The sequence below is a fragment of the Rhipicephalus microplus genome, chromosome X, assembly GCF_043290135.1.
Source record: "Rhipicephalus microplus isolate Deutch F79 chromosome X, USDA_Rmic, whole genome shotgun sequence".
NCBI classification, from domain to species: domain Eukaryota; kingdom Metazoa; phylum Arthropoda; class Arachnida; order Ixodida; family Ixodidae; genus Rhipicephalus; species Rhipicephalus microplus.
The window spans coordinates 171,907,242-172,051,420 of record NC_134710.1 but is presented as its reverse complement, the minus strand read 5'-3'; the positions used below and the strand labels follow the sequence as shown (position 1 = coordinate 172,051,420).

Sequence of the window (144,179 nt, the reverse complement as noted above, 5' to 3'; positions counted from 1 at the left end):
ATGCATTATTGCATAAATTTATGAAGTAAAAACAAAGCTTTCTTCAAGCATGGCACACAACTTAGCAGTGTGAACACTGCAACTGTGTTTTATGAAATACAGGATTATTTGAAAGATATGTTTAGGCTAAAATGCAAATAGCTGGAATCCTTTAATGATTTCTGCACTTTTTATTAACCAATACAGCATAATGACTAAACATCCCAGGGTAGACAACTGCAATAATGCCTAAACTAATGTTGTGACTAAACAAGTGAAGTGCACCAATGGTGTGTCGCAATAAACTCAAACCAGCTTAAAACATATTGGCGAGCTAGTTTGTAAGACATTACAACGTATGGCAGTGCACACCATGTTATACAAAGATCATGTACACAGAAGGACGGCAAAAAGGACTGGTTGAGGTGTCCTCCCACGAGAGACAGTTATATTGCACTACACTTTTAATTTTCTTACTTTTCCGTCTTTTCCTTAAAAAAAAAAAAAAAAAACACTCGGCTGCGCGCACTTTGTGTGGCACATGTGATCCCGTCCTTATAAGAGTTTCCTGGCCAGAAGAGCCTAGTCATTATAGCGCTTGCTACAGCTATCGCATTTGCTATTGATGGTATATTGAAAAGTTTGATGGCTTTATGACACGAGATTTTGTACCAGCTGCCAGTGCGCGAACTTACATTAAGTTAGCGGGCTTTTGTCGTCGATCTCCCGGCCGCAAACGCCAACTTTGCATGGCGCGCGCTGCTTTTGGTTCAGTTCTTAAGTGCAAACTTTGACGCTCAATCTTCATGTTGTCTTGATCAAACTTCCAGCGACAGCATGCCGAAAGGCAGGCTAGGCCTAATCAGCGTTCGCTGATTTTTGGTAGCGGTCACGCGATATAAGGGTTGCTTTTTGGTGCTGAATCAATGGAACTCTTTGCGGTGGCTGCACTTTAAGAGAAGGGATACATATCTTTCAATAAAATAAAGCCGCAGAGGCACGGCTAGCACTTGAATGGCAGTTCGCCATTTGATTGCAATGTCTTGAATTCAGGAGCACACAATGGTTTTTTTTTTTTCAGGTCCGAACAGCGCCTCCAGTGGAGATCGTCTAAATCAAAACTGGCGGTCAGTCGCCTCTGAAGTAGTCAGTAGAAAATCTTGGGGGCCAGTTAGTTTTTGTGATAATTTTGAAATGACACCACCCCCGTGACCCCCAAAAATCATGGGTGTGTAACGTCACCGCCTCTGCACTCGCACAGGCTAGTCTTCTGAGAGAGGCCCATTGAACAATCAGTACCATTTGGTGCACAAAATTTCGGTCGTAATTCGATATAGCTTCTGTGTAATGTGTATAATTGAGGCGGGCTGAAAGGCAATCGGCGTATTGTGGCAATGGTGCTTTCTTTAGTTAGTACTGCCCCCCCCCCCCAAATCTTCGTCTTCTATTTCGTTGGCAACGCGGGTCTTTGGTCGCTAATTTTTTAACATTTGAATATTTGAATGGTTTTAAGCACCAGGCATTGCATGCCTTGATTCTCGGAAATCCGAGGCTACATGCTCAACTTGTTTTGTGCAACTGTGGCCTTTGAAATAAGTTGTGTTATTCATAGCACAATGTTGGTTTATAGTGCAGTAGTACAAACATTTGCAACTTACGTTATAAGCGGTCTATGCTGTAGTAAAAATTGTGTGAATAACTGTGTAATTTTGAAAATTCAGACATTTAATTTTGCATCACATTTTAAAACATCGTGTTAAAAAATTTCTGACCCATTACATCATCTGAAATTACTTTTTGTGTTTCAAATTTGTGGCGCCAATGGTGAATAAAAAGTGAGTGTAGGGTCAGTATAGAGAGAAATATTTGCTTTTTGTGCGACAAATATAAAACTTGTAAAAAGTAATTACAAATGATCTAGCAGGCTAGGTATTTTTTGGCACAACATTTTCGAATGTGATGCAAGCATATATTGTGACATTTTTTTAATTAACATTTTTTTACGAATTTTACAGTAGTTAAGCCAACTCAGCACCGAGCCTACGATTCTGAAAAACAAACAAACAATGCTTTCAGGCCTTTTATTTTTCACTTGCGTATTTCACACAACTAGGCATCTTTCCTTTAACAAAATTCTGCAGTAATGCCACGTGAAGTTCCAGTGCGAATTGACACGATGGCGACATTGCCTGCATGCCTGGCGTGCTTAGTTTCGATATCTTGGACCGAGACCTTCAATTTTGGTAATATCTCAAATTATGCATGTTTGTGATTAAAAAAAAATGGGTGCGTGATTAAATTGTAACGCCCCATAGCCTTTCCATATAAACAACGAGCCTAGCATTATAGGTAAAAAGTTAGTTAACTGGCTTTTGTTAACTTGCTTTGGCATAGCAGTACAATACACAGCTAGAGTAGAGAGTCAGCCATGCGCCTTTTATCATTTGTTGATTTCAGCCCTTTCATAAGCAGTTATCACACATTTATTGCCTGAAAGGGTGAAGCCGAAACTTTGCACAAGGGTGCACGTCCCACATTTACTCATGGAGCAAAGTTTATTGTGGGACAAGTGCACATGTTTGTTTGTTTACCAGATACAAGGGAGGAACAGCTGCACTGAACCTTCGGGCCAAAGTCATTAATCAGTGCCACAGAACCAGACTTAGCCGGAAGGTGCAACAGCCATCAAGCCCCGTGCCTGAAAACGTGGCTGACACATTGCGTTTTCGGTTTGATCGAGACGTTATATTTTTAGTTTCATCATGGCTGTAATTGCTAGAGCGATTACAGCCATGATGATTACAGCTCTGAGCTTCGGACTTCAAAGGGCGGGGTCGCTGGCGCGCGCACTATCTCGGCTGGTATCAGATTTCATGACGACTGTGATCGTTCTAGCAGCAGCTGTGAGCTTTGGACTCCCAAGGACGCGGTCGCGATTGCTGGCGCGCACACTATCTCGGCAGGTGTCAGGTCAGCGCGAATGGCTAGTACACTCCCCCACGAATGCTGCGCTCTCAACATGAAGAGACTGCCAAAAGAACACTTCTCGCTGGCTATGCCGTATTACATCAGCATTTTGTAGAGTCTCGTGATATCAAATCCAAAAGAGTTAGCTGCCAGTCTTACTTTGTATAATGCTGCTATAGAATTAATTGCTTCACACTAGCATTGAAACTATGATTTTTTTTATAACTTGGTGGTAGAGTTCAGAAAAGAAAAGCATGACGGCTATGGTGCTCCTAAAAGGGGGGTGTCCGATTCCCGGAACAGCCTAGCAAGGACAGGAGTACAGGACTGTTAAAAAAAGGGGGGGTGGGGGTCAGCTGAACATAGCGAAAAAGTCATAGTTTCACTGCAAGGTGCAGCAATGAATGCAATAGCAACAAATTGTAATGTTACATGAAGTGACGCTGGCAGCTATCTCTTTTGAATTCGGTATCGCGTAACAGTCTACAAAGCGCTGGGGTAAAAGAATACCGCCGCTTTAGTGAAAGAAACACTTTTTGCACAGTCTCCCTGCGATGAGAACGTAGCACATAGACGTGTACGCATACAGGCCACCTGCTGATGGCTGCCAAGCTAGCACGCGTCCTTAGGAGCTAAGTTCATGATTGCTGCTCGAGCGACACCTCCCTTTTATGCTCTTTCAAGACGGCAGGGTGTTTTCTCTCCGCTTTGATGGCAGGCCTCCCGAATGGGGTGATATTATTTCATGCCCCCTCTGATCAACGGTGATGAGCTGGCTCGTTTGATTTCTGCTTCAGCCGCCGCGTTCGTTCACCACTCGGGTGCTCTTTCATCAGCGGGTAGAACATATGATGCGCTGGTGGATTTTATCAATTTGGGATTTATACAGGACATGACGGCAACGAAAAAATCCGCCGAGAATATCCATACTGTTGATATGGCGATAACAAGGCTATTGTAAAATTTAGCTTAGGGTTTGAAAATTGCAGCATTGGACAAATGTTGCTTCACAAGTGCAGTGAAAAAGGGCCAGATCTGCATGAACATTCTCTCTACTCCAAACCTGCTCAAGAAGGCCTGTCTGACTGCTCAAGGTCTACTCCAAAATGTCTTTTTGAATGCCCTAAGCCTCCAACGAAAGGCATTTTAGCCTGCTCACAAACCCATGCACCCTGTTCCCACCCTGTAGATAACACAGCAGTGTAAAGAACTGCTTCATTTTTTAGAAAAAGGTGAAGTAAATCATGATTAGATCTTTCATGCCTCACGAAAGATCAAGATCAACACAGAACATTATTTTTTATTCATGCTGAGTGCTTCTGTTAGAGGCGTTCATGGCTTGAAAAACCTTTTTTTTTCTATGTGATGGAGTGTACACTATGAAATAAAATCTGTGAATATGTATTTGCAACATTTTATTCACCACATTTCCCATTTTCCTAAATCGCATTCCTAAATCGCATTCCCTTTAGAATCATAGAAGAACACAACTTTATACATCATGTAAAATTCACAAGTAAATCGCACTGCCTTGCTTCTGCGACTCTCCATGTTCATGAGCTCAGATATTAATATCACACATCCTGGTACAGCAGTCCAGTCACACCAAAATGAAATGCATTGCCTACAGGCTGCTACATTACCAACATTCGAGAGCCTAAAATTCAAATAAACCACAATTGTGTCATTGACATTTTATTTAGAATGATAGGAAAAAATATGGGAAACCACCTGGGCATTTCCATGGAATGAAAATTCGAACGAATGCCTGCAGCAGCATGACAAAAATAATCAGCTTACATGCAATATCAGTTTTGAAAACTGTACCTTTATGTAGTTTAACAAAAAGCATGGTTACAAATGTACAAATATAAACATGTGTGTGTGACAATACATTTTCTTCTTAATTACATCAAAATTAGTCATGCTTTCCAACAACAATTAAAGAAAAAAGAGCATGAACATTGGCACTGGGTCAGGAAAAACAGCACCGAGGAGCCAAGATTATAAGCTAATGTTGCAAAGCAAAATTAGTTTCAAACCCATAGATAGATGAGGCTCTAACATATTTAAAACTATAGTACCAGTTGGCTTTGCTGGAGAAGCTAAAGCAGCTAAAGCATGACTTCAGTCATGCTTTAGCTTCTTCATTGCTTTAGAAGTTGTAGTCTACCAAAGAACCAAAGCACCAATAATATGCACTATGGTTCACTAGCTTTACTGTGTTACTGCATTCACCGGTAAGTATCCCTAGGCAACTATAGGACTGTCTTGCGGTTGCGTGGGTGACAACATAATTTAGCTCAGAGCAACACTTATAGCAGATGAACATTAAACATTAACAGAATCTCTGGAACATAATAATAATAATAATAACTTCTTTATTTCCATCAACGATAGAGGAGACTGCGGGTAAAAGCTACCTGAAACACAAGCAACTTGACAGGGGCCCGTAGTCGCATCTACAATGCAGGCAATGACCGCACACATGATGAGACACAAACAAGAAAAAATTACTGTTAATTCATACATGAATAGTTACATCAGCATTACTCTTATTTACTATGTGAGCATAAATTGATGAAATGGTCATGCAGTGCTCGTACAGAAGTAAATGGTATTTCAATTTAGAGGTGTGGCAGCTTGGGCTAGTTGGTATGACATGATAGTTCTAGCGCGGGAACAGAACGACGACAAAGAGACAAGAGACGAGAAGCGCTTGTGTCCTTCGGGCCTTTGTTGTCTCTTTGTTGTTGTTCTATTCTCACACTATAACTATTGGTATTTTAATGTTTGATTTATGACATGAGTTCAACAGAATTGGTAAGGTGTAAGATATTCGCAGCATGGAATAATTTGTCTGCGCGGTGACCACCTTCCACTGTTCTGTGTGAAGAGCGCCATATAAATGTTTTTTTTTTTTGCTAGATTAAATAGCTCATGAAAAAACTAAGTTTTTTTATTCTGTGTTTGAATGCGACTTAACCTGTAATTATAAAGGTTAAACACGCAAATTATATTTGCTTTCAAAAGTAAATCAGAAGTGTGGGAGTTATATGGCACATTGAAAACTGATCGTTAAACCTTTTTCCGCATTATGTGAAGTCTTTCAAGATTAGTTGAAAAACAATAGTATAAGAAAGAAAAAAATAGTATAAGGAAGAAAAAAAAAGTGTGTTGTAGACAAGAAGCTTTATTTTAAACGGTAACATACATCTGTGACACGCCATCATACCGACAACCCGAGATAACTTGAATAAAATTGATTCGCCAAGTAGACCCCAAGGCACATTTTGTGTAAAGGTGACTCCCAACATTTTTACAATATTTACTATATCGATTTTCTTCATGTGCATGGAGATGGGTGATGTCATTGCAGCTTATGTGCTTAGATTTTGGCTTGAAAATTACGGCGTTAGTTGTTTTTGTATTAATTTGAAGAACATTTGCTGCTGACCATTCTTGGAGAGCTTTTAAAGCGGCGTTGTCGTTGTTCTGAAAGCTACCAAGTTCAGGTGAAGAAAAAAATGAGCTAGCGTCATCAGCGCACATGACGTATTTTGCATCACCGTATATATTTACCAGGTCATTTATGTAAGCGATAAAAAGAAATGGGCTGAGAATACTGCCTTGAGGAACACCTCTACTGATATGTTTCAAGATCTGAACGGCAACCTTCAATTTGTAACAAAGTGCTTGATTGGGCTGGTTGGTGCTGCATGGTAGATGAAGAAAGTGTTTAACAGCGCAAATTCTATCCCCTCCTGTCATTTGCGCTGTTAAGCACTTTCTTCGTCTACCATTCACTTTGTACGTATTGATAACGGTGATCAAGGTAAGAAGACTTCACAAGGTTTGGAATGTGCCCACAAATACCATAAGTTTCAAGCTTTTTAAGTAATATCGAATGATGGATGCGATCAAATCCTTTAGTGAAATCAATCTAAAGGCTGAGCACAAGATTTTTGCTTTCGAATTGTGATAAAATCAATTCCTTTTGCAGAAGTAGGGCTAATTCAATCGACAAGCTTTTCTTATATCCAAATTGAGATGCAGAGATAAGATTATGCTTAAAAACTTGAGACATTTGCTCATGTATAAATAAGCTTTTCGAGCCCTTTGGATAATAATGGTAATATTAAAATTGGTCTCAAATTTTTTATATCATTTACGTCCCCTTTTTGTAAAGCACGGAAACTCTTGCAATCTGCATCCTCCTGGGGAAGATAGAGCTCCCCAAAGACAGATTAAAAATATGGGTGACATATGTACAAAGAATGTCAAGCATATACTCGATTGGACGAACCTGCATGCCATCAACATCACAACTAAAGCTATTTTTAAGCGAATGAAAAACAGACAGTACTTCAGACTCTGTAAATGGGTGAAGGAAAAAGCAGGATGAATTCCTGGCTGGCATAAATTTTGAATAATCAGCAGATGAAAAAGCATTATTGTTGCTCACAGAACAATTGTTAAATTTATTTGCCAAATCATTACCAAATATTTCACAGCCATCAATAAGTAGCTTTTCTACATGTGGAGATGAATTACGGCGATTTAAGATGGTATTAAGCTTTTGCCACAGCACGTCGGGTTTATTCAAGGAGCTGTCCTACTCAGATTGAAAATAACATTTCTTGTGCGATTTTAGTGCACCATTTAGTTTTTTTCTAAGCGTTTTGTATTCTTTCAATACACTTGGATCTTTAGTATTGATGAATGTGTGATAAAGCGTGTTTTTGCAATTAATTTGTTTAGTGAATTGGGGGTTATCCATGGCTTTCTTAATTTTTACCTTACCTAAACTTCTTTTGTGGGAAGTGACGTTTATATATAGGCGAGAGATCTCATCAATAAGTTCATTGTAGGTAACCTCAATTTCAGCTCTAAAATTATCCAAGCCTGTTTGTGTAATCTTTTGAAAAGGAATGAGCTGATGCTTTTTCTTTGCAATGAAACTTCCTTCCGGCAGCATGAACACACCGTTTTTGCCACATTTCCAACTGATTTTATGTAGTTGACTTGTACAAGATTGAAAAGCTTGATTTTTGTATATTTTAAATATGTCTTTTAAAATCAACTTAACCGTTACTGTTTTGGAATGGCCAGTTAAAATAAGCACTAATTACATGGTTTGGACTGACTGTGCCTCAGTTGTGACCATTTTCTGAAAAACTGTTATAGTTACAGCACTGCTTCTTTCACGGCACATTCAGGACTATTTCATATTTATCTATTTCTTCAATGTAGCAAATTAATGTAAGCTTTCTACTTTATTGCTGGTCTTTCTTGGAAAACAGCCAAATTTAGTAACTTCAGCTGTAGACTATCCGTTAACTACTCAGTTGAGGAGGTTTATTTTTGGGACGTGTATAGAAAATAACATTTCCCAATGGAGCGTTTAATTTTATCCATTTATGCAATTACGTTTTTAGTTAGAGTGATCTAAATTGGGCAATATTCTCGATACATAGACCAACCTCTGCCCATTTTTGTAGAAAGCTACCGAAGTTCTGTGGCTGAATGTGGCGGAGACGCTGGGCAAAGCGTCTCTGCTTTCATCATCTCCTCCGCAGCCATCAAAATCGTGCGCCTCCACGCATGACCCGCTCGTCAAGGAACTTACTCAAACAATCAATGTGTTGAAACCCCAAATGGCAATGCAACAAGCTCAGATCAAAGTGCTGCTTGCGCAGAATCGCTCTCTAGAAAGTAGACTGGCAAAGGCCAGCCAGTGCGTGCATAATTCAACTCCACAGCCCCAACCAGCTGCAGAAGTTAAACGTAAAGCAACGACTTCCATAGAAACGCTGCAATCCGAAAAGGACACAATGGCAAGAATTATTCAAATGGTCAACGCATCCGTTGCCGAAGCCCTCCGCATGACAGTCCATACCACAGTCGCTGACGCCGTTCGTGCCGCCCTAACAGAAGCCTTCACAACCGTAGACTTACGCCTAATGAACATAGAGGCACGATTCTCAAACATGAAATCCACCTGGATTAGAAGCACTCAGAACTGCCACAGACACCAGTTTTGCAGTAATTGAACAAAGCATGGCCAGAGCACCAGCTATCATACGCAACAGAGTGTCCTCTCATTCTTCCACCCAGCACAGCGAACTCACGACACCCTCAAGTAACACTCCAGCAGATGCATCATGGTCAGCACCCACTTGACTCTATGGCAGTGGAACTGCAGAGGCTTCCGTAAAAAGAAAGCCCACCTGCAGCTGCTGGTACAAGAAACTCAACTGCCAAGTTGCCAAACACCTCCAGACTCGCACTACAGGAAACAACAGCTGCTATGTCACTCCCAGGTTACATCGCTTTTGAACAATTCACCGACCTGCACAACCAAGAAGCCCCAGTACAGGCACGCTCATCCACAAGAGCCTCACGGCAAAACAACACTACTTAGAATTCCCGGACATTCCACACACAGTTGTGGAAATTCTTCTACGAAAATGCTCGCATCAGTCAGTCTTTGTCCTCAATGTACATTGCGCACCCTGGGCACACGGTGACGACTTCAACCTGCTCTTCCAGAAAACCACATTGCTATTTTAAGGTACACAACTGCTTATAATGGGAGATTTCAACGCCAGGCATTCTGACTGGGGCTACCTGCAGATAAACAAACGAGGCAAGAAGCTATGGCAACTCAGTCAGGACCTCCGTCTCACTCTACTAAATGACCTGCACCAGTCACCGACCCACATAGGAAACAGCGTGTGTAGGCGGACACGTCACCTGATCTTGCATACTGCAAGAATATTGCGCAGGCCAGATGGGAGAACACCTGTCAACTCGCTGGTTATGACCACTACATCATTGCCATCCAGGTGCAGACGTCCGCTGCCAAGAGAGTGCACAAAGTACTCGCTCGAATCACAGAGTGGCCCAAATTTAGAGACGTCCACGAAAATGAAGTCCGAGAACACATTACAAACTGCAAGGAATGAAGAGCCTCACTAAACGACCATGTGCGACTCACAACATGCGAAAGTAAAGTAGCATAGAAAATGCCTGCCACAGACTCTCGTATCCTCCACATGTGGGACGCACATGCAAGCCTGCTGCGCAGATGGCAGAAGCAACACTACAACAAGAAATTACGTCACCGCATACAGACCCTCTCCAAAGAAATCGAACGACACAGTACCTACCTCGCCCGCCAACAATGGGGCCAGCTGTGCAGCGGACTCAATGGACAGCTAGGCAACAAGAAGACGTTGCACCTGTTACGCCACTTACTGGATCCCGACGACTCGAAAACAGCCGCACGGCACAGACTTAAGCGACTTGTCCACCAACACCCCGAATCACAGGAAGATCTACTAATCGACCTGGTGGACAAATACATCGACCGAGCCCACCAACCGACCAAGCCCACCAACTGACACCCCTATCACCCTATGAAGGTAAACCAAACCCAACTCTCGATGCCGACACCAAAGAAGCCAAAGTGTATGCAGCCATTCTAAAGCTTAGCACAACTTCAGCACCAGGTCCAGATGGCGTCTCCAACAAAACACTTTGCAACCTAGATGCAAGGTCAGTAACTGCCCACACCGAATATTTCCATGACTGCTGGCATGCCGGTAGTATACCGGAAGAATGGAAGCACGTGAAAATAATGTTTATACCAAAGCGCGGCAGAAAAGGCAGATTTGTCAAATTGTTGCCCCATTTCAACTTCATGCTTTGGCAAATTATTTGAGCACGTGGTCTTGGCTCGGCTAGAAACACTTGTAGAAGAGCAAAACCTTTTCCCTCCAACCATGCTCGGTTTTCGTGCTCACTTACTTACTCAAGACGCCCTGGTACAAATCTATCACGATTTATTTGAAGACCCTGTATGTGTGGGCACGCGAGCAATGCTAGGCATAGACCTACGCAAGACATTCGATAACGTGACACATTAAGGGACAGCCCAGCACTTTGCTTCAACAAACCCTGGGGAATGTATTTACAACTATGTGTACTCCTTCTTACAAGGCCGCACTGTGGAACTTTTTGTGTTACAGCAACGCCACGAAGTGACTTGCCCTATCAAACAAAGGCACGCCACAGGGAGCCGTTCTTCCACCTTTCCTCTGCAACCTTGTAATTAGCCAAGTCCCACAGTTACTGGACCGCATACCCAGCATCCGACACACCCTATACGCAGACAACGTGACGGTATGAACCACTACCAGCTCTGACGGACAGATCGAGGAGGCACTGCAATGTGCTGTGAACACAGTGGCCGAATACATAGTGCATGCGGGTCTCGAGTGCTCAGTGGAGAAATCTGAACTCCTCCTTCTTCTTCTCCTCCTACTCTCAAAATCTTCTTATCCTCCTACTCTCAGGATCGCCGGTACCGAAATACCAATAGTGCAGCACATGCGCGTTCTCGGCCTTCACGTACAAGCCGGCAGGAGCAATGCTGTCGTACTAGACAGGCTTGCGGTCACCGTCACTCAGACTGCCCGTCTGTTAGGAAGAATCTCTGTGCGGAAACACGGCATGAAAGAAAAGAAACTTCTTGAGCTGTTAAACACCTTTGTAACCACAAGAATCACTTACGCCTCACAGTACCTACAACTCCTCAAGGCTGAAAAAGAAAAAGTATACAGACTTATTCGCACAGTCCACAAGATCGCCTTGTGCCTCTCCCGCACCACATCCACCATGCACCTCCTCAGCCTTGGAATTCCCAATACAATAGACGAACTTATCGAAGCTCACCAAACTGCACAAATTGAATGATTGCGTGGTAGTAAGAATGGAAGATGGATACTTCAATGTATTGGCATTCCCTCGTCATCAAGCAGACAAGACTTGATCTTGCTACCACCCCTCATCAGACTGCGCTCCATTGTGCAGCCGTTTCCGGAGAACATGCTGGCCGGCATTCATGACGGAACGGTAGACAATCGGCCCGCTTCAGAAACCTTCACAATACCTACGGTATGAACACTAAGACAGCTCACGTCAATGTGGAAACCCAGCCTCCAAACAGGCCTATGCAATCAATGTCTCGTCGAAACATACCCCAGTCAATCGATTGAGAGCCTACCACGATGTGTTCCGGCTCCATACGCAAGAAGGACCCCACCGAGGTTGAAGAAGCTGCCATAGCACTCGCCGCAATGGCCGGATTTGAAACAGTTATTAGTGACTCCAAATCTGCCATCATCCGATTTGCCCGTGGCACTGTTTCCCCCAACCACAGCGCGCATCTTCCGTCCTCTGCCCCAAGCGGCACGCAACACCTCAGGCGACACTGCTGCCAGCAGCACCGACGATGACGATCCCCATTTAATCCAACTCATCTGGGTCCCAGTGCACGCAGGAAACCCAGGTAACGAAGCCGCCCACATAGAAGCTTGGGGGCTCATACGCCGAGCGGTGGGCCAGACTTCGGATCACGATATCGAAGCAACTGAACCACTCATCACCTTTCACGACATCACGCAGTACTACAAGCTATCAAGGCAAACCAGACCACCCTCGCACCCCGCAACTAAACAAAGCTCAACAAACTACCTGGCGGTGGCTTCAAGCCAACTCATCTCCTTCCCCCTACATATACAGACACATATACCCAGCCTTATTTACATCTACGTGCACCCTTTGCAAGACACAGACAGCAACCTTGGACCACATCATCTGGGGATGCAGCAAGGACCCTCCCCCACCAAACCTCCTAAGACAGTCACCTTCAAGTGAGGCGTGGGAGAGAATCCTCACGACCAGAAGCCTGGACACCCAGCTCCAGGCCATCAGATAAATGCGCTGATGAAGTGGCGACCAGGCATGGCTTGACAGCTAGTCCTCGCCACTTAGGAAACTGTCAGCTGCCTTAATAAAGTTGTTCACTACTACTAGGAAAGCAGAAATGTTATACACTGCTTAAAATAAGTGCCACTAGCTTATTTAGACAGCAGTGATTATACTGACACTGACAATTGTGCAGCATACAAATGCATGAGTAAGTGAGCAAAATGTGCAGTGTCCCACTAGAGCTAACAACTCCTTCTAAATCTCAATACACTTTTCTGCAGGACACCGGTATACTGCGGCGAAGGTGGCTCAAGCAGATTAGAACCGAAGCCAAAAGTTTTTCTAACCGCTACACCTCCCCCCCCCCCCCCTTTTTTTTTTCTTTCACTGTGGGGTAAAGTGCCACTTCAGCTCCCTTGCAAGGCGTGCTCGACCCAGGTAAAGCAACAATAGCGCGTGCTCGTTGGTTCGGCGATGGTACCGGATATCTATCGCCAGGACTGTGACCGGGACAATACAACTTCAAGACAGGAAAAAAAAAAAAATGTTTTGCCTCTACTGAGGCAATCAACGTGGCCGCTGGCAACGCCAGCGTTCCCAGCACGTCTAGCTTGTTTGTGTGAGGAAAATGTGGCATAAGCTTCCCGCTTTAGTTCCTAACAAGCCATAGCCACATTTTAAGGATAGGAAATTTACATTTCCTACCAAGCATTGGTGGCTACAGGAACGCATTTTTGTGTTGAAGTTGCGTCATCCCGCCGATAGGCATCCGCTGCAGTCAGTGGGCCAATGAGCGTGCAGCGTTGTGACCTTATCTGGTCGATCGCATCTCACAAGCATAGGGCGGGTGCCTAGAATATTTGAACTATTTTCTAGGCACTTTAGTTGAGGTCTGCGCACTTTGAAAAATGGCGCAAACTGTAGGTGGCTGATGTGGCCTTGATTTCTGGCTGAAATTAGTGCACCTGAAAAAATTTGGAGGCTGGCTGGGCATTTTGGCACTGTGTGGCACAACTTCGGCAAATTTCACGGTTTTGCCGCATCTCAGCGCAACAATTCGGAATAGTATCAAATTGGCACAATTGGCACAGCTGTTGCACCTTTGGTTGTCACTGCAAGTAAGAAAAAAAAAACCGTTTTACCGACTGGCAACATTTTTCGCATCTCCTCCTCAATCCATTTGGCGCGTCATCACAAGATCGGGTGGCACAAAGGGGGTACGGCAGTCCCCGCTGCCCCCTTTGGTCTTTCCTTCACTCTGTTCCCTTTTCATCCCCTTTCCCCGCGTGTGTACCGGCTGAGGTGTCCTTTTCGAGAGACAGTCCGTTGGTATAGCGTGGTAGAGAGAGGTAGGAATGAGTGGCTGCTAACATGAAACAACTATTTATTTATTTATTTAAAAATACCTTACAGGCCTCCATTGAGGCATTATGTAAGGGGGACAGTACAAAAAGGTGGACTTCCGTAGTAGTTACAAAAACACAAAGTTCATGAACAGCGGTCATATAGCAGATCGCATAATAAGAAAAGCAGTAGAAAATAAAAAAGAAATCAACAACACTAGCAAAGATAAAACAGATAATAAGGAAATATATAAGCGACACTACGGTGCAATACAATAAGAGACTGCAAAAAGGTTACAATGGATAGAGCACACTGTGGTAATGGCAAACATTTTTACACCTCGTTGGCCAGATAACTGGTCAATGCATCACGAAAAGCATGAATGTTTGTCAGACATGCGATGCTATCCAGCAGGGAATTCCAACACCGGACTGCACATGGAAGCGCAGAGCTATTGAATGCACGTGTTGATCCGTAAATGCGGGTATAGCTAAGGCGATTATAAAGCCTGTGTGAAGTGAAGTAGGGTCTTTTCAAGCATGCTAGTGTTGTTCGAGATGAATGAATGAATTTGTGAAATAGTGTCAGCAAGGCAATGTCACGTCGAGTACTCAATGATTGCTTTTTTACACCTCGTTGGCCAGATAACTGGTCAATGCATCACGAAAAGCATGAATGTTTGTCAGACATGCGATGCTATCCAGCAGGGAATTCCAACACCGGACTGCACATGGAAGCGCAGAGCTATTGAATGCACGTGTTGATTCGTAAATGCGGGTATAGCTAAGGCGATTATAAAGCCTGTGTGAAGTGAAGTAGGGTCTTTTCAAGCATGCTAGTGTTGTTCGAGATGAATGAATGAATTTGTGAAATAGTGTCAGCAAGGCAATGTCACGTCGAGTACTCAATGATTGCAATGAAAGGTTAAGTTTGATTTGTGTGACGCTAGATCGATAGCTAAAATCATTAGAAATGAAGCGGCTTGCCCTGTTCTGAATTCGTTCCAACATGTCAGTAAGGTATTTTTGGTGAAGGGACCAAATAGGGGAAGCGTACTCGAGTTGAGGGCGAACGAGGGTAAGGTATGCTAATTTGCGAACATGCGAAGGAGCATTTCTTAAGTTTCGTCGCAAGTAACCCAAAGATTGGGAGGCTTTGGCTGAAACGGAGGTGATGTGTTCTGACCAAGAAAGATTTGTAGTGAATATAACGCCTAGATACTTATATTGTGTAGCTATTGCAACAATATCTTTATTGATATTGTACGAATGTAGGGAAGTTATAGGCTTCCGAGCAAATGACATTAACTTACATTTTGACGTATTCAATGACATTAGTCATTTACTGCACCAGTTACTAATTTGTTCGAGATCATGCTGAAGAACCAGATGGTCGTCTGTATTAACTATTGTGCGATAGACAATGCAGTCGTCAGCAAATATTTTTATAGTGGAGGACACATTTTGTGGAAGATCGTTAATAAAGATGAGAAAGAGCAAAGGACCGAGGACGCTTTCCTGTGGTACACCAGAAGATACTATAGTTAAGGAGGACGAGAAAGTATTTGCAATGGTGAACTGGTAACGATCAGAAAGAAAGTTCCGGAGCCATGATAAAGTGAAACAGTCCAATTGAAGAGCTGAAAGTTTTGAAATAAGGCGACAGTGTGCGACGCGATCGAACGCCTTCGAAAAGTCCAGAAAAAAGTAGTCAGTTTGTTGGTTGTTGTTCAAGTTAGTGTGTAGGTCTGTAACAAATTCAAGCAACTGTGTCTCGCATGATAGGCCTTTTCTAAAACCATGCTGATTATGAAAAAAGAACTTGTGAGTTTCAAGGTGTCTGTAGATCTCTGAGGCGATAATGTGTTCCAGTAACTTGCAAGAAATACATGTCAAGGAGATTGGTCAGTAATTTTCGCATGATGATTTATTGCCACTTTTAAATACCGGTATGATTTTTGCCATTTTCTAGTCTGTACGAAGGAGGCCAGTCGCAAGTGACTGCTTAAATATGTGAAGAAGAATTTAGCTTGACACTGTTACTGTATTTCGTAACATTTTTGAGTTTATGCCATCTATGCCACAAGAAGAAGACATCTTAAGGTTATTTATGAGTGATGATAGTCCCTCTAATGTGATATCTATAGGTTCCATGTATTGGTAGCTGAAATCAGAAACGTAAGGTACGCTTGAAGTGTCCTCATTTGTGAATACGGAACTGAAGAATGAATTAAGAGCCGATGAACACTCGCTATTTGGAAAAGGAACATTGCTGCTGCTGTGTAAGCAGATATCATATAGATTCGTGGTTGGGGCTTATTATTTTCCAAAACTTAGCTGGATTGTTTTTAAGTAGTTCAGGAAGGTTATTAGAGAAGTATTTGTCCTTTGCTTCGCCTAAAGCTGAGCAATATGTTTTAAGATTGCATTTGTAATTCTGCCATGAGGATGATGTTCGAAGGCTCTTGGCGATATTATACAATCGTTTCTTTCTGCTCCTCATGCGCTTGAACTTTTTTGTAAACCAGGGATTTAATCTATCGTTTGTTATAGAAACGAGTGGGACATGTTTGTCTACCAATGCACACAAAGCATTTTTAAACAACTATACACCAATGGATAACAAAAAAAGGTGATTTCGTTATGACGACCGCTGTCTGGCTGAAGAATATTTATTTATTTATTTAGTCAATACTGCTGACCGCCTATGCGAAGTCATAGGTGGGACAATATCACAACTGAACGGTAGCCATCATTGAATGAGGCAGGAGTAAGCGACACTGGGGAATTATTTACACATGTACACTGGAGGATGTCTCATGGTTCGATTGTAATGTGACTTCCGGGAGAGAGCTTGAGAGTTTTCCAGCCAGCCGCGAATTCCGGCACCGATGTCATGAAGAGCAGCTGGCCTGTGAGGCAGAACTGGTCGACAGCCTGCTAATCATAAGTAAACTTCAGCAGTTTGCAGTGCCATTGTTCCTCATGTGAAAAGCACTGCGCTGCTGGGGACGTGGACAAGTGAGCATGGATTTTAGAGGGGAGACATGGAGGTGTTGTTGAAGGGGAGAAACAAAAAAAGCCTAATTTCTCCAAACCATGACAGCGCGCTTCCCCTTCTCCTAATACAGTGTAGCATGCCAGCACAAGTTCAGGAGTTTGACCTCCGTAGCGTTGACCTTCATTAACGGACTTAGTGGTGACACTTGGTGTCATTTTCAGCACTACTGACAAGATGGGGGCAGTGCAACTGTCACATTAATGTAAAATGAATAGGTATGCAGTCATCAGTAATGTATATACAGTGAAATCTCGATGCAACGAATCTCAAGGGACAACTAAAAATGATTCGTTATTTTGAAAAGTCGTTGTAGTGAAAGTATTAAAAATTTGCACAAAAATCGTGAACTCAAACAAGTGAGTCGCCTACCTGTGCTTTGCATACATTCGTGACCCTGTTATGCTCAAATAAGCGTGAAAAAACAAACACAAATTATTACAAATCAGTGCACGTTTATTCGAGAAAAAGCGTGATATGTGCTGATGCAACTCGACTGCTGAAAGATGAAGCCTTAGGGTGCGCATCCATCTTACTTGCTGCGAAGCGCCAGCGTCAAATACCAATTCTTCACGTTGGTTCGCGCACACTGTTTCAATGTCGCTTTCACTCTCGTAACCATTTCCTAATCCCGACCAATTGTTGAGTATTTTAAAAACTCTTATTACTGCTCCATTTCGTTGCCACATTATTACGTCCTGTTCTACATCCTTCATCCTTCATGGCTGCTCACGGTGAGAAGGAAAGGCAACAGAGCAAGTCATAAGTCTAACACCTCCAGTAATTACTACGTTATCAATTATAAATAATAATCAGAAATAAATATGGAAACTTCATGCAGATTTCTGCCATGCATTTCGCAGCATTCGACATACACATCACAGTCGCACTTTTTAGCTGGCTATGCTCACATGTATGTAAGCGTGGCTAACCTTAACTGTTTAATTGAAAATTGCAATCTTTTTGCACTTCATATTTTACTCTGCCAAATAGCTTGATGAGTTATTTGGACGAGTTTTCTTGAAAAAAATGTTAAAAATTGAGCTCTCTCTGTTGCTTTTTTTACAGTGACTAGGCACAACGAGAAAGTGTTATCGGGCTTACTCAAAATGAATACTTCATTTTTAACGGTAGTCGCGCGAAGCTAGCGGGAGTCAGTTGAATGTATTGAAATTACAGGATCACTTGCCACTCGAGGGAGTGTCGTTTAGCCCCCTCAGCAGGGTTACCAGCCAGAGTATTCTGACTCTTTAAACGGTGGTGTCATGACGTTTCAGATAAGGGTTCCTGCTTTTTTCATAATTGGTGTGAATGCAGGTGCCTTTATAGATTGTCAATAATGCGATGGTGTCCAAGAGATCTCTTATGAGATTAGTTACCGCCAATTCGAGCGTCAGTTACAATTTTCCAGAGACTCTGCAGTCGCCGAGACTAGAAATATGCCTTTATAAACTATTTTTGTTTGTCCTCAATAGTTCAGTGCCCATAAAAGTGTCCGTAGATGAAAGGCATGAAAATGTACACGGGCATTCGCTTTGCGTTTGGCCTCTTTGACCGTGTAGGAACCACTCTTTCAAAATAGGTTTCAGGTATGCTTTCCCCAGCAAATGCATGCAACTGTCTCGTGAAGATGACAACCATACTTGATAAGCATCTTCTTTATGAATGAGCAATTGAAACCAACTAAAATTTCAACGTATATTTTTTTAGAAAATCGCTATTTTATTCTCGCATCCCCATTTAATGCTTCATCTCGGAATGTACATTTTAACGAACAAGAAGGCAGGATTCCCATCTTGTAATAGGCAGACGCTGTGCGCCAATGAAAAGAGAACTGCGAAATCACTTCACGACTTAAGCACCGTACGAGTCGAGCTGTAAACGCTGTACTATATCTGCACCTCAACTTAGTTTTCAATAAACAAAAGCCATTAGATTCACTTAGTACACAAAAGCCCTTTTGTGGTGTTTGGGTGCTTTTACTGGAGTTAGGAGCGGCGAAAGCACAACGAGCGACACAGGACAAACGGTACCGTAGTCCCGTATCATATTTGCGTTCTGTATCTCCATAACCTGCTAAAACTTTCTCATATGCAGTACAACCAAACAAGCAGCGCACTTCACAAGACAGAGAGGAGGTGCCGTTACCACAGACACTGCTGCGCCGAGACAGGCGCTGACGCAATGGTGCGCGATGGCGCCAGAGCACACAGCGTATGCGAACAGCGCAACATCAGAATGCCAGCCGCATGATGTTTGGAGTAGCTGGCCTCGTTTTCTACACGCTAGTCGATCGCAATGTGTTGCACGATTGACAATTACCTTTTGAAGAAAAGTCAAATCTCGTTTGCTGACTGTTAGTTCTGTTTCCTGTTTTCTTCCAACTTGAAACTTCTTTCACTGAGCTCACACAATATCGCAATAAAACTTTTTTTTTGCATGTGTGTGGCATCATACCACTTGTCTAGTCATCTGCTGCTTGATAACAATGTCAGCACCATTAGGGCAGTTCCTCAGTATGACCACTCACTGCGTGTGTCGCCTCATTTCTCTGTGCAACATACCGACTCATGCTCATGGGTACACACTCACGTTCACACTCACGACTACTCACACTGATAAGTATTCACTCACATTCACACTCAAGACTACTCACACATGTGTACTCATTCACATTCATGCTCATGTCTACTCGATGACCCTCATATGTGTGCTAACTCACGTTTACACTCACGACTGCTCATACTCTGAATGCTCACTCTCGTCCGCTAACACTCACGAGTACTCGCTCACATTCATACTCACTTCTACTCACACTCGGAGTATTCACTCACTTTCATACTCAGTCATACTCACACTCATGAGTATTCACTCACGTTCATACTCATTCCTACTCACTCATACTCACACTCACCACGTTCAAATGAGTGTAAGCGAGTGTACTCATGAGCCAGTATGCCGAGCTATTTGCCGCACAGACGCATTTTCTCCTGTAGCGCTATCCCGCAGGTTTATCTGCCTCACATGTTAATGCACTTAAATCCATCGCAGCTCACAGGTGCACCAAGAAAACAAAAACAGATAGCTCCACAGCATCACCGCAGCTATCGCAAGGGCATCAAACCATCGAGACTGCCAAGACGGCGGCATCCTGGAACGACGCTAGCGCACCTTGCGGATGACGCCAAGTGAATACTCTCTGGAATGTTTTTCATGCACCAATGTCTCTTGTTGTAGCTCTTTGCTTCACAAAGTGGCACCGGCTATTGCTTGCGCATTCAAGTGCGCCCGAGGTGCGGCTGAGGCCTTTGTCATTTTTCTTGCTTGGCATGTGCTGCCACATGCTTGCGTCTACAAAGCTGATGACCTTCTGGTTTCTAATTTCTTAAAGAGGTGACCATAGTGACTATGTCATTTACTGTTGCGTGGTGCAAGATTGCATCTGCTTCTGTGCGACGCTAAATTACACAAACGACGCTAGCGTGGTTGTATTTCCTGTTTTGGGGACTAAAAAAAACAAAAACAAAAACAACTTTGTCTCTGGCATAAAGACGAAGAAATATTATAGCTTTTTCACTGGTGTTGTTTTTCGGACGGGTACACAACTGCACAGTTTTCTTCTCTGCACTCAATCATGCAGTTACCTTACGCTGCGGTAGTGTGTGCCGGTTTCTCTGGTGCCAGAGAATTGTGCGGTGGTTCTTCCGATGCGGACTATTCGCCAAGTGCCGAATCAAAATTGGATTCATTAGATTTCAGTTGATCAATCCAGGCATTACTTACAAGTTAAGACTCGGATGATGATGGAGGAGTGACATCTCGAAAGCGTGCGCGGCGAGACGATCCGGATTGAATTAAACATCACCCCTGTTCAATGTTAGAGCAAAAACATTTTTGCTTGATGTTAGAACATTTTTGCTGATTGTTAGAGCGAAACCCATGAGTACGCAGGCTGGTAGCTTTCGCGATTAGCCGAACAGTTCTGGCAACACGACGGCGCGTTGAATGCAATGCAATGAATGTCATAGCAAAAAAATTCGATGTTGTAGGAAGCAAGACTGGCAGCCCACTTTTTGGATTCGATATCGCAGAACTCCTACAAAACGCGAGTGTGAGCCAACACAGCCGCTCTAGGGAGAAGTGCTTTTTTCGCACAGTTTTTTCGCCTTGAAACCGCACTGATACTCGCCGAGATAGCAAGTGCGCCTGTGATTGCTACCACCCTTAAAATCCAAGTTCATTATTGCTACTTGAGCGATCCCCCCCCCCCCCCTTCCTGCATTGTTTTATGATCATTCAAGACGGGTGGGGTTCGCTTTCTATTTGAGCATTCGACGGAAGTTTTAAAGGGCCACTCACCAGGCCCCATACCAAATTTTAGTTAGACCGTGGAAGTTGTTGGGTGTCCGATGAGGAACGTTTTACTGCAAAAAACTTTTGAAGCTGGGAAAACTCTTTTTGAAGTGGCGCGAAACGAGGATGAGAGGAGGCGAGCTCAAAACCCTTGCCGCTCCTCCCCGTAGCCTTCGCAAGCCAAATCTCTTCCTTACCCTCTCCGGCATCCAACCAAGAGGTCGTGTGCGCATGACGTGTGCCCGAATAAACTCAGCCCCCGTGCATGTGAGCGGTCTTTTTTTTCTGTTGTTGTTGACCAGCGTTGCTTGAGGTCTACTGCCTTGGCGGGTTTTGCCGGCGACGGCAAAAACTCGCCAAGAGTGTCTATATAATTGTTAGTGCAATAATAACACAGTTCTTTTACTGTAAAATAAGTGTTTTGGGTTAGCTCTGCCTTCAGCCCCCCTTTTGTTTAATTTGCAAGTTTATTTTCCGAATTTTCGTACTGAACTTGCATATAACAAAATTGTCCGGAAATTTATCAATTTCGTTATATTCAGGTTTAACTGTATCACCAGCCAGTAGTAAAAGGGCAACCGTAATCATCTTTACCAGTGCCTTTAACCCGTTGTCAGATTAAGTGACGCACGCAACTGTCACAGCACATCAAGGAGAAGCTTTGTGCCAGTGTTCACTATCTTGCATACGTTATCATGTAAACTGCAATTAAACATTGCAGTGGGACATCTCAGAGTACTGACATGCTATAACAATGCTTCCCAGTAGAACTGTGCATAAATTTGACTGTCTCCCACTTTAAGAAACTGCCTCCAATTTTAAGAAAATCGCAACGTTTAACTTTGAATGCCCGGTATTCTGGTACTTCAACGTGTAAGTAGAAAGCAAGGGGTAAAATTACACCTCAGAAAATGAGAAGACAGACCTTTGTCAATGGAAAAAAGTGAACAAGTGCTGATTTTTTGATAGCTCAGTAACATTATGGAGATGCACCATATAAGGCACTTCAAAGGGAGCCTGTGAACAAAAATTCATTAAAAAGAAATGGCTGTTATTTAATAAGGTATGCAAGTACACACAAAGAACAACGTGTTTGTTTATCTCATATGTAGTCACGAATTTGTATTTCAAAAGAAAATATGTAGTATCAAATACAGTAGCATTCACAATGTCAACCTTAATACCACACTAAGCAAAGGCCTTGAATAACACAAGCGAGAAGAAAAGGAGAAAAACAGGAGTAAATTCCAACAAAGTTTATTTGTGAAAACAGCCACTAACAGACAGAGTTTATTTCGTCGGGTGCATCTACATAATGTGTATAAGATGCATCACCGCGATCATATGATAAGCAGTATGCTGGTTGCGATGACATAGCCAGAAATATTTTCGGAATTTTATATGCTGCTGATGAAAAAATAATAAAACAAAACAACCTGCAACCCAACAATATCTTGGTATTTTTCTTTTTCTACTTTAATAAAACTGAACAGGTACTTTTTTTCATTCATTGCAATATCTGCATAAAAATACAAGTACACAGTTTTCCGAGAACATAATTTATAATGAACACATGTTTTCTTCAAAAAAAAAAAAAAAAGACACTCATACCAAAGAAATGCAAATGAGTCAGCACGTTCCTCAATTGATGAAACACAAAAATAAGGGCCACTGCTTGCGATTAACAAAGAACATTCAGGCAAGAAAAAAGAGCGTTACGAAAATGTGGTTGTGTCTATGCATGAAACTTCTGAGAGTTCCCCTGCAAGCCAAACATTACCTAAAAGTATCCAATACCCTTTGCATCATAATGCACAAAATGCAAGAAAAGATTCCATGTGCGTGTCCAGGTTGCTAAATGATGAAAAAGCACACCCGGACCTGGATGTCTGGCTGTATAAAAGGAACTAAACGGACTGAAACGAGCCAGTGTCTGTTGCTCGTGATTCATGCCCCTTCGTTTTCTTTATACTGTGACACAGGCGACACATTCAGCTATAGCTGCTGGCACTTGTTTTAAACCTCCGATAGAACAGTTTCTGGAATGACAATAACTTTCATTTTCAAATTTCAATGTATCAATCCAGTGTCTAATTAGCATGGGAAAAAAAAGGACAGAATGAGGAGGACAGGAGAGTATACAGTGTTAAGAAATTATCAGGGGGGGGGAGTCTGACACTGAAACATCTGCTTCGGCTATGTCCGCTCTAAGTCAAGCAGTTCGCTGCGTAAATGGCCGTCTCCATGAGCATGGAATTATTTCGGAAAATGCATATTGTCGTTGGCTCATGCATCACTGCCTAAGCTACCGTTGGAAGCCTTCTTTTTATACTAGTACAGCTGCTAACACTTGCAAACAGCTGACTCTTAATATGGTTTTTAGTATATATATATATATATAAATTTGTGCGATTCACTCGTGTGTCTGACTGGCGAAGAGATGATTCAGTTTCCCTAAAATACAATGCCAGTTACAGGTCATGTGCTGTAACTAAGAGATATATTAGTCACCGTTTCCACAAAGCAAGTTTATTTGTGCTACAGTTGGAAGTTCTTTTTTTCTTGTTTACTTCACGCTTCTTTGTGCCGTTACTTATAATGGCATAGTACCAATGCCATAGTTCTACCAACAAGCTCAAACCGGCACGACTGGTGCTTCATGCAACCTTAATTGAGGAATTGAAGGGCCTTCAAGGAACGTGGTTGACAGCCTTCGACAATGGCATTCCATAAGGCATTGCAAAAAAAAACAAAACATAGCACATAGATTGCTTACTAATTACGATGTTTACAAAGCACAAAATTGCCCTGTGATGCGATGCAAAAAGGAAAAAGAAGACCGTGCACCCTTTCTTTTGAGAGAGCCACGCTTTGAGAGAGATAAATGGTTCATCAGAAGACGTGACACGTGGGAGAATGAAAGGAAGATATGCTGCATGTAGATACTAGCCCAGATAAAGCAAGAGCCTCCGTCAGCAGTGGGTCTCCCCATCTATTAGTATAGTGCGAGTGCAGTAAATTTCTTCCAACTCTTGTGATAGTAGTAAGTTGGTTCGAAAAATTATTTTGGTAAAACACTGCCAGAAATTCTCTCTTAAAACTTCCAGAGTGTGACCAAACTTTGCAAAGGTATGATGGTACACATCCCTTTGAAGGCATATTGACCTGAAAAATAAGGAAAGTATCAGACTTTCACTGAGAAGATGCAGTTATGCAGCATTCATTTCACATGCTCTTAAGAGCTGGCTGTATATTTGGATGTTTATAATGCATGCTGGCAGCATGCCAGCCCATTGCGGAGCCGCACACCAACAGGCAGGACATAACGTCTACCCGCAGCAGGTGGTACAGATGTGGGATAAGCATGAGGTGCTGCTATTTGAAATAGACATGGCCAAGTTCCACACAAAAGCAGGGTGGTACTCGGCACAAGAAGACTCTGAGTGAAGTCTTGTGTCTAAAGAAAGTCATGCTTTGAAAGCGCCTATTTTGGTCACAACAGTTGCACAGCACAAATCCATATCCTTTGAAGTTTTGGCTTTCTTGGAAAGGAATGACAGCTCGTGTCTAACCAGACTATGCCCGCAATGCTACATGCTGCTGTGTCTAATCATTCTTCTTTGTCATGCTAGCTGCCTCACAAATTACACTCTAAAGCCATATTGTAAGCCATTAGCATGTGCACACCCATGTGCATATGCAAGACTTGCTAACTAAAACAAGACTGCAACGCAATGTACAGTATATTCTCATTATTCAGAGCCTGAAGGGACCAATAAAATATGTTTGATTTATCAGAAGTTTTCTTCACTGAGAGATGAACAGAGGTGCAGAATACAGTACTAAACCAATCATATCAGAGACAGTTGTTCTATTTAAGCAGCAATTTCATTGAACAGATTTCCATTTACTGAGTGTCTACTGAAACTACAAACTTGCACACAGTTGCTGTCCGTACCAGTAAACACCCATTGACAAGCAACGCAAATGGGTATGACACAAACACAATAGTATCCAGTCATGGCTGTTTGGGCTTATTGTCATAGCATACTTTAAAACATTACATTTAGTGCGAATGCATCAATAGAAGATAAAAAAAACAAGAGCAACACTGGCAAGTCATTGCTTTTGAAGGCGTTCATGTGCTTGCACTAAAACTATTTTAAATAACTGTTATGTAGTAAGATTAGCTGTGCTATCTCGTGTTTCACTGCATAACCTCTGGGTGCAGTGGTTAACACAAAAATTGATGCTTAATTAGTTTCCAATTATTTCAAATAACTGACGTATTTGCCACTTATAGTGGCCCAGCTTTTATTTGGGTTGAATAGCTCAGTGGCAAGACCACTGACAACCAAATTATTGTTGATGTTTGATAATTACAAAATTGAATCACAGCTACTTCAACTTCATATATATGAACGTGGACGTTAGGCAGGGTTGGAGAGAGACGATGAGGAAGGTGTTTGAAATAAAGAAGACGGCTGACACCCCAGCCTAGTGCAACTGTGTATCATTACAAATTGGCGCAGCCGCGTATACTTTCTGTGCGGACATTCAAGATGTGGGTGGACTTCACTATTGGAGCAAATCAACACGGTGGCATCCAGATCTTGACTGCAACGCCTCAAGATGAAGAGGAACTAGCTCTTCCAGAAGCAGTGAGCACTGATGCATTTGTTTCCTATATAAGTACCAAAATGAAGCTCACTCCAGACCATTTACTTGCTAAAAGAACGGTGAGGATCAACATGAAACTTCAAGACTATGAGATTTTCGTGCTGACTCCAGTAAGAAACTGCGCGAAGCCTGCTGCCACTGCTTCGCCTGACAGTTCCGTCGAGCCGATCAACAAGTTTCTTGAACTGCACCAAGAACAGAATAGGCAGCAAAATGATTTAATGCGCTTGCTTGTAAACGCGACGGAAAGATTAAGCAGACCGAGTTACGAACACGTGAAGCCGGTCATGTTTGACGGAGAGTCTAGTAGTCCCGAGTCCTGGCTCACGTTTTACGAGTATGCATGCATTGAAAACTACTGGCACAGCGACGAAGATAAAGTGAAAAACATGCGATTATGCTTATCGGGCATAGCCAAGAGTTGGTACGAATGACGTGTCAATGCTCACAGCAGCAAATCATAGATAGAGTGGAAAGCAAGCTTTCCGAGCTCCTTCAGCGAGAACAAGGTGTTACTATGGGACAAGGCAATCACGTTCAAATACAGGTCTGGATCTGCACTCGGCTATTTTTATGAGAAAAGGCACTTGCGACAGCTGGCGGACTCATCTTTGCCCGAGACGTCTGTGGTTCCGCTTATCATCCATGATTTAAGTCCGGAGCTCTAGAAGCAAATACAAATGCGAAGACCCAAGACGGTCGAAGAACTTCTGCAGGTAATGCGAAACCTCTACCACCAGGACCTAGAAGCCCAACGTCAACCCATGACACCTGCTGCAAAGAATACAGGGGCCACACGAGCCGAGGAACGACGCCCGCTTGCAAACTGGAGACCTACTGCAACACCCGTGTCCTTTTTGACCGACCAGGGAGGCTCAGACCACGGCTAAGAGCTAGATGATGTAACAAAAAACTAAATAGAAAGGGTCTCGGCTTCCACCCGACGATATGAGAAGCTGTTTGTCTCATACAAGTCTATTGTCCATATCTCTTTTTGTTGATGGAAAGGAACAGAGTGCGTTAATTGACAGCGGAGCAAGCGTCATTGTTATAAACGCAAATATTGTTAAGAGGGCAAAAGTAAAACAGGGAAGACCAGTAGAAGTACACAGATACGATGGAAGGCGAGATGTTCACGATAAATGGACTTGTATAACCATATCGTGTCTCGTAAACACTGTCACTGCGCAAGCACTGGTACTCAACGGAGCGCCGTATGAATTACTGCTGTCACGTCCAGTCATCGGTGCACTTCGCCTTAAGGTGGTAGGCCACTCAAAAACAAAAATTTTTTTAAGGACAGGCAGCGTTGAAATAACTTTTTCCTCAAAACCAGCATGTCTTATTTAAATTTACCCAGCTATTTACAGTGCAAAATATTGAATGTTTATTTATTGGGAGGTAATATTTGTCAAAAATTGCATTAAAGGTGCTAGCCACGCCAGCTGTGGTAAGTGACTAATGGGTGGCTTTATTCAGTAAAGCTTTAACATTTGTGTAACTAATGGCTGAAGCTATGCAGTGAACTAGAATAAATATTATGCAGTGAATATCAAGGAAGTAATGCTAAAAAAAAAAACCGGGAAAAAGAGCCAATTTAGCCTGAACCTGTTGGAGAATTCAGCTGTGAACTAAAAAATATTTGATGGATTTCTTTTATTCTAGTTCACTGCACAGATATATATGTTGTAAATTATTGTGCGAAATTTCAGTTCAAAGATATGCTGAGAAATACGTTATGAAAGTTTGCATTGCAACATTTGGAGCAAATTGTTATTTTCAGAAAAACGTAAACAAAGATTTCCGAGCTTGTAAAAAGGGTCACAATCATTGCATGCAGGCCTAAAATGCACTAGATTCATAGCTGGGCCCTTCTGCGGAAGCATTATTGTCTCCTTTTGTTGGGAGACCGCCAGGTGGCGCCGAGGAGTGCACATGCGTTCACATCGGCTCCATCAATCATCGTGCCTAGCAGCGGCTAAAATCATGTGACTACCAGTGAAACTACGGGAATTGTGCGGGAAGACGTCAGGTACACGCTGACACCACCTTTTTGGACAAGCGATCCCGATTTCCTCTGAGAAGTGAAGACCTTCGGCAGAGCATGCCAGCCCGCCACGCTAAGCCTCGCGGCGAAATGGAACGTGGAGTCCTGGCAGCCAGCTCTCGGCCCACGCATCGCGCTGCGCCTGCCCGAACCCCAACGGACGACGACCTAGAACTAGCCCAGGCACTTATGGACACGGATGACCAAGACATCGAAACCCAAGTGAGCTCTGCGGTGGACGCCAACGAAGATTTCCTTTCACCTGACGACGTGCTACAAGGTGAATGTAGCGACGCCGAGAACGAGGAAAAAGACTATGCGGAGGAACGCGACGACGAAGCAAAGAATGGTCAGTGGCAGGCAGCAATGTCATTGCGACAGCGAAAACGCATCAGGAAACAAAAACACGCAGCCAGTGATGACAGCGTTGCTCGAGGCGTAACTGAGAGCAACAACTCCGGGGCTAGAACGCTTGCAGAAGAGCGACGCGGAAGAGCATCTGAAAGGGGCCAACGACAAACGCGCGCGGCGCCGCTGCCCAAAAACGATATGAAGGTTATAATGCGGCCCAGACCAGGGTTAGTTGTGAAGGAACTGAAAGCATACCAGGTTGCGCGAGCGATAGAACATGCAAGCGGTGACCCGGAGGCCTGTAACAGCCACAAATTTCTGCTTCGCCTTCGCAACGGATCAAACATAATTATTGCAAGCACTCCGTACGAAGATGTAGCAGAAAAGATCTTGAAGATAAAGACCTTGGAGCTCAATGGCACCAACTATCCCGTATACACCTACATATCCACTCCTGTTGGATACTTGAAAGGAGTGGTACACGGATTAGAACACGAAACGCCAGAAGCTGAACTCCTGAGCCATCTCCGAGTGCGCACTCAAGGAGTGACAACTGTTCAAGCCCGCATGCTGGGACAGTCACAAACTGCAGTGATCACGTTCGATAGAACAATACTGCCGCGCTTCGTGTATTATTACGGTGCCGAAATGCCGTGCGTGCCTTATCAACCCACACGGCAGTACTGTAAACTCTACAAGAGCCAGGGACACAGGACGGATGTTTGTCCCACACCAATGACAAAGGCGTGCAGCAACTGCCGCCTAAGAGACCCACCTGAGGACCACACTTGCGATCCGGAATGTGCCCAGTGCGGCGGACATCATCCCACGGCGGCATTGAATTGCACCAAAAAACTCAAATGCGTCCCTTAAAAGGGACACACAAGTACAGGCACATGGAAGAGCTAAGGAATTGTCGTGCTCAGTCAGAGCCTGGTACAAGATATGCCCCCTACCGAAAAACATGGACCCAGTTTTACATGCTGGAAGACGTAAAGCGAGAGCAGTTTACATAGATAAACTGACAAAACATTTGAATACGGCGAGATTTACTGACGTTGCACCATATCAGGCAAATGCGAAGAACATGGTGGCCATGGTCACAGACCGAAAAGGAAACGTCGCAAGTTGTGCCTCCATAGCCCAAGCCTCTATCACAGAAGCGGAGGAGATAACAATCGGGCTGGCAATCAAGGAAGGCAGGGAGCGAAAAGTGCCAATGACAATAATCAGATTCGAAGGCTGCATGTAGAAATTCCGATAAAGGTAGAATATGTATGAAGGCCTTCCAAATTATAACCAAAGCTCACAAAGACTTTCCAATTGAATACACCCAAACCATTATCTGGGCGCCAGGGCACGAGGGCGTCACCGGGAACCAGTTTGCGGATGAGGCGGCTCGAGGCTTCACAAATCACCGAGCTTCCTTGCACACTGCAATAGAGGATCCAATGCCCCTAGACCCCTACTTTGGTACAATTCTTCAGTATTACAGGGACAATAGAAAACTGTATCCAGCACCGCATAAGAAACTCACAGCAATGGAATCAGTGGCATTACGCAGAATCCAAACAAACACATACACGTACTTACACAGGCTACATGTATTCTACCCCACAGCATACAGAGATATATGTCCGTGGCGTGGGGCCACACCAACTCTGTTTCACATCACGTGGGAGTGTACGCATCACAATGAACAACACCACAACATGAACAACACAGAGGAACAATGGGAGGCACTGCTGTCCAGCTCGGCCATTGTTGATCAGCGCTGGCTGGTCCAACGGGTAGAGATGATGGCTAGGGCCAGCGGAGCCCCTGGCCCGACTATTTGGAATGCTCCGCGTTATGCGCAAATAAAGTTTTCTCTTTCTCTCCTTTTGTTCGGGTGGCTGCTCGTCTTTTCTTCCTGGCCTGTTTTGTCCCATCCACTGACTTGCATTTAGCATTCTGCATGCGTAGGTGATCCCAGCGATGCAAGCTTTCGTTGCGTGGTACCCTAATTTTATGCCAGCTTGCCTCAGGATACCTAGGGTGCTTACACTGCCATTATTAAAGTGTGCCACAGCATCATGCAAGGCAAACATTACTGTAGGCAAGCTTACGTAGACCTCTTTGGGTGCCCGCTGCCATATTAGACCATTGAAGCACTCATTAGCATTTTGAGTCTTTCCATGAAGACACTTCATTAAAAGTTCATCAGAGCACAGATCACTGTAGACAGTTTGAACTTTGTTGAGCACATCATTTGGAAGTCCTCCTTTGTGTACATATTTCCCTTGGCAGAGTGCTTCGACCCTTTGGTATCCGCACCAGCTTTTCGGTCCAAGTACCCACAGGCCATGTCTCGACTGCTTATTGGTAGAGCTGCAATGAAAAAGACTGGCAAGGGTACATTAGCCCTTATGGCGATGCCATAGTAGTTTTGCAGGCGATCAATGAGGGCATCAGTGAGCTTTCCCTTACCACCGAGTCCACGCACTGTCTTCTTCAGTTTTCTGAGGCGACAGCCAACACGCTTCTGGACATGCCCAATACATTCCAGTTTCTGCATACTGTCCTTTCCATACATGTCTTTGACAGTGGCATAGCTCTTGGAATCACCATCGTCGTAGTACTGCAGGTACTTCAAATCTCTAGTGCCTTTCGACCTTTCAAATATTCGGTATAGACCAACCGTCTCCATACTGCCAGCACTTCCTTCATGGTTTGCTTGACAGGAAGTGTGATTTGCCTTCCATTCCTGATACGAAGCACTATCTTGCCTCAACTTGCTTTTGGTTTTACAAGACTTACACGAACTAGAAAGGGCCTCAACATCAATAACCTTTCCCGTGTCAACAGAAATCACAGACACACAACCGTTCAAAGATGAATGGCCACGCTTCTGCCACGTGCCATCACCTGAAACACCACACTCGGCACTCCCCTCAACACGACGAACTTCCACAGCAGCATCAGTCATCGACTTCGACGCAACTTCTCCTGCCGCTGCAGAAAGCCGACATGACAATTTGTCGTAGGCGGAGAGACGTGGAGGAGCAGGCATGTTCATCACTTTGGAAAAAGTTTTCGCACCAGCTTGCCCTTTTCCTAACTGGCGCATCCCGTAAACCAGACGTAAATTGTTCTCATCGACACGACCCACCTTTCTCGACGTATGAAATGGGCGCTTGAACCCACAGTCGGTACACACGACCGCACAAGCCGAGCATATCCCTTGGTGAGAGCGTTCCTCGAGCTTCAGTGCTGTGTTGATGCATTCGGAACATGCCAGCGATGAAAACACCGAAGAAAGAATACCAATGTCGATTATCCTGTTCCCTTGGAGCGCAGAATTCTCTAGTGGAGCCTGGTACGCCTTGTTTATGTCCCCAAGCTTCTTCGCGGTCGCCGAAATACCGGCGTCTCTGTCAGTAGGCAGCCTCGTCGTCGTGTAGCGACTTCCAGCAAACTTGCGCTTCCACGTCTTCTGTGTTCTGCACTTCCCCATGCTGGTCGTAATATGGTCCAGGTGGCCTAAGGATACAGCCCTAGTAGCGTTGACACGTGGAAGAAATGCAGAACGAAGCCTGACGTAGCCTGACCAAACTGGTAGGTGTTCTATGACCATGACAAACAACAAATATTCCGACGAGCATCGTGCGTCCCCCTTGTGGCTGTTGTGAGAAGTTAACGAAGACTTTTAAACACAAAGTTGTATTTAATAACATCATCTTATACAACAGTCACAATAAAATGCACAAAGTATTCTGATTAGCATTAATATAGACGAAACAACACTTGCTTTTCAAAGCAAATTTTCGAAACCGAAACCACAGTTAGAAATGTAGTTTCGGTTTTGCTATAGGAGCATAGGGTATAGAAAACTTGCTGTAACCCGCAAACTAATGACGCTAGGAGGATGATTTTTGTTGCAACATATATGTGGATGTTTGGGCGTGCAAGAAAAACAAAACCGTAAAAATTTATTCCCCTCCCCACCCAAAAAAAGACTTTTGAAGGTGGCCTACCACCTTAATATTTATTGGACTGGAGAAATTACCACAGAAGAAAAGCGCCGCACTATAAACGCTGCAGTTTCGCCTTCAAGAAGTCCGCGGAAGCCATCGTCAGGTGAAGATGTTAGGACGCCTTACCCGGAATCGCTGTGCTTGAAAGGATATGCTACTGCAACTACAATGTTTGAGGTACCATTCCAGCTCAGTGATACCACGGTGGTGAGAAAGAAGCCCTTTAATATGTCACTAGAGAAGAGAGTGTGGCTTCAGAACGAGATTCAAAAGATGTTGGCTGCGCAGATTATCCGTTCATCTACGTCTACGTTTGCTTCACCCATCACCATTGCACCAATGGAAGATGGAAGTCTTCGAGTCTGCACGGACTACGTACAAATTAATAAGCAGACTGAGCTTTTTTTGTTTCCTATGCCACGTATAGACTCTGGTATAGAAGACACGGGTACGGGTGGCTGCAGAGTTTTCTCGCACATTGGCCTATGTAAAGGATTTTGACAAGTTCCGATTTCAGAAAATGTCCAGAAATATTCTGCCTTCATCACGCCCTTTGACATCTATGAGTATAACGACTCCCGTTTGGATAAAATAACTCACCCACTTGGCTCGAGAAAATGATGAACGACGTCTTGCGACAATTTCTCGGGAAGTTTTGTAACGTCTGCATAGATGATATAATAGTATACTCCCACAACGAGGAACAGCACTCAAACCATCTGGCTAGTGTACTTCAAGCACTTTGTGACGCCGAGCTCAAAATTTCGAAAAGTTAATTAGAGCGCGAAAACTTGACACGATCACTCACACATGCACACACCCATGCATCAAACACACAGCGCTCACTCTTCTGACAAGAAGAGTGAGTTTTTCCAAAGTAAAGTGGTGTTTCTTGGAAGAGTATTTGACGGCCAAACCAAAACAATAAAAGAGGAATCAGTCGAACGAATCGCCAAAATGCAGATGCCATATCACTTGCACTCTTTGCGGGTATTTCTGGGTCTTGCAGGGCATTTCTGGCCAATCATTAGAGATATATGCGACGAAAACCAAATGCCTCACAAAAATGACAAAGCAGAATGTGCCATTTCAGTGGACAACAGAGTGTGAATCTGTTTACCAGCGACCATTATTTCGTCGGATCTGGTCCTGACTCTTCCAGACTTCAAGTTGCTCTTTGAATTGAACACCCATGCTTCGATATTATTATGGCACAGGCGCAGTTCTTTACCAAAGAGATACCGACTCTCCACGGAGCCGCCAACAGAGGGTCGTCGGGTACTATTCGTAAACCTTTTCGAAAACGCAACTGAACTACACGACCACAGAGAAGGAAGCTTTGGTAGTCTTAATGGCCGTACGCTATTTTAGACCTTACCTGGATGGCAGGAGCTTCACGCTCTTTACGGATCACCAAGCCTTAACGTATATCCTTAACCTCACCGAACCTCGAGGAAAAATTGCTAGGTGGGTGAGTGAACTCCAGCAGTTTATTTCGTGGTCCACCACAGGCCTGGAGAACACCTCAAGGACGCAGATGCGCTTTCAAGACTCGCGGTAATTCCTGATCAGGAAAATGTCAACGCAACATTGTTGTGGGAGGGAACTGAAGAACTTAAGTTCAACAACGGAAAGTTCACAGTCCCGAAAACAATGGTGCCTCGAATTTTGAAACTCTATCACGACTCTCCGGACTCAGGTGGACATGACGGCTTTTGGAGGTGTGAGACACCATATAAGTAGAGAATGCTAGCAACAGGCAGTTCCTTGCTCAGAACCTCTTACCTGTGCTTTCAAGTGCTGCAAAACCCTTTCAGCCAGCCTTGCCAAATGGTTCTCAGGAAACCTGCACAACTTGAGCCTATCCAGTTGCCTCCTTAGGCTTTCCTCCATCTTGTGTCGACAAGATTTCTTGAGTGAAGCCTTCAAACATACCTAGACAACAGTATCTTTGACAACCTTAGAGTGCCCAGAATGAAAATCAAGAACAGGCTTCTTGCTTCTTGGAGCATACATCCAACAGGTATGACATCCATTGAAAGAAAACTTAAGATCCAAAAACTGAAGGCAGTTGTCCTAAGGAAGCTCAAAGGTGAACTACAGGCCTGCACTGACCTCCTTAAAGGACCAGTAAGAAGGCTCCACTTTTACAGCGAAATCTGTTATGAGATCACAACTCAGGTCCTGCGCAGCGTCGTAGTTGTTCACTCCTGTCCCCGCCGGTGTCCGTAACCACTTCGCACGAAATAAGAAAAAAAAACTAGTACCAAGGACGCAGTGGGGCTCCAAACAGGGTCCGCTGTGTACCAGCCCCGTATTCCACCACTGTGCTACTCCGGTGTTTGGGACTTGTTCGCAAACTTGCCATAGGCAGGCTTGATGTCGTCAAAGGAATCACGTTAATATGAGTAATAAAGCACTTTAGAACAGCAAAAGAACAACCAGGTGTCACACAATCCGAATAGCGTAACGAGTGGGTTGACCAATGCTCCAACCCATTACAAAAGCTTGTTCTTGTTCCCCTATTAACTGTGGCGCATACCCACTTCAACCATAATTCCTCATCGTCGTCAGCCGCTGCACAGGCAATTGGCACGAAATTCCTTGCAAGTGTTTAGCGATATCACACTTCTCAGAAGAATGACAGAGGATAACAAATAGAATGCTGGCATACTACCCAGAAATTATTATTATTAATGTCGTAGAGGGTACCCAGCAAGTGTGCTTGCAGCAGTTACCCAATGAGTGTTTAAAAAAGGCTCTCAAAAGGCCGCTGTTACTAGCTTTCGCTGTGATTGTGTTGCGCCTTCCGCGCAGACCTGGCATTTTTTTTACACCCCCCAAACAAGCTCGCCAATCTGTACAGTAGACCGCCACGATGACATTCGCCAAATATTACAGCGTTGCGAGCTATACGCAGATTCTCCATTTCGAAAAACAATCCTGCACACAGTCTGATGAAAGCTTGCCCACGGGCAACGTTATGTACCACTGAGCCCATCGATTGGTTCTTTGCCCTACGAAGTGGTGATTTGGCCCTACGGCGATGCAGTTTCAGCCGTGTAGTTTGCATTTTCATTTTTGTGTGTTGCCCTCTGCTGTTTGTAGAGCCCGAGACACCGGGAGAAGAAGTATTGCCAGAACGAAAGCCTCTGAGATAAAGAGGCATTTCACTACTTTAATGCGAGGGGAAAAGTACTCCTCGCTCAGAGGTTCCTGCTCACTCCAATATGACACATGCTCACTGGGAGGAAGCCGCACTTGGTCGTTGGTTGCACGCCAATGACATATGACGGACGTTGTGACACGTTGATCAAGCGGGCGAAGTCACGACGACGTGCTACTCCTCCCCCTCCTATTGCAATGAACGGTGGCAAGTGGTCACGGGAAAATTCGAAACCGGTTGGACCGAATATTCTAGCCCTGCAACTTCTTTATTATAGCATGTATTCGCAAAAATCTTGCAGCAGCATGTTCACAAACCTAGCTTTCCCCTGCTGCTTGTAATGACAGCCACACACTCAGCAGTGCAGCGAGCCCTTACAGCCTCAGTATTTTATCAGTAACACAGCATCCCAGCGCCAAAAATACAGCTGGTTTCAACTGTGGCTCAAAGTAAAACTTTGGACCAAGCTTAAGCACATTAAATGTGTGCTGCTTTATGGCGCAAGGGCCGATTGATGATGATGATAAGTGGTTCTCGACATCTCTCACACAATGATGGATAGCCACCAGGTGTGAGTGTGTGTATGTCCTATTCTTAATCTGGTAAGTGTGACTTCTGTGTGGCATGACTTCGACACTGGCGGCCTATTCCCTAGATGTGGCTTCACAGGATAAGTTTATTCTGTGTTTGCTTGCCACATAATTACTGCCAATGGTCCCCGAGTTTTCTTTTAAGGGGAGACACGGATCTTGGAACCCCAAAATTCGCCCCAAAATCGAATTTTCAAAAGTGTCGTATTCATGTTATTTCTACCATCGCGCACCTGTGTGCAAGTTTTTGTTTCAAGATCCCACATGTTAGCAGCGTAACAGTAAATAAAAATGCGTTGGCACGCCCCCTCAGCCCTTTGAATTGTGGATAAATCGTGCTTATTTCGGCTGCCTGTAACTCTTGAATGGCCCGCTGCAACGCGACCATTTGCTATCGATGAGAAGCTCTTGTGTTTGGCTTTTTAATCTCTTGGTCGGGCAACACTGAGGCTGCCCCTTTTTCAAATGAAAAGGAAAAAGAAAGTAGGCATAACATGTTGTCATTAGCCACTTCTGATCACGTAGCTAAAATGGCGTCGTCTGATTGGCTTAGGGCGTTGCATTTGAAAACCTGACTAGCTGAGGCACCATTTTGGCTTAGGTTACAAACCTACGACAATAGAGTTTCTCACAATCTTACCTAGAGAGAAATCTGGCACTAGTACAGTGCCTAGAATATACACTGTAGCACTAGTGAGCTGCTGGAGGCAAGGGAATGACGGGATACGTGAGCTTCGAGCTTGACTCGGATTTGTATACCTCGAAGGCGCGTCTGACTTCACGTTAAAATGAGTGATTTCTTACGAAAGAGCACGTAATAAGCTATTTATTTTTGTAATTGCACAGAAACGTGTTGTATTTAACACTAGAACCTCTTACGTTGATGTACGATTTTACGAAGCGTAAGAAGTAACTAAACTTGGCAGGCAGACGACTAAGCGAGCGTTCTTTCCGCCACGATTAAGTCATCTGTTTCTTTCCTTCGGCGTTTGGTTGTGCCGTCAAGGTGAGTGGACTTTCATTTTAGAATATAATATACCTGACTGAGATCCGCTTATAAAAGTTTTTTTTTATTTAGAAAAGCTTCATTTAAGCAGTCGTATTCGCTTTTGAGCCGAAGCCTCGTTCAACACCTGCCAACACAAGCCTCGCAGGCACATATACCGTCATTCTCAACGCTCCAACCTCGCCCCTTAGAGGCCAACTCCGGCGATTTTTCGAAGTCAGTGGATCTCAATGAAATTCACTGGGTAAGTTCATTTGCACGTTCGCGCCATTCATGTCAAATTACAGGTTTGAGAGTTTCTCAGATTTTTTTCAAATTAATTTTATAGCTTGCCTTGAAATGCTAACATCACTTGCAGAATTAATGGCAATATTGTATGTGAGTGTTGAGTTTTGCCTGGCGGAAGTGACGAACTGATGTGCCATTGCAGCATCTGCTTGACTGCTATGGATTGTGTGGGTTTGGCCGGCGCTTCCTTGGTTGAGCGTGCGATTTTCTTCTCCATGTTGATGGGCGTGCCTTAGGTGCCAAGTGGTGTTGCGTTGTGTGCCACACACAATTCGCCATATATTCACTATAACAGCATAAGCGTTTTAGCCGATCGCCGCGAACGGCTTGCGCAGGTAGTGCCATCTGGCGGACATTATGTGCAATCAGGAAGGTTCCTGCAGCGTTAGGCAAATGTTTACGTCAAACGTAGAAGCACACTCAATTGGGTTTCGGTTTTGGTATTGCGGCTTTTCAGTAATTAAAATTATTTTTGATTTTTTTGAGCATTTGAGTTATCGGGCACGTGAGAAGAGTGTCCAAGGAATATAAAAGTGCCATTATCCTGACATGGTCAAAAAATCGCCGGAGTTGGCCTTTAAGAAATTCGCATAGATGGTGACGCCACACTTCTCTCTAGGTATTAATGAAAAACTCTATGCGTACGACGAACGTGCCTGGAGGGCCGACAAAGTTCCATTCAGTGTATCAGATCGACCGAAGGCGAGCCAAAATGAAAAAAATAAATATGAAAATGTGCTAACGGCACGACATCACGGGTTTGCGTAATCAGTCAGCAAGCGAGCATCGTTGCTTTGGCAACCGATAACGGCTCTGCAACCTATGAGCAAGCAACTCGCGATGCTGGGGCATCCGTCATCGTCGGCACAGGTGATAGCAGTCTGCAAGATAAAGGTATGCCGTTGTCCGGCTTTGCAAGCGATCAGCAAGCGACCCACAGTGAAGCAACTGACAACGATCTACCCAAGAAGTACAGGATTCTTCGCACCGACTCTCGTCTTATTCGAGTTGACGCTAAAGCTGTCACGAGCAGCGACATAGCCTAAGTGAGTGCTCGTGAGCAGGTCATGCCTAATAGACTTGAGTCAACACCAGCGACAACGCGAAAGACTGCGGTTTTCACCGATGCAAGCGACGCGTCATCGGCCTCCGCCGTTGGACTCTGGAGCTTCGTATTTGATCGTGGACTTGAAGATCCTAAATGGGCTGCTTGCTGATTCCCTACGGTGCTAAGCGTGGTGCGAAGTATGTGGCAGGTGTGCGAAACTAGTCACGGGTGACCACGACTACGGCCTCGCTAAGAGACTGATAGTGAAGTGTTACTGTTGTGGCGAAGTGACGACGGCATGGAACTTGTGCAGAGTCGATGGTGAAAAGTCATGCGGTGCATTTGTGATAAACATTTTATCCGCGCGTGCAATGCTCTGAAGTGGGAATGACCAGGCATTCACAAACAATATTTTTGCGTCGATGGGACTGTCACGGTGGGGGCTGCACAATAAAATGTTCCGACGACAATTATTTTTACCTGGTTCCCCAAAGTGGCATTTCTGATTTTGTCCTATTGGAGCAACAATATCTCTGCTTCTACTGAACCAGTCTCAATAATTATTTCTTTGTCAAAAAGGTGGTGAATAAACAAGTTCAGTAGGACTAGAAGATAGTTACATATTATTAAAGAAGATTTATAACAATAGTTTTTTTTTTTCGAAGTTATTATTGCATTTTGCAAATGAACTTTCAGATGCCCTAATTTTATTCGAGATTTTTAAAAAAATATTTATTTCTGCCTAATTGAACCAATATATTATCTTCGATCACGGCAGTGCTTAAGAGGTTTCCATCATTGTTTTAAACTTGTCCTGAAATGTTTTTTTCTCGTTTTTTCAAAACTGCGATTTTGATCATGGTGTAGTTCTGGAGTGACAATATCTGTGGTGGTACTTATCCCATCACAGTGATTATTGTTTTGTAAGAAAAGGTGAAAAATGGGGAGCGTTATAGGCATAAAATTTGAATGAATAACATGAGAGATGTTTTCAAAAAGTAATAATTTCTCTAGGGTGCCTTTTGCTAACAAAAGTTTGACATGCTGTAACTTTGGCCCACATCAGTCTAGAGCATTCATTATTGTAGCACTGCAAGCTCTGGCTATACAACATCGTTTTCATATGCCACTGTTTTTTATCACTACTAGCATTCAAGAGAAAACACACCTCTAAATTAACCAATGCACAAAACACAAATTTCTCAATATATTGAAAAGTACTTGTCGCACAAAAAAAGTAATTGCATATTTGAAATCAGCAAGTCAAAATACATAAACGATAAAAATTTAATAAAAATGAACCCATAAATAAAGAAAATTAGCTGGGGTGTCTCCCCTTAAGATAACGTATCAGGTGGAGTGCAGGGGCGTCTATGGCTGTATCGGCAGCGCTTTCGTAGGCCGATGCAGCTAGCTGGTCCACCAACACTTTTCCTTGGATCTCATGATGCCCGGCCACCCAACAAACTACAACATGCTGTTTTTGTGCACAGACCGTGCATAATAGTGAGTATACGAATATAAGGGCAGGGTTCTTGTGATTTTTCATTGTTTTTTTAAGACTTTTACAACACTCAGAAAATCGATGAATATTACTGCATTCTGTAGTTTTAGTTGTTTAGTATGTTTTATGGCCGAAAGTATCACGTATGCTTTTGCTGAGAAGATGCTTGTATTCGTATGCAGCACGCCGACATCTGAAAAAGATAGACCGATGGCTGCTCATGACACAGAAGTGTGGGACTTGGAGGCATCCGTAAAGAATTCAATACAGGTGTACTTTTGCTGAAGTTCAAGGAAGTACGTTCGAATAAGTGCAAAGGAAGTGTGTTTTGAAACCTCTATCAAGGACACATCCTAATCTAATGGCTGCCACTGCCACGGTGGGAGATTTGCAGCAGGGGCCACCAAACAGCGTTCTAGAATGGGCACACCCATTTCCTCGGCAAGGCTCCTCACACGGAGTGCGTAGCGCTCTCGTAGCGAAGGGAGGTTATAAGAAAGGGTAGAAGTGGACAAATAATTAGTGTGAAAGGGTGTTTATATTTTGCGTTAACCTTCACAAAATATGTAAATAATAAGCAGGACCTCTGTGTCATTCGATTAAATGTAAAGGCTTTCTACGGGGCAAGTGCGAAAGGCGCCCGCAGATAGACGAATGCCCACATGATGGACAAGATCAAGCATCTGCGAAGCCCTTGGTGTGGCAGACTGAGGCGTTTGTACAGATGTATCAGACACTTCTTGTCACTGCCCCCCGTAGTGCGTGACAGTACTTTGAGGGCATTCATTGTTTTTATGCATTTATCTTTCAAGTGCTTAATGTGTGATACGAAGATTAGTTTGCTATCTAAAATTAAGCTTAAGGATTTGTGCTCCGTCTTTACAGAGAGATGTTGAACATACAGGTCAATATTTGGGTCAAGATAAAGGCCTCACTTCCAGGAGAACAGGATGCAAGTGCTTTTTTGAGCATTAAAGCTGAAACCATTCTCTCCTGCCCATTTTGTCATCTTATTCAGACCTAGCTGGACCTGCCACTAAACTAACACAATGAAACATTGCAAGATATAAAACCAATTTGCACATCATCGACAAATTACGCAATAAAACACATTTCGTGGGATACAAAGGTCAAGGAATTCGTCTTGATAATAAAAAAAAGTACAACTAAGCACGCGACCCTCCGGCACTCCTGTCCCTTGCACAAGTGTCTGGGACAACACATTACCCACCCACACACGGAATGTCCGGTTGGACAAGTAACTTGCGGTTATGATAAACATACTGCCATGCACACCAATGTGATGCAGGTCTCTTTATATACCAAAGCACCATGTTGTATTGTAAGCCTTTTCCACACCGAGGAACACAGAGAGTAATAATTGTTTGTGCACAAAAGCGTCTTGAATCTGTGCCTCGATACGTACTAGATGGTCGATCGTCTATCTTCCTTCTCGAAATTCGCACTGGTACGGGTCAAGCAGACTGTTTGTTTCAAAGAAGTGTATCAGGTGCATGTTCATCATTTTCTCAAAAAGTTTACAAAGTGCAATGGGCCTGCAACTCACTGCGCAGGATGCGTCCTTGCCTCATTTCAAAATCGGAATGACAATAGCCTTGTTCTAAGAAGTAGGCATGTTGCTTGAAAACCACATAGCATTATAGAGGGAAAGTAGGGTTTTCAGTGTTTCGGCAGGTAGGTTTTTTAACATTTCATATACTACACGATCAGAGTCTGGAGCGGACGTATTGCACCAATTAAGCGATGTCGTTAGTTTAAGTAAACAAAAAAGTTCATTATATGCGTCACATTTTGTACATTTTCACTCTTGTTTCTGTTTTTTCGGTTCTTGTTTTGTAGCGTTGGAAGGCCTCAGAGTAATGCAATGAACTAGAAACCCGTTGGAAGTGTTCGCCCAGAGAGCTCGCCTGGTTTTCCAGGGTGTCACCTTGGGTGTTTACTAGAGAAAATGAATATGCCTGTCTTCCTATTATGCTAGTGCCTCTGTTCCATACTATACCCTCATGCGTATAGGAAGTAATGTCTGATAGAAACTTCTGCCAACTTTCCCGCCTCGCCTATTGGTGTGTCCTCCTGCCTTGCATGTTCTTTAAAGTTTTTAAAATGTTCTTTAAAGTTTGCAATGTTCTCCTCTGTGGGAGAGTCCCGGAGCAACCACCATGCTTTATTTTGTTTTTTTGTGCACATTTCGGCACTCATTGTTCCACCATGGGACGCGTCATTTGGTGAGAGTAAGGGCAGATGTGATGGAGACGCAATGCTGAGGTCTATGAATGAGTACGTTTTGTTGGCGAGACTCTAGTATGTGGGTTCTTTCCGGTTCAATAGACGTGCACCAGAAGAGAACCGGAACTGTTCAATTAGGCGGGCTTAATTGTGTGTCGCAGCGAGAATCACCCCATAGATAGGTATGTGCATTCAAGTCCCCAAGGACCATGCAAGATTCTGGTAGTTCCTTTATCAAGGACTGGAATTCATGTTTTTCAAGATGGCGTTGTGGAGTTATGTAAAGCGAGCAGATATTGACGCGTTTATTCAGAAGAACGGCTCGAACAGCCACTGCCTCAAGAGGTGTTTGTCGTGGTAGATGTATACATGCTACACCTAGACTAACTATGATAGCCACGCCACCACATGAAACCAAAGCATCATCATGGTCCTTTTGAAATATAATATAATGGCGTAAAAAGCTTGTGTTTTTGGATCTCAGGTGTGTATCCTGTACATACAGCACTATGCACAACATGCTGTTAGGGGAAGGACTACTTTGGGTTAAGGAGTGTGAACTATTCTTCAGTGTGCCACCTTTTCGAGCGCCAATGGTGGCCACCCACCACCAAGCTCAAGAAGGGGACGCTGCCGGGAAGAACACTTAAATTGGCCAGCCATGCATTGCTGCTACAACCATATAACTACCAAAGGCTGGGCAACTACACAGGGTTAACCCTCGCCACCAGAAAATTGGAAGCAAATGAAAATTAGAAGATTACAGGACAGATAAAAAGTGAGAGATAAAGACGCAGATGTAGCGAGAGAGAGAGATAGGAAAAGGCGACTGCCAATTCCCCTTGGGTGGGTCAGCCCAGGTGTGCTGTCTACGTGAAGACTCGCTCGCTAGATTTCGTGCCGACCGGTTGTGCCCTGGCGATTTCCGACGTCAGCGTAGCTCTGGCCGACTGGGCTCGCCCTACGTCATCTCCTGACGCCGACCTCCGACGACAGTGTAGCCCTGACAGACTGGAATTGCTCTACGCCATCTCCTGACGCCGACAAGAGCTCTCGCAAGTGGTGCCCCGTCCTCGGACTCCTGTGACCGTGTTTCCATCTTTCCTATCTCTACTATCCCCTCAATATGTCGTCGCTCTCTGGCTTACCTCATCTCTCTTTCTCTCTCTCTCTACACCTTTATTCCTATCTTTTTAATACCACCTCACCCCCATTCCTTGTGAGCTACTGCTCAGGTGTCGCACCCTGATGCAGACAGTTGTGGGGCTCACTTTTCTTTTCCTTCTTCTAAACATAAACACTTCTCCTGTCTACGTGAAGCTGGGGCCAAAGGGGTGCGTTGCCTCTGTTAGGGGGCCTTAAAGGTCCAAGCACCCAGCGGGGGCTCAACTCCAGGATCCCCTTTTCCCCGGACACGGCTAAGCCACGCACGGCGAGGCATGGAAAGGAACCCCCCCCCCCCCCCCACCCCGTTGGCTCGGGTTCATGGTGACGCCCTTCACCAAATGACTGCTTGCGCGAACGCCTCTGCGGAGAGTTCAAGAACCTTCCTCACCTGATAATCCAAAATGGTGCCCCCAAAGTAACCAACTTTCCAGGAATTGCAGCAACTTTTTTTTCTTTGGTATGGTCGTATGTATCGTGTTCAACACCTCCATTTTGCTCCATTCCTCGTATCGCTGGGGCCATCGACCTTTGCCGTCCCACCCGCAATATACGCTTAGACAATCCTCATAGATACTGACCTGCCACCACCATTTTCAGTTCAATGTTTGGCAGATTCTGTTGGTGTTTTAAGGTGAAGGCTGAAGCCAGCCACAAAGTGTCTGAATGTTGTGTAATCGTTTCTTTGCGCACAACTGTGCTGAGATGACTTAACAACTCGCCCAGCAGTCTATACTTCGCATGATATACCTACCTACACAGCCCCCACTTCACGATCAGTAGTGTGTCCCTTTAAAAAAATTCCTCGCAGCGCCACTGGTAAAGCTGTCAGGATAGTTATGAGAAGCCCTACATAGGAGCAAAGAAAAAGGAGGAGGAAGAACCTTGTCATGCACCAGTCTGGATGTTGTTGCCTACACTCCTCATGAAGGTGTGTGTGTGGGACATCCCCATTGCTAAAGATGAAACATTGCAAGAGGCCTGAGCACCGGCTAAACATGTCATATTGATAACAACAACATGAAGTGCTGCCAACTTTGATAAGCACTCATGCTCAATTTAAAACATATTCTAGGCTACGTTTATTACTGGTAATTAGTCAGAGAAACAGCTTCAATAGAAAAAGATTGAATGTACGAACAGCACAACCTTGAAGTAGTTAGGACGTAACTATGAAAGCGAGGCTGCACTGTTCATACATTCAGTTATGTCCTACCAACTTGACCAAGTTTCCACGCTTCATACGAAGAAGATTAGCACAAGGGATCAGTGGCTGGAGTCGAAAAATTGCGATGATTGACACTGTTGTTTACGAGCACGCTGATGGCAAGATTGCCACGCACATTCCATTTTCCGAAGCAGGAGTGGCTGTCGGACTGGTGGAAAGCGTCTCATCATCCAGTTGGCTCATTCGAAAGCCCAATTAAATAAAAAAAAAACGCCAGTTCATTGCTTATTGGCAGATGTGGCTATGCAAAACATTTTTCTTTTTAACATTTTCCTGAATTTGTGGGCAACCGTATATTTATCACAGTTGCCCTCAAAAACCCGCCACCCCTCTTTTGAAAAATGAAATTTGCTTGGCACTTTCGATATCTGCATGCTCAGGAAAAACAGTGCTGTGAGTCAATATCTTGCCACTCTGGCAACTGGTCACTTGTGCCAATCTTCTCAGGCTTGGTATTTTGGTGTCAGTGGTCCTTCAAACAATATGTACCGCAAATGTACACAACACAGCTGTTTTCATGAGAAAACATATAGAATGCTCACCAGAGGATGCTTGTCCTTGTCCCTTAGTCCTGCAACTTCCGTAAAGACCTTATAAGACTGAAGAGGCGCTAGGTAGGACTTATACTAGCAAGGTATGCTGATGCCATTATCTGATTAAAAAAACATTGAAGTGCAAAAAATACTTAGAACACACGGATGTGGTATGCAGCAACACTTTGCAATTCCAAACGAATAAGTGTTTATTTAGCTGGACTATCAAAACGACAGCTTATAAAAAGGTGCATAACCATGTTCTTTTGAACGGCCTTAGGAAAAGTGGAAAATATTGGTGCACAAAATTGTCATTGTGAAGTGTGTGTGCCTTTGATACGAGCTTGAAAAAGTCGCCGTTTCGCCACACAGGAGAAGCAATGAATGTGATAGCAACAAATTGAAATTTCACATGAAGAACCGCAAGCAAATTGAAACATGCAGCGCACTGCTCAAGTGCAAAGGACGCACACAGGATGAGTGCAACCTAACGATGCTCATAGCATGACGCTTAACGCGCTGCTCAAACACAAAAGACGCATGAAATGTACATGTAAGTATACAGAGGACAAGCGCGAACTAACAAGTGCCACAGTTGTACTTCACTGTGTTGAAACAGCACACTCCTTTTACAAACAATCCTCTGCAGCAAGTGAAGTGACCTTCATGCAATCTGCTACTTAAACACAATCTTCTCGGTCAAAGCACATGACGTAAACACTGCCACAATCACCGATAAACAAGCACACAGGCAACTATGCTCTGTACGGTAGGGCAAAGTGACCGTTGACGGGTACGCGCATCGCAACGAGCGGGACGCCATCTCTCTTGTAAGACACATAACACACTGATGCCCCCCCCCCACCCCCCACTTGAGATTGACATATCCAGGACCCAGGACTGAGTCTTGAAATTAGAAGGGGCTTATAAAAAGTTCGATATGCACTATTGTAATATATATCACTGTTTTCGAATACTAAACCTCAGCATTATTGCATTTAGCATCACATGTGAGCAGCAGCTAAACATAGAGATTTCACAGTCAGAACAACACTTACATAATAAGATTAAGTCACTCTAGTTGTCATTGTGTACCTACGGTTTTAGACGTTACTAGAATAAATTCATTTAAAGCTGCGCCACAAAAGTATTTTTTCCATCTATTTTTTTTCCTGAAAAGAGGTAGGAGGTGGGGGAGGGTAGAGGGCATCAATAACCACTGCCACATCATTGTTTCCTCATTTCATCACGTGCACATTAAGGTATAGTGAATCGAAACTTGACATCTGCGTGGCCAGTATATGGCAGTCGCGAGAACTAGTGACACTGTAGTAACGTTTTGCTCCCACGACCAGAGCTTGTTGTGATCGATGCCAGCAAAGTCGAAGCACACGCGGGTTACAGCGACTGATGCCGTTGGCTTGCTCATAATTTTCAGGCATGGACGAAGTTTTCGGGACCATTTTTGACAACGTGTAGTGTCCTTCATGAAACAGGCATTGGGATACATGTGACTTCGTGAAAGCCACTGACTTTGTGAAAGGCATTGGACTGCATGTGGCTTCGTGGCTGCATGTGACTTCACGAAGTCACATTGGGCTGCAAAAGCGGCTACTACAACGATGACTCTGCTTCACACCACTTCTTCAGACCATCAAAACACGCATGCAATTCGTAAAGGAGGACACAACCTTTGCATTGCAAACGTAGAAAGCGTACTGCGAAAGAGAAGGTCTGTAATGTGCATTTTGAAAATGACAACACCGTAAAGCACTACCATCATGTTATTGCTAGACAAGAAGTTTCGATCGCACGCAAAAAGTGGGAGTTGGCGCCCGATGCCTTTCTACGCTCGTTCGCAGCCAAAATGTTCGGGATAAAGGAGCATGGAGTCTTCCGCAGACTCTGCGCCTAGTTTGGAAGAGCCACCAGAAATATAACAGTAAGGGGAATGGCAGGCGATTACCAACTCTGCGAAGACTCACAGCTGCGTCCCATTGGCATTCAATAAATTGTCAACTGTTGTGCTGCCTTCACAGCAGCAGTTTTTTTTATCTTTTAAGAGAAGTGAGAGGAACATATGATAAAGAAAAATTCTGTTGTTTTAACAAGAAGAATACGTCGCTTTCATGAACCGATGCAATCGTAAATAAATAAATGGTCATGTTAGACCAGTGACCATGTTTTGTTACAATATTTTTTCACATTAAAGCATCAGATCATTTTCATAATTATATTCTTCTTCCCACTTATAAATATTAGCGCGCGTAATGGGGTGTTGCACTCATCGGTCTCTCTTCGTGGTGACCACTGAGTCTTTCTCGCCAGGCGGCGCCAGCGAGTTTGCCACCATAGCCGTGACCTGTCAACGATCCGACATACGACAATCCGATGTTTGGCGGCGCTGCATCTCGCTAAGCAGATTTCTTAGCAAAATATCAACGTAACCCCCACTGCCGGGAACTTTGGTTGTGTTCCAACGATCATGTTTGCACTTGAGACCACAATTATCACTGCCACGCTAGCACCCCTTGCGGATGACATCACGTGAATACTACCAATAGATAGTCCTCAATTTTTTGTTGTCTTTTTCCAACAACTCGCTGATGATCGAAAGTTATGGTCGAGGCAGTTGGAGAGGAATAACCCTCATAGCATTTTCACAAGCTGCATAAGCCATGTTTTCATTACTGTAAAGTCATTTTTGTGACAATTGCTTTGATTTTTTTGCATCGTCAGCTGTTTCAAAGGGGACGAATACCACAGCAGCATCACCAGTTAAGCCAGATGTACTAGCTTCTGTCACTAACACTGCTGGTAAAGGCCACTGCACTGGTTGCTCTGGTCTGTAACACTCGGTTCAAGTTTTATTTTGGGAGAACCTAGGGTTGAAGGCAATGGTAGGAGCTGAGTTCAAGGAGAACATCGAGTCTAAACTGCACAAGAGAATCTTTAGTTTATCATTCCTTTTAGTGACGAAAATGATACACGAGACTTGTCACACTGCAGTGCTTAGGATATGGTAGAGTATACAACTTCTGTGGGTACGTTCACAGAAAAATGGAAAGAGTAACAACATGTGAAAACGGCCTAGCATCCTTCAAAACTACCGCTAAGAAGTACACAGCTGCGCCCCCATCACACGAAAGTGCACTCACTCAGATGACGTCTTTCAAGAAAGGCTGCTTAAGTCTTCCTTCACCAGGCTTTTTTCTACAGTAATGGCTACTGAGAAAGGTGCCCAAGAGGCATTTGATAGAAACGCCATAGTTGGTGACTCCCTTTGCATTGTGCCTGAACCGTTGGAGTGAGTGCGGCTGCCTTCTTTGTGTTGTACTACTCATCATCAGGACGTGATGGCTAGAGTAGTGAAGTTTTACATTGTGACGAGAATGTTTTTTTTCCAAGAAAAGCAGCCAGGAACTCCAGCTTTTTAAAAAGGTGACAAGGCCAGAAGGCGAGGTTTAAGGGGGTATGGTATAGGGTAAATGGTATGTCAGTTTTAGCGTAACATGTTAGAAAGGGCTGCAAGTATTCCCATAAAATTTTACGTGTTCACAAATAATGCCACTGGGTATCAAGAGACACCCTTTTTTATGCCTAAGCTGCTTATTCTTCCTGTGACCCACACCCAAATTTTTAAGAGGGTTCACCTATTCAATGCATCTTTTCTCAACAACTACTGAAATGAATGTAACCAGATTAAGCTGTGTTATTATAGAGACTCATAGATAACATTTGAACTAAAAATATTACTTTTTAATGAAGCTTTTGTAAAAAAAATTTAAATACTGCTTGCACAATGCCACGGAGGGTGCGTATTGTGGTGTAATTTTTTTACAGCTTCACTTTTTAGTTCAGATTGTTTCTAATTTGTTCTAGCTCCTGTATACAAAGTTTTAATGAAATAAATTTAATACTTTTTGAGAAAAGGTACATTGAAGTTGAAAAATTTACAGAAAACGCAATTTGAGAAAAAACGAAGTTTTACGTGCACATACTGCTTACACCAGAGGGCGCGCGGCGCACTTCAGCATGGAGCGGCCGCGCGACGTCGGGCTTTTTGTTCCTTAGAGTACACTGGATTTTTTGGTGTCGAAATTGAAAATTCGATTTTTGGGGGGTTTATCCTACCATACCCCTTTAACGCACTCGATTGCTAGTTGTTGCGGTAAGTAGTATAAGTGCTGTTTTCTGAGAACATCTTTTTTGCAAATTGAAAAAAAAACAAAACAAAACATGACCACTGTTTTTCTAGAACACTTTTGTGTTTCTGGAAAGTCAACTTGTTCGCTTATATAATGCCTTTTACAAACGTGTTGGGTCATTTTCGGTTTATAGAAGACTGCACTGGCTAAAAGTGTATCGATAGTCATAAAGACTACGCTGAAAATGCTGGTTCGGAATGAACCACCTCCACTTGGGAGTTAAACGCAATATAGACAGCTCAAACACAGGCCGAACATCTATTCTTGAACAACCTTTGAAAACGCATGAAGGCCAATGCACAAAGGCGACCTTATGCATATCTGTTAAAGCAGTTTACAAATGTGACGAAGGAACACAGGCTGGAGTGAATATAAATGTTCAAACTAGAACTAGGACGAGAAGTACAACAGGAATACCAACCACCTCTAGCAACTGTGCGATGGATCAGCGCGGCACACCACCATAGCAAATGAAACGGCAAGGGTAGCGTGCTACGCTTGACTACAGTGCCGCTAGTTCTTGCGACTGTTGTTCAAACCATCCTCCTCCGCTGGTGGAGATACCAAGCTTTGGCACTCAGTTAACTCTAGTAACACTGATAATGAATAGATTCAAGAGCTCTCTTTGAAATGTTTTTAACTACTGGCTGGAGTATATTGTGAATAAAAATGGGGACAGGAAGTTTGACCTGCCAAATTAAAATGCTGTGCCACTGGCTTTAGTGAATTTATTTGCTGCCACCATGCAATGACCATTTATTTCAACATTTACAGGTTGTCCTGTATTGCCAATGCGCTGCAATGTTCAACTTAGTTACACACACACAGACAAAAAAACAGCAATTTAATTTCTGCAGTCTCCACCTAATGAACGTACAGTAATGAAAAAATGAACACAAATGAGAAATTACAAAGAAGAATATGCTCCACAAGTGATAACTCATGAGCACTACTTCAGACCACTAAAATTATATGGTCGCGAAAGATGGTTTAAGTATCAAAACAAACATACAAGTTCACTTTGCGTCACATTTTGCTTTTGCTTGATTTGCTTTTGATTAAGCCGACATGAAACATACTGCCAGAAACAAAAATGAAACAATACATTTTGGTTTACCCTAACTAGTCAACTGTCCACGACTATAGCTGTGGGGATCTAATTCTAGCTCACTGCTCGGGAAGCACGGCATGAATAATACTATACTATGGTTACTATAATGTCACAATTCCAATTTGTTTAAGTCAGATACTGCACAACATGCTGAAAAAAAAATTGTGCAATAAACAACCTATATTATCAATAGTCATTTACTTTTAGAAGTATGTACTTACGAAAAAAAAAGCTCCCTGAAGTGGTACCATTTTATAAAAGCCACGAAAATTGCACAAACTCTACTGATGAAACTAGTGAAAAAAATTTTACATGAACTGATATTTACACAATGTAGGCCAATTGCAAAAAGTTAAATATAGGGCTGTAATGCTTCATTTCTCACTTAAAAATTACCACACTTAAAGTTTTAGCGTCAGCTACGTTCACAATATTGCGTTTTTTTTTACTTCCCAAGAGGTATCACACAAAACATGGCTGAACACTAAGAGCAAAAGGTAGTTACTGAATGCATAACCTAGTACTAGCTGGCACCTGCACCATTTGAAGGAAGCAGTTGGCCTACACTTCTGCTGTGACACTACTCTCTTCTTCAAATATTGCATTTGCAGCATTAGACACTGTTTCTTCTGTTTTTTGTTTTTTTGCCTAACATGATGATTAAAAAACGCCCGATAAACAGCCAGCAAACCAGGCTACGAAGCAAAGGGTCGCAGTTTCGAATCCCTGGTCGCGCATTTCGGAAAACATTTTTCCGAAATGCGCGACCGGGGATTCGAAATGCGCGACCGGGGATATATATATATATATATATATATATATATATATATATATATATATATATATATATATATATATATATATATATATATATATATATATATATATATATTGTAAAGAAGAGGAAGTACTCCGGCGCAGAGGCAGCAGCATCGAATGTGCAGCAGTGGCTCGAGCCCGGAAATTGCGGCTGGTGCATCGCCTTCCAAGCCTTCCAAGCATCAACCTTTCTGCTTAACAAATCTCCTTTATAATTGGTGGAGCCGTGCCGGGTACCGTCCCTTACACCTTCCCGCTACCATCCTCGAACTCCGTTCTCGACGGCTACCTTCTGCTATGCCGGACGCCGATCAGCAGACGCTTCCATCTCTTCCGGCCACCTGTCCAGGCAGTGTTCCTCAGCGAGAGCCTCCAATCTTCAGTGGAACAGATGACAACGACGTTGAAGAGTAGCTCTCGACTTTCGAACGGGTGAGCGCTTTAAACAGATGGACGGACGCGGACAAGTTGACACGCGTTTCGTTCTATCTCACGGGTGTAGCCGGCCTTTGGCTTAGAAACCACCAGGCAGACGTCCGAACGTGGCCGCAATTTAAAACGTCGATTGTAGCAGTCTTCGATCGACCTGCTGTGCGAAAACTTCGTGCCGAGCAACGTTTACGCACACGCGCACAAGAAACGGGTGAAACCTTCACAAGTTACATAGAGGACGTCGTCGATTTGTGCAGACGCGTGAATGCCGAAATGACGGAAGCTGAAAAATGTAAGCACATCCTCAAAGGGATTGACGACGACGCTTTTCAAAGGCTCTTGGCGAAAAGCCCGACCACTGTTAACGACGTAATTAGCCTCTGCCAAAGCTACGATGAATTGCGGAAGCAGCGAGATCTGACAAGACGTCCTCCAGCGCACGATTTGGCATCGCTGTCTAGTGTGATCAGTGGTCATGACCACGCGTCACTAATAGCCGAAATAAAAGCATTTGTCCGCGAAGAAGTTGCACGACAGCTTTCCTTGGTGCCTTTCACACCAGAAGCTACCACAACTTTACCATCGTCTCTACGTGACGTCATTCAAGGAGAGGTCGCCGAGGCCTTACCAGCTGCTCGCGAGCCTAATCTTGTGGCTGCTCCTCTCACCTACGCTGCGGCTGCAGCCATGCCAACTCGCAAGGCGCCTGCGCCTCCGTTCCAGCCTCGCGCGAGCTATCCCCCAGCTCCAGTTCACTGGACCAGCACTAACACCGCCAACCCGTGGCGCACCCTCGATAATCACCCGATATGTTACGCTTGTCGATACCCCGGACACGTCGCAAGGTATTGCCGCCGCTGGACGCATATCACCAATGAAAACCGCCGTGAGCCTTTCTTCCCGCTTGACTCCAACGCGCGATACGGTTCCTCCACTCCAATGCCAGCCCGCTACCAGGACGACCGCCGCCCTCGGCCGGGACGTCTTCGCTCGCCCTCTCCACGCCGCCGCTCGCCTTCTCCTATGCGTCGACGGCCCGCACCTAACGAGGAGGAAAACTAGACGACGCAGTTCCTGAGGCAAGAACTGCGCAAGTTTCGGTTTGCCCAAGTCCTCATTTGTCACCTACCAATGTTATTGATGTGTTCGTCGAAAATATCCCTACTGTCGCTCTTGTAGATACCGGTGCAGCTGTTTCGGTTATAGATGCTGGATTTTGTCGCTCAATTCGTGAGGTTACGACGCCTTTCTCCGGATTATCGCTTCGCACAGCCAGTGCTCAACTTGTTCAACCGACCGCAGTATGTACAGCCCGAGTGACAATACAGGACGTTCTGTATACGATAGAGTTCGTGGTTCTTTCATCATGATCCCATAATATTATTTTGGGATGGGACTTTTTGTCGCGTCATAACGCCGTAATCGACTGTGCTAGGGCTGAGGTCGAATTTTGCTCACTGGATGACCAAGCGTCCGTCGACACCCAGTTTGCCGCTAAACTTGTCGTTAGCGATGACACCTACATCCCTCCATGCTGTTTTGCGTTCGTGCCAGTTTCATGCAGCGCCATATCCGACGGCATGGTATTCTTCACACCATCTCCAATATTCGTCGCCCGAAGAGCCCTCCCCCTGCCTTTTGCTGCTCTCGATCTTGTAGAAGGGTCAACCACAATGCCAATTTATAATCATGAGTCGTCGTCTTTATCCCTACTTTGTCACGAGTGCCTTGGCCACGTCGAGACAATCAGTTCTTCCAGAATTATATCCGTCCCCGATGAGGTGCCTTCTACCTCCGTCTGTGAACTGGCTGTCGTCTCAGCGCCTGGCTCAACGTCGGCAAACATATTTCAACCAGTCATCGCTGCAGATTTGACATCTTCGCAGCGTTCACAACTCCTCACGATTCTTGAGAGCTACCGCCACTCTTTCGACGTTGAACAAACAAACACTGGGTCCCACTCACCACTGCGACAACGACCATATCGCGTGTCCGCTACAGAACGCCGCGTCATTGCTGACCAAGTAGACGACATGCTTCGCAGAGGCGTCATTCGACCTTCACAGAGCCCATGGGCGTCTCCGGTGGTTCTCGTCAAAAAGAAAGACGGTTCTATGCGTTTATGTGTCGATTTCTGGCGATTGAACAAGATCACGCTGAAGGATGTCTATCCACTACCGCGCATTGACGATGCTTTGGACAGTTTGCAGGGTTCCGAGTTCTTTTCCTCGTTAGACTTGCGGTCAGGCTACTGGCAGGTGCCTATGGCGGAGGCCGATCGCCCCAAAACCGCTTTTGTCACGCCAGACGGCTTATATGAATTCACCGTCATGCCCTTCGGACTTTGCAATGCACCTGCAACGTTCGAACGAATGATGGACAACATCCTGCGTGGACTAAAATGGAAGATATGCTTGTGTTACCTCGATGATATCGTGGTCTTCGCCCCTAACTTTGACACACACTTACGTCGCCTTCAGCACGTCCTTACTTGCTTAACTAACGCCGGTTTGCAATTAAACCTCAAAAAATGTCGATTTGCCATGCGTCAACTGAACATTTTGGGCCACGTTGTTTCCAAGGAAGGCATCCTCCCGGATCCCGAGAAATTGCGAGCTGTTACGGCGTTTCCTAAACCTGCCACCATCAAAGAACTTCGAAGTTTCATCGGCTTGTGTTCGTATTTCCGGCGATTCGTCCGAAACTTCGCGTCTATTATATCACCTCTCACGCAACTTCTCAGCAGCTGTAAAGACCTTTTATCGTGGTCCCCTGCCTGCGACGAGGCTTTCACCACCCTGCGACGGCTTCTTACGACGCCACCCATTCTACGCCATTTCGATCCTGAAGCTCTAACTGAAATCCACACCGACGCCAGTGGTGTAGGCCTGGGTGCTGTGCTCGCACAGCGTAAACCGGAGCATCAGGAATACGTCGTGGCATACGCTAGTCGCACACTTACCAAGGCTGAGAGCAACTACAGCGTCACAGAAAAGGAGTGCTTGGCCATTGTGTGGGCCCTTGGAAAGTTTCGCCCATATCTGTATGGTCGTTCTTTTGACGTCGTGACCGACCACCACGCGCTGTGCTGGCTTTCGACGTTAAAAGACCCATCTGGCCGCCTCGCTCGCTGGGCGTTGAAAATTCAAGATTACGACACACGCGTGGTTTATCGGTCAGGACGGAAGCATGCTGACGCTGACGCCCTTTCCCGTTCCCCCCTGTCCCAGAATGCCACAGCTGACTCCGCTTGCGATTCCACATTGTCATCGCTTGACTTTGACACCATTGCTATCGAACAACGCAATGACCCGTGGACTGCGTCTCTCCTCAATCATCTCTCCGATACCTCTGAACTCCCAAAGACGCGAACGCTTCGGCGCCAAGTTCCACACTTCTCGATACGTGACACGCCTCTATCGACGTAACTACGCACCAGAGGGACGCAAGTGGCTGCTCGTCGTTCCACGAACCCTGAGGTCGTAGATTTGTTCCTCTTTTCACGCTGACCCACAATGTGGCCACGCAGGAGTCTTCAAGACCTACGAAAGGCTTCGACATCGCTACTACTGGCGTGGCATGTATACCTTCGTCCGCAACTTCGTCCGCTCTTGTGCCGAATGTCGGCGCCGAAAATCTCCACCACACGCCTCCGCCGGTGAACTGCAGCCTTTACCATGCCCTTCCCGACCCTTCAAACGGGTTGGAATAGATATTTATGGGCCACTTCCATTGACTCCGACTGGCAACAGGTGGATAATAGTTGCCATCGACCACCTAACGCGCTATGCTGAGACCGCTGCTCTTAAAACGGCTACAGCACAGGAGGTTGCCACTTTCCTACTGCGTCATTTTGTGTTGCGTCATGGAGGCCCTCATGAACTCCTCAGTGACCGCGGCCGCGCCTTCTTGTCCGAGGTCATTGAAAAATTGCTCGCTGAGTGTGCTATTGTACATCGCACATGTACCGCTTACCACCCACAAACCAATGGGGCTACCGAGCGCTTTAATCGTACTCTCGGTGACATGCTATCTATGTATGTGACGCCTGACCACTCTAACTGGGACTTAGTTCTCCCATTCATTACATACGCCTATAATACGGCAACGCAAGCGACAACAGGCTTCTCCCCTTTTTACCTCCTCTACGGCCGTCACCCCTTTCACACCATTGACACCATTTTGCCCTATCGACCAGACGCGTCCGAGTGCCTACCGATGTTGGACGCCGCCAGACACGCAGAAGAATGCCGCCAGTTAGCTCGTCGCTTTACCTGCGATGACCAAAACAGGCAAAAAGCAATTCATGATGCCCAGACCTCAACTCCCGTTTTTCTTCCGGGTTCTCTTGTATGGCTGTCAGTGCCGCATCGCACACCCGGTCTCTCTTCCAAACTTCTGCCAAAGTACGATGGGCCATATCGTATTGTCGAACAAACTTCGCCAGTAAACTACCTCATTGAGCCTCTTACGCCACCATCAGACTTGCGACGTCGCAACCGCGAGGTTGTACACGTCCAGAGGCTCAAGCAATACCACGGTTCAACGCCGCCTGCCCAGGACTAAGTCGCCAGGATGGCTCCTTTTTTCTTCGTGGGGCCATTGTAAAGAAGAGGAAGTACTCCGGCGCAGAGGCAGCAGCATCGAGTGTGCAGCAGCGGCTCGAGCTCGGAAATTGCGGCTGGTGCATCGCCTTCAAAGCCTTCCAAGCATCAACCTTTCTGCTTAATAAATCTCCTTTATAATATATATATATATATATATATATATATATATATATATATATATATATATATATATATATATATATATATATATATATATATATAGTGAGCATTATTCATGCGTGTCATCTTGTAATATATACATACTCATCATCATCAGTCTGATCTGTGTTGTGGGGCAGGCGCTCGGCAAGTAAAAGAAGTGTCCGCAGCAAAAACGTTGCCTTACAAGTGGTGGAGAGTGCTTTCCGGTCCCCTGGTCCTCTCGCTGCAGCGCTTTTTCGTTACCTTCGACTACCAACCATCCCTGGAGCTCCGGTCGGGTCGCCGTTTGCGCAGTTAGCCCATGGTCATGTCGCAAGACGAGCACAACAACAACACGGCTCCATCCACCCCGCCTACACCCCATGGGCATGCCTTCATATATATATATATATATATATATATATATATATATATATATATATATATATATATATAATAGAGTCTCATTCAATCAAACTCCTGGTAATTGGAACATATTTTACTGTCCCTTCTGGTTCCGTTTAGCGAGTCTACTGTGTGTTTGTACACACACACATACATAAGCAGGAAATGACGACTACACTGACAACAAAAACAGCTGAGAGTGTATATACCATTTATATCACAATAAAAAAGTGAAAAATGAAAATGAGACATTATTCATTATAATGCCAGCACACATAAAAACTTCTGAATTTTTCTAGGTCTGCGGCTTAAAAAATGATAAAGCACCGCAAAAGGACAACACATGTGGCACAAGAGACGAAACTGGAGGAGCACCAACTGTAAACAAACTCATAGTAAATAGGAACGCATATACACTATGTGCGAACAAACTGTTGAAAATGCGTGAACACGAGCACGTCATCCTTCAGGGAAGTGGCGGGAAATCGAACTTTTTATTTTTTAAAATATCTTGACGAAACTTTCAGGGTGTGTTCACTGCAATAAAACTACAGAAACTGCAAAGTTTCATGAAATTGTGTTGAGTGGTTCTAGAGTTACTGAGATCTAACTGCATGGTTCACTTGTGTGCCCGAGGAAGAGCCGAAAGAAATCCCAGGACATACCAGAAGGTTGAAATTATTTGTGGTTATCCATGGATATTTCAGGGTGCTAAAGAGCCATTTTTTTTTCAATTTTCCTTCCAAAAAATTCATGCAACTTTGATTTTGATGTAGCCAGTAGGTAGGGATTTTATCAAAAATTAATTGTTTATCAATAATTATTGGCACCAATTTCCAAAAAAGAAGCTTGTTAAACCCTGGAAAAATCATCCAGGAGCATAATGAAAAAAAAAACGGCACGCAAAACTTATAAGCAGTTCTTGAGAAATCCCTTTCCTCAGCCCCACAACTAGACGACAAATCCATTTTGAGAAAACTGGCTTTGAAAGTTAAGCACATGTGTTTTCCGCAAATAGCTCCAGCAGAGTAGATTGAAGTGTTCCTGTGCATTTTCTTTCTCATTTCTACTTCCTCCATCTTTTTTGAGGTGCTGTTTGGAATTTTTTTTCAGACATAGGGCATCTCTTTCATGAGCTCGCTGGATGGCTAGGTGCCCTGGTCGAAGTCCAACATAATTTGATAATATTTGCGTTGCTTTGCAGCAGCCGGCATTGTAGCGCAGCACCGCTTTATGCAGTAATGCTGTTTCTACAGCAATCAAGGAGGAGTGCTGATTTTTTGGCATTAGCGACCACAGAACAGAGTGGAACGACTCTGACACATTCCGAGTATTTGATGGTGCCACAAGAGGAGCACATGACCTCCAGCTTTGTTGCCAGTCCAGGCTTAGTGCTCTTTCGGAAAGTCATGCCATCTTTAAAGCGCTTCTTGCACACTGTAAAGTTGAGCACCACGTTAAAGATGTTCATTTGGACGAGCAAGAAACGTTCATCATCACTTGTCACTGCAGGTGCAAGAGCCGGCTGCATCAGTTCAAATTTTTTTCTGCGTCGCTGGCGTAGATTTGAGTTCAGCGCGAACGGCGTCTCGGTGTTTCGCATTCGCATCGATTTCTTCCTTAGTTAGGAAATGCGTCCACAGATGAAGGGTCGACGGCCCAAGCAAGCTCGATGGCCCTGATGCAGACGAAGTGCGGGGTCTGGCGATCTCAGCAACACTCGGTGTCACACTCGACGGCACCAATTAAGAGCACGTGCTGGACCCGGTGATCTCGGACGCGTTCGATACATTCGCGGCTCCAGGTACACACGGTGTGTCATATTCTGTACTGGTGGCAGCCGACAGCACAGTTCCGCCTTTGCAAGAGTGTACGCACTGGGCATTTGCAGCAGAAAAGCGGAATTTCGATTCTTGTAGAAGCCGCATGACGCGTTTCTGCGCTCCGAACTTCCACAATGTCTTCAGCTTCGTTGCCGGCATCACGCATAGCAACAAAGATAAAGGGCACAGAACTTGTGCGAAAAAAAAGATAAACGGATAGAAAATACAGCGCAAGGTAAAAAAGCGGCGCGTAAGCAGAGGTCTATTGAGGAGGACGGAGCAGAGAGCAACAGCGTGACGAGCGCGCCGGCCGTACCATGCCATTGCTGGGCCAATGGCCGGCGCGCTTTCACCCGCGATATATGAATGAGCTACTCTAGCCAATCAGCACTTCACATCGCATACCGGGGAAACCCCAACGGCATCTCAACCTCTCTGTTGACACCATTTTCAAAGGTGGCATATGAGAGAGAAAGAATTCACGGTCAAAAGAAGACCAAGATGGTGCGGGAGTAGTAGTAGTAGTAGTAGTAGTAGTAGTAGTAGTAGTAGTAGTAGTAGTAGTAGTAGTAGTAGTAGTGGTAGTAGTAGTAGTAGTAGTAGTAAACACTTATTAAAAAACAGAGGTTGTCAGGGAGACCAGCCCCTAGTGGGTCAGCCTCCCTGCAGTACTAAGTGGAGTCCCTATCAGGGACTCCATTGGTCATGGCCGCTGTCCTGGCACACTGGACCATAGCTCGTTGGGCCGCAAGGTCCTGGCAACCGAGCAGGGCCGCCTCACAGTTCTCTCTTGTTGGATTTGCGTTCGGGTTTAAAGAAGGATTGAGCTGGCATGCCCATACCATGTGGTAGGTGTCAGCCACCTCCACACAGTACTGGCAGAGGCCGGAAAAGGAAGAGTCAAAGTGTTTAAGCACTGCCGGGCACAGTAGAGTATTGGTAAATAGCCGGAGAAGAATTCTATCATCCACCTTCCTGAGTCCTTTGCAGGGCGGAGGAAAACGGTGGTGGGAGTCCCGGTAATGGGTAATTATCTCTCTATAAGTTTGGAGAGTAGGAGAGTTCTTTTCTGGAACACAGGGGTCATTGGTGGGCGAGGCAGTGGCTCGGATATGAGTGCGCGAACGGCAGCGTGCGCCGCCTCATTGCCTGCGAGGCCCTGATGGCCAGGAGTCCAGATTATTCTCTGTCAGTAAGACAGAGAATAATCAGCTGCTCTGTCAGCTCTGGCAGCTCTGTCAGTAAGAAAGTTTCGGATGTAGTTGAAGGTGCGCTCGCCACAGTTGGTGGCATTCAGGTGAGCTAAGATGACTTCATGCTTAACGTTATCGAAGGCTCCCTTAAGGTTAGGCGCTTGAATGATCTTGTCATTGTGGGAGTGTTCTACGGGATTAAGTACTTCGTGGTGTATTTGTCGGAGTATGTCCTGCGAAGATTTTTTGGGCCTGAAGCCATACATAGAATCGGTGAAAATGTGACGCTCTCCCAAGAAGGGAGAGGCACGACACCTGACCATAGTTTCTATTAGGTTCCCCACACAAGAAGTAAGAGAAATGGGTCTGAGATCCTTAGTGTTGATATATTTTCCTGGCTTTGGAATAAAGGTTACTAGAGACGTTTTCCAGTCTAGTGGGAGCGGTGCTTTTCTAAACCAGATTGCAATAATATAGTCGAGAAGTGACTGGTGCGCTGCACCGGGTAGATTTGCCAGCATTTTAACGGCAATTTTGTCTCGCTTGGAAGCCATACCTCGCCTCGTTTTGGCTAGAGCGGCGCGAAGGTCGTGTAACTGGAAAGGAGCATCCAGTGCCGAGTTCTCTCTGCCTGCATAGGGCCCCGCCGCGGTGGTCTAGTGGCTAAGGTACTCGGCTGCTGACCCGCAGAGCGCGGGTTCGAATCCCGGCTGCGGCGGCTGCATTTCCGATGGAGGCGGAAATGTTGTAGGCCCGTGTGCTCAGATTTGGGTGCACGTTAAAGAACCCCAGGTGGTCTAAATTTCCGGAGCCCTCCACTACGGCGTCTCTCATAATCATATAGTGGTTTTGGGACGTTAAACCCCACATATCAATCAATCAATCAATCAATCAATCAATCAATCAATCAATCAATAAATCTGCCTGCATAGCGATACCGGATGTAGGCCGGATGTAGTACCGGAAGACAGGCGGTGTCTGCAGGCGTTGTCAGAGATCGTCAAATGCCGCTTGTTGATCGTCACCCCATGTGAACGGAACATCTTCTCTTGCGAGTCGTGTTAACGGCGAGGCTATGTGTGAGAAATTGGCAATAAACATTCGGTAGTATGCGCATAGGCCAAGGAAACGCCTGACTGCTTTTTTATCTGTTGGCACCGGAAATTTTCTGACGGCCACAATCTTATCAGGATCAGGTCGAACACCTTCATGGCTCACCACATGGCCTAAAAATTGGAGCTCCTTGAAACCGAAATGACACTTCTCTGGTTTCAGTGTCAGGCCGGCAGACTTTATTGCCCTGAATACCGATAGCAGCCTTCTCAGGGGTTCCTCAATTGCTTTTGAAAAAACAATGACGTCGTCCAGATAGACCAGACATGTTTGCCACTTAAGGCCTGACAGAACGGTATCCAGTAGTCTCTGAAATGTTGCGCGGGCTGAGCACAATCTGAAGGGCAAGACTTCAAATTCATAAAGCCCGTCAAGCGTTACAAAAGCAGTTTTTTCTCTATCTCGCTCGTTGACCTCCATTCGCCAATACCCACTTTTGAGGTACATTGACGAGAAGTAGCGTGCACACCTCAGCCTGTCAAGTGAAACATCAATGCGTGGTAATGGGAACACGTCTTTCTTTGTCACATGGTTCAGCTTGTGGAAATACAAGAAGAGTACATAAGAAACAAACCCAAGAGTAATGACATCATGACGTGCAAGCGTCGCGATCATGGTAGTAGCTAATGCATACATCATACAGGAATACCAATACATTGCCTACAACCAAATGATAAAAAATAAAATAAACTGTTAGATTGTCGATGCTTTCACCAGTATGCAATTAGGTTAGCACATAGAACTTGGGGGCACCGACATGAGATTTCCAACTCTTTCTAAAAATTTTTTAAGTGTTGATTGTGCTACAGTAGCTGAATCAAGCGCATTCCACTCTCTTATTACGTGAGGGAAAAATGAAAACCTGAAGGTATCGTTCAGGCAGAAATATTCTTCGAAGATCAGGTCGTGTTTTTGGCGCACTTTCCCTTTTGCTTTTATAGTAGCGAAGGCGGAGGCATTTGTTTTAAAGTGGCCGTTCAACAATTGGTAAAAGAACTTCAACCGATGTATTTTTGCTCCATCGCAGAGCGTAGGTAGATCTACTCGGAGCAGAAGCTCGGAAGTGGAATCCGCTCGCTTATAGCGGTTAAAGATAAATCTTACCACCTTGCGCTGCACGCTCTCGAGCAAAGCTATGTCAGTATTTGTTGAAGGAAACCACACTATATTCGCATATTCTAGCATAGGTCTTAAAAAGGTAATGTAGGATAAGCGCTTCGTATCTGTAGTAGCGGGTCCGCTTTAGAAATAACAACTTGTTCATTGCCTTTTTCGTCACTTGTTGTACATGCGCAGTCCATTTGAGGTCAGATGATATTAAAAGCCCTAAATATTTATACTGGGTTGCTGTGCGAAGGGTGACACCATTAAGCGAGTATGGAAATAATAGTTTGCTTTTCTTTCTGCATACGTTCATCATGACCGTTTCTTCAAAATTAATAACCATCTGCCAATCTTGGCACCACTGGGCTACGTTGTTTAGGGATCTGTTAAGGGCAATCTGATCGTCAATGTGTTTGATTTCAGTGTAAATCATGCAGTCATCTGCAAACAGTCTAATTTTAACGTTTACTGATTCAAAAATGTCATCAATGAATAACAGGAACAAAAGCGGAGCGAGAACAGATCCCCGAGGAACGCCCGAAAGGACTTTAACAGTGTCAGAATTCTGTCCATTATAGTGCACAAACTGGTAGTGGTCCGAAAGGTAATCAGTAATCTATTCAACTACTGGACCATTGCCTAGTTTTTCTATAAGTTTAGTGATGACTTTAGAGTGGGGACACACGGTCGAAGGCCTTCGAGAAATCTAAAAAAATTACATCGATTTGCGATTGTTCGTTTATTGCCAGTCCGAAGTCATGTATAGCCTCTGCGAGCTGAGTGACAGTAGATAGCCCACTTCTGAACCCATGCTGAGAAAGAGAGATGAGGTTGTTTTCTTCTACATACTTGGTTATTAACTTTAAGATAACATGCTCGAGAATTTTGCAACTAGTGCAAGTTAAAGAAATTGGCTGGTAGTTCGATGGAATAGAAGTATCACCAGATTTGTGCACTGGCACAACTTTCGCTGTTTTCCACTCCACCGGAAGACGGCAATCGCTAGTTGACTTTGTAAATATCAGATGGAGGTACTTGCTAATGGGTTCAGCATAGCGTTTAAGGAAAGTGTGTGGTATTTCGTCTGGGCCACTACTTTTCTTTTCATCAAGGTCTAATAGCAGTGAAAGAATGCCAAGTGCTGTCATATTTAACGACAGAAGTGATCTGTCTTGGTCAACGTGACGGGAACCCGGTGCAATCTTTTGGAGGTTATCAGTGCTAAAAACAGAGTAAAAGTACGAATTGAAATTATTCGCCTTTATCTTGCCCTCCTCAGCTGGAAACACTTTGTCGGAGCTAACACGGGAAAGATACAGCCCTGACAGCGTTCAGTTTTCGAACTGATTTTTTTTATTCGCGCTGCCCCCGCTGCGCGGCCCAAACGCCAACTTTTTCTTCCTTGACGAGCGGCGCATTGAGGCGCTACAAAGCTCCCCCCCCCCCCCCCCCCGTAGAGCGAGAGCCGTAGGAATCACCAGAGGAGTCGCCGAGTGGACATGCTGGGATGTTGGCATCCAGACTTTAGATTGAAACCCCGCGGCTGCGAGAGCGGCGATATACGCAGGTTTCAGTCGATCAGCAGCCACGACGTCTTCACGGCCATTGATGTCCAGCGTGAACGTCTTAGGTGTACGATGGAGTACGCGGAATGGGTCATCATAGGCTGGTGTTAGTGGTGGCCGTATTTGGTCACGCCGAACGAAGACGTGACTGCAGTCATGCAGATCCTGACTGACGAAGACAGACTGGGGGTGTCGGTCGGCAGGAATCGCAGGAGCAAGGTCCCGAAACGTGGTGCGCAGCTCTCGAATGTACGTGGAGGCATCGTGAGTGGAAGGTGGCGATGATGGCTCGAAGAATTTTCCTGGAAGACGCAGGGAAACGCCATAGACTAGTTCGGCTGATGAGCAGCCGAGATCCACTTTCAATGCTGATCGGATGCCCAGAAGTACGAAGGGGAAGTGGTCGAGCCAACGTTCCCTTGGCTTGTGAGCAGTGAGGGCAGCTTTCAGTTGTCGATGAAGCCGTTTGACCATACCATTGGCGGAAGGATGGTAGGCAGTTGTGTGGATGTGTCGAATGCCCAGGATATTGGCAAGTGCGGTGAAAAGGGCCGATTGAAACTGACGACCACGATCAGTGGTGACGACAGAAGGGCATCCAAAGCGCGACACCCAGCCGTTTGTGAAAGCCTTGGCAACTGTTGGTGCTGTAATGTCGGAAATGGGAAACGCTTCCGGCCATCTGGTGAAGCGATCTACACATGTCAGCAGGTAACAGGCTCCTTGCGATGACGGAAGAGGACCGACGATGTCGAGATGGACGTGAGAAAACCTTGCCTCTGGAGGCCGAAACGGGGATGTTGCCGTGACAGTGTGATGGTGAACTTTAACGCGCTGGCACTCAAGGCAGGTTCGCGCCCAGCGTCGGACATCAGCGTTGATGCTTGGCCAAAGGAAACGAGATGTGACTAGCTTCTGGGTCGCACGAATACCAGGATGGCTCATGTTGTGCAATTGATCAAAAATTGCACGACGAAAAGCTGAAGGCACGAAGGGCCGAGGGACACCAGTAGACGTTTCGCACGTTATTAATGAGGTAGAAAATGGAAGCGGGCACTCCGTGAACGATAGAGACGTGGATGAAGAGCGAAGACGATGCAGCTCAGGATCGTTGCTTTGGGCAGCTGCTAGCTCTTCTATGTCTTGTGGTGGCTGGGTCGACAAGGCATCGATGCGGGATAGTGCATCAGCAGCAGCATTTTCCGGCCCATGTACGTGTCTGATATCCACAGTGAACTCGGAAATAAAGCATAGTTGACGGATCTCCCGTGCAGTATAATTGCTGTGATTGCGATGGAAGGCAAACGTCAGGGGCTTGTGGTCTGTAACGACGTAAAAGTCCCGGCCCTCCAATAAATGACGAAAATGTTTGATGGCGAGGTATACCGCGAGGAGTTCTCGGGCAAATGTACTGTGTTTTGCCTGTGGTGGCTTCAGTTTTTGCGAGAAAAACCCAAGGGGCTGCCAATCGGATACGTGCTGCTCGAGAACGGCGCCCACTGCCACGCTTGATGCATCGGGGATGAGACGAATTGGGGCATCAGGGACGGGATGTATGAGCATGGTAGCGTCTGCCAGAGCCTTCTTGGCAGTACCGAAGGCAGATGCAGCGTCCTTGGGCCACTCCAGTGGCGCAGCCGGGTCTTTCTTTTTAGCCAATAGGTCGGTCAAGGGCTTTAGGAATGTGGCGCACTTTGGAAGAAAGCGGCGATAGAAGTTTAGTAGGCCCAGAAATTCTCGGAGCCTTTTCAGTGAAGTCGGGGGTGGAAAGTCTTGATTAGCCTTCACTTTGCTGGCGAGTGGTTGGATACCCTTTGGAGTGACAAGGTGGCCTTGGAACTCTATTGTAACGACGCCGAAGAGGCACTTATAGGGATTAATTACGAGGCCGTAATCATCCAGGCGGTGGAACAGGGTGCGCAGGTGGGCTTCATGCTCAGGGCCTGATGAGCTGGCTACAAGGAGGTCATCAAGGTAGGCAAATACGAAATCGAGACCTCGCGTGACCTCGTTGATAGTGCGCTGAAAGGTCTGTGCAGAGTTGCGCAATCCAAAAGGCATCCTCACATATTCAAACAGACCGAATAGGGTGGTGATGGCCATCTTCGGAATGTCGGCGGGTTCTACAAAAATCTGATGGTAAGCCTTCACTAAGTCAATCTTAGAGAAGATTGTGCACCCAGCTAAATTTGATGTGAAATCCTGTATGTGAGGAAGTGGATAGCGGTCTGGTAAGGTGTGGGCATTGAGAACGCGGTAATCCCCACATGATTTCCAGTCGCCAGGATCTTTCTTGGGCACCATGTGGAGTGGCGACGCCCAGTTGCTGGAGGAAGGCCGCACAATGCCGAGTTAAAGCATGTGCTCAAACTCACGGCGGGCGATGGCGAGGCGTTCTCCAGATAATCGACGGGGTCGTGTAAAAACGGGAGGTCCAGTAGTCACAATGTGGTGAGTGATGGAATGCTTCACCGGTGACTCTCTGGTGTGCGGCTTCGTGATGCTGGGAAAGTCGGCGAGTATTTTTGAATACGGCGAAGCAGGTGTGAGAGCTCGCCGTCCCGTTGGCGAGGAAGTACAGAGTACACAGTTGATGGAGAGGCGGGTGTTGAGATCAATGAGGCGATGAGCATGCATGTCCACAGCAAGGTTGAAAAAACTGAGGAAGTCAGCTCCAAGAACAGCTTGCGAGACGTCAGCGAGGATGAAAATCCAGCGGAACGTACGGCGTAGTCCAAGGTCAAGTGTAAGAGAGCGTTGGCCGTATGTGCGAATGGCGGAATTGTTGATCGCTTGGAGTGGGCAGGTCTGTTCGTTGCGACGGCGATCTGCACACGAGACCGGGATGACGCTAACCTGGGCTCCTGTGTCGACTAGGAAGCAAGCGCCAGTGATCTTATCAGAAACATAGAAAAGGCGGCATGACTTTCGACCAGTACCACTTGCCACCGTCAGTGGCCGGTCGTCGCATTTCCCGACCAGGAGCACGGGCGAGTGCACTTGCGAGCAGAGGCACCGAATCGGCGGTGGTACCAGCACATGGTTGAGGATGAAACGTCCCGCGACGCGTCCGGTGGCCAAAGTTCCGGAGAACGTGGGGACGTCGAGGAGTGACTGTGTATCTGGAACTTGGATGACGGTCGACGATGCGCAGGTACAAAGTCATCGAGGTGCCTGACAAGGGCGTCCAAACGGTTCTCGATGCTCGCGAGCGCCGGGTCTGCAGCGGTGGCCGGTGGCGGTGTGGTAACGGCGTTGAGGCTATGTGCCCGCGAGTAGTCTGCCACTCGGTCAGCCATTTCAGCGAGTGTGTCTACTAGGACATCTCCTGCACTCGGTCACCATTAACTGTCGGAGCTAACACGGGAAAGATCAAGCCCTGACAGCGTTCAGTTTTCGAACTGATTTTTTTTATTATCGCGCTGCACCCGCCGCGCGGCCCAAATGCCAACTTCTTCTTCCTTGACGAGCGGCGCGTTGAGGCGCTACAGGCTGTTTGCCGGGATCCTACGCAACCCGCCAACACGCGTAGTGGAATTCGTAAAAGCGGCTACGACAATCGAGCGAGCACTGCAGCAACGGTGCCGATACTATGACCAACCAAACAAGACATCTCCCAGCCTGTCTGCTTTGAAGAAGAATGGCGATTTGGGCTAGTTGGCGATTTGGGCTATTTGGCGATTTTGGCGATTTGGGCTAGCTGGCTTCTCGGTTACTTAACGAAACTGATGACTGACTAATGCATCTTTCTTTCGAGGAAGCCAGCTACCTCGAAGGACTTAATTGAGATCAGTGTTTGCATGTGTCATACTCTCCTTTTTGTCGTTTCAAAATTTTGTTTCAAACACGTGTGAATTCCCGCAACATTTTTTGGTTTTTTTTATTTGATGTTACCCAGGGCTGTTTTAGTTATGTCATCTTAAAGTGTCTAAGCGTAACTGCCGTGTACTATCGCTTGAGTCTGCGCAAAAGCTTCTGTTGGCAATGATTCAGTGTTCGTAGTTCTTTTCTGTGTCGCTAGGGTTATGGGTTATATATGAAGTGCTGCTTCTGAAATAAAAATTAGTTGCGAGTGTAGCGAGTGTCGTGTTTTCTTGTCCTCTTAGTCCCCGTTAATTTGCGCTACTACACCATATGGTCAAATGATGTCTCACCAACTAGCCCAGCTCTCAACCCTACTGAACTTTGGAGGGAAGGTTGCCACCCGTCGAGATGCTATCACACCCCCAACATCTCTACGACGCGATACGACGAATGATACTACGGACCGTACGACGCACGATAGCAAGGACGATACGACGTCACCGACATCAACGGAAATCGTAAACGCCAATCTAGACATTTATATAGACGGACGCTCAGTAACAGCGCTGGTAGATACTGATACGGACTTCTCTTTTATCAGCCGTAAACTTGCCGACTGCCTAAAGAAAGTCAGAACAATATGGACGGGCTCAAACATAAGAACCGCAGAGGGTCAATTGGTGACGCCAACGGGCAAATGTACCGCTCCAATTAATATCGGTAGTTCAGATTTCGTTGCTACTTTCGTAATTTTACGAAAGTAGCAACGAAAAGATTTGATTTTGAACATGGACTTCCTGCGTGAATACGGCGCCGTTATCAACATTCCTGAGAGATCGGTTACGTTTTGGATGGTCCCAGATCAAGTTTCGGATGGGCCCTGTACAGACCAGTGACGTAAACCTTTGCGCGTCTTCGACGACGACGTGACCATCCCACCGCGGTCGAGTGCACTCGTGGCTGTGACATGTGACAGGTCGAGCAATTCTGAAAACATCGCCGAGCAAATTCCAACACTGCTATTCAGCCATGATTTATCTATCGCAAGAGGCATCGTGAGCATAAAATGCGGACACATGCACGTCTTTTTTACGAACTTCAGCTCTGAACGCCGACATCTAACGAGGGGCATGGCAGTCGCGTACATGGAAAAGCTCGCCGAGATGACAGACTACCTAACTCATGAAAAAGATAATTCAACTGATCTGCCCTCCCCCCCCCCCCCCCTCCGCACCTCTATCTCTTGATCTTGGCCCAAGTTTGCTGCCGGTGCAGAAGCAAAGTATCATGCAACTTCTTAACAAGTTTGAAGATAGTTTCTTTTCGACGTCCAGGGTCCGTCAAACGCCGCTGACGAAACATCGAATTATAACGGACGACATGACCAGACCCATCAGGCAAAACCCATACCAGGTAGCTCCGCGAAAACGTGAAGCCATCGAAAACCAGGTGCGACAGATGCTTGAAGACGACGTTATTCCGCCGTCGAAAAGCCCTTGGGCTTCGCCGGTTGTATTAGTGAAAAAAAAAAAAAGACGGCACCTTACGTTTCTGCGTGGATTACTGCAAGCTGAATCAGGTGATAAAAAAAGACATCTACCCACATCCACGCATCGACGATTCACTCGATCGACTACGGCATGCGCGTTATTTCTCGTCGATGGATCTAAGGAGTGGGTATTGGCAGATAGAAGTCGATGAAACAGACCGGGAGAAAACATCTTTCGTGACACATGATGGCCTTTTTGAACTTAAGGTACTTCCATTTGGCTTGTGCTCAGCACCGGCAACGTTTCAGCGGCTAATGGACACCGTACTGTGAGGCCTCAAGTGGCAGACGTTCTTAGTGTATTTAAATGATGTCATCGTATTTTCTGCCCAATTCGACGAACACGTCAGACGACTGCACTCAGTATTTCAAGCTATTCCTTCCGCCGGACTAACACTTAGACCGGAAAAATGCCACTTCGGCTTCGAAGAGCTTCTGATCCTGGGGCATCTTGTCAGTATTGAAGGTGTGCGGCCTGACCCTGAAAAAAAAAAATAGCTGCCGTTATGAATTTTCCAGCGCCAACTGACAAAAAGGCGGTCAGACGGTTTTTAGGGCTGTGTTCTTACTACCTACACTTCATTGAGAACTTCTCGCGCATTGCCTCGCCGTTGACCCGCCTTACCAGAGGAGACGTCGCATTCTTATGGAGTGAAGAACAGCAAAAATCATTCGACGAGCTGCGGCAACGCCTTCAAGAGCCACCAGTCCTCACACATTTTGATGATGACGCCCCGACAACCGTGCACACCGACGCTAGCAATGTCGGCTTAGGAGCTGTACTCGTGCAATGGCAGGATGGCGCCGAACGAGTAATTGCTTACGCGAGCAGAACTCTTTCACGTGCGGAAGAAAGTAATTCCACCACGGAAAAAGAGTGTCTTGCGGTGGTGTGGGTGGTTACCAAATTCCGCCCACATCTGTATGGTCGTCCTTTTAATGTTGTCAGCGACCATAACTCCGTCTGCTGGCTGACGAATTTAAAAGACCCTTTAGGACGGTTGGCGCGCTGGAGCCTGAAGCTTCAAGAATTTGACATGACGGTGGTCTGCAGATCGGGGAAGTGACATTCAGACGATGATTGCCTTTCTCGTGCGCCATACGAACCTGCGACGGCTCTGACCCAAAACTTTTTATTATTTATTTTATTTCCATCTTTCACGATTTTTCAGTCATACACAAGATGATTATTTTTTGCTCACAACCAACAACGCCGACACCGGAATTTCTATGAAACGAGCTCCTTAATGCTACTGCGTTAAAAACTAAAAGCGAGCGAATATTTGAAACTTCAAATATTTTTCGATTAGGGTTAGCTATTTAATTTAATACGCACTGAAATATTACTACTCGAAACTATTCGAACTTCCTGGGAGACAAATACAGTGAACGTCAAATTGACAGTGGCCCTTTCCGTAATGCTTCATCCTATCACATTCTCATATTGCAGTAAAGCTGCCTTTCAGACACTGCTACAGTCGCAAATGTATTGATCCGAGAAAACGCTGGTTGGTTTCAATATGGAGCCGGTAGATGTTGCACAGGTGAGGGCGCAATGTATGATGTTTTGGACCCAAAAACTTCGGCAGCAAATCCGAAATAACAGATACTAAAAAATTTTAGCATCCACAATTTCAAATGTTCTTGTATATATTGACGTCTACGAGGCAGATTTGGAACTCCGGAATCAAAGGGAGCACGGCCCTTGTCCACCACATCAGTTGGGCTTCCAGAGAAGTTGAACAAGAAGAGGCCGAGGAAACAGTATCTTTGACATTCATGTGTAAAGGGTTGTCGGCAACACTTTAGTTTCACCAAATCATGAATACATAAATACTATTCAGCCTCTGCATTGCCTCATTCTTGATAAGATAGCTATGAAAGATCAACCCGCTAGCACTTCATTACCTAGCAAAAAAAAAAAAAAACTGATGCTAACTCATTGGAATATGCGAAGAATCCTCTCCAACTTTTGTTTTTTGCAATTTCACTTTGAAGTATTCGAGAAATATTCGAATCAATTAGCACTCATGCTTCAATATTCGAATTCGCTTTGCACCGAAAATTTTGCTATTCGCACAGCTCTAAAAAACATACGTGGACACTGAATTTTTCAATCACCAGCAATTGTTTTTAAATCACCAAACACTCATACTTTTGAAGGGAAGCAGAATAAACACTATATTCTAGAACGATCCTCCACTCGGCGGTACACCTCAACAGGTGAATGTTGATGGCAAATCTGCCCCTTGGCATAAATGGTCATAGTGAAGGAGTGACAACCAGCAGCAATTCTTAAGAAGCACGGCATCACTTTGAGTAGAGATGAAGCACTGTGTTCACCTTGGTCGACCGAAGGATTAAGTTCAAGTTGATGCTTGCATGAAAATAAAGGGCCAAGCCTAGTGGCACCCTCAGCACTTCCTCAACACTCATTAGTTGACACATGTGGACAGCATAGTGCTGCTTGTATGGTCATATTGCAAACTTTTCATTTGCCAGCAAACTGTTTTGTGGTACAGCACTGCGACAAGCTTGACAGTTGTAGTTTCTTCCTTTGAGAAAATGAGCACTTTTTACACTACATCGTGGCTGAAATCAGTTGTATGCATAGACGTGCACAAGAGGGGGGGTCACAGCCCCTGATGTCCTGTTGCCATCTGATGGAGGCGGCCAAGTCTTCCTCATGCTTTTACGTTGTAACCTGACCTGTTATTGCTTGAAGTGCACAAGTTCACCAAGCTGGTAATCTAGACATAGTGGCAGCATTTTTAGGAACGGTATAAACACTACATCTGTGATTGTCTCTGTCGCTTTCTAAAGTGCGCTTTTACCGTTCTTAGAAATAATGGTAGGTTTTTGGCGATGACGGCTGTGGAGAACCAATGATGCATTTCAAGAGGTGTTTACTTTTCGTTTTTACCACCGGAAAGCCGTAGACGAAAGGTAGGCCTGGGGAACTCTACAGACGCCTACGGTTCCATGCAACACACCGCTGTGCGCATCCATGTGTAAGCTAACTGCATTGTAGAAATTTGTGCAAATCCAGTCTTGTTGCCTATAGTTTCATACCATTAAGAACAAAAATTGTTGCCCTGTTAACCTAGGCTAGCCAAACTTGAAGGAATACTATGTATAAAAACTCGTTCATTTGTACTGGTAAATACCGTTTCAATACACTAACACAATTGAGCCCCTTTAGAAAAAACATACACCAAACAGCAATTTTTGTCTTATACATACCTGCCAAGTTCAAGGATTCTGGGAGATTACAGCAACGAGGGTGGGAAGGGGGGAAGGGTCGCCCTGATTTATTCTCCCCTCTTCTTGTTTCGCACAAAAAAAAAAAAGCGTCGCGAAAAAAACTGGGAGAAGGAAGCATCCCTAAACAGCAGCGTTGCGGTCTTATAATGGCTTGTGGCGGCCGACCACACGAAGGTCCGGTTTCCCAACTATAGTAGAAGGTGCGAGTCTCAAAGGCGGTTCGCAAATATTCGTATCTCCCAAAATTTTACGTCATCAAACCAACTATGACAATCTATTTCTGCCGAAGAATTCGCGTATGTCTTCCTGCAACAAACGTGAACAGACAGAATGGGGCAGCCAGCTGCCGGAAAAGCGAGGGTTGAAGCTTCGCTTGAGGCCAACTGAAATAAAGTATGCAGATCTAAAAGAACCCTACAAGATTCTTCGGACAGGAAGGCCAAAACGCTTTGAGCCTTTATTACATCTTTATTGTCTTTAAACTACCGCTGCGTTAGCCGTGTGCCCTAGGCCAGTAGTCGCTATTGACGGTAGCAACTCTGCAACCGTGGTTTCGCGCGCGGCGGTTGCGGAAATAATTATAGTTCCGTTTTTAATCCACGTGCGCTGGCTGCGGAGGTGCCTTCAAAGCCAAGTCGTTTTTTTTTTTTATTATCCATGATCGAATCTGCCGCGGTTTTGCCCACAGCGTTTGTGAAACGCAATGTCGCTTTGGACGCGCATGCACTTTCGGAGTTCTGTCAGTTACGTCGTCACCATACATGATCGTGTCAAGAGCAACCACGGTTTTGTTCAGGGCAGCTGTGGTGGCAAACAATAACCGCTGTTCCAAAGTGTGTGCACTGGTCGCGCGCATCCTTCCGAAGCTTCAAGCACGCTGCTCTCGGCCTTCAGTCGACAATTTCAGTACTAAAGAAATGTCAAAAATGTCACTAAGTACTGTGGTTTTAGACAGCCGCGACCTCACGGCGCACAAAAAGCCGATGACGCTATCCCGAAGATGTATCCCGGAATGTGCATCAGACCAGCGAGGCATACCGGGCAACATGGCAGAAGCAGCCAATACATGTCAGACTCTGCCCAGGCGGCGCTGCGAAAAATGCCATCACCAGCGTTCCCATCGACACGCCGGCCATAAATGGTAGTGCAAAGCGAGCCGACCGCAAGCGAACGTCCATAGGCCCTCCTATCTCGTTGGTCTTGAGGCACGGTTTCCTGAAAATCTAGGACCAGGCAAGCTTCTTCCTTCAATCCAACCTCGCTTCGGAAATGTAGGAAGCTCATCAAAACGAACAGCGTGTACAATGCAAAAGATGTTTCAGTTATTCAGGCGTACTGCAACTGGCAATTTAAGTGCAAGGGAGCATCATGTAACATCAAGTTCGAGGCAAGCACTCCGACGTGCATTCTGTAACGCCTAAATGCACTAAAACTTGGCCACACACATAATTCCAAAGCAATGAAGTGCATACACAAGCAATTTATTTTACGATCAATGGTATGAAGCTCACTTCCTTTGGCATGAATAGCCCTGGCGATTTTTGTCTTTGCAGTTGCACTTTCCATCTATTTCTCCTTTCTTGTGTGTTGAACTGTTTTATTGCACATGCTAAAATGTTTTGTTGACAGTTGTCATCCATTTGCATATACTGCAAATGAGAATACATGCGTGTCCACTTTCTCTGTGTACAACGAAAGGCACAATCGAGGCCTCTGAGATAGCTCCGACCATCGCGGAGACTAATGGCAAGAAAAAACGGATTATTGTCACAATAATTTGCCATTTACCTGCATGACGTACATGTTTGCATTTTTTAGTTGAAGTCAGAACTTAGAGCATTCAAAGCCCTACATGCGTGATGCTGTGCAACTTCAAATGATCGGTGGTCGCGGGTCATGCGATGTTTATCACGCGCGTCACCAGGCGCACACCGCGGACAGATACTCTGTTAAGCTTCATAATAAAAGTTACCACGGTTCTCCATCAAAGCTACTGAAACAATTACAGGAGACCTACATCATCACACTTTCTCGTGCGAACGGCTGTGGAGAATGCCAGTAATTCGCTTACACAACATCTTCGCAACGACCCATATCCAGCACTGTCGCCATTCTGCTTCGCAAAAGCTGCGGACACCAGTAAAACTGAAGTCCTTTACGTCTGTAGCGATTTCCAATGCAACAATAGCGTCGACTGAGATCTTTTTTTTGTAGAGCACGGAGCTGTTGCATCTGCTCTTGTTTTCGCAGTCGTTTTGGTGAGTAAACCATCAAGCACTTCACGACGGTTCGGTTACGCGTCCGACTAGCGGAGAGAAATTCGTAGCTATTTTTCCAAGTGTTCAACGAGCAAATACACCTAATATTTAGCTCATCGTTGTTTTGTACGCTGTAGTTGCACCTTTGCACAGCAAACTGGGCAAAGTAGTCTAGCTTCGCACTACCCAAAACATGTGCCGCTGTGTGTCCCCGCGTAACTCGAGAATCTGACGTCTATCAAAGGCCTTGAAATAAATTTCAAACATCTGCCTTTTGAACACAAAATGCTCTCAACGAAATACTTTAACAGGGAGCCCAAAATGGTGATGGGCAGTTGTGCCGTTGCAACGCTATAATTTTTTTAAGAATGCCATTTTTTTTCTTTTCTTTCATTTCGCTTTTTTTTGCGACTTCCACAATAATTTACGCTACCATGGCAAGCGCAAAAGCTTTTTACAGCACTTCTACATAGCTTTCAGTGAAGATATTTTGGAATCAGATTAAAAAAAAAGAAATTGAAGTTGTGATTCTTCAAAAAAGAAAAAAAAACAATTTTTTATGCGCCGTTGAGAATAAATTCGTATATGACTCGTAATTCTCTCTGCTAACAACAAATCTATGAAGTGTTTCCATAAAAGTCTGTTGTAAGAGTGCTACTTGGATTTTACATATTACATACTCCTTTCACAACAGACCGAAATCCTCTTAGCTATGGAGGTCTATTGTAATAAGGCTATACTGGAACGCCATTCTTGCCACAAGAAGGTGCTCAAGTTAGAAAAGTCCCCAGAAAAAAAGACCAGTGAAGACACAGTCTTAGAAGTTTGCGTCTCAGCTTACTGCCTATTTGGACAGCGTTTGCCAAGACCTATACGATTGCTTATGGGTAAAAATAAATTTAATTGTGTCCCAAGAGAGCCACAGACATTACATGCAAGCTCTGAGAACTTTCACTGAGCAAGAATGTCTGAAATGCTAAAAGATAGTGCTCTGAAACTTCATGATGTCACACCAGTATACCATTGTCAAGGTGTTGCAGCCCCCCCCCCCCCCTTACTTTTTTTTTTACAGCGAAAGCTGTTATGAGATTAAAACTCGGGTGATGCGCAGCGTCGTGTTTGTTCGCTGTCACCGCCGGTGTACGTACACTACCACAGAAATAAGAAAGAAAATCTAGTACCAGGAACACAGTTAGGCTCGAGCCCTTGTCCACTGCATGCCAGCCCAGTATTCTACCACTGAGCCACACTGGTTTTTTTATGGTATTTAATAAAGTATTTGCGCAATAAAGACAAAATCAAGCGAACAAAAGTACAATAAAATCGCGAAAATAAGCGCTCAAGCGTTACTCATAAACACTAAATGGCTAACACAGCGTGAGTTCCTCACATGGATAGTTCTTCACATCGTGTTATACAAACAAAAAAGGGGTGAGGTCAAACAGTTCTCTAAGATGGAGTACCAGTCCGGTCTAAAGTCTAGCTCGTCGTAAATGTTTTCTAGGTGGATAGCCATTTGAATGAAGAGTGCGCTTGAAGAGGTGGTGGGCTCTGCATTGCGGTCTTGCATTCGTGTCTTCCACAAGCTGTGCATACCCATAAGGAAAAACATATCTTATGGTACTTCATCAAGCGCTGCTGGTAGAAGATAACGTATTGTGTGAGAATTAATAACGAAACGTTTTTTTCAGTGCTCACTGAAGGACATCCCAAAACAATATGGCATCTTTGCAGCTAACAAAGCAATGTTCAATCGTTTCCGACACATCACATAGACGGCAGTTAACAGATGGAATGAAAATACCCTTTCTTTCTAATTATGTGTTTACCGCCAATGTAATGTACATTTTGCGCACTCGCTTCAACACATCGTGGCCTGGAAGATTGGAGTGCAGTGAGCGGTACAATGGAGGTGGGAAGATTGTACTCAGTAGGTCCTTATACAGCACCTTGCGCGAAACTGTGTACAGGTATTTTACAGAAAAGCGAGCTTTAAGGAACTAAACTGCGAGGTAAACTTCCTGCATGAATCCCAACAAGCATGGGCGTTCGTAGAAGTTCGATGAAACAATTAAATCTGGTCAGCAATCAACAAGTGTAACCTGCAAGAAGGAACAGATTACAGGATGGGAATTGTCTCGAAAAAAGAAGAATCGGGACATTATTTGCCATAGATAAGGTGTTTTAGTCCTAACCCACTCTCACTAACTGGCTTGCTACTCGGCTGCTGACCCGCAGGTCGCGGGGTCAATTCCCGGCTGCGGCGGTGCATTTCCGATGGAGGCGGAAATGTTGTAGGCCCGTGTACTCAGATTTGGGTGCACGTTAAAGAACCTCGGGTCGTCGAAATTTCCGGAGCCCTCCCCTACGGCGTCTCTCATAATTAAATGGTGGTTTTGGGACGTTAAACCCCACAAATCAATCAATCTAACTGGCTTGAATATATTCGACGCATATATATATATATATATATATATATATATATATATATATATATATATATATATATATATATATATATATATATATATATATATATATATATATATATATATATATATATATATATATATATATATATATATATATATATATATATATATATATATATATATATATATATATATATATATATAAGGCCTTTGTGACGTCTCCGGACGCCACAGATACAACATACAAGCAGCAGGTAGTTAACACGAAACAGCAGGGCATCCTTATCACTGTTCGAAGGCTCACGTTTGACGTTACCACAGTAGCATGTATTCATGCTTTACATGACATGCTAGCCATGATTATTATGTTTGGATGTGTCATTTACCTTCGTCGTCTATTCACGTAACGAAATACCAAATTTGGTTTATGTGAAGCTACAGAGACGGCCGCGAGCGCATCATGAGCGTGGTATGCAGTCATGTTCTTACATGACACGCATGTTATGATTATCATGTTTGCACCAGTCATATACTTTCGCCATTGTTTCACGTGACGTAACACCAATTTTGGTATATGTGAAGCTAGCGAAACGGCCGCGAGTGCGCTATGAGCGTAGCATGTAGTCATGTTTTACATGACACACATATCATGATTATCATGTTTGGACATGTCATTTACCTTCGTCGTCCGTTCGCGTCACGTAATACGAAATGTGGTATATAGTGAAGCGGCCGCGAGCGCTTTATGAGCGTAGCTTGTAATCATGGTCCTACATGATACGCATGTTATGATTTCATAGCCTGCCACTTATGTTCGCCATGTAGTCATGTCATACCATACCAGTTTTGCAACATGCCATGGGAACGAAACCACCGCAAGAGCAGCAAGACTATGACATGTAAATCATGACAGTCATGACATACAAGCCATAATTCTTATGTTATGACTAGTCACGTATGCTCGCCGTACAGCCATATTATGCCATACCAATTTTGGTACAGATCCGATTATCGAAACGGCAGGAGAGCTAAAGGTCTTAGGCGGCTAGATAGATACTTTGCCCCTTTGATAGAATTTGACCCTATCTATCTATCTATCTATCTATCTATCTATCTATCTATCTATCTATCTATCTATCTATCTATCTATCTATCTATCTATCTATCTATCTATCTATCTATCTATCTATCTATCTATCTATCTATCTATCTATCTATCTATCTATCTATCTATCTATCTATCTATCTATCTATCTATCTATCTATCTATCTATCTATCTATCTATCTATCTATCTATCTATCTATCTATCTATCTATCTATCTATCTATCTATCTATCTATCTATCTATCTATCTATCTATCTATCTATCTATCTATCTATCTATCTATCTATCTATCTATCTATCTATCTATCTATCTATCTATCTATCTATCTATCTATCTATCTATCTATCTATCTATCTATCTATCTATCTATCTATCCGGGATGAAACTTATTTCTCATTCTCCCGAAGAGCGTGCCCTCTATCGTCGCTGATTCTACATGTATACAGAATGTATAGAAGTTCAGTATAGCTTGGTCATTCTGCACTCTGGTGATACGGAACCAACTCATTTCGTGGCTAACAAGTGGCAGAAAAGAAATTGATTGATTGATATGTGGGGTTTAACGTCCCAAAACCACTGATGATTATGAGAGACGCCGTAGTGGAGGGCTCCGGAAATTTCGACCACCTGGGGTTCTTGAACGTGCACCCAAATCTGAGTACATGGGCCTACAACATTTCCGCCTCCAGAAAGGAAATCACTGCTCAAGCACGCCGCATACAGGTGGCTAACCAGCGAGGCTGAAGCGTGTGGCCTCCCTGGGTTATTCCCGGTGGTTCATTAAAGTCCTTCTTAATTATTTATTCCGTCTGTACAGAAACTTTAGGGAGTTCCATCCTTGTGTTCTCTTATTCATTATTAGTGGACCTGCTAAGTGCGGCGGATTGTACCCAGTTTCTGAGGCGCGAATGCTTTTGCCCGCGGACAGCTTCTTCGCTTTTGGCAGACAAGGGGCGAGTAACGCCCTATATTCTAGGTTCGTGGACAGCGGTAGGCACCATCGACATACTGGGACGCTTGTAACGACCTTGCAGCGCGTCCACCTTTGAAGTTATTGTGCCAGCTGTCATGTGATCATAGAGCGTGGAGGCAAGGTTCGGGCTGAGCGTAGCGTATACGTGCCATGACGTCGCTGCAAGCGCCTCAATGTGTCGACAGTGCCTACCACTTTACAAACATGCGTGCCTCGTTTGCGTGACACATACGTGCTGTAGTAGTTCTTGTACAAGTAGCATGGACGAATTTTGGTTTTGCCTAGCCGTGTAGACAGCTTCGCTGTGAAAGCCCCATCATTGATTTCTCCGCGAGCCTTGTACCTGCAACGCGAGGAGTAGAAAGTAAACCCGACTGAATCGACGCGTGTTTGGCTCGTTGCTAGGCGACTCAAGTTGAAGGCTCGCCGTCAGCTTTGGCGGCGTCGGGCGCGATGGCCAGCACGGAGGGGCTGCCCCTTGCAGGGGCCGGCGGCACAGCCAGCACGAAAAGCGATGGCGCCAGGCCAAAGGCAGGCAGGGACAGCGAGCAGGAGTCCAACTCAGTTCGCCCTCGGGCAAAGAAAGGTGAGCGCCCAAACCTGGCAGTGTTGAAAGATATCAAGAGCCAGACGTGCAGGCTGAATGGTGAAGATTTTGGTGTTTGGTTTGTTGACGACGATAGTTTCTCAATCAATGTTTGCCTACTAAAAAAGCAGTCATTTGTTGCCGATTCACGGCCTTTATTTGTTTTTTGCTCTTTAGGTTTTCTTAAGACAGGAATGAAGAAAAAAAAAACAAAGCAATCACGAATAGCTTAAATCAGTAAACAACCCTGACACATATTGAGCATCCCGCTAAAATATGCTGATCCCATTCGATAGGTACGCCATGGTAATGATGTCATATCTATATATACGACGTTTCAGCTTTGCTTGCTTAAAAACTAGAGAAATTAAACAGCTGACTGTAACATTTGCGTTACTTGGAGGAAATCAGAACGTGCGTCGTATATAGATAGCCCTCATCGGAAGTAAAAGAGACGAGCAAAACTATCCTTTAAAATGTGGTAGATGCACTTTTGCGCTTTCTTCTCAGTCTTTGTGCTTGAGAGGGGCCTCCATAATATTAGAATGTATTCTAGGAAGCATGATCAGTATCATTAAACTGTGTAATGTGAAGCAAAAGACTACGCATGCAAAAAAAAAAAATGTCATGCAGTTAAACATCAATTTTCATCGCAAGTTCAGATGGCTTCCAATGCGATATATTTATCACACGCAGCTCCAGAACACCCATCCATTGACCGCAAGAACTGGCTCATTCACATGCATTTCGTTCGACGCGAGTTCGATATCTGCAAGGCGCTCATCAAGGAGATGCTTGCCGAGACGAAGGGTTACTGTGAATACGCCCTCTACGTACAAGGTAGGTCGCGAGTTCGATTTCGGCAGCGCTTTCACATTACGAGGAACCCGGCAAAAGGCGGAAATGCTCGTCAGCTCAGATTTAAGCCAGTGTTGGAGAACCAGTTGGGATCGAAATGGATTCCAAGTTTCCTAAACTGGCGAGTCTCACCATCAAGCCACGGTTTTGCCACGCCTTTAATTAACACGTGCGTTTTCTTATCGAATTTTTTGCGTAACGCGCCATGGCTTTCGCAACGCTCGTGGGCATGCATTGATGCTCTTGAATTAACGAGCAGTATGCGCGTTTAGAATATTAATCCCTACATCTATAGGCTGAATGAACACTCATTTATAACGCTACCATGACCCGCGAGACCTGGCGCTCAATTTTTATGTAGGAAGAATGCCTTGCATACCTGATTCCATTCAACGTCTACTTTTATTACAAACAATCCTGCAACCGCCTTTTGCTATATCGGGAGGTGTTCTATATCGCGGAGATGTTCACCATTCACGTGCTGTCGCCAAGCAGTGGGACTCGTGCAGGCTATGGGTCCCAAATATTCACCCATATGGACAACTTCGCATTCAATTTCAGCACGCTCCATGATTTCCCTATACCTTTTCTATACAGCAAGTCTTCTCCTTTACTGAATGTCGCTTTATAACTACGTGTTCTGAGCTGACCCGACACAGTTTCAAGTAGTAATTGCCTTGGAGTTGTAGGAAAATACTTTTCTCTTGATTTCAACATTGCCCTTTCACTATAGTTACTCTGAGCAGTTTCTTGCTATAGTGACAGCGTTCGCCGCTATCCAATAAATATCCGCCTTTTCATGCTGGTGCCTAGATTTTAATTTTACATTACTCTATTTATTTAGTTACTGTGTGTGAATGCTTCTCCCATACAATTACCTGACAACTTTCGCCACCTATGTATACTGTGTAATGGGAGTTGAAGTTAAATAACACCAGGTGGTCGAAATTTCCCGATCCCTCGAGTACCGTGTGTCCCTCAAAAATAATGTCGTAGCCTTGAATTCTTAAACCCTAGTTAATTAAATTTATTATTATTATTATTATTATTATTATTATTATTATTATTATTATTATTATTATTATTATTATTATTATTATTATTATTATTATTATTATTATTATTATTATTATTATTATTATTATTTGCGAATTTAATTTTGCCAATTTGCATTATGACGTCATTTTTCGCTATATATAGCGAATAAGCTTAAGAGAAAAATTGTGTGGCACATATCGCAAATAAGTCGTTTTAAATGCGGAGAATTTCTTAATCGCACGAGTTCGCGGATCCGGCGTCGGTGGCGCCGTCGACACCTCGCTGCGCATGCTCGCGTCTCGTGCCAACTGTCGCTCTCCTCCACCTCTCTCGCCTCAAAAGGCTGACGCAGGCATCCCGCTGCACAACCGTCCACTGGCCACCCCGTATTTGTAAGCATTGGGTCACGCGTTCGCAATTCAGTCAAGGGCGTCTTGGTTTTCGTTTGACTTGACGCTTTGCTTGACTCGGGTAGATGTGATTGATGGAAGCAACAGTGCCTTCATCCAGTAATGAGGCACAACCAAACATCACCGTCCCACCACTCGTTCAAAGCGATGCTTCTCCTGCATTCAATAAATAAGAATAATAAAGACGAAATTACAGCGAAGCATTCCGAAACCATACCCAATTACGCAACATTCACGCGATACCCCCACCACTCTGCGACGCATTTACACGAGTTCCCCCCGTGGGAAGATGTCAGTGGCTTTTTTTTTTCTTTCATAGATGTTAGTTGTGCTATTTGGAAATAATGAAAGCAACAGATCTGGAGCGAGAGCCTGCTGCTGCTGTCGCAGTAAATAAATACTATCACAGCAACCACTGACGCCTCATGACTGCTTGCTGTATCTCGCGAGTGGTGTATATATACTCATATAACAATATGTCTGAGTACGTATTGGCAGACCAGCAATGAAGCCGAATTACTTATATTAAATGGCTGTATTACTACATTTATCGCAGTTATCCGAAGGGTTCATTCTGGTTTCACAAACAGTGGCGAACCAACTCTTTCGCGAGTGGGTGGGGGCGCTAACCTACCACACTTGTCAGCCGGTGTATATATATATATATATATATATATATATATATATATATATATATATATATATATATATATATATATATATATATATATATATATATATATATATATATATATATATATATATATGGAAAGAAGTGTATAAGTGTATACGTAAGGGCTCGTTTTTTGTGTTTTTACACAATAATAAATTATTAAATGAGATATAACATACAATAATGCCAAGGAATGTATAGGGGAAGCTATTAGAACCAATATAATTTAAATAAGAAAAAAAAGGTGGTGAAAAAAATAACTTGCCCTGCACGGGAAGTTATTCTTCAATAGCGTAAAAAAAAAGCAGTCAGCTTCAAGCAGCATGCACTGGGACAACACGTATATGTTTGTTATGTATGATGCATGTAATAATATTACGTGCGACGCTTTTTATGTTTTACCTCACAACTTTCCACATGACTACAATTATGTTGATGGAAGCCTCCTCAACAGTAAATATTTTAACATTGAATGAAATTGTAATGACTAAAACAGCTCACAACGAACTCAGTTTTAAATGTAAAGCACTCCTTGAGAAACCAAAGGTATTTTGAGCACTTTTACCTTCTTATTTTAGCTTCTCTATGAGCTCTAGTCTACTGCTTTATTTTTTCGCCGCTTTGCAAGCTGCTTCCATCGCTCCAAGTCGCAATTAGCAAGACTGATCAGATTTATTGGAGATTAAACTGGAAACCTTTTTTGGCACTTCAAGTACGGCAAAATTACTATATATGGAAAGATTGATTGATTCGTGGGGTTTAACGTCCCAAAACCACCATATGATTATGAGAGACGCCGTTGTGAAGGGCTCCCGAAATTTCGACCACCTGGGGTTCTTTCACGTTCACCCAAATCTGAGCACACGGGTCTACAACATTTCCGCCTCCGTCGGTAATATTTAGGAAGATTAGTCGCAGTTATGTGCTCACAGCAGCTTCGACAGAGCAGCGGTGATGGTAATCCTTTTTGATGAAAGAAAATAATTTTGCCGAAGCAGCAAATGCTTTGACCTGTCTATAAAGATTGTGTTCATTCCCATCTATACTTTCATCGGCGAGGTGCAGTAGTATAAAAACATGGACAAGTGATGTAAATAATAGAGCACCTGTTCAGCGCTAGCCTGCTCTGCAGTGTTACTACACAGGGCGGAAAGTCGCAAAAAGACTTCAAGGAAAATCGTCACTGCTGGAACGTTGAAAAGTTATCACTACAATGTCGCTTTGCCTTGTGATACTTTTTCTTCTCCTAATAATATAAGTGATTGATTACTAGTGCTGAAGGAAAATTTTGCCTTAGTTGTTTTCCGCAGCGTGCAGGTGACTGTGACCACTAGCTGTCAAAAGTGGGAGGGCCTCAGCCCCCCAACTTTTTGGGGGGGGGGGGGACTTCTGTTCCCCTTGCTCCCCCCCCCCCGGCTGATACACCTATGTCCACAGATGTCATATAGCTTCGCAGTGAGAAAAACTTGTGACGTCGTACTGTTTCACGTGCAGCCCTGATACTGCGCCACGAAGGAAACATCAGCGAATCGTTGGAAGTGTTCCAGTCATGTGCCCTCCTCAACGGGGATGTTTCAATCCTGAAACAAGTAGCCAGATCCTTGTAAGAATACGTCTTCATAATCCCCCCCCCCCCCCCATATACACCGCTCGTGACACGCTATGTTGGCAAAAGAAGTTCGCCAGTTTATTTTAGTACTTCTTGGAGCCCGAGTGTAACAATTTGCATCATTCAACCCATTTAGGAGTGCGATAATCATCTTGATCTGTTTGCTCTACGTTCAGTGTTATCAGAGGGTGTTTTTCAAAAATCTGATAGAACATCATTTCTAAAGCTTTCCGGGTTGCCTGCTTGGTTCGACTGCTCGCCTCTCTCTTCCTCGACACGTTCAATTTTGCATCATGCAGAATCCGTATATTCAGCATCGACTTCACTGTACTGCACCATTCCTTGTGCCAACTAAAATAGCCATAACGTGAATTAAACGGAACACTGGCATTTGTGAAGCTAACTAGCTCACCAGTGATTCATAAGTTGTGCAGCGTGTCGTACGCCTGCGTTTGCAATACTGATAAGTTAACGTTAAGCATAAATTCCTCAAATGTATAATTTGTACAGCACGAGGTAATAATGGCACAAAGGATACACCATGCACATTAGATTGCGTGTCGACAATAGTAAGCGCCTGAACGAGTATGGTATTAACACCAGTCGTGCCTGTATTGCAGGTTTCTGCTGGGAAGACACAAGGCAGCTGCTGACATCTACGAGGAATGCATTAAACTGAAAGGAAAATGCTGGGTGAATGTGACTCCACTTTTGGCGGGCTCTTTTCGTGACGGGATTTAGCACTGCTCAGCATCTTTTATGTCCAAATCATGCTTAATGACTGAAATAGCACCAATATTTTTGTGCCTGAAAAAAATGTATCGATTCGATCAGACTCAGTTCTCGCCTGTCAGCCACTCGCAGTAAAAAGAAAACAAAAACAAATGACAGAAACTTGGGTCATCATATGTACTAGTGGCCTCATGTCACAGCATATATGTTTAATTATACGAAACTATTGTAATGTATTATAAGTTTCAGCGTATAGTTATATCAAAGAGCATACTATTTTATGTGCCAAAAATGAGCAACCAGACAGGCGTAGCCCTGCTTGGCGTAAGCATGACGATAGACGCCATGAAAGAAATAAACCGATATGTTCGCACAGATGAGTTATGGATAATATTATTAGGAATAAGCATCAACACAACGCGCCTTATAAGGTTAGGGGCCTAAAAAAATACGCTTGAGGATCGAGTCATGTTTTAGGCCAAGGCCTTTCGGTGATACAGGCTCCATACGATGTTAGTCCATTAGATTGAGCCGTGGGTGGAATCTTCGTCAGCCTTCTGTGATGCCGCACAGTAGAAAGTATAGATAGATAAAAAGTACCCCTGAAAGTACCCTGGAATTTTGGCCATTCCATCAACAACATTGTTTAAATTGGGTAACTAAACATGCAAGCAAGGCTTGTAGTTTCCGGCAGATTTAGTTTAAAGGGACCGACATCTGCCCAGAACATTAAATGAGAGGACGGCACAGATGAAAAGATTGTACTTTATAGTGATCCAAACCAACCGTGTTTTTTTTCGTGAAAAGTGGAGTTATATTTCATTTCTTCAATTAAAATCGCGAAAATAGCCTGTGGCGTCACCTGGCTGGTGGAAGAAACTTCGATTATCCGATTTGCTCTGTCATGTAACCGTAAACAATAGTGTAAACGGTCAAGAATTCTCCTGTTAGTATTAAAATATTGTTTGCTTCTTTATAGTAAAATGTATAATACTCCATAAAAATGTACACATAGGCCTGTGTTAGTAGTACGCATTAAAGAGGCGTTGCCTCCGCATGACATAATTAGCCCATGCTCGTCAGCGTGCCTTGAGCAACTTTTCTGCGCGCTCATAAAACCAAGCACACAGTTTCCGGGGTCGCTAAGAGTTTGGGGCGACGTGGTTTTATTGCGATAGCAATTATATGAACACTCTCGACTGGATTTTGCCGCAGTCGTCAGCGACCGCCATCATTCACCGTATATGTATACGTATCTATATATATGAATACGCAAGAAACAAAAGTAATCCAGAAAAAATGCTCCGGTGCGTAGAATTGAATGTTTCAATCTGCTTGCAATTCTTCACCTGACATTACAATTTGTTGCTATCGCACTCATTGTTTCGCCTTTACGGCAAAGCTGGGGCTTTTTCTATTTAGAATTTGTCTCAGAAATGACGTGTACTGCTAGTCCGCGCGGCTGCGCATATGCGCGGTGGCGTTTTCGGTGACTTGGCCGTGCTCGTGTGTCGAGAGAGTAACAATGAAGGGGCAAGCCATCCACGACACAGGCGCAACAACCTTGGGCGCAGGCACACGCAACGTGGTAGAAATACAGAGACATCGTCTCATTGTAACGGCTTGTTATCTTCAAAAATAGTTCTAAAGCTCAGAATAAACGTCGTTAAGCTTAGCTACAGGAAATTCAGCGAAAGCAGAACAAGAACGGCATGCACAAGTCACCAGACAGGCCACCGGCATCGCTATCGACATCGCTACCGTTGTTGGATGAACGGGCTTATCCGTGTTCAGAGCCTTTTGTATCGAAAAATACTGCTCATAAATAAAATGACTGCGGGCGTTTTGGATTAGCTACTGCCGCTTCGAACACTTCGAAGCGTAAGCTTTCTGTCACGCCGAGAAAAACTGAGTCGAAAAAAATGAGATGTTGGTCCCTTTAAAAGCATCCCTCACGTACTCACGTACTTAGCAACCGCAGTAGCTCAGAGTTTGCGGCGTGCTCAGCTGTCTGAGGACATGAAAGACGCTCGTTCAATATCGACCGCTACTGTCAAATTTCCATAGAAGCGAATGCCTATGCGCTGTGCAATATATTGAAGGAGTCCAGGTTGCCGAAATTGTTTGGAGCCTTCCACTGCGGCGTCTCCTGTAGCCAGAGTCACATTTGGACTTTAACCTTGATTACATAAACCAGCCTACCCTTCGGTGCAACCTGCCGAACAGGCTTGATGCGTTGCTTAGTTGCATAAAGTTCGCAGAAAAAAAAAAGGTATCGTCGTAGAGTTCTGCGCTAAAAACCGAGGACAAAGAAAGTATAGCACCTATTCAGCGCGATGTAGTTATTACGAGTAGTTAACAGATTTAAACTTGGACGCACTCATTGATCGTATTGCGTCTAAACTAGCCAAATCTTGTGGTATAATATGCCGATTACGATACGTGCTTCACACCAAATAAAACACATGTTGTATGACATTCTGTTGCTATCATATGTCAGTCGATGTATAGTATGGGGCACGGCATCAAGAACTAACATTCATAGCTTACGAACTTTACAAAAGAAAACTATTCGGCAAAATGTCACTGCTCTGTTTAATGCACTTTTCACTGAAATATTCCGCACTCTCAATGTACTGCTTATTGAACACTTTCACGAATATAACCTCGTTTTGAAAAGCAAAAGGTATTTCCGGTGAAACAATGGGATATATTTAAACTTGCCTTCTTCTGTCACAAGAATCATTATATAATTTCTGAAAATGAAATCACTGGGTTTTGCCGTTTTCGAGAAGTAACTACAGCTCATGTCGATTGCAGTACCAAGTGACTTGGGTATTGAATTTGTTGTATGCCTCGACAACCGAGTTGAGCATGCTCTTACAAAAAAGGCGCTAAAACCGAGCTTATTAAATAAGGGTACAAATATATGAATAGTATTTGCCGATTTCACATTTTTTCTGTTCTTCTTTATTAGTTGTTCAGTTTTCTTTTTTTCGTACTGCTTACTTTGATATATATATATATATATATATATATATATATATATATATATATATATATATATATATATATATATATATATATATATATATATATATATATATATATATATAAGGGAAAGAAGTGTATACCTAAGGGCTCGTTTTTCCGTGTTTTAACACAATATTAATGAGATATAACAGACAGTAATGCCAAGTAATGTACAGGGGAAGTTATTAAAATCAATGGAATGTAAATAAGAAGAAAGAAAAGTGGACTTTTCTTTCTTCTTATTTACATTCCATTGATTTTAATAACTTCCCCTGTACATTCCTTGGCATTACTGTCTGTTATATCTCATATATATATATATATATATATATATATATATATATATATATATATATATATATATATATATATATATATATATATATATATATATATATATATATATATATATATATATATATATATATATATATATATATATATATATATATATCGCCTTTTTGTTCGGCCGAACAATGTTAATTTTTGTTAGATATTAAGCTCTTATTCAGTATCTACGAATTTGCACGTTACCATTTCTGCATCGACTAAGTTTACACGTGTGTACATTACTGCTTATATATTTTTGGACTCTATGCTGAATTGCATGTATGGATGAAAATATGTAATTGTTGTATGTGGATAGATGAGAATATTGTGTGTTAATGTTTATAGGTGAGAATGTGTTCAGATGTATATACGTAGATATGTGGATATAGAAGCGTGGGAATACGTTTTTATCCCCCCCCCCCTTCCCTATTTGAACGCAAGCTGCACACTTGTCGCCAACTTAAGGGGGCAGGAACGCCGTCAAGCTGCTGCTTCGTAACTTTTAGTGCTTTGCTCTTGCATTTTTTTTTGCTGTAAAAAGGCCACGAGAAACTTGAAACTCTCAATGTACGTGTTCCTTGTCCATACTTTTGGCGCTGAATTCCACGACGACCCTGAGCCAACTCGCCCAGCAAAACATTCTTCTGAAATAACGTATCGCTTCTTTCTGAATGGATGCAGGACATATTACATTACCTCGGACTCTGCTATGCAAAGCTGAAGGACTACGAGCAGGTAGCGACGTTTTATTCGTTTGTACGTATACATACGGGCTGCATCATACTCAATGCACCCATTGAGAAGGCACCAAAGTTAAACTGGCTTCTTTGTCTTGCCTCTCGCATCTGAAGGCGAGACAACGCTTTGCAGAAGCCATACAGCAGAGTCCTCGAGACGAGACATTCGTCGCCCTGGGAGAACTGCACATTGCCAATGACGACATCAAGTCTGCAATCAACGTCTTCCGAAAGGCTGTCGAGTAAGCTCACAGTTTAAGCAATACAATGATTTTGGGCTCTGTCGTATACACATTCATCTCCATTTCGTGCTATAGTACCTTCACCACGAAAAGTACATTAACGCCGGGAGTGGTTAAATCTCGATTATTTCGCATTTCTATTCATGATTTCATGTAAATGCCATTACCATCTTATAGGATACTGCCTGGATGTTTCTGGCTAGCCAACGGTTTTTCCGATTCACATAGCGCCTACGTAGTTTAATGGCGAGACCATCGTGTCGGTGCGCGAATCATATAGCACTGCATGGGCCGAAAAGTTCGGCCCGTGCTTCCACTTCTGAATTTGAGAAGTCCAGCTTCAAAAAAGAAAAGAAAACGAAAGCAAAAAAAAATGTGCTGTAGAGAGAAACCTATGTCGGATAGATGTTTGCAGCATTTCAACGCGTTTGTTTTCTAGGAAGGAGTTATTTTTTTTCTTGTTTTGATGCACTAAAATCTTGGTAGTTGACACTCTGTCAATTAGAACTCACAGTTAGCTTGAACTGAATACCTGTTCTTGGCACAGCTGTGTGTATTTCTATGGGACAACACTTCAATAGTTCGAACGCGTCGGTATCTACAGTGGTTGATTCGATCTGCAGGAGCCCACTGGCTTTCATCTCTCCTCACGCAAGCCAGCCCAAGGTGACCACAATATGTTGCACAACCAAACCAAATCAAATTGACTAGCGATTCAAACAACGCAATAGCAGCACTTCTCGACAGATGAATATTCGGACGCTGTGCTGGAGCTCTCGGTCAAGCTGCAAACGATACTAGCGCAGTCGCGACAGAAGAAGCGCGAGCAAATGCAAACGCCTGATTGCTTTTAATTTTGATTGCTCTATTTCTTCCGTAACGGGCGTATCACTGACTGACCAATGAATTTTGATTAGTGTTAGAGCTCCATGAGCTTAATTAACGAAATCACTTGCCAATAATGTATATCATCATCTAATTCGCGATAACACCAAAGCCAGAGTTGGCTTCTTTGGGTCCGTGCAGAGCAGTGTGGTGCGATGTCCGTGCATTCTGGCACCCACCCATTATTTCAACAACAACAATAATAATAATAATAATAATAATAATAATAATAATAATAATAATAATAATAATAATAATAATAATAATAATAATAATAATAATAATAATAATAATAATAATAATAATAATAATAATAATAATAATAATAATAATGGTTTACAGTGCCAAAACCACGACGATATGATTGCGAGAGATGCCGTAGTGGAGCGGCCTCCGGGAATTATGACCCCCTGGGGTTCTTTAACGTGCCCCTAAATCTAAGCACACAAGCCTAAATTATTTTAGCCTCAATCGAAAATGCGGCCACCATGGACGGGATTTGATCACCCCATTGGTTCGAACCAAGCTTAATTCGAACAGTGTGATATAGCCCCTGAACGAGTTTGAATTAATGAGCTTTTACTCTATACCTGTTTGTGAAACCCCATAACGGTATAGTGATGCATTATGCGTATTGCATCATTATGCATTATGTGTATATAAAAACTAATCTGAGCGGACAGCCTGCTTGCCCATGAAAGTGGACAACATTAAGCGTTGCTAGCTCGTGGATATTATTGGTTGAGCCTAATTTGCGCATTTTTCCTTCTCCTCAGGAACAGTCCCGAGAGCGCTGAGCTGAACACGAAGCTCGGATTATTGTACATGCAGGTGAGGTGTGGTGTATCTTCGAGCGCTTTTCATTTTCGCGCGCTACGCTTAATTGTGTGTGTTCACATCCTAATACGCGTATTCAGAATTTTAGCATCAAAGAGAGCATCCACACTCTGTACGCACACATAATCGCATGCATGAACAGAGTGTTTCAGCTAATAAGAACGATCCTTCCATAAATTGATACAACGTACACTTTCAAAGATAAAACCTTACGCAGTACACAAGGCACATACAGCTTCTGTACCGCGTGAGGTTTTATATGCTACTTTGATATGAACGCGGAACGGGATGAAAAATTTTCGTACTTTTGTACCAATTTAGTGTTTATTTTGGTGAAGAATACAGTCGTTACTTATTCGAAATGCATTCATACTCACGAATAGTGGCTACACTCTAACAAAATATCGAGTAAAAAGGGTGTCTTTTTGTCCCACAACAATAATCGTCATCAGGCTTGCGTGCGCTTCCTTTCTTGAAAACTCGGCGCTGGCCACTTTCCTATCGGGAATGCAATGTAACCCTGATAATGGGTATGTCGATCGTGACCGGAGTGTACCGGGCCCGGGGCGATAGCGCAAGGATGGAACGCAATATAGATGACGATTATTGTTGTGGGACAAAAAGACACCCTTGTTACTCGCTCTTTTTTTAGAGTGTACTCGAATTGAAGATAGGATCGAATAGGACCGTCGATCTGGTGTTAGAATTTCGAAGATTGCATAGCTCTAGAATTAAGCTTGAAGTTTGAGGATCACACGGTTCTGCGGCTTGAACACACTCGTACATTCGAATCCGTATCCTGTCGTTAGATGTTTAACTTAACTTAAGGACTTTCTTTCTGTGATGACCACGTAGCGAGTGCACATGCATGCTTTCTGTGAGTTGTTTGAAGTGCAGTAATATTAGAAAGAAAGCCATTTGAGGTAATAACAAGCCTGTAAAAACCTGCAGTCCAGTGCAAATATTTTGTAGCGATGCGTTTGCCTTTTATTTCAAATATGATAGTCTTAATATCTACCACTGACCACTAGCTCATCCCGTTGAATACATAGACAGACCGTTAGTGTGCATGAGCGCTGGCCAATCGTAAAAAAAAACGAAAATGCATCGCTACAAATACCAGCCCACAGCGTTGAGACTGTAGTGCCCCTGCAAATTTCTATGCACTTTCAATTTATACCAATTTCTTTACCGTAAACGTGTGGCTTTCCTCTTCTTGTCCCCCCCCCCCCCTCTCCGTGAAGTTGGTCGACACTGCATGTACAAAATTAAATATAAGGTTTTCAATGTGCTTCGTTCATACCATCTTGTAGCCATTTCGTAATCATTACCTGTAGCACTGGACAGTCAATCAAGCAATCATTCGCCACTAATGCTTCAACGGTAGCCCCAAAAGGGCGAATTCGAACGCTTCCAAGCCGTCTTCTGAGTTGCATATAAAGCGCACACTGCTGCTTTTACGTGGACAACCATGTTGTAGAATATGAGAACCCAATATCGGTAATCGTTTCGCTAACAGTATACCCACCGATATGCATATTCAGGCTTAGTATGTGATCATTTGAAATGCTTGGGGTGCCGATAAAAAATGATGTGATTTTCACCTGGGCCACGTTAACGTGCACGTCACGCGGTGTCTGTGCACTTTGGTTTACCAATGAAGATTTCGCAAGTAACTTGCTGGGTATTATTATTATTATTATTATTATTATTATTATTATTATTATTATTATTATTATTATTATTATTATTATTAACTTCATTCTGTGAGCAGCACTCCTGACTTTCATCAATTATTCGTCCTTACTCGTGGTGTTTGCAGTATGGTTGAGCGTTCTCTCAGAAATCTGTGGAGATAAACAAATGCGACAAAAGTGCGTGAAACCAGTACAGATGGGTGTAAGGCAAGCGGACTATGTCACGATAGTTACTCAAAGAGCTCTGCATTTATACTTCTTTCTTTCTTTCTTTCTTTCTTTCTTTCTTTCTTTCTTTCTTTCTTTCTTTCTTTCTTTCTTTCTTTCTTTCTTTCTTTCTTTCTTTCTTTCTTTCTTTCTTTCTTTCTTTCTTTCTTTCTTTCTTTCTTTCTTTCTTTCTTTGGATATCATTTGCTTCACACCGATGAGCTTTCAAGATTTCATTCTCCCACGTCGTTCTATCTGTTTTCCGTTCCATCCTTCGCCAGGGCTTTACTGGGCGAGAGTGTTGCGTATCGATTAGGAGGGCAAAGCGGAAATGTGGTGTCACGTTCTGAACGCAGCCCACGACCGCACTTTTGCTTGAGAAAAAAAAAAAAACGTACAGGATGAGCCTCGGGTGCTTTGACCTCTCTGCTGAGAGCTACCGAGATGCGGACGTGTGCTGTTGTGTTCGTAATGCCCTCTTGGTGCAGGCACACTGAATGTGTCCAAATATTACGCTTTCTATGTTCCCACGTTAACGTCTATTTTACGTCGTTTATCTCATAGCGCCATGTTCAGCCCTCTCCCGATCACCACGTTCATTGCGTGTGTGCGGAGCTACAATTATATACATCTGACCCACGGTTACTTTACTATAGGCTTTTGTCACCATATAGCAATATAGTATACGCTGAAGTTTTTGTTACGCTTGCCTTCGGTAAGTTCTTACAAACTTTCTTGCCAGGACACAGAGAAAGTTCATCTGTCTGTCTGCCTGCCTGTCTGTCTGTCTGTCTGTCTGTCTGTCTGTCTGTCTGTCTGTCTGTCTGTCTGTCTGTCTGTCTGTCTGTCTGTCTGTCTGTCTGTCTGTCTGTCTGTCTGTCTGTCTGTCTGTCTGTCTGAAAGAAGGAATCATACAGAAACGTACACGTGAGCTCAAACTACACAGCTGTGTTTGATATTAGCCGATGCAGGATTTCAGGTGGATCACGTTCCACTGTAGACCGCCCAGTCATGCGTGCCTATATACTGAAGGCTTGCAAGCACTGGACATGATAGAACATCCAGTACCTGTTGTACGGACTCTGCGTAGGGCGCTTTCAGCCTGCCGACGAACAGGCGAAGTGTGCGTAGCAATGGTCGAAACACTATGAGGATTCACTTTTTTCCTTCTGGTAACTTGTCAACCGTAGATTATGGATTCCCTCTTGCCAATGTCCACAGTGAATCTGCATGTCGCTGTGACTTCGGCAACGGAGGGCAAGAGCAAATTAGAACAAATTCAGAGGACACACAGCATGGGGCTGAAACGAAAAACTAATATGAGGGTAACCTGCGGAATTGCTTTAAAAAGGAATGAAGGAACGGCTCGTTGTCAGCACAGAGCACTCCCTTTAGGAGGAAAATAGACGCATCATGATTCAATACTCGCGTGCTCGCTAGTAGCTGTGGAAATTTTCAAGGGAACATATACTAGCGAATGCGCAAGTATACTTCTCGAGAACGTAGTGTAGCAGCCGGCACTAAAGTGGTTGTCCCACCCATTTGTGTACGTTTGAGTTTGTGTACCTATACCAGACTGGGCGCTTCAGCTATTCAATTTGTTGCCCCACCATGGTGGTCTAGTGGCTAAGGTACTCGGCTGCTGACCCGCATGTCACGGGATCAAATCCCGGCTGCGGCGGCTGCATTTCCGATGGAGGCGGAAATTTTGTAGGCTCGTGTACTCAGATTTGGGTGCACGTTAAAGAACCCCAGGTGGTCGAAATTTCCGGAGCCCTCCACTACGGCGTCTCTCATAATCATATCATCGGTTTGGGACCTTAAAACCCACAAATCAATCTAATCAATTATTCGGTTTGTCATTAAGAATAGTAAAATAGCGTGAAAGACAGCGCCTGTATGTGCCTGCCTTTAGTCATTCCCCCAACATTCCCATCGGGTGGATATCAGTGTACAACTCATCCTGCACCGAGAATAGGTTTCGTGGCAATCATTCTCACCAGGTGTCTTGGATGCGAACGGCTCATTTGTAATCTATTGTTGGGAGTTGCGGTTGGACGGTGGTTGTGACGATGCCACCAAAACGCGTGTACAGAATTACTCGATTTCACCATCGCAGCAAACTCTACCCGAGTGAACTAGTTCATGACCAAGTGCGAGGTCTGACATTCTGCGATGGTCCCGATACGCTATAGACAATCCTGGTTGGGAGCATAACTTCTACCCATTACTCCCGTTTCACAAAATAGGGAAACACTATCAGCTTGGGTGCAGGAAATTCCCGCTCCCGCAACCAAAGCTGAATATAGACCTCAATCTTCCACCCTAAAAATGTACAGACGGGATCTTTTCCGTCGAGAGGAAAATTCAGTCGCTTTGCTCCGGACATCAATCCGCACTGCCCTGATTGACATGAAGAGTATTGCTCGTTAGCGCACATGCTCTGGCGATGTTCGGCGTTACGAAATGCCTCTTTAATATAAACTAGATGACTGAGAGGAAGCCCTCAGAAGCGGCGATCTAGATAAACAACTAAGGGCTTTCAAAAAGACCCGTGAACGGGCGGAAAACCATAGCCTTCCGGCGCCAACGTGGGTGCCACCCGCAAATACGACTCCCTAGTTTCTTAGGACCCAAATAAGGTTTTTTGACTGACTGGCTGACCAGCGTTGTGTTAATATATATGAAATAAAATATGAAGAAGTTATCATATCTGCTCCGAATCTACCAAGAAATAGAATATGGGCCACATTCATGCATGCGTTCTTGGTCGGTGTGAACTATCTCTTTGCCAGCTAAATAATGGCTGTTAATTATTCTTAGGTACCCGCCGGACAAAGACGAACAAATGCCTCGGCATGATCACTGCAGCACAGCATGATATAATCGCGGGATCAAATCCCGGCTGTGGCGGCTTTTCCGATGGAGGCGAAAATGTTGTAGGCCCGTGTGCTCAGATTTGGGTGCACGTTAAAGAACCCCAGGTGGTCAAAATTTCCGGAGCCCTCCACTACGGTGCCTCTCGTAATCATGCAGTGGTTTTGGGACGTTAAACCCCACAAATCAACCAACCAACCAACCAACCAACCAACCAACCGACCGACCGACCGACCGACCGACCGACCGACCGACCGACCGACCGACCGACCGACCGACCAATCAATCAATCAATCAATCAATCAATCAATCAATCAATCAATCAATCAATCAATCAATCAATCAATCAATCAATCAATCAATCAATCAATCAATCAATCAATCAGATTGCTATAAGACAGAGGAGGTGCCCTTTTGCACTGCTATCTGATCGGACCCTATTGCAAATATAGCTAGTCCTAACAGAATTTTGAATTCCAGCAAAAGGGCGATAAATGACTTCGTTTGCTTCGCTTTCCACGGGAATATAATAGCGTGAAAAAGTGTGTGATTCGTCACACGCACAAAATTCTTGCAATGTTTCTTAAAAATATAAGTGTTTTGCGTGCTAAAGATATAAGTTACGCCTTACCTAAGCACACAGGTGTTCTTTTCCTTTCACTAACATCAAAATGCGGCCACCGAATGCGGCCACCGAAACACGGCCACCTGATTGAACCCACTTCCTTGGGCTTAGCAATGGAATACCCAAGCCACTAATGCCTCGTGGGAGAGGGGGTAGCAGTGCTTCTCTGGCTTTTATTAAGCACTATCAGCAGCTCCTATTGTTTACTACGACGTTGATGTCGCTGTTTTTGCGGTCGTATATGAAACTAGGTTCACCTTTATTATTTACAACGACGTTTCGGCTTATCCGAGGAGGTATGGAGAGCCTATAATGAAGCGTGCCTACTGCAGCTTGCTCTGACCACCAGCGGTGGGTGACGCTCTGCGCAGTGCAACATGTATCCGAAGGCGTTCGAGCGTCTGGGTGCGGCGCTGGCCAGCAACCCCAGCTACGGACCCGCCGTGCTAGCGGCTGGAAGCATCATGCAGACGTACGGAGACTACGACGTGGCGCTGACGAAGTATCGCGCCATCGCCTCGGCGCCAGATGAAAGCCCCGCTCTGTGGAATAACGTCGGCATGTGTTTCTTTGGCAAGAAAAAGTACGTCGCGGTAAGATACCCGTGACAATTCTTTAAGTATTATTCTGCTGGTTTCATATTTATCGGCAGTATAACCATGAAAAATGATGCATCTTATTGCGAGCTTTATGGACAGGAAAAAGAGAGAAAAAAAAAGGGGATATCTTGACAATTTTATCATTTAAATGTTCGCTTGCTGGCATTTTCTTGAACTCCACACTCCAGCGCGATTCTAGAAAGTGGATGGGGACGCTGCCTTCGGAAAAGCGTGTTCACAGGTCCTGAGCGTTGATACGAAGCTATTGTTGAGAAACGTAGCGTAATTTTCAGCCCAGCGCAGGGGCTGTGCTCAACTCGGTCGAGTGAATTGGATGAACGTTAAATCGAGACCTTACAGAGTACGATTGTTACTCGCTGCATGAAGTGCCCATTATCATGTTGTGTTTAGCATTGTGGATGTGACATAAATCATAACAAATTGAGTATACGTGACTTCCCATCTGGCGATGAGAATTTCGGTGCGTCTAAACAATTATACCTCGGAATAAGCAGCTGTATAGAAACTACCATAAAGTCGGAATCTTTTTCGTTTGATTCCCAAATATTATTCCGCGTTTCTACATTTCAAAATGCCTCAATAACGTCCGTATAATTTTGCAAATTTCACCACGTGAAGTTATTACGCATGCGGATATTACACACTTGCATTTGTCATGGTTATACTGCAGGCGAAGAACGATTGCATTTCCTTTCTGTTTGCACGTGGAATAAAAGGACGCCACTCGACGCTAATCGCGCTTAGGGGGGGAGGGGGCACTTAGCGGTTTACGACAAACATTGCGCATGTCACCATCTACAAATTTTCGGCATTCTCGGTGATAATATTTATTTTTTATTTATTTTACAGATACTGAAGGCCCATCTTGGGCCCTAGCCAGAGGGGCAGAAGCGTACTCGTAAAGGCTAGACATTTACACACAGTGCATTGAAAGAAAAAAGAACAGATGAAAGACAGTGTCTAATTTGTGCAGCATAGCTAAAAATAATAACACCTTAAACATCTCAAAAAGTGAGGAAGCAATATGCAATATTCACACAACAAAGGCACATTTGAGTAATATACACAGAACATTATTAAAGCAGTATTTACATAACGAAGGATCATTATTAACATAGCCGAACATCAATCCTGAAGACCTTTGATTGCTTTTATACTATGCACTCGTGATATTGGCCGCGAGTTGCATTTGTTAATTATATTCGGAAATATGAAAACTTGAATAAGTTAGTTTTGGTGCTGTATGGGGTTAGTGACTCATTAATGTCGATGCCTTGTAGTTTGTGACGCCAATGGTGTCACGTAGGGCTGAGAGGGAAGTAGCAATAGACGATTCTTCAAATGAAACAGAAATTTTAATTTGTCAATTTCTCTTCGTAATTGCAATGATGTTATGTCGTAACATTCATTAGTTTAGTAGGAGAGTCTGTTTTGCGGTATTTGAAATAAATAAATCTAACTAATTTTTGTTGAATAATCGTCAATGCTTCGACATTCTGTTTCGTATGAGGGCCCAGACAATGGGTACGTATTTCAGCTTGGGTCTTATTCTGAATGAATATGCGAGAAGTTTGACATCAGTTGGTGGGTGCTTTAACTTATGTCGCAATAAGCATAGCTTATGGAAGGCGGATGAACACATGTTCGAAATATGGGTGTTCCAACTGAGTGTACTAGTTATTGTGACGCCGAGGGATTTGTAGAGAGGGACCTTCGTTAGCCGTTCTGAAGGGAGACTATATGAAAAATGTAAAATGTTTTTCTTTCTACGCATATTCATGAAAACAGTTTTGTTATCCCAAAGTTGCATTTCCCGCTCTTGACACCACATATGTATGTTCTGCAGGTTAGTATTCAGCAAGGCTTGATCGTCCGAACATTTCATTTCATTAAAAAGCAAGCAATAATCTGCGAAAAACTGGTTCAATAATGACCTGGACGATGTCGTTCATGTACATGAGAAATAAAAGCAGGCCTTTTATGCTTCCTTGTGAAAGTCCTGAGTTAACAGGCAAGTGGCGTGAAAAATGATTGTCAATACTTACAAATTGTGTATGGTTTTTAGGGTAGGCTGAAACCCAAGCAACGATGAACTCAGGTAGTCCTCTGGTTTTAACTTTAAAATTAGTTTTGCATGGCTAATGAGATCAAATTCCTTTCTAAAATCTAAAAATATTACGTCTACCTGGCCTGATTTATCTAAAATAGAGGCAAAATTATAGAAGACTGTGGTTATTGGAGTTACTGTAGAAAGACGTTTCTTAAAACATTGCTGAAATTGAAACAGTACACGGTTATCGCTAGAAAAAATTCGTAATGTAAGTGGCAATAATATCTTCAAGGAGCTTACAGCAAGATGCAATTAAAGATATCGGTCTATAGTTTCACAGTAATGCGGAGTCACCCTTTAGCACTGGTACGATTCTTACCTTCCTCCAGTCCTCAGGAATTATAGCAGGCGTCAATTATTTTTCAAAAAAATAATTACTAGATAATTACTAGCGCACTTTAGACAATAACTGTGGAAACTAAATGGAGCAGCATTCCTTCTTTCATTCTTTCTACTGATCTCCCCCAAAGAACCTCCGCCCCCCCCCCCCTGCACACACGCATACGCTATATATCTGCGAAGCAGCAATATATGGGGTTTTATGTGCCAAACCAAGGATGTGATTGTTATATGGGAGGGAACCACAAGCATTTGGTGTTACTTAATGTGCACTGATATTGCACAGTATACACGGACCTCACGCGTTTCGCTTCCGCCGAAAAGCAGTCGACTTTCACCTTAATTGGAAAGCAACAGCTCTCAGCACAAATTGAGCTAAAAGAAAAGTTGGCGATGATGGTGCGTATTGCAGGCCATCAGCTGCCTGAAGAGAGCCAACTACCTGAACCCCATGGACTGGCAGATCCTGCACAACCTCGGTCTGGTGCACCTGACCATGGAGCAGTACGCCTCGGCCTACCATTTCTTCAATGCCGCCGTTCACTTCAATCCACGCAACGGACAGCTCTTCATGCTGCTCGCCAGTAAGCTAATACCACATATATATCTTTTCCTGTAACATGGCACAGTACTTATACCATCATTTAGGTGCACCACTGCAGCCAACGAACCCTATAGTTACAAACCTGACGACACGTTATTAAGACGGAAAGTTGAATGTCATCGTCATATAGGTCTTGTTCCGTGCTTGTATACATTTCAATGTACCACAATAATTATTAGCAAATGTCACCCCGTGAAGTAATTACATTTGCGGAACCATTTGGATGACGGTGGACGCCCTCTGACGTGGAGGGGTGATAGCTATTAGGCAGTATATCAAAGCCAACTTACTTCTACGACTTTCTGATTATGTAAATGAAGTTTATCTGGACAGATAACTTGTATAAAGTGTTTAAAGTTAAAGTGAATCTTGAAGGTGTTTTTTTTCTCTTAAAGTTGTAATCAAAATAAATTAAAAAAACACTTTAGCGGGGTCGGAAGAAGCTATCTGTGCTATTATTAACAGCTTAATTGCGCTATTGCAAAAAGAGATTGTGTATTTCGATCATTTTCAAGCTGTGTACAGGGTTCCAGCTCAAACAACAACTGACAAGAGGTTTGTCGACATTTTATCGCAGTGGTTGTTAACTGCACCCTTGTACGCATGTCCATTCTCTTTTTTTCACCTATATATTTACACCACTTCGCTATTAAGCCACTGCTGAAAGTCAGCGATCTTTTATGTCCTTGTTTATTGCTTTCGTAGTTACGCTGTAACTACTTCTAGGTCGCGCTGTTCGTATGCTCAGTTATGTCCTACCAACTTGCTCAAGTTTCCACGCTTCAGCGCTCGGAAAGTGAATGCGCATCCACGCAGGGCACGATTTTTGTTTTCTTCTCCGCAACTTGTGCTTTTTTCTACGTGCTCCTGAACGGACTCCATCCATCCGTTCAAGAAAACACGTCATGCGTCTGCGTGTATCTTCAGTGACTCACCATGCATGCTTTGTCAGCCCTATTGGCAGCAGCTCCGGTAAATGTTTTCAAAAGGGTTTAAAAACAAAACAGTACGCATAAATGACGGGCGGGGTTGGGTTGAGATCCTTTTGAATTGTGTAAAAGTAGCGCAAGCAAGAAAATGGAAAAAGGCTATCACAGCACCATGCTTCAATGGTCCGCTTTTGAAAGTTTAATAATGTCTTCACCAAAGCCTGTTGCTGTAGATCTTTTTTTAAAGTGACAGGACTATCATAGCTGCAATTGTGATTCATGCTGCAAACTTGTAAGCTGTTCTTGTTGGAATGAAAGCCGATATCTTAGTATTAAAAATAAACTGTAATGTGGACGTTGACTTTTGCATAACAAATAATCCATTACGATATACTATCACACCATAACCTGTATGATAGCATTTGCGATAAGGTTTTTACAAAGTTAGAATGTCACTTCATCCCACCATCCCGTGACATCCGTTCATTGAGTCGACGTCATTGGGTAACAGCTGGTTGTGTAATAGTTCCCAATGTCGACTAGTAACACTAGTAGTCATGCTTAGCTTGCTATCTTCGAAAGCAATGGTTCAATTAGCTTTCTCTCATTAAATTGCATGATAGACGCAGATCGCACGCAAGTGCTGTCGCAAGAAATTGTTTGTGGTACTATACAGGATAATCAAAACTGTTCTCCCATTGAATTGATCGGGTTCTGTTGTCATTGTCAACTATGCAGTCGCATGCGTCGGTTAAGTTGTCGATTATTTTTCTTTTAAGGTATTGTTTCTAACTGCCATGCTATTGTGCTTCCAGTTGCGTTGCGGAACCTTCAGGACCCGGACAACGCGAAACGAGCGTACGAGAGGGCCATGACTTTGGACGAGTACGTGAGCTGCGACTTACATCGGGGAGTCTGCGCCAATCATGAATGCACGTTGTCCTGTACAATGCTATAGGTTTGCTGTAGGTTTCTTCTATGAAAGTTCGCAGCCTATTAGCGACAGCAAACTGTCGTGCATGATTGTGCACAACGAAGTTTCAGTATTATTATTAAGGTAACTAGCTAACACATAGATTAGCAAGAATCCCGCTACTCATCGGTGTGTGTGTGTGGGTCTCAAATGGTTGACGAAGAAACAAAGTCATGCATCACAACTGGCACTGTATTTTAAGTCACAGAACGACAAAAAAGAAACTTCCATCAAATCATGAAATGCCGAGGTTTAGATATGATTATTTTAATTTTTATGAAGTTAATAAATAAATAGCGTGCGTAACGCGAAAGGCCATACCAATGCACCGTGACGATTATAATTGCGTAAGACACCGTCATTTCCAGCAGCTCGGCCTGTCGGTTACCGGCAATATATTTTTTTTTATATTTTGTGCACGCATCAGCCAACACCCGAAATAGCGAAATACGCCACCTCTGCCGAACGAGCTGTGCAATTTTCGTCTTTCCGTGTGCACCCCATCTCTCGACCTTGCAGTCATGGTTTGGCCTCGTCCATTCTGCTTGCCACGCAGGGACCCTCTGGTGTGCCTGAATTACGCCGTCTTGATGCATGACTTGGGCGATCATAAGGCGGCGACCAGGCTGCTCGGAAAGTTCGAAGAGCGGTGCCTCAAGCAGCAGCAGGCCTCGGGAATCGAAATTGACGCGGCGGTGAGTGCGGCTTCTCGTGCATGCCATATTTGACTGCCACGCGCTCGCATGCTTCCTTGTGCACATACACACTTATGTTACGTCATTCTGTTATAAAAGGTCCACGCGCATTTCATAACGACTTACCTTCCTTACTGTGGCTGTTCAGAGCTGATTCAGCGTCGATCGAGGCAAATATTTGGTACAGCGCGGCTCAGTTAAAAAAAAATTGTTTTTTTTCATTGTCGTGAGAATTACACAGAGTTCAGAGAGGCTGTCTTGACGAAATAGGTTGAACATCGCTTGATGAAGAATGTAGTTTTATTGTGTGAGCCGTGCAACATCGAGTGTACAAAGGTGAATGTTGGAACATGAATGAGCGTGGGGCAAGCTAGAAAAGGCAATAGCTTGGGCAAATGCAAGTCACTCCTGGAAGAACAGATTCGAGTTGTTATTGCCCCTGAATCTTCTTATAAATGGCTAAAAATGTGTAACCGATATAGACCAGAGTTGTCATCGCTTTTAGCGGGCAGGGCAACGGATGAGGTGGAGTCAATGATCGTGACAACGTCCGGTTTATTCTTGTCGAATGCCCGCCGGCAGCGTTTACTCGTTATAAAATTTTGACGTAACCATTCCCGCAGTCCCTGTGGGGGCGAAGATTTGTCGCAGCGCCCCCCTCACTATTATGTATAAGTATGAGGCTACTGCTCCCCCTCCCCTCTTGGGTGACCACATTCAAACCGACCGACTCCCCCCCACCCCCCCTGCCCCGCCGCGGTGGTCTAGTGGCTAAGGTACTCGGCTGCTGACCCGCAGGGCGCGGGTTCGAATCCCGGCTGCGGCGGCTGCATTTCCGATGGAGGCGGAAATGTTGTAGGCCCGTGTGCGCAGATTTGGGTGCATGTTAAAGAACCCCAGGTGGTCTAAATTTCCGGAGCCCTCCACTACGGCGTTTCTCATAATCATATAGTGGTTTTGGGACGTTAAACCCCACATATCAATCAATCAATCAATCAATCCCCCCCCCCCCCCCCCCCCCCCGTGGTGTCACGCCTATGCCTGGTGGCCGCGCAGCTAGGGCCAGGATTAGGTATGCTTGCTCTAAACGCGGTTGCGAGAGTAAACTAATATGGTCCATAAAAGCTGCTTCAAATAAAACGTTGCGTGGTTTTGAAAATCGGGTAGCCTAAGTGGTCTTTTGTTGCCACACTTTTAGGTGACGCAGATGGCCAACAACCTGTCCAGTTCTCTGCAATCGACGAGCGCGGACAGCAAGAGCTACGACGAAGTGCCGGACTCGCCAGACAGAAACGACGAGTCCTCGCAAGAAAGAAGCGAATAAAGACAAGTTGCTGAATCCGGAATACCTTGCGCAGCCCCAGCCTCTAGCGAACAACTCTGGGCCGTCCAATAGGCCCGGGAGGCGGCGGTCACGCAAGGCCTTGACGCACCCACGCGGGAGACTATGAGGCCCGGTCGGCGAAAGCTCTGCCGGACTACCAATAAAATTGTCACCAACCCAAATGCACTTGCCTTGGCCTCAACGAAGAATGTTATTTTCTATATTAGAAATAGTACACCGACAGCAAACGAAGGCGATATGTATAGCACCTGCGACTTTGAAAAAAAAAAAAAATGTCAGATTGACGCGGTTTACGTTCACTACGTACTCCTTCGGATAAAACCGCCAGTAGCACTTGAGGAACAGGTGAAAACACGTCCCTGTCCTCTGCTTGTATATACTTCGTGTGTGCATTCAAGTACTACCGATACCTCTCTTACCTTCTCTCTCTTTTTTTTACGGTGTAGAGTAGCAATGTGGGCGTGTGTATGGATACCCTCCCCGCTTTTTTCAATTTTCTCTCTCTCTTTCTCCGCACTGGCCAGCATTTCATCGATATTGCGCTGAAGCCTTCGATAAAGCAGAGTGGGCCTGGAAGCAAACGGGTGTTCATGACATCGTAATCAAAATCAAGACGAAATGTACATGAGCAGGGCATGTTGTGACCAGTATGTAGTGAGGCAGTGCTTGGCTGTGCGTCAACGTCAACAACTTTTCTGTAAGCTGCATTAACCTTCATGCAAATAAACAGAGATTCTGATTTTACCGAAGCTATACATTTTATAGGATTGGGGCATCCATAACCATCATCCAGAAAAAAAAAAAACACCCCTTGAACGTTACGTGTTTCACCCAGAGAAATGCTTTAAGAAATACCTAATGTATCAACTTACCTCTCTTATATATCATTTTTCAGCCCGCAGCTCAATATTTGTTCGTTTCTGTGTGTTTCACGTTTCCAACTTTCACGCAGACGCATAGAAAGCGAGACGGCATAACATAGTGGACGAGGCTAAATTACGTCTCGTTTTGCATACTATACGCTTTCAAAACAAGTCCAGTGCCGGTGAAGGTGGGCGCATTAATCAAGCACGACTTTATTCACGTCGACAAAAACTTGACGTTTATTAGTTCTACATCATACTATATTTCTGAAAATCTCAATAAAATGCACAATGAAAAGAAATATGCGAGTACACATGCAGTGGAAAGATGTGTATGCACGCAGGTCACGCAGGCGAGCATTATTGCTTATAGACTTTCCTCCTGAGTGAGATGAATATTACACCATTCTTTCAGCACAGCAGTTACGTTCACCTGGGATGAAATCCTCAGTGAAACTTTCAGTCTGAAGAATGCCCATAGTTATACCTGTACGTTACATAGCACCATCTGACAGTTGGAATACCATATGACTATTAACAGTGTTATATATTAACACCACTTCGCATGCTATACCTCATAACCTTTTAGTGGCTTCCGTCGTACTAAGGTATGCCATAGTAATATATTAATATCTGGGATTTAACGTATACAAAAACTAGAATATTATTACAAGAGACGTCGTAGTGGAGAGCTCCGGAAATTTCTATTATATCTGACCAGATGAAAATTTTGAGCAGATGGATAATGAGGCCAAGACCAATGATTTCCGCTTTTGGTAGTCACCCTATACCACATAAACCAAAGTAGCAATCAAGTTCATGTGAGCTGATCCCAAATCTCTCTCACTGGTGGCTGTTCTCCCTCCCATTAGTATTACTTTTTGTCCCATTTGACCTTGTGAATCTCATTTCTGCACTTTGTTCCCATCTGTTAATTGTCCTATTATGCATGGGTAAATAATTCAAACATTCCCGCGTATAAAAAATTCTGCCGCTCTTTCTTTAACTACCCGCCACTAATAATGCCCCACACAATGTTCATTTAATTGATTTGTGGGTTTAACATCCCAAAATCAACATTTGATTATGAAAGACACCGTAGCGGAGGCCCCCGGAAATTTTGACCACCTGGGGTTCTTTAACGTGCACCCAAATCCGAGCACACGGGCCTACAACATTCCCACCTCTATCGGAAATGCAACCACCACAGCCGAGATTTGATCCCGCGACCTGTGGGTCAGCAGCTGAGTACCTTAGCCACAAGACCACCATGGTTGGGCGCCCTGCACAATGTTGGCTAAACTTCAATTTCTGAATATGAAGCCTTCTTAACGTCATAATTCACACCCGCTATTTACGACAGAAGATACCCTTTTGACGTCTGTGCGCAGGCCTCGAATATTTGTGCAACTGGCTATTTCTGGGATCAGAAAAAAAAAAAAACAGAGGCGTCATTGCAAACCTTCAATCAACCAAACTGGATCTCGGCAACGTGCTCATACAAGTGGTTTCATGCAACTACGCAGCTCTACAGCTGTATTTGTCGTCGTGGTTAAGTCGACCTAGATCAAGTTGAGGTCTTTCGAATTCCACGTCGATACAGGCGTAGAACTTACTGTACTATACGTGACGCACAAGGATGCATTTCACTTTTTAGGCGCAGCCTGAAGTCTTGGTCGTCTTTTGCCACATTGAGACAGCCCCGCCCCGCCGTGGTGGTCTAGTGGCTAAGGTACTCGGCTGCTGACCCGCAGGTCACGGGATCGAATCCCGGCTGTGGCACCTGCATTTTCGATGGGGGCGGAAATGCTGTAGGCCCGTGTGCTCGATTTGGGAGCACGTTAAAGAACCCCAGGTGGTCTAAATTTCCGGAGCCCTCCACTACGGCGTCTCTCATAATCATATGGTGGTTTTGGGACGTTAAACCCCACATATCAATCAATCAACATTGAGACAGCCCTAGACAGCCCTTGAATGTATGCGAGGTGCAACGCTCTGATAACCCGATGCAAAACCGGTGATTCTGGCTGACACCGCAAGGTTTATAAAAACTTTTGAAACCTTGCAACAATTGGGGATGCTTGAACGCACCGACAAAGTCACTCAATCTGCAAATGACAGCAGTCGGTCAGTTTTGATTTCACTTTCGTGAATCGACACATCAGCTGCAATTTGCTTGATGGGCTCGCGAATATATGATTACCCCAGATGGAATTAAACTTTATCATTATGTTTCATCTATGTTCACCTTTCTCTAACCTATATAATTGCGTCCACTACTCCATGGGTCATCCTGACGTGACGGTGAATTTTGTGTCGTTGGTGCATTGGTGTTGCGTTTATCGGCCGTCTTGCTTGCTTGAAATCTCGACAGGCAGATGCTTGTGTGACAAACGAGCTTCACGCTAATTATCTAAAATTTATTTCTTTTCTTAACTTTGATAACTTACGCAAGTGTGCAAGGGGATATGGGTAATGTGGACAGTCTCAGTGGTAATTTACAGGAACTTCTCCATTAAGACTGAAGTCCTACGAAAAAAAAAAGCCCCTGCAGAATGAAGGTTCCTTTATCTGCGTGCAAGGCTTCGTGAAAGCTGCGCGCGCCATCTTTCACCTTTTTTTAAGCACGTGTATATTTGCCAAGAATCAAATAATCAAAGAATTACCTTGAAGGTCTCAGGGCAGCTTGACATCTAGGAAAGGCGGTATGGAAAAGAGCTCCGAATTAATTTATGATATCTGACAATAATGAACACTCTCGTTATACAGCTATCACACTAGTGAAGCACTGTCGCTGCGGCAGGCAATTGAACGTGCGACCTCGATCGTGCTGAACAACAGAACGCTACAGCCACTGGATCCATTGGAGTCGCTATGAAAGCCGCATTATAACTTAGCCCTGGCTTGACGCAGTTGAGCGAATCTTGCTGTGATACATTTCATTTTACATGGCGGTGAATTGGTCGCAAAATAGAAATGGTTAATTAGCCTGTCCCCACCTTTATGAACGTTATTATTTAAACCGGTTACCTCGGTTGCAGCTAAGTCCGTGAGATGTGTCGGGAAAGGAGGCACCCAAGGAAACGCTTTCCTGGGCGTATGCTGAAACATAAGCTTGCGTTTCAAAGCTTTTGCTGGGCCTATGGATGTTGTTAGCGGCTCTACGTTATTGGTTTATTCTCTCGTCATGTGCAGTTCAGGAATTATGTTAAACAACATGCCATTAAAGTAATACAATGTGGTGAAAAAAAATAAAGCGACAAGTGACAATAGGTAGGCATAATGAATGAAGCAGCCAAGTTAAGTCATGCTTACTCCACTTGCATTTCAAGTATACATCATGCATCATTTGCGACTCCCAGAACATCTTTCACGTATTTTTATAGGATCGGCTTTTGGCAACCTTCACGGAACAGGTGACGCATTCCTTAGACGTGGTTTTGTAGTGCTACTAGCGAGCGAGTGCCATCCACAATCTTCCGAATGCAAGTTGCAACTGTCCTTAAGTTAATAGTCGAGATTTTGAACCTACTTGATAGTAAACACGACATCGGCAAAGTGTTCCCGAACTTTTCTTACATTACAACGTTTTTGGTTGGAATAACTCGTCCGAACTTTCAGTCTATGAAATGACAGACACTAGTAACTCATCACCTTTCGATATTACATAGCAGTCGTGGAATGGCTCATGCAATGACAATTAGTTTGTGACCATATGATAATTTGCCGTTTAAGACGTGCAGTCGCAGCACGCCTGATATAATCAAACGTTACTTACTGCTCTAGCCAAGTTTCTAGAGCTATAAGTTATAGTAAAGCCTGAATACTTACCTCACCCAGAAAGTAGCTGCCAATTTGCGCATCGAAAAAGAAAAACGAAGGTCAAGAGAATATACGAGAACACAGTAGAGTCGTGCAGTGTGAAGCTTTAAGCTTCCTTAACAACATCAAGTACTAGTTGCAACCACGCCGACAATTCAAATCGCAAGATATAATGTCAGGCACTCTTCCCATGCATATACCATACAAGAGGACATGCAGCAATGGTCACCTCTTTAGAACACTATGTGTTGCCATTCGCACATGCGGTTTTGTTACTGGACTGGACACGTATACTCACAAAACGCTGCGATTATTCGTACGAGAAAACCCCAGCCAATCCATACGCGGAACACATTACTAGGGAAAGGCAACCCGCCGAAGGCAAAGAGCACTCACGAAGAAAATATCCCCAGATTCGGCCCCTGACAAACCGCAGCAAGCAAGCGACACGCATCGTGCAACAAAGGGAGAAAGGAAGAACGTTGCCGTTATGCTAAAGAACGAGCATGGAGGTAGTATAAGTTGCATGGCACACTGGACCGACAGGTTGTTGTAATCTCAGAATGTAGTTTTCGTATAGAACGATGCTACAGAGTATTCATTCACGCGCAGCGGCCACTTTTATACTTTTCGGTGTTCATTTAAAACGATTTTTACTGATTTAAGTTAGAGCAAAACCGATCAGTGATAGGCACGGCTGCATCATATGTAAACCCTATACGGGCCCCTAATCCTCTTGGACTCGTGTCGAAAAGTTCCTATGCTATAGAAATGTTTGCAACAAAAATGTTTAGGCAATCCTAATACTGGAGACATTAGAGAAGGCAGATGGAGTGGTAAAAAGGACTAATAAGAACTTTAGTGATTTGCTTCCTCGTTCTTCTCTTTTCAAGCATGCCTTAAAAATGTCAGGCAAGATGCAGTTTAAAATATTTTTGGTACAAAACATGACTGTTCAAAATCTCGAACGTTGCTCGGTAATGATCGCCGTCGATTTGCTCCTCGGTATACCTCACTCACGATTCGGGAAATAATGCTGGTATTAAACGGTGTCAAGGCGCGAAGGAAAGTGGCCGCGCACATGTAGCAGCGCTATACGAGAGCACCGAAAACACACGCGCAATAACGACAGAATGTAGAGGTTCAGAGAGTGAGTTCACTTCTGGGGATTCACTTTCGTTTCGAGCCTGTTGGACGCGGCCGCGAAGGACTGCTGCTGTTGAAAGCCCGGCACAAGCGGTGCTGCGCGCTGCAAGTCGTCCTCCGTGTGAGCCGGTGCGTCGAGACGGCCGATGTTGTCGTTGATGTAAAAGAAGTCGGGGGCATTCTGGCACGGCACTGACTCCTCGGGATGGGCGCACGTCAGGCTCAGCTGGTTGAACACGGTCTGGTTGCCGCAGAAGAAGCTGTACTGCTGCAGTTCGACCGAGCCGTCCTCCTTATAGATCTCGTTGCAGATGTGGAACAGCTGGCAGTTGTTGCTGACATCAGCGAAGTAGCCGCTCCTCTCGCACTGGAAGGTCGTCTGCACACCGCCGACCACGAACTCTACGCCATCGGGTAGCTCGTACGCCGCACGACGGGTCTGAACGCAAAGCCAGATAAGTGAAAAAAACTCAATTCACATTGCATTCGACACCATGTCAAATCGTGTCAAGAACGTAATAATTCCTGAACCTCACTCAGCATGCTGCTAGTTTCTTCATACAGAACTATCCGCTCCGAAAGCTCGAACACAGAACGGTCAATTTTACACGTCATGGCCTCCTTTAATAATAAATATTTAACAAATGACTGCATTAAAAATTGACAGATTGGCATCCGGTGCTTTGTGTATATATGGTTACTTAATATTCTCGTGAATGGTTCGGGACGACTCAACGACAAAGGCGCTTAGTGTACGAGCGCCAATAGAGCATTCTAAAAAAAAATACAAATCCCCTATGTTTCCTCATTTTTTTACGAAATACAAGTGCCCATGTCAAATTCTACCAAAAAGTTCGGTGATACAGGGGCACTTGGCATGCACTGAACAACTGAAGCTCAATGACGTACAACAATTTAAAGCACAGTGGAAGGCTAATGCTGTACCTTAGGTCAACCGCGGCCAGAATTAGCCTGCCCTTTCAAGTGTCTTCCAATAACACAAAGGCTGAAGAAACACAGGAGCATTTACATAGCGGACTTACCCTCGTCTGGACTTTTGCAGCTTGTGCTACAGCGATGCAAGCTTTTGTCAAAAAGAAAAAAAAGAAACACAAAGTTAGTCCACTTTAGGAAATACACATGCTTCAGGGTCTTTTAACAAAACAGATGCGTGCTGACCGAGAACGCTCCATGCCTCCCTATCAATCCATAGAACTTTTTTTCGACGCGAGCGAGATGGTCACTTGTCGCACGGGGAGAAAAGTGACTCCATCGGGTGACGGATTACACACCGCAGGGAAATCAGCGTGAAAGTCGACGCTATGTGATAGGCAATAAGATGTGTAGCCAGCAATCTATTTTTTTATGCCGGTTTCCCTTAAATACTCCGCCAATAACTGCTTCTTGACCACCATTAAAGCAGACTGCGTCGCTTTTGTTCGACTCTTCCATTTATCTATGTCCAACAGTACGATGATCACACATGTCACTTACAGAATCAGTGAACTTCCAGCCAATATAACAAACCAATACGTGGTGGTACAATGGCCGAATCGCATTATGCGGCAGCGGTGCAGGCTTTCTTGTTAGCGTTGAACTTTTTGCTTTCGAGAAATTAGAATGAGGAAAGAAAAGACGAAGTATGTATGCCACATTGTTAAACAACATATTGTGTAATGATAAACATTGAGTAGAGGCCCATCATCTTATTCAAAACCTGATGACCACGTATCCAAGAACTCCATTTAAATGACATCAGGCTTGCTACCTCGACAGCGCCGTATAGGATAACAACTATACTTGTTTTGCCCAACTTTTATTTGTTTCTTTCATTGTGGTAACGTTTTTTGCAGCCTTATTTCGTTCAAAGGAGCTAAGCTAGCACGTTGTTCGAACTTCAATACCGAAAGCGCGAAAATTCGAAACAGGGGAGGCAGACCGCCGTTTCCAGATTTCTCGCCTCGTCTTTGTGCTCTGTTTGCAGCATGGAATCAGGGCCAGAGGTTCAGCCAAATGAACCATTTTCTGGTAAGTGGTGGCATAAACGGAAGCGACGTAAAAGCAAACGCAAAAAAAAAACCCAAATCACTGTTCAACATTGACAGAAAAGTATCTTTTTGCTATGATTATTACCTAATTTCATTTCTCAGCCCAGATTGGTTCAGAATGCACTACTTAAAAGCGAGATAAAATATGCACTAACCGAGGACTATGTAGATCTTCATCGCAACAAAGTCGAGGGAATCTCCAGGGAAACAAAATTTGGGGCAGCTGAAAAGAAAAAGAAAAAGAAAAATGATGTGTATCTACAGAAAACCACCACACTAATAAAAAAAATTTCATACAAGCAACCATACTGAAATGAAAGCATGGAGGTGCTATTCCAAAGTGTTTGTTTGCTAGCTTGTTTATAAAGTGCTTCAGTCACTCTTAAACACACTTCACGGCTTCAGCGGCAAGCTAAAATCACCACACACTCAGTCCTTGCAATACTGGATATTATATGTCCAGCACTTTCAAGTCTTCAGTAGCCTCAATGACTCGACTATGTGCAGTGGAACGTAAAACAACTGAGATCCTGCGTCCAGTACAATGGATCGCATCAGTGTTGTTTAAGCTCAGGTGAACCTTTTCTATACTTGCTTCTTCATATTTTCTTCTCCCTTAATCCCTTTCGTTCAGCAAACCGGACGTGCGTCTGGTTGACCTTCCTGCCTTTTCTTCCTCCTCCTCCTTCTCCTCCTAATTGTTTGTTTGTTTACTTACAATCACTATCTTTCTTTTTTTGTTTGCGAGTAAGAACTAGAAAACTTGTTAGATGGTAGTGTGCTTCACTTGGTCTGTGCTTTCGATCTGCAGCCTACACCTCTGAGAATAAAAGCCGAGAGGAAAACAAGGCCAAATGTCAGATATAATGCTCTTAATTACTACAATAATTATATTATAGCCTGCGTATATTAGTACATGCTAGCCGAAGCTATCGGCCGGGTCAGCCACTCAGAGAAGAGAATGTACTACGTCGGTTATGAAGACATTTAGCCCACTTTGACGGTTACCGCAGTTGAGGCCAAGCCTTAACTGGTTGTGTTTAGTTTCGGGGGCACAGAACATTTATTTTTATTTCATGCAGTAGTGATTATTGAGGCCTCATTACAACGAAGTGAGTCAACGGTATGAACGAACGACTCTTTCCCAATGCTGTTGATTTTCGGGCTTCCTGAGCAGCCAGAGCTGCGTTTCGCCTTCGTTACTACCGGGCCTGTCTGGTCGTGAACCAAGGATGATAAGAAAAGAATACGTCACAAAATGTTCTCACTTCCTCTAGTGCAAAGAAAAAAAAAACTGACACGAGATAGGAATGGAATGTATTACCGACGCAGTGGCTCTTAACTTGAGTGGTATCGTCCTGGGCCGAATTCACGCCGGAGATCTCAATTGGCTTTAACGTTTTGGGACAAATGACAAGACCAACACGAAACGAAGCCAGGATTTGCACCCCACACTGCCAAACGTTCTTGGTATCCAAGTTGAATTAGTAGGCCTACAATGGGTTAGTTTGCTCAGGGCGATATATACATAACGTCACTTACACTGTTTAAACCAGTATTTCTATAATTATTGTCAGTTCAGTGTCTATTATGGACTTCCTTCCATACCAAACAAACCTGCATACCCAAAGATGCTGCGTTGCATGTCGCAGTGAAGTTTATTGAGTTAATTTTCTTGAGACCTTGGAGGAATGAGGTTTACTGCGTAGCAATTAAGAAAACAATATTAGGCTTGCTCTGTACATTTATCCGTATTTATATTCTCTCGTTTCGTTCCACAGCGGCATGCATCCTCGTGTCATAATCCAGGCAACATTTGGTTTGTGTAGAGCACGAGATAACGTGTTGAAAGCTCTACACTGCGACAGAAGTCAGAAGCCCACAACAGGGCTTGCGCAGCGCTGCAATTATTCATAAGCGCAGCTGCCATACAATCGCAATATTGAATACGGTGCTATTGAAGGCCGATGCCAAAGACCACTTGCACAAGATACGCTTCACGGACTCGGCCCCAGTTGCGAGCCCCAGCCACTTCGTGTGGTACTCAAGGATTTGTGTGGCCTGTCATATTTTATTTTGACATGCAACGAACTGACACGCTAGTGGGTCTTACAGGGCACTTGGTTAGTGCAAACTCGACAGAGAACACAAGAAGTAAGGCACGATCAAGACACACACGTACCACCACCATAGACCAAGAACATTGTTGTTTTAAATGCGAAGCATTTATTAGGGAACTTCGGCGACTTTGAGCGTATCTATTTATATATCTAGTCGATTACGTTTGCGTGCTCTCCAGGTCATTCCCGTATCTTGGCGGGAACCAAAATTAGCATGGGAGAGTAAAATGGACCCATGGGCGGGTATGTGCCACTGGTATGCGGGTATGTGCCACAGGTGAATGACACTCAGTATCTATAGGAACGACGAGAACACACATGGGCAGTTTTAACGCGCGAGTATTAAGAAATACCCGACATCAGTGGCGTCGACCCGGTGAATGCAAAAATAAATGTGGGGGCCCCAGCTGGAATCGAACCAAAGCATTCTGCGTGGCAATGAAGCATTTTACCACAGAGCTACGCCGGGTCTCAGAACTACTTCTCAAATAGAAACTAATCTTCGTGAAACGTCAATAGTGGTTGCAGTGTTGCCTATATTTTATAAACATAACGTAAGTACTCGTTTTGATACAGCCGTCACGTCGGGTTAACGTCAATTGTGGTTAGTTGCCATGCGCTGAAGTTGATTTATATAGCAGTGTCAAGGCCAGCATTCTCGCGAGCATCAGCGCTTCATATCAGCTTCTGTGGTTGCTAATACACATGTTCCAGTTGGCATCGTTGCGCAAGTTCAAACAACTGGTCATATGAACATCTGAAACTCTTCAAGATATGACTGTGCGTGCAATATTGGTACATATATTTCGCGTCATTTTATGACGTGTTGCTCGAAAAAAGTTGCAACACGGTCACTTTCCCTCTGCATGCTTCGCATAACGTCAGTCCCCAGGTACATGGGATCTGCCGAAAAATGCGAAGGCGACTTGAACGTATCTATCTATCTATCTATCTATCTATCTATCTATCTATCTATCTATCTATCTATCTATCTATCTATCTATCTATCTATCTATCTATCTATCTATCTATCTATCTATCTATCTATCTATCTATCTATCTATCAATCTATCAATCTATCTATCTATCTATCTATCTATCTATCTATCTATCTATCTATCTATCTATCTATCTATCTATCTATCTATCTATCTATCTATCTATCTATCTATCTATCTATCTATCTATCTATCTATCTATCTATCTATCTATCTATCTATCTATCTATCTATCTATTATGACCTACGACTTCTAGGTCTCCTGGTAGTTTCGATGATGGTATCTATACTAAAATTGGTATAACATAACATGACTGTATGATGAGCATAAGTTACTAGTCAAACATGAAATTCATGGCATGAATCTCATGAATGTCATGATTTACATTTCGTAATATTGCTGCTTTTGTGGTGGTTTCGTTCACATGTAATATTGCAAAACTTGTGCGGTATGACATAACTGCATGGCAAACGTAAGTGACTGAACGCGGGGAAATCATAACATCCATGTCATGTAGTTCATGACTACACGCCACGCTCATGATGCGCTCACGGTCGTTTCGCTAGCTTCATATATACCGAATTTGGTATTACGGGACGCGAATGGACGACGATAGTAAATGACATGCCCAGACATGATAATCATATGCTTGTCATGTAAAACATGACTACATACTATGCTCATAGCGCGCTCGTGGCGATTTCACTGGCCGCCCCGCCGCGGTGGTCTAGTGGCTAAGGTACTCGGCTGCTGACCCGCAGGTTGCGGGATCGAATCCCGGCTGTGGCGGCTGCATTTCCGATGGAGGCGGAAATGTGGTAGGCCCGTGTGCTCAGTTTTGGTGCATGTTAAAGAACCCCAGGCGGTCGAAATTTCCGGAGCCCTCCACTACGGCGTCTCTGATAATCAAATGGTGGTTTAGGAACGTTCAACCCCACATATCAATCAATCAATTTCGCTGTTTCACATACACCAAATTCGGTATTACGTGACGTGAATGGACGATGAACACAAATGCTAGGCGCAAACTTGATAATCGTGGCATGCAAGTCATGCAAGGCATAATTTACGTACGCTCACAACGTTGTGCTGATTATAAAGTGACATATCAACCTTCCTCATTAGGGCTTCGCATATAATCGATTTCCACTGTATGTGAGATCTGCCAATTTTTTTTTCATACCCATGCTTTATTTTACATGACAAACGCAACAGTGAACAAGGATCACGTGGTGCTAGCTTTATACACGCTTGAAGGAGTCACCTAAAAAACAGCATCACAACGACTGATAACCGCACAGAACTCGATTGTCAGCATTTTCGCAAGAAACTTAACTGTTACGTTGAGAAAGGTGCCGACAGCTTGCTAACGCATTTATCACTGAGAGCATCGATATGCTCAGCTTAACACAGAGGTGCTTGATTTCTTCCTTATAACAATCCAAAATGATAGTCCTGCGAAAACATGGTTGACAGCCACACGACTCAGTGTGGAAGGGGATGAAGGTGGCAGCTTCTTAGTGTTCTTGCCGAGCTCTCTTAGTCGCGCATTTACACACTTTCTAGTCTGTCCGATGCAGTATTTCTCACAAGAGCAGCATGCGATAGATTACGAATGTCATGCATTCTATGAACGCGTTCTCGTGCTTGATTCCAAGCTGTTTTAGATTCGAAACATGTCTTGCTCTGACTAATGATTTGATTGATTGATTGATTGATATGTGGGGTTTAACGTCCCAAAACCACCATATGATTATGAGAGACGCCGTAGTGGAGGGCTCCGGAAATTTCGACCACCTGGGGTTCTTTAACGTGCGCCCAAATCTGAGCACACGGGCCTACAACATTTCCGCCTCCATCGGAAATGCAGCCGCCGCAGCCGAGATTTGAACCCGCGACCTGCGGGTCAGCAGCCGAGTACCTTAGCCACTAGACCACCAAGGCGGGGCGCTCTGACTAATGTGTCGTGGCGTCGGCAGCGTTCGCCCTCACACTACTCATGCTCAGCTGTCCTCTTCCTCCTCTCCAACAGTTGCACGTTACTCTCTTCACTTATCTCCTATCACCTTATTGCGCTTCCTCCACCCCATCTTTCCCCTAGGCATCCCTACAGCATAAGCGACCCCATTGCGCATGCGCGCCCCCTCCCCCTCTCTCTCCGCTTCTACGCTCCCCCTACGTCGTCTCGCAACGCCGACGCAGGCAGCATTTGCTAGCGAATTTCTTGATTGAAAAAAAAAAAAAACCGACTGCTCGCGCTGCAAAACCGTTCACTGGCCACCCCGTATTGAAAGCCAAAGTAAAGCGTGGTGGCGCTGCGTCTCTGGAGAGGCAGCGCCACCTCTCGTAGAAAAGTAGAAATCGGGGATGCATATCGCGCGTTTTCCCTTCCCGCCAACGCGCTGCCGCTCGGTCACGAGCTCGTGCAGAGAGCGCGCGGTGCGTTAGAGTCTCCGCACAATGTACCACCTGCAGTGCGGCTTCATAAAAATCTCTGTGCTGGACACGCATTTCTTAGAAGCGAATATAACAAAAGGAGTAAAGCTCGTTAGTCAAGTTTATTATGTGGAGCAGACGATGGAAGACGAGGATGCCCGAGTCACTGCGAAATGCATTTATCAGGTCTTTCACAAAGCCCCGCCGTGGTGGTCTAGTGTCTAAGGTACTCGGCTGCTGACCCACAGGTTGCGGGATCGAATCCCTGCTGCGGCGGCTGCATTTTCGATGGAGGAGGAAATGTTGTAGGCCCGTGTGCTCAGATTTGCGTGCACGTTAAAGAACCTCAAGTGGTCTAACCCCCATATTCTAGAACGCCCCTTCACTCAACGCTCCACCTTCGTTGGAGAAAGCCGATGGGATCGCCATCTATAGGCAGGGCAAGTCACTGCATATCAGTGATATTTTGCTGCCATTCTTGAGTAGCGCAGCGTCATTTTCAGCCGAGCAGCGCAGGGATCAACCCTGTCAAGTGAAGGGTGAAAGTCGAGTCGAGGAGCGTTTGTGAATACGGGGGTAAATTTCCGGAACCCTCCACCACGGCGTCTCTCATAATCATATGGTGGTTTTGGGCCGTTAAACCCCACATATCAGGTCCTTCACAATATCGTGTACGACGTATGCCTTGAGGTAAGTCTCATTCTTTCGACATGAAGCTGCGTACTCTATTGATGATTGTTTGATTGATTGATATGTGTGGTTTAACGTCTCAAAAGCACTATATGATTATGAGAGACGCCGTAGTGGAGGGCTCCGAAAATTTTGACCACCTGGAGTTTTTTAGCGTGCACCAAAATCTGAGCTCACGGGCATACATAATTTCGACTTCTATTAAAAATGCAGCCGCTGCTTCCGGGATTAGATCCCGCGACCTGCGGGTCAGCAGCCGAGTACCTTAGACACTAGACCACTGCGGCTGGGCTCTATCGATGTGCTGCGTTGGCGTTTAATAAAATCATATCATTGCTGTTTTGATGTGGTATCGAGCAGTATAGCAGCCATGTATTGTCATGTGCAAATATTTGCGGCGTGCAAAAAATAAATAAAAACTAAAGATATATGGTCATTGCATTAAAATGTCCGAGAAGTTTTAGACATGTCCTCCATACCATGGGAGCATGACCCGTTGATTTCGCCGAGAAGCAGCAAGCCGAGCTTTAACCACAGCGAGTCAAGTTGAAGTGCTCGCCTCGTTTTTTTCCGGCTCTCCTGTCATGCAACTTCGCACAGCGAGTGTCTCGTTCTAGCACGCAAAGCTGACGGCACGGCGCCGACGTTCCCTGTACAGACTGCTGAACGTGTCCCGCGCGTGCCACACGCACTCCCCGTTTCGACGACACACACACTGACTCGCCTGCGCCCTCTCCCGCGCCTATCCTCAACGTCTGTGGAACTCGCCACCAGAGCCAGGCGCGGCGTTGTCGTCCTTCCACAAACTTCAGCTTTGATTCCCCTTATATAGACACGCTTATTATTCAACTTCGAAAGCTCTGTCAGTTCTATTTTGTGAAATACAACAGACAAAATAGAACTGGCAGAGCTTTCGAAGTTGATTGGTAGGCCTAATGTATCCGATGTAAGAAGGTATAATACAGAGAAAATTGAACGTGCTCTAAAGAATGGAGTAAGCGTCGAAGCAGTGACAGGCTTCGACTTGGGACAGGCAAAAATACTTAGGACAAAATACTTGGCAAAAATACTTGGGACAGGCAAAAACCAAATGTCTCCATTAAGGTACAAGGAAGGCAAAGTAACTACTAATATGGATAGGATAGTCAAAATAGCGGAGGAGTTTTACAGAGATCTGTACAGTAGCCGAGACAACCACGACCATAACGTAAGAACTAGCAGTAACCCAGATGACATTCCACCAGTAATAACAGAAGAATTCATAAAAGCCTAGGGGGGAATTCAGAGAGGCCAAACTGCGGGTGAAGGTCGGGTAACTTAAGATCTGCTGAAAGACGTAGCACAGATTGTGTTGGAAAAACTAACCACCCTGTTTGCGAAGTGTCTCCTGACGGGGAGCGTACCGGAATCTTGGAAGAATGCTATCATAATCGTAATACATAAGAAAGCAGATCACAAAGACTTGAAGAATTACAAGCTAATGATCTTGCTCTCCGTCGTATATAAGTTATTTACAAAGGTAACTGCTAACAGGATTAAAACATTAGAATTCAATCAACTAAAGGATCAAGCAGGATTTCGAACAAAAATCGACCACACTGATACTATCAATCAGGTAATAGAGAAATGCTCAGAATACAGCCAACCACTATACATTGCCTTCATGGTTACGAGAAGGCATGTGATTCAGTAGAAATATCAGTAGTCACGCAGACGCAACGGAATCAGGGCGTCGACAATGCATTTATTAAGATCCTGAAAAAAAACCTACAGAGGACCAACTTCTATTGTAGTGCTCCATAAAAAGGGACAAAATACCAATCAAGAAGGGTGTAAAACAAGAGGATACAATCTCCCCAATGCTATCTACTGCGTGCTTACCGGAGGCTTTCAGCGGCCTAGAATGGGAAGGTTTAGGTTAGAGTACTTTAGTAATTTGTGGTTCGCGGATGACATTGCATTGCTGAGTAACCCAGCGGATGAATTTCAATTCATGATTACTGAATTGGACAAGGAGAGCAGAAAGGTACGTTTTAAAATCTACAGAAAACAAAAGTAATGTACAACAACCTCAGAAGAGAGCAACGCTTCGAGATAGGTAATAGTGCACTTTGAATTTGGGAAAGACTATGTCCACTTAGGACAGGTAATAACCGCGAAGCCGATTTACGAGGTTGAAGTAACCAGAAAAACAGGAATAGAGAGGAGTACATTTGGCAACCTCTCTCAAATTACTACTGGTATATTGCCACTATCCCTAAGAGGAAGGTGTAGCACAGCTGCATCTTGCCCGTACTTACCTGCGGAGCGGAAACCTGGAGGCTTACAAAGGGGGTTCAGCTTAAATTTAGGATGACGTAGTGATCACTGGAAAGGGAAATGATAGGTGTAACCTTAAGAGACAAGAAGAGAGCAGAGTGGATCAGGGAACAAACCGGGGTGAAGGATATCATAGTTGAAATCAAGAAAAAGAAGTGGACCTGGGCCGGTCATGTAGCACGTAGGCAGGATAACCGCTGGTCATTAAGGATAACTGACTGGATTCCAAGAGAAGGCAAGCGAGTCAGGGGGAGACAGAAAGTTAGGTGGGCAGATGAGATTAGAAAGTTTGCGGGTATAAAGTGGCAGCAGCAAGCACAGGACTGAGTTGACTGGCGGGTCATGGGAGAGGCCTTCATCCAGCAGTGGACGTAGTCAGGCTGATGATGATGATGATGATGATGATGATAATGATGATGTAGGCACTGGATCTTGACCTCAAAGGTAGTGACGGTGGGATATTTCTCATGTGTGTAGTTGAACCATAAAACTTCGCAGTGTGCGCGTTAACGAAAAGGTGACTGGCCGCAATCGGCATGTTCTCTTAGGAAACACCGGTCCATCACTGTGTGCTTAGCGCCTCCCCAGGTTTCCCTCGTGCGCAACGCCACTATGAGCGCCAGCGTCAACGTTGCCACCGGTATAAACGTTACAACCCGCTGCTCCGCATTTACACATGCATGGTTCCCTTTATCGGTAGATGTCGTAGTTTTCTTTATGTTCTTAAGGGATTTGTTTTCAAGCAGAGGCTGCCAAACATATTGAAGCTCTGAAAATATCACTTCTACTTTTCGTCTGTAGTGACACTTCCTTGATATTGCCACGATATATCAGCCCCATTTCAATATAGCACCCTTCACCGTGCCGCACGGAGACCGTGGCAGCACGAGCACATGGCCAGACCCAGCTCGCATGCGTCACGCGCTCGGGCTTCTGGTGAAGAAAAACAAGAGCTGTTCTGAGAATTTTTTTGGTGTTCGACGGACTCGCAGTTTTCTCACACTTACTTTAACTTGTGGGCACAGGTTCGCCCTAATAAAAAGGTTTGTTTTATAAGCCTCTGTGCTTCAGTATTGCTACATTTCTGGTGGAGGTGCTGGGTGTAAATCGAAGGCCCACGTACACAACACAGCGTAGCTCCGATCATCAGTGAGTCGATCCTGTGCAGCTGACACCCGTTAGGGACAATATTATGAGACTGTTTATGGATATAGGGGATCATGGTTGTGTTTCTATAGTCTGAATTAGCGTGGTATTAAGGCTCGGATTCACTCGATTGTGCTCAGATGTTTTTAGGTGCTTTTGTGCTGCAGAGACCAACACATAATATATATAGCCGGCTTCTTTTAGGCGGGATGACTGCTGTAAAAAAACTGAACTGTGGCTCATCAAGTGGCTGCAAAACTTCTTTAGCAGGTCATTGAAGCGCATACTATAGTAATAGCTCTCTTGACCATAGTTTTTAGTGGTTTGAGTGAAAGGGAAAAAGTGCGTCGTTAGCTCCAGGTGCGTAACACCAGCATAACCGGTAGTCAGAGCAGGCTAGCATGAGGTCAGGAAATCTAGCAAGACCCGCCACGGTGGTCTATAGTGGCTTAGGCACTCGGCTGCTAACCCGTAGGTCGTGGGATCGAATCCCGGCAGCAGCGACCGCCTTTTCGATGGAGGCGGTCACCGCAGCCGGGTGCTCGAAATTTCCAGAGCCCTCCACTACGCCATCTCTCGTAATCATATTGCGGTTTTGGGACATTAAACTCCACCAATTATTACTATTATTAAAAAAATCAAGCGTGAGGTCAGTGCCTTAACGATCTACCAACAAGCCCACTTTGTCACCCTCGTATACTAGTCGAGCGGCTGTCACGCATGATAACGTCGCCAAAGCATCCTACAAAGCAACATCAAGGAGCAAAAATAATAGGTGTAATGGAAATGTGCACCGAATTGAGCACAATGTTAATGGAAGTTGTAGTCATGCAAACACGTTCACTGCCATTCTTTACTGAGTGATCGGGCATCAACATTAACGCTTCTAGGTAAAGACAGTCCCGCCACCACGGAATGCCGATTAAGATGAAGCCCGGTATAGCTTGGATAACTGGGAGCCCTTCAGCTCCCGGTTATTCTAAGCTAACGTGTATTACGAATACCGTGTTTCCTTCGTTGTGAGTTCTCAACTAATGTTGGTGGAGCCACTAAACAGTGCGCGAGGTTTGCGTGTTGCAGTTTTTCAAACGCTCCACGTGATTTCGACAATGTATTGCAGCCATTCGCAGTCCTGCTGTCTGCTTTATTTGTTCCAGGAAGAAGACGCGTCATCGGTGCCGCATTTACATATTCAAAACGGTAAACTGCAATAATAGATATGAGAACGCATGTAGAACGGACAAATGGACGAAATAGGCCGAAAGCGCGTAATCCAGAGGTTGGTTCGCCAGGTACAGCGAAGGCATAGGAAAAATATATATTTGCTTTTCCGTGCCGCCCCGGCTGACGCGGTTTTTGTTTTACGGCAAGTTCGTGGACAAAGAAGCATTCATGAAGCAGCGTCTCAGCAATGACGTCTCCTGCTATGTAAATGGTGAGAAGAACCTACAAAGCGATGTCGGCTGCAGCTGAAGTGGATCAAGGCACATTAGAATACGAGCTAGCTCTTCGTGGTGTGTTTTGCGTGGCGTTGCGTTATGAAAGGAGAAAACCAAACGGCGTATTTATATGCAAGTTGGTGTCTGAGTTTCTAATGAGAATGAGTGGTTATACCTGAAATCGTGGCAAACATTTCTCATCAACTAAAGTGACGACGTAATCAAAAACTTTTCCTACGAAATAAAATTTTGTGAATACGTCCATAGTTTGCGGCCACGCCCGAGTGGCACTGTGCACCGTAGTATCAGCTATAAGGCCTTCACTTTTCTCCTTAAATGTAGAGATATTGGACTAAAGGTTCATAATGTGTGCATTCCATAGTCAACTATCCTGCTGTGTGTGCCGAAGTACCAAGTATTAAGAGCACAGCGTCGATCTTGAAGGAATAAAAACGGAAAGAGCTGCATCAACGCCGCCTGAGCTCGGGACAGCCGGGAGTGCCGAAAATACTCGGGTTTTTTGTTAGTAAATAGTAAAAAAACGAAAAAAAAGAATCTGCTTGTTATAACGTGAAGAGGCAGCCAGTGCGAAAGCATTAGATACCTCTTGAACGACAATTAAATGTTCTGTAGCTCCTCTGCTGTTGCCACCTAATTGTTATTTTCTGCAAAGAGAAACTCTGAGATAAAAATGAAAGACTAAAATAACCCATCAGATTCATACTTTGTGCGAACCCCTCCTTATAATAACATAGATTTGTATTAGAAACGTGTGGTATAAAATAGTCTATACTGCTATAACCACCGAGAGATAAAAGTGTGGTAATGATTTAGGATGAAAGAAACGCACGAAAAGGGGTTTGTTTCTCGTTGTTTTTTTCCCTCTCTGTTACAGAAGCTCCAAACATCAATGACAGTGTAGTATGGCATTTCGAAGATATAACCTTTTTCGATAGAAGCAAGCATGTGACAACTATAGGAGTGACAGCTTTTACAGTTGAATGAAGGCTACGTGATCTGCCAGCAAAACAATGTCACAAATGTATAGTCGTGACTGAAAGCTTTTAGGCCCTTTACTGGTGGACAAGAACGTTCACGAGAAGATCGACATATCGCTCGGAATCTCAAGAAACCGAAAAGTATCATTATTCGCAGATTCTAGAGAGTTTGGGCAAGTAACTATGTTGGATTCAAAGACGCCACAACAGTGCAGTCCCACACACACGCGGTATACCTTCACAATTGTTTCAGACAGAAGCAGCATAACTCAGGCAAATCAAATAAAATGTGTGCCCCCGTACAAAAAGGATGTAGGTATAAATATCGATGCCAGAGAGCTGGCATCGACGACCACTGCTTACCTTTACACTTTGTCCTTACGGAGAAGTGATCGGCGGTCAATCCGTATCGGCGTCGTAGACGGTGCACTGTACAGCTCGAACACACGCGTCAGTAAATTGCTTCGCGCTGCTTTGCGAATCGAGTGAAGCAAACGGTCGCGAAGAATCACGATTCTAGGAGGCGAACTATCTCTTATAAGCATCCGCCGAGCCCATGCTTTATTTATTCACTCATTTCTCCTCGCGGGAAGCCTCCAGGCATCGGTAGTTGCGTCTCCTTTCCAGCGGAGATGCCCATTGGTGAACCGCGCCGAGAACAATTCGTCAAAATGCTCTCCATACGGACGAAAGGAAAAGTGGCGTCCATTCAAGACGCGCACGCCAAGCAGTGCCCGGGCGAGGGGTCATGGGCCAGCCGGAGCCTATTTGCGGGGCTCCTCCTCGGCGGCCAGGTGTACCGGCAGGCATGTTGGCTGGTTGGGACGCGACTTCCCTGACCTCCCCCGTATCTCTTCCTGACGTCCTTCCGTCAGTGGTGGCTATGCAGCAAGGAAAACGTCACGGCGGCGAGGAGGTGCTCGCGTCGGTCGGTGCAACCCTTGCCTCGATGACCGCTCGCTGCCCCGCGGAGGTGCTCTGGTCGTTTTCGCGGTTTCGCTGCTGGTCAACGCGCGCAACGACTGCAGTGAGCGCGGGCTCGGGCCAGAGAGCTTCCAAGGGCTGGCTGGCTTGTTTCCTCGCCCGATTTTTTTTGTCATTTTTCCTGCTGGCCAGTTTGTTTTTCTCGAAATCGCACGTTCTCGACTCGTCCCAAGGAGACAGCTCTGACGTGCCTCGACCCCTGTAGACCTGACGCCCCCTTTCCTCGATCGTATTCTCGGCGGCGCTCTCACCCGCCCTCCGTGCGTGCACGCCGGAGACGGGCTCGCACGCGTTTATCGGCGCTGGCGTCTCACTCTTTGTGGTTGCTTCGAGGCTCTAGAAATAGCCTACGGGGATCGACAAACGCAAGAAACTACTTTCCAAAAACTGCCCCGGTCATTCTTGCTTTCTCAAAGGGAAGATGGGTGAGCCTACTGCTGCTCGGATTGCCAGACAACCGGTTCGGTAAAATACAGCCACGGCTCCCGTCACAAATTCTAAAGTTCAACTCTGCCCTCACCGTGACTTCACTTGTCACTGTCTCGTTCTTCATGGTACTGCTCCCGCGCAGAACGCTGATACACGTGCCGCAACACGCTGGAGGCACATTGACTGCTGAAACTGGTCAATAAAATCGTGGAGGTTCACTACACTATAACCTTGACATTAAGCCTGCCAACGATTGAACACCTTCGACTGCGAGCATGTAGTGAAGCGGAATTCAGTCGTACTGTCATGCTTTGCATATGGCTGTATGCGAAAGAAGCTTGAAAGTCCACGCCAGGCGGAAGTTCCGCTGTCTATATAAGCTCATCACGTTCGAGCGCCGGGGAAATGCCGCGCTGTGAAGAACACGCTCAGCTTGTTCACGATGAGCATTCGCCCCATTCTAGTAAATGACGCTTTCGCCGCGTTCCGCAGCTCCTTCGAGTTTTATTTTTAATTGGTCTTCCCGAGAAACAGAGAGAAAGCTTTCCGCAGCCTTAAGATAGATATTGGTTTATATACCGTGATAACTGAGGCATAAATAAACATATAAAAGCTTCTGCAAATTTAAAACGCCATGGATAGCTTAATGTATCGTCCGTTTCTGATAACGTCATGAATAATCTTAGTTAGGCCGTGTTTATGGTTGTAAGAACTTCGACTGCGTTTATGATTATGATGAGCCTTGGATGTTATGCCAGAATTACCCCGTAAAGCGAGACCTTCGAGTAGGGAAACTAATTTAGTCTAGTTCGTTTGTGCTTTAATGCAAAAGAACCGTGTTCCTTTTGGAAATAACTTGAAAAAGTCTGCATTTTTACCACAAGTTCTATCGCGCCAACCTTGAAATCCGGACCACCCCCAAATATTATTACGATTGCATATGCCTTGAGAACTAACCAGCTATGCAGTTGGTATCATAATAACTTACAAAATGGGAATTAGCAAACTCAAGCCTATTACATATTAGTTACCACAATTTTAACTTACGTGGATGGCCAGCGCAAATGACAGCGCTTTTGAGCAATTTTTATACCCCGCTGCGGTGGTCTAGTGGCTAAGGTAGTCGGCTGCTGACCCGCAGGTCGCAAGATCGAATCCCGGCTGTGGCGGCTGCATTTCCGATTGAGACGGAAATGTTGTAGGCCCGTTTGCCCAGACTTGGATGCATGTTAAAGAACCCCAGGTGGTCGAAATTCCCAAAGCCCTCCACTATGGCGTCTCTCATAATCATATGGTGGTTTTGGGACGTTAAAACCCACATATCAATCAATCTATCAATGAAAAAATTTTACATTTTTCCTGGGACACCAAATGTTTAGGATTTTCAAAGTGTTACCTGACACATCTAATATTGAAACATACGTGCATACAGAGGGGTGTAGAGCAGCCCCCCTCCCCCCAACTTTCCAAACAAACTACACTCCCTGCCTTACACCATGACACCTTTCTACTCCAGTGTCACTGAGTATACCTAGGGCAGCATCATGAAACATTTTCTTTTTTCAGTGATTATTTGCATTCGTCGGCTACCATCGATAACGTTATGTTCGACATCCAGATGTTGTCAAGCGAAATGACGAAGAAAGAAATAAATATTTGTGTAACAATGTGGGCATGAATGCAGTGCCACAGCGAATGTTACGGCCTATAAGCGTTCCACCAACGACGCCTCATGTTAAAGGACTTGGCGAGCAAACATGGAGGTACACATGAACGACTGAAAAGGCGTGCAACAGTTGAAGAGAAAGAAGGCAGGAAAATTAATCAGCGCATGCTCATACGGAAGGTGTCACCAATCAAACCGGCACGCGTGGGAGTGTACGAGAGAGATGGCTGTTCCCGCGCACGCCATATTGTGTCATAAATGAGCCTGTACCAATAGCTATTCGTGTAATCGGGTGCGTTTTCACTTCGTCCACATCGAAATAAGCTGCTCGGCAACCACAGCAGGTAACAGGGGCATAAAGTGGTAGAGGAAAATCTGATTCTTTCGACACTGAATAATTCGGAAAATCAAATTATTCGGACGTGTATCTGGTCCCGGTCAGCGTATGCATTGTTTAGTGGCATCGAACCCTCGTAATTTCCATGAAGTTTGGCCCGTTAACTCGGACGATCCTCGGAGGACGCCGAGCACGAAGCGCCGCTTATATGCGGTGCAAAAGAAAGAAAACGGCGTTCGCGCACAAGTGAACGAAGTGACATGCCGTAAGTAATTATGGTTTTACTACACATGCGGATCCGACACTCATAATCTCTTTTTTTAACTTGATTGAACGCTCGCACATATCACAAAACGCAAATATAGCGGAAGCTGTTGAAGATGGAGAGCTTTCAGCCATGATCGGTATGCCGACTTGTATACGAGCTGCGGTCGATGGCCGTTTTGCCACATTGTAATGAATGAACTATCACTGGCCAGCCATTTTAACGGCAATACAAGTATCGTCACGTGCACATTGTGTTGGTGGTGGTACGCAACGAGGGAGGTGTGTAGTTCAGTCTGGCATCGTGATCGCATCAAAAGCGAAGTCGCAGGATGACGAAAATTGCGGCTTTTACACTTCTCTCTTGCAGTGAGTGGGTTTACGAGTTCTTCAAAAAAAAAAAAGAATGTGCATTAAAGTAAAATACATTTGTTTACTGTTTTTGTTGACTTTCTAAAATTCGGCATTTGGTTAATTCGAACAGTGCCATGAAATCTCAATAATTAATCTTTTACTGCATTTTGTATAAATTAATTGGGTTAGTACTTTTTATTTAAAAAAAAACTCAATGAAATATACAGAATTAAATGTTCCCGGCAACTCCTCTGCTCAGACTGCACACTTTCACTTCACTTTCATGGCAGTGACGGGTGATGTCTCGAGAAATTAGGTGAGTCTGCGTGATAGTAAAGGTCAATACCTCGTTTACAATGCCTGCAAGCGTTTCGTACTCAGCATTCTTAAAATTGGAAAAAAAAATATACTGTCGAAAACACAGCAAATATAACATAATGAGCGCACTTGTTGGTTAACAGAATATGTAACTCATTTTTTTTAATTGGAGCTTCTTGCACAACCACGAGTTAGCAGATTATATATACAAGCCCCATCTATATAGGAAGAGGTCTCCCTATGTAATATTTATTGAATTACGCCTCGAAGATGTGACTGGAAGGATAGCACACCTCTATTAGCATGGAAATAAACGTCGTCACCACCAGTGCCGTGGAACCGGCAGAACTTGATTCATTCATTCGCTGCAGAGCGCTGAAAACTCCATAGCATCAATTGTCACACTATTTTGGCCTCTTCTTGGTCAATTCGTGGGTTTCTATGTTCTCTCTCTCTTTGTTTTTTCTCTTTTTTTAGCTGAATCTGGCAACGCCTCATCAGCTGTCTGTGGCATTTCCCATTTGTGCGACGCATGGATTCACGCTTCACGAAGCTGTTAGCCGAAATGGTCTCCGCGCCCATGGGCATCATCAGCCGTGCAAGTGCATCGTGTGTTTGTCACGCATTCGCCGGGCTCGTTATATCGAGGGTACCGCCTCCCACTGTCTGTCTCGAAGTATCACCGGCACGAATGCCTTAAATGAGCCTTTTGTTTGGATGCATTTAAACGGAACGCTTTGCAGACCGCTGAGGGGGTAAACAACCCGCCCGATGATGATCCCACTGTAATGCCACACAGCACGCGAGCAGCGGCTGCTCATGAGGCTCGATGGCCTCTCGCGTCATACCACTGAGAAATCCCGCTTATAACTAACCTGAGCGAAACGCGAAGTGCGCTCGCTATATGGTGAAGTTTGTGTTACATAAGTAAAACATGAAGAAGAAAGTAATAGTGTCCACGGAATGAAGACACTTGTGGGAGAAAAAAAAACAGAATAAAATAAGCACGGCTTTTTTAAATGCCTAATTCAATTGGCACACTAAATATAACTATGCGCAATTTAGTGTCCCGCCAATCATCATGGGTTCCAAAAGGCATGGCCTCCGCATAAATTTAGACAATCAGGGACTATCCGGCGGGTCTCCAAAACAAGGCACACTATAGCGTTGTTACATCGCGAACCTATCAGAATGCGACTGCGATTCGAACCGTCCACCTCAGATGCAGATCGCTCTCGCTGCTGTGCCACTGCGACGAGATAGAGCACTCGTAAACGCTCCCGTTTTCTCGATAATTTGGAAGCTGGCTCCCTACTGGCGTTCCGGTACTACTGCGAAACTCGCTGCAGAACTCCAGTGCATTCTCGGATTATTCTGTAGACTCGCGGGTGACAATTTCAACACGTACGGATATCTGGGCTGCATGATGATGACACACTAGGCATGAAATGTATACTAAGCCTGGAAATTTTGCGGGGATGCATGATGGAAATAGTAAACCTATCATACTGGTTGTATATAACGTAGGTAACGAAGGTATGCCTACAAAGAGAAATAAATTTTGTTTACCTATTTTTAGCTTTTATTGATTCACGAACAGTAACGTTCTTTGCGAGCAGATATCGTATCTATCAAACATGACATGGGCTCCCGAAAAAAAAAATGGCTGTCTCGCTCTCGAAATTTGTGATAAGTTTCGCAGCTTTCATTTTTTTTTCGCTCGTGCTGACGCATTGACCAATACACATTTCCTGATGGATATGCGGGGTTTAACGTCCCAAAACCACCACATGAATATCAGAGACGCCGAAGTGGAGGGCTCCGGAAATTTCGACCACCTGGGGTTTTTCAACGCGAATGCACCCAAATATGAGAACACGGGCCTACAGCATTTTCGCCTTCATTGATGCAGCCACCGCAGCCGTGATTTGATCCCGCGACCTGCGGGTCAGCAGCCAAGTGCCTTAGCCACTAGACTGCCTCGGCGGGGCGCGTATACATTTCCTTACGCGAAAAACTTGATGGAAAAAGAATTGGGATGAACACGCGAAAGTGAGAATACGTGTTGTCCTGTCCCAAGCTTTTTTTTTTCATTAGGTTTTTCCCGCTATAGCACCCAAACATGTTTCAGTAAATGCATCGGTAGCTATACTCGTGATGCCATTGTCACTTTCGTTAACAGCGCGTGGGCACACGCTGAGCGCACGCACGACTCACGCTCCGGTGGCGATGGCACCGCGCACACTCGGAGCGCCGAGACACGGCCGGAACAAGGCACATCAGCAACATTTCGATAGGTTCCTCCATTTACCGGCAAAGTGCGCCAGGGAGCTGGTTTTATGTGGGACGCAGGCCCTCTCCAGGTCCGCGGCGGCGATAAATAAAGACCGCCGATGGCGCGTAAAGGTCGCGACTCGGAGGTGCGCTCATCAAGTCTTGAGTGCGGCCGGCGTGATTGCCCGTTTCCTGGTAGTGGGCGACCGCGCTGCCAGGAAATCGTACGCTACCGGTCGATGCCGGCTGGCCGTGTAACGCGCATGAACGCCGATCCCGACAACCAGGCCACTCACTCGCGAGCCTGGCCTCCCTTCCGAACGGCGCGATCTCAGATGGCTATATTTCCAATAGATGCTATCGTGATTAAAGCAAAAATGAAACAGAGGAAGAGAGAGAAAAAAAAACGCACGAAAGCATTCACTGACAGCGGCACGTGTCTCTTTTTATACGTGAGCTCGGACTTTGGGAAGAACTGTGAGGTGTTTAGAGACCGCCCTGAAGACCGTTTAGTGGCGCATGATTGACTCTCCTCGCTTCCGGGGGAAGTTCACCGACCTCTAGTAAAGGCCGTTATTTCTAAGCGTCGTACATCGCCAATAGCTATGTGGTGAGCCGAGACGTGCGCCCGGCTGTTAATTCACATTACGTGTTCGTGCGCCAGTGTAATTTATATTAGGGTGGTTATTTTAAAGAACATTCATTGTCGACGCTATCGGACGCCAGCTATACGAATTGGGGGCCGTTTTCACGTATCATGACGTCTGTCAACCCCTCATCTAGATGCACCCTTTCAATTTTCACTAAGTGCACTAGTTCTTCACGAAAAAAAAAAGGTTGGGGGGGAGATTTCGTATGTAAAACCCCAAAATACAATTTTTTAACACTTGCCACGACATTTTACCTATTACGGCACGCAGAGTGAAAGGTCTTCATGTATGTATCTCTTCATGTACTCCACCGGGGACAATGATGTACTCCAGTACTTCATTTGGAAGTTTTTTTCAAGTGCTTTTAGATTTTATTTTTATCCAGATTCTTTTCTCGTGATTCATGGTCTCCTGTTATTACGAGCTCTCCCAGATGAATGCATCTGTATAGTGCTTCCACATATACGTCGACAGCAAATAATTAACTCTTGTTCTGTTAACCATGCTATTCAGCATTACCCTAAATTTTCGCGTTGCAATTAATCAGCAAATGCTTAAGGTTCGCCCACTCAAATTATTATTATTATTATTATTATTATTATTATTGTTGTTGTTGTTGTTGTTGTTGTTGCAGATAATTTCCAGTGCGCCTAAAATAACTGTAATCTTTTTTTATAAACTGCAGTTTGTTTTTGTTGCCCACAGCAAAACTAACTGCCCACAAATGGGAACGCGGGCTGCGTTAAAGCCAGTTATCCCATGGCTAAGTTAAGAAATTTCAATGATCAATTTTCTTCATATATCTAAACAAATGCGTACACTACATAAATAACAGTACCAAACCCCCAAGAAATCAATATAAGCTAGAAATAAATGCACAAAAATAAATCAAACTGAACCGAACCGCTAGCAGCGGCCCGTCCATTAGCTTTAATTCGTCTTCTTGCAGATTATTGAAATATACCACCATTCCCTTGTTCATTTCCAGTATAGTCGCGTGGAAACATTTGTTTGCAGTCGCACAATAAGAAATATAAGACTCTTCCCTGCTTACATTTTTTTAGATCTCTAGATTTTTCCTCTCTTTTGCTAATTATGGTAAGAGCTTAAGGTCCTAATAAGTTACGAGAACATTACTAACGTTCTCACATTTCGCACTTTAATGACGCAATGCCTAAATAGATACTAGTTTTCTAACCGAATCAGACACTGTTTTGTAACGACGGTCACTTAGAGAGATTGAACATGTCTGAGTAAACCTTCAACTTTGATGAAGGTACAAAGACTAGTCCGTTACACAGCGTCCGTTGATTAGAAGTAGAACTTCGGTCAATGTAAGCTTTAGACTCGGCAAAAACTATGACAGCGTGTTAGAAAGGCTGCAATGCATAACTTCGAGATGATCTAGGTCCCGCATTTGAATAAAAAAAAAAGAGAGAGAGAGAGAGAGAGAGAGAGAGAGAGAGAGAAACGTTTTCCAACTGTGCAGTTGGATTAAAGACGTTGAAAATAAAAGCGACAAACCTTTTCACTGTTTTTGTTCCACCTATTTACCGCGCTGTGGTAGGATGGTAAGAGACGTACACCAAAACGCAGACATAGCGAAAACATATAGGTTTATCTAGATCTGATCGTGTTTGCAGAGTAACTCGCTCTGTACGCACTCATTGTTAGCAATCCCACCTCTCTAATGAGTGCTGTGTTTATAGTTTTGGACATTTCACTCACAATAGAGTTGAAAAGCTTTCTTTTATTATTATCTTTTCCCTAATGTAGATTACAGCACGCATTAGTTGTATCACCACCACTCTAACGACAGCTGTGTTTATATTCTTGTGCACTCAACTCATGGTTCTGTCTAGTCTTGATACCCATGCAGATCAATATGTAACATTGCATTCCGTACTAACAATGTTTGCTGGTGCGTTTATTCTGATTTTCTGCCAGGGTGGTACAACCTATTCAGGCGATTACTTAGCCTTCAGTCATGTCCCTCAAGACAATTTGTCACAAATTTGTCTTGAATAAGTTCAATCAAATCAAATATGCAGAATTCGTCACAGCTGGCTTCCCCCTTGCACAAGTCATTGTGGGGAAAAGCAAACTTTCCAGTCTCTTTCGGTCTAGATGTGGCAGAAAATAAATCTGTTGGAAGTATTTATTTGTGCGTACAATAGCTGAGGTCAACAAGACAAAGCGATGAATCACCACCACGCTGAAAATTGCGTTTTCTAGCCAGCCAATTGGAACGCATACGGAGAGAGGCACACACCTGTAGATACACAGCAATAATCCCGACGGCTGTTTACTTTGGTAGCGATATGATGAAACAGTAGTGCTATTATAAAACGAGAAAAATGAAAACTAGAAATACAGCCAGAAATATTGTGTTTTAGTTAACAGAATGCCGCGTTATTGAAATTATCAAGGAAGCAATAAAGAAGTGCCTATTGCATCAATGCATCTTCATTTTCTCAAGGAATATGTAAATACAGTACTTATGTTGCATAAAAGCAGTGTAAAAGACGCATTTTTTGTCATTCGCGACTTAGTTGAGAATGTGACCATGGCTCAAGGAACCCGTGTCTAAAGCCGAAATTTTCTCTCGTCCCATTCTTTATTACGTCCCACCACCACCACGTGCACTTGACAACTTTTTCGTCAAAAAAAAAGGGGGGGGGGGGGGGGCGTGGCTACTGATCGACCATCCATCGCAATGTAGCCAGTGAGTTTTATGCCAACATGTATACCTCGGACGAAGCTTTTCATCTTCAACGTCCTCCACTGCGTTTGATTTTTGTAACATTGAGCACAGATTACTGGAAGTCAAAATGTAGGTACTGAGTCCACGTCCGCTGTGGACGAAGCCGAGACACCATCCTATATTGTCCACGTAGTTCTGATGGCACACGCGCCAGGGCCGTACCCAGGAATTTTTTTCGTGGGGTGTTTTTGTGTAGAACGGCTAACTTTGGCAACTGGTGGTTGATGTAACAGCATGTAAATAAGCACTTTAGTATCACCCGAAAACTTAAAAAATCGAAAAAAATAGGGAGGTGTCAAAACTCCCTCCTGTTACGGCCCTGACACTAGGAGCCGACATCCAAATTTGAAACGAAACTACTGAACCCGCATCTGCTACTAAATAAAGCTGGCTCACTAAGGCAAATTAATGCATAGCGGATGCGCAAAATGAAGCTACTGCTTGCCGCAGCTTTAGCCCCTTTCTCTGCTGACGCGATCATATATCTCCATGCCAGTTCCCGTGTGCCGAGCAAAATAAAAAAAAATCTCAGCATATCTACGGAGTGAGTGATGATTGGTGGGGTGAAGCGTTCGTCAGTCCATCCGTGCTTTCGTCCGCCCATTCATTCTTGCTTCCATCCGTCCATTCGTCCATCCATGCGTCCCTCCGTGCGTCCCTCCATGCGTCCATCCGTACGTCCGTTCTTCTGTCTGTTGATCCTTCCATCCGTGTGTCTGTTCGTGCGGCCGTCCCTCTGTATGTCTGTCCGTCAATCCGTGCGTCCACCCTTCTGTCTGTCTGTGCAGCCGTCAGTCCGTCCGTCTATCTAGTGAACACTCCAAGTACAGCCATCTCACATCTTTTCATCATGCATTCATCATATCCAAGTGCCACCATCCAGCGGACATTCGAAGAACCACTCTTTCGGACATATGCCACCGGTGGCTACATACACCATCGGAGGATGGACAGACCTACGCCCTAAGGAGCTTCGCCCCTAAAACACTTTTGCCGTAGCCGCTCAAGCCTTGATCGCCAACAACGCGACTGTGGTAAGATTGTGGATGGCGACAATGCCTTTCTGAAGGCCCGCGGACAGCGACCGTTCGCGAACGCCATTTTTATTTTTTGCGTTGATTATAAAAGTGCTTTCATGGCGCTTGTGCTTTCCGGTGACGATTTCGACCATGGTGTGATATGGCTCCAATGGGTAGCAGGTCGTCATTCATTGAGCTTAGATTCTTCTTTACCAAGGTGCAGACCCCCTGTCCTGCGCCTTTTCCAGCTGTTCATGCATTGGGGGGGGGGGGGGGGGGAGGCTTCGCAAAGGATTTGTACCCCGGTAGCGTTGGTGGAGTTTCAATGTGCATTTCTTGCAATGTTATAACGTCGGGTTTTTTGGTGCTTTGCTCTATGTGCTGTTGTAACGATCCTTTTCTCCCTTGGCCGTTAGGATTCCATTGCCATATGAGATGATACTGTTGTGTCCGTGCTCTGTTTCTGTGGTTAGCGATGCCTGTTGCCGTTGTCCCGTCCATCATAGCTGTTGGATGAAGGCGATGACTAGCCCTGCACGTCTCGTGTCACCCTTGCCTTTGTCCTTGTTTTCTTGCGCTGTATACAGTATTTATCAATTGAATACGAAAATATACGGTGCGCATGGTCCCAAAAGTGTCTGGACGTGGTTTAGCAGACTGTCTACGCTGTGTAATAAGTACTTTATTCGTGCACCATGAACCTCCTCACTGGTCTTCTAAAGATACGCACCACATGAAGCGCACCACGCCGCTGGGCACCGTTTACTGCAGAGGTGAGGAGTAGCCTGCACAGATGTCATAAATGTTGTACTAGGAACGACTGCCCAGCTAGTCCAGCGAAAGCACTAGGTGGGAAAATAAAAAGCTGTCATGTTGCGATAGTTTGCATCTGCCAACCACGGGCTACCGGAAAACACTGCGCCCAATGGAACAAAAATTTGTACCCAAATGTTTTCTCCTTGAGATTGGTTTCATTCTGCTCGTGCTTGAAAAAAAATATTTGGTGCTATATTACGTACTAGAAGAGAGAGAGAAATAAACGATTATTTAGAAAACAGTGTTCCAAGCGAGGCCCGTTGTCACCCTAAGGTGGGATGGTTCCCTAGTCCAGGAACCCTCTGGCTTCGACTGCCCTCTTGGCTCTGGCGGCGAGTTGTCGCATGGACTTCCAGGTCCTCGAGGACGATCTTGGCCTCCCACTACTGGAAGACGATAATTATTATTATTATTTTTTGATATAACAAGATAATGGTATGGTTTAAATTACCTTTTTTTCATTCATTCATTCATTCATTCATTCAGTGTTTATTCAGACAAAAACAATGATTGCCTAGGTTGAAGGGACTAAAGGCAGATTACCTCTGCCTGACTAAGGTCCCAGACTGTCCATCCCTGTCTAATGTCGCTGACTGTCCATGCATACTGCACGAAACTGCGGAGCAGCCGGAACCTTTTCTTTTGCTTCTTACGACAATGTAAAGGCAAGATAAAACCAGAACGGTAACCATTTATATTTGGGAGAAAAAAAAGAAAAAAAGAAAATAGCCTAGGTTGTATTTTTCACAGCACCTCGCATCCGCGGAAATCGCGCTGTCTATAGCCTCTTTATGTTGACTCGACTAATGTATACACGAGCGACAACTCAATGATCCTACCTTTGGTCCAAGTCCAGTGATCCAGTGGGTCGTATTAGTAATGTTGATTTTGATGTCCAAATATATGCAAAATGCCTATATGTACACGAGGAAACTATTGAGCCAGTTTGAATGAAAATTGTTCTCGCAATCTTTTTTTTTTCATTTTCTGGGATTAATAGAAAACTTACCTCTGATTTGAGGCTTCAGCTTTGTTGTTCAAAAGTTGGATAAAAATAGCTAGCTAAATTTCTATGAATCCGTAACAGGAAGTTGACGTCAAGGATTTGCAAAACTGCATCTGCGAGAGGATACAAAGTGGACAAATGTGACACGGAAGTTTACAGTCTACATTGCTTTTCCATTTTTCGCCATGCTTTTGCAAAGGCCGAATCGCAGGTTTCCTAAATATTACAGAGTGGTGCGTATAGCACATGATGCATCGCTTTGGGTGTAGTTTTCTAAATGACATCTTTTTTTTAACAGCAACGCTGTTTAATCTGGTGGTAAGGCCGTTCGATGTGCGCAGAAATACCTCGCTGAGGGATGATGTCACCATGCATCGCCTAGCAACGCATAGGATGAAGAAGAGGCGGAGGAGATAAATGGAGAGGAGAAGAAATAAACAAAACAAAATAAATTTTTTGGCGAGGCGGGATTCGAACGCGGGTGCCCATGGTGGGAAGGCGAGTGTCGTAACCATTCGGTTATCTAAGCACGCTGAGCAGAATAAACATTTAAGGGAACCATGCGATTACGTTGCTATGGGCGAGAAAACTAGAAAATGTTAAAGAATTAGAATGCGATAAAAAAAAGAAACAGAGAGATATAACAGAAAAACAAAAAAATAGAGATATTGAAAGAGATAGAAAAAGCCACAGCATGGCTTATAAGCTCAACTTGGCTTTTCCAAGCTTAACTTCCATTCTTCTATGCTCATGCTGCTATATCTACGCTTAACTGTCTCTATATAATCTCTATAGGGTATACGTCTGGCCGATATAATAAGGAAGGCGACCCAGCTCCACTGTTTCATCGGGCTTGGCAGCAGGGTTGCCGGTGGACATATTTGAAAATGAGTGAAACGTCAGGTCAAAGTAGCCAAAGTGCCCATCGCATTTATTTTTGTGCCAAATTTGTAGCACAACAAGGAAAAAAATCATATTACGTATATCGTTATTAGCATTCAACAGTAAATATTATTTTTGAACAACTTAAGAACGGTGTATAACGAGCACAATATTTTTTCTCCTGCTCGGTCTCCAAGCCATAGGTGATTTGCAAATACTAAATACTTTCAGTGCCCCTGCATATTCGACAGTTTACCTCTTTTGTAATAATAAGATTGTCTACAAAGGAGTTCTTGCGATTTGGGCTAACCACACAGAATGATCCTCAAACGTTGTTTTTTTTCTTCCTTGAAGCCGTAGACTGTGTTTGGTATAGAGTTACAATAATATCAGTACATCTTCAAACAGCGAAATGTGATCGAAGATGACCGATACAGCTTCATTTTGCTGCTGATATCTCATTGATGCCGCAGTGTTTCACCAAGGGATTCGGGAATCAGCAGTGGGCTATATATTCACGTGTTTCCTGGCATGCACGCGTACCTTCGTCTAAACGGAGGCATGCTCTTTGGGTGCCTTTAGGCGCACTAGCCCGCAGGCGGGACAATAGCTTGTGCGCGCATATAGGCCAACTCGGCGGAAAAAGCTTTCAAATAACCATTAATACTTAGACCTGCATTCTGTTTTATCTTCAAACAAAACGGAGAAGTGACCAGTAAATGCACCGAAATATAAGTTCAAAACAGCCAGAAAGTATTCATGGCACCAACATGAAATTTTTGTCACCAGACGGGGTCGGAAAGTAGCCACCAACGGCAACCCTGCTTGAAACTCTCAGTGCGCAGCTACCCTAATATTTTTTATCGCCGAAATAAAGAGTTGTAATTACAGTGTCAAGAGCTTTTAAAATTTTCGTAATTTTTCGAGCATGAGTGTTTGCAGTATGCGTTTAATTCAAGGCATATTCGTGAAGCCATTAGGAATTATCTTTTCACTTTTTATGTGGCAAGTTTCGTCAATATCTGTGCAGTGGTCGCTGAGAAAAATTATTTCTTCGTTGTCACATGCCAGTATTCCCCTGTTAACAAATAACACCTTTGCTATAGTTGTCTCATTCGGACTGCGTGAAACCGACGGTCACCAGCGTCTGCAAGTATCGTGCATATAGTACATACGAGCATCGAGCATCAGCGTAAACAAGAGGCTGAGCGCAGCCTTTGCAGTCAGCTCTGCATAGACGTCCTTTATCTGTTGAAAAGGTTTTTAATCTCTGGATGTGCCCAGAGACACGAAGACTCGCTATCGGAGCTGTTGATTCTTCAAAAGATATATAGTTCGAGCCTCAACGTGCAAAACGTGAGGGCTGCGAGGTGCCATTGTCGAGCTTTATCCTCAATGATGCTGTGACAAGTATTTTTAACTCCTATAAAGTAACTCCTTTGAAAACACTGACCCCGTATCTGCATGTAACACTGCAAATGTCGTCAAAAGACGATAGTCTCGCGTCTGGAGAGAGTGAACAAAAACGTATATTTGATGTTCTGCGCAAGAAAATTGGTGATTGGTATTCTGGAGGCGCTGTGTTAGAGTGCTCCAAGCGTGCAGTGGAGGCGAACGAGTGCATCAAGTCACGTCACACGTGAGACATGAGCGCTATCTGACAGTCATCTTGGAAAACGAAGCACGTGGTGTGCGCACCCGTCTCGGAGGCGATAAAGTGTAGAACGCAAGGCGACAGGTAGGTGCCACCACCGTGTCGTCTTAGCAAAGCGTTGGGAACACTTGCCTTTTCGTGCAAGCGTTGCATTCTCAGCGCAACGTGATAAACGCTACGGTCCTTAAAATTACTTATGTATGCTTTTTCTAGTAAAAAGACACACATGCAGAATATTGACGTGTTGCTATAATGACACAGATATTCGCAATAATTGCTTTTTAATTGACAATCGCACAACTATGAACACTAAACCTCGAGCAATATTGGTGGGCGCTGCGGATGAGGTCGGCCGTTTTGGGTATTGTTTGGTGCCATTTGGGGTATCGTTAAGGGTGGACAGACAGACAGACACAATATCGTCTTTAAAACAGGCTCCCATAAGGACTGCGGCACCGTCGAAAGCATGTTACTGACCTCGCTTTATCTCTGAAAGACAAACACTTTCTGACGCGTTGCCATGACGGAACGATCGGTCCTTCTCTGTGCTGGTGCTGCTCAGAGACCGTCAGCCTCGCTCGACGGCGCACAAGGCAGGGAAACACTATTTGGCTTCTTGAGAACGACAGGCTTGTGCGAACGCCTCAAACCCATAGTGCAATAGAAGGCGTCAGCGATTTCACTGATCATTTCCTTCTTTCGCTTCTTCCCCTTTTTCTCATTTATGCTCATCTTTGCCATTCTCCCAGAATAGCGAAACCAGCCGGACACTTTTCTGGTCGAGCTTTATGCCTTTTTTTCTTCCTTTCCTTCCGCCCTTCCTATATGACAAAAATAGTAATGTAAATCGCATGTGCAATCGACAGATTTTCTGACTATACCCTCCACTAGAACCCTGCTCTTCCATTTTCCATAGGCCGCGAAGTATGCACGCTCAAGTCACACAATAACCACAAAGTCTGCGAGAGATACCATGGTCATATATTTAGGCATACTTTAATATATCACCTTCCCATTTTCTGGAAATCTGTCCTTCCTACGAATCCCATCTTTACATATATAGCTTGGAGTGAATTACGCTAGGGTGATGCTCACATTATTTTTCTTTATCTCATTAAAACTTCTCTCTCTGTTTCTCTCTCTTCAAAGGTTACTTATGAACATCTTCATTCTGCGATTTATGTTTATGCAAGCTTTCTTCAGTGTGGTCCACTCTTTATTTTTCTCTGTACCCTGCTTTTATCGCTCCGATATTGTACAGATCACCCCTGTTGTGACGCTCGCTGCGACTTGGTGCCCTCATGCTGGCGATACTACATGCTCCACACTTAATATAGCATGCTACGCAGGTATCAGTGCTCTCTTCCTGAACCACTCTTTTAAATGCGAATCATTTTTTGCGTACTGCAAGCCATTTCGGCGCCTATCTATCTATCTATCTATCTATCTATCTATCTATCTATCTATCTATCTATCTATCTATCTATCTATCTATCTATCTATCTATCTATCTATCTATCTATCTATCTATCTATCTATCTATCTATCTATCTATCTATCTATCTATCTATCTATCTATCTATCTATCTATCTATCTATCTATCTAATCTACTTACGTTTGGGTGTTCTCGTGATCACCCCCTTGTGTGTGCTATTCACCATTCCAATGGTGGCTGAACGATCGCAGCGCCATAGTCCGCTCTAGTTAATCTAAGGAAACTATGTGGTGTGCATTTTAGAAAACTCTACGGAGCACCGAAGACCACAACGTAGCATTTTAGAGGAACGAAAACGAATTTTCTCCAGCGTTTAACACAAACAAACCCTATTACGCTGGCTTCACCACTTGTTGCGCCGCGCGCTCCGAAGACGAATCGCCCTGGGCCGCGGGCAAATATCTTGTGGCATTGAGATTTCACGTGAGCCACCGCGGCACCGTTAGTGTTCGGTATACATACTGCACAAGCGACTCGTAGGCGCGTCCACCCCGCCGCTAAGATGCCGCGCTTACGCGGGATATGTACACGAAGCCGAAAGAACAGGTCTGTCTGCCAGATGCTAAAAATTGATTCCATTGGTTACGAGGGCAGTTCAATGAGCTCCCCACAGCAGCGAGACTGGCGTCTCTGGGGTGCAGAAAAAAAAAGGGGGGGGGGGAGACACAGCGGCTTGTAGGTTGTGCTGAACGAAATACAAACAAGGGGCACGATGTAGAACACGCCGAGAAGCCAGTCAAGGGCGGTGCGTGACGGTCGACTCCAAGCGACGCGGACAGCTGTGCAATGCACTCTTCGCTGACCGCCGAGGCTGCGTCCTATTCGCGGCAACAGGAAGGAATAACAACACTGCTCCGGGTTCCCTCAGAAAAGAAAAGCCCGAGCAGAGAATAAGAAGGAGGAGACAGGCAGATAACACGTCAAAGTTTATTAGGCACATCGGCGATACACGAGAGGTCGACGAAAGCTTGTACACGTGGTTGCACCCTATATAGTGTGCGGATACAAGGTATGCGTCGGTTACTGTTCGCTACATGAAAACACACAAGAAATATACATATATTGGCCAACGCGTGTCTTTCTTTTTTTTCTCACAACGGGGATGGCGATGGGAAATAGGGATGTAAAAGCGGGACGGTGCAGAAACTCACAACGCAATGACTGCTAAAGACGTAGAGCCCATTAAAACGTTTATTGCGCAGAATATAATTATTGTGGACTACATTCGTCAGTTGTATAATCACAGCTGTTCGTCTGCCGAAGTTCTGAAGCTTCTAATTCCGAGATTGCTTCAATCGATAGGCGCATCCTGATTGTCCACGTTAGGCTGTCTAAAAAAGAATGCAGCACCGCTAGCTTTGGCTTTTAATCAAAGCAAAGTACACCATCGCCATGTACTACACATTTAGTACTGTCTGTTAAGATGTATGCTAGGACCAGGTGGATGTGAAGTGGACGCGCGACAAAAAAAAAAAAAAAACAACCTTTCGGCCATGGGTAACACTTTTCTTCTTCGAAAAGCTCCATTCTCATTAGATTTGCTTTCTTTTTCTTGTCATGTTAAGAATAGCACCACTAAAGTCTAGTGAAGTGTTTTTCTTTCTTAATCTTTTGTATCCACTGCATAAGTCACTTTCTTAAGAGATTTTCTTGTGCGCTGTCGCAGAATTTTCTCACAGCTGCAATTATTCTCCATCTACTGTGCAGTAAGACCCGTTATCAAGTTACGCTAGGCCGGCTGACAAATAACTGTGCGCTGAAAGAATATGAACTACCAACTGAACCACCTTTTTATCATTTCGCTGAAACTGACCCAAATGGCTCAGCTTCATGTCGAACTCATTTTTTCAGTATATATTCGAAGGTGCAAACCTTGTACTTCGACGTGGAAAGTTTTTTTTTTCAATAGCTGGTGAAAATTTAACAGTTCGGCTAAGCATCAGCCGCAACTTATCGCAACATATTTAGCAAAAAAAAAAAAAGAGGGGGGGGGAGCGAACACACTACAAGCGCGTAAAATTGAGTGGGCAAGTTTCTGCGCGACCCCAAACGCCACAAAACCGCCTATAAAACGATTGCCGTAAATCACATTCTGCCTGTCTCTTTCGAATCGGTGCCGCCTTCTTCGCAATGACACAGAGATCACAACCAGTAACAGGCCCGTGGCACAGATACATCTACTATGATAACCAGAGCGGCGAATGCACCTTCGAATCAGGCAGTGCTTTACGCGTGGACGGACTTTGGCCAACGGCAAGTACTGGTGCGCCATCATTTGTCTACGAAAAGCGGTAAACAACAAGCGCGAAATGCTTTAAGTTACCAAGGTGACTGTATAGAAGGCAGTTTAGTTGCTAAACACGTATTCATCTGAGATTTTTTTCTTTGTTTTTCTTTCCTTTCAATAACGTCCGTCGCTTGGCAGATGGAAGGCACGAAACGCGACAAATTTTGCTTGCATGAGTGACCTAACATAACACATTTTTAGGCGCATGCCATACGGGCTTTCAGAACAAAATCGTTTTGACAAGAACAACAATAGTAATTATCAAGCGTTGCCTTTCCAGTTTTGCGCAGCAATAAGAGCAGAGTTCATGTACGTTGTGTCACATCAGTCATTGTCACTGCATGCCATGGAGTGATAATAAAAAGTGCGGAATTGCTCGCGCTATCTTCTGCCAGTTAATTGCCATTGTCTCCAATGTGCGCAACTTCATTGTGTCAGACGGCCATGCAAAAAAATTAGAAACGAGTTCTCACATCCGTGCAACGTACCCCAAGTATTTCTAGAAATATTTAAAAAGAAAACTGTGATAAGAACTTGAGAGATCAAGAGGTCGAAAACTCTGTCAGACATTTTTTATACGGCTTGTTTTATTTCTTAACCCTATTCTCAATACACGCACGGTTTCTTTCTCTTTTCTTTCCTTTTACCTGTTTGGCCACCTTCGGTCTTTGATTGCACCAAAAGTCGGTGGCAACAAGGAGATAGCTA

General features: G+C 44.4%; 2 protein-coding genes across 3 annotated transcripts; one reads left to right on the top strand and one right to left on the bottom strand.

Moving 5' to 3' along the window:
• Positions 1-37,350: 37,350 nt before the first annotated feature.
• LOC119176941 (BBSome complex member BBS4) lies at positions 37,351-104,406 on the top strand. Of its 2 annotated transcripts, none has more exons than XM_075878209.1 (13): positions 37,351-37,577; positions 79,660-79,840; positions 80,537-80,680; positions 84,314-84,422; positions 85,049-85,121; positions 89,205-89,279; positions 89,375-89,502; positions 91,164-91,218; positions 97,002-97,223; positions 100,112-100,283; positions 102,048-102,117; positions 102,762-102,900; positions 104,099-104,406. In XM_075878209.1, the coding sequence occupies exons 2-13, from the start codon at positions 79,708-79,710 to the stop codon at positions 104,222-104,224; spliced, it is 1,446 nt and encodes a 481-aa protein (XP_075734324.1). In that variant the 5' UTR covers positions 37,351-37,577; positions 79,660-79,707; the 3' UTR covers positions 104,225-104,406. The 2 variants fall into 2 exon arrangements, with proteins under 2 accessions (XP_075734324.1, XP_037284177.2); XM_037428280.2 differs by having other exon boundaries at positions 37,352-37,577; positions 89,205-89,258.
• Positions 104,407-106,941: 2,535 nt separating this feature from the next.
• Positions 106,942-125,472, bottom strand: LOC119176943 (uncharacterized). Its single transcript, XM_075878208.1, has 4 exons — positions 124,635-125,472; positions 112,280-112,347; positions 111,120-111,160; positions 106,942-110,515 (listed from the first exon to the last, which is right to left on the bottom strand). Exons 2-4 carry the CDS (start codon positions 112,299-112,301, stop codon positions 110,087-110,089), a joined length of 492 nt encoding a protein of 163 aa, XP_075734323.1. The 5' UTR covers positions 112,302-112,347; positions 124,635-125,472; the 3' UTR covers positions 106,942-110,086.
• Between the last annotated feature and the right edge of the window lie 18,707 nt (positions 125,473-144,179).

Bases quoted from the DNA above. Each gene is read 5' to 3' on its own strand.
- LOC119176941 (XM_075878209.1), top strand. From the start codon at position 79,708: ATGGCCAGCACGGAGGGGCTGCCCCTTGCAGGGGCCGGCGGCACAGCC. The intron at 89,503-91,163 runs GTAAGCTCACAG...CCTTCTCCTCAG, and splicing joins GTCTTCCGAAAGGCTGTCGA to GAACAGTCCCGAGAGCGCTG. The intron at 91,219-97,001 runs GTGAGGTGTGGT...CGCTCTGCGCAG, and splicing joins TCGGATTATTGTACATGCAG to TGCAACATGTATCCGAAGGC.
- LOC119176943 (XM_075878208.1), bottom strand. From the start codon at position 112,301: ATGAAGATCTACATAGTCCTCG. The intron at 111,161-112,279 runs GTTAGTGCATAT...TTTTGACAAAAG, and splicing joins GAAGATCTACATAGTCCTCG to CTTGCATCGCTGTAGCACAA. The intron at 110,516-111,119 runs GTAAGTCCGCTA...CTTTGCGTTCAG, and splicing joins CTGCAAAAGTCCAGACGAGG to ACCCGTCGTGCGGCGTACGA.